Raw genomic sequence first — 144,179 nt, forward strand, 5'->3', positions numbered from 1 at the left:
ATTGGCCAACCCTTATGAAAGTCCACTAAGGATTCTAGCATGGGGGTAGTCCAACCCAGCATTTGTCTAAGCCACTCCCAACAACATTGTGTATAAGTGCATCTATATAAGATGTGATCGGTGTCTTTGTTATCTTGTTTACATAGCACACATCTTGATGAGCCCTCAATACCCAACTTGCGGAGTCTACCAGTCGTTAGGATCCTTCTCTAATATGCCAACCAAAGAAAGAAGCATGCCTTTGGCAAACAAGACACATCCCAGCAAGGTTTACGTGGAATTTCCACTTCTTCCCATCTTTGGGAGTGAAAAATAGCTCTATATCCATTTTTAACACTGTACCTACCATCCTTTGAAGCTATCCACATGAGATTGTCATTCCTTTGTAATTGCTTAATTTTCCTACTCTGGATAATTTTTCGAATACCTTTTTTGCTGCTAGTTCCAAGTTTGTATCATCTACAGATTTCCATTCCCAACTTGTGGTTCCATCTATAGTTTTTTTTTTTTTTTTAATCACTAACCTTGCACCCCCAATATTTGACTAATTTTTGTTCAATGCTTTCTGGGACCCCCAAGCTATCTACTGGGGGGTGTCCATCCCACGAATCTTCCTAGAATAAGGCTTTCCAACGTCCCAAGTTAGATATTTACTAATAAGAGCTAGAATTTTAACTATAAAGTTCTAGCTTTCAGATCCTTTAGGGAGGGTCCTCATCCTAAAGATGGAATAGGGATCAGCTACATTAAGATATTTGTTAAACATAATTTTAGCCCATTTATGATCTCTTTCTATAAAAAGGCGTCAGGTGAGTTTAGCCCCTAATGCTTCATTTTGCCAATATAAGTTTTTTATACCTAAACCTCCAAGCTCCTTTGGTTTACATATGTTATCCCATCTTATGAGAGCCACTTTATTTGAGTCATCACGATCATTCCATAGGAAGCTTCTAAGTTTTGCCTCAAACTTTTTATTGGTATGTTTAGACAAAGGGAGACATGAGAGTAGATATGTAGGAATGGTGGACAACACTAATCTAATCTTGGTAACTTTACCTACCTTTGTAAGCCATTTATATTTCCAACCTCCTATCCTAGCATCTAATCTATCCAGGATACTTTGTCAAGCCTTGTTGGATCTGCAACTTTTTCCTAACTCAATTCCTAAGTATTTACATAGGAATATACCCTTTTTATACCCATGATGCCATAGATCTATAACTCCATTTGCAGTTTGGTATTAATGAAAAGATTTCATATCTTTCTACATTCACTTTTTGCCCCGACACTTCCATATACTATTGAATGATAGACCTGATATTTAGGGCCTCTTTTGTTGAACTTTCACTTGGCAGAATGGTATTGTTTGCATATTGTTGATGGGTAATGTTAGGTATATTCTCCATAATAGTAATCCCATTTATTTTCCCCTCATTATGAGCCTTGGTGATTGCTCTGTCAAAGGTTTCTACCATGATAATGTATAGGAATGGAGATAGAGGATCTCCCTATCTAATACCTCTCGAAGTGTCAAAGAAACTTTCAGGAGTACCAGTAATAATGACTAAAACTTTAGTAGAAGAGATACACTGATAAATAAAGTTAATCCATTGGTGTGAGAATCCAAAGGCTTCTAAAGTTTTACATGGGAATCTCCAATCAACCATGTCATATGATTTTTGGATATCCAGTTTCATAAACATGCTAGCTACTTTATTCTTGTTGGCAGAATGTAACATTTCTTGTATGATAAGTATTCCATCTAAGATTGATCTACCTGGTACGAAACTGGTTTGTTCTTCTAATATAATCTTGGGAAGAATTAGTTTAAGTATATTTGCTAAAAAAATTGATAAGTTTTTATAGATAGTATTACATAAGGCTATAGGTCTGAAATCCCAGGGTTTTTAGTATCATCTTTTTTCAGAATCAAGGTGAGAAATGTGTAATTAATTTTAGATAACAATGATCCAATATTTCTTGAGGCTTCAATGGATTTCAAAAAATCAACACCAATAATGTTCCAACATTTTTGGTAGAAGAAAGTCTAGAATCTGTCTACACCTAGAGATTTGTCAGGGTTCATGTTAAATAACACCAATCTGACTTCTTCCAAGGAGATAGGTTTGTTTAAAGTTTTATTATCTTCTAATGTGACCACCCTAGGTATAGCTTCGAGCATTTTTGCTTGAGCTATCCTATTTGAGTTATCATAGTTTTTTAATAAGTTATGAAAGTGATTCACAAAAATCTTAGCTACTTTGTTCGGGTTTTCAATAGTAGTGCACTGAGGATCTTTGATTTTTAGAATTTTGCTTTTGGCTCTATTATGCAGGGTGGAATTATGGAAAATTTTTGTATTTTGATCTCCTTCTTCCAACCATTTTTCTCTTGACTTTTGTCTCTAGAAAACTTCTTCTTTTCCCAATACATTTTTCTTCTTGGCAAGTAATTCTTTTTCTAGAAAAAAACTATCATTATTCATCCCCTTGTTAATTACCTCTAGATTTAGTTCTTTTAATCTTTTCTCAATCTCTAATTTTTCTTTAAATATATTATTAAAGTGTTCTTTGTTCCATTTAAGTATGTTTTCTTTAAGCATTTTTATTTTGGATACAAAGATAAACATTTTAGAACCTTTAAAATTGCCTTGTTTGTATCATTCTTTAATACGATCCAAAAAAAATTTATCTAAAAACAACATTTTTTCCGCACTTGAAGGGTTTTCTAATAGGTTTAAAAGGTTCAAAGAGTTCAAAATCTCATAGGGTAGTGGTTTGAACCTACTATAGGTGGAATTGAGGATTGGATATCGAGATCTAATTCACTTAGTTCTCCTTTGAGGAAAAATCTATCCAATTTCTCAACTATATAAGAGAAATCTTTCCTCTTATTATTTCATGTGAACTTCCCATTATTAATAAGGATATTGATTAGATTGTTAAGGTCAAACTAGTTTTTAAATTCTTTAGAAGCCTGGGAAGTTTGTTGGGAACCACCAAACTTTTCATCTATGTTTAAGATTATATTAAAGTCACCATCTAAGAGGATACATTCATTACTATGGTTGTTGATAAATAAACTAATTTCATCTCATAAGAGTTTTTTATCTGTATTATAAGCTGGACCATAAATGTTTATTAGAATAAACTATAGGTTAGTTTTGACGCTTTTAACTCTATTGCTCATCCATGAATTATTTGAAATTAGTATTTTTATAGTAACTTTCATAGAATTTCAAAGCATGCCTAAACCTCCTGAGGCTCCTCTAGATTCATCAAAGTTAACGTCCCAACTACCTAACTTCTTTTCTAACTTGGTTCCTTCTTCCTTATTCAATTTTGTTTCTTGTAGTATAATAATTTTAGATTCAAATTGTTTTAGGTTGTGCTTTAGTAACCGTTTCTTACTAGGAGTGTTTAAGACCCTAGAATTCCAAGTAGTGATCTTCATGTTTCCTTGGGAAGGACCTTCCCCTTCCCTAGATTAAGTAACTGACTAATCTTTTGCTACTCTTTTTCTTGCCCATTAGTTGTTCTGATTTCTTTAAGAGATTTCTTGCCTCTTTTAGCTTTCACTTTGCCATACTTGGGAGAATTTATCCCTTCTTGGTTCATCTGAATACCCAGTTGTTCAATATTATCTTGCGCATTTAAAGTAATTTTGAATTGTTTGCCTTCTTTTTCATCTTTATCTTCATATTCCAATTCTTGTAATATATGTACTGTAAAGTCATTTTGATCTTCTATAGGTCTATCTTCTATTAATGATAACTTCCTAGAGTCGCTCTCCTCAGAATCATTACCTTGATCTGTCATTGGAGCATCTTCAAGTATCTTTAAAGTTTTGTTGTTTATGTCTTTCCCATTGATACTTAGCAAATCTCTTTGTAAGTCATCATAAGAGTAATTGTCTCCACCTAGTTTTAAAACTCACTAAATTAGATCTTCTTTTTGTGACTCACTACTCTTAATAATATTCTCAAAGCTAAATACTTGAATCAATTCCTCAGTAAGTAACTCTAGATTATCTTTCTCCGTCTCATCTAAAATTACCCTTTCCAAGTTTTCATCCATAACTGAATTATTGTTTAGAAATTCTTGAAATGCTTGTGTTACGGTTCTCTCACACTTGCTTTGGTCCCATCCTTTTGCCTTATGATTATTAGAGATAAGATCAAGGAAATCTGCTATTGTGGATGGAGTCTACCAAAATTTAGTGCATCGGTTTACTATCTCTTTATTAGATCTGGTTTCCTTCACAAGTTCTACCATCTGCTTCTTTGAAGTTTCCATTTTCTCTTCTATAACCTTAGACTTTCCTTGTTTTGAAGCTTCCTTTGAAAATAGGAGGAGGTTTTCTCTTTCTTCCATGCTACTGACCAAGTTACCCAGAGGTATTTTGTCTTGAGATTTTGACTTTTTTCTTGATGATTTTTCCACCTCATTTATTCTTCTTGAATATTTGTCCTTCTTACATTTTTTTGATCTTTTCTTGAATTTTTTGCTACTGATGTGTGTTCCTTGTCGCCTTATGCTAGCCATATCTTGATTAACTTTCTCTTTTCCACTGTTGAATTCTTTGGACCTTTGATTTACACAAATAGTTTGTATCTTTATAGTAGGGTTGATTCCTATACACTCCTCTGTATTTGGTAACTTAGTAATTACTTTATTGTTTTCCAATATAGTGAGATTTCCTTCTTTTGTGTCTTGATATTCTTTCTCCTTAGCCTCTAATTTTATCTCTTCTACTTTCTTCTAAAGTTCCTTGAGAGTTAGAGGGGGGCTACTAATCTTAATCGATGGACTTGGCCTTGTTGTTTCTTCTGTTCTGACTACAACACTCTTAAGTATTGGCTCTGCTTTCCCTGCTATGTCCTAACATATCTTCTGAAGACCTTTCTCATCTATGAGATCCCTTTGATACTCTCTCTAATTTCTTATGTTCATCATAGGGAATGTAATTTTAAGATCCACAGTTAATTGCAATTTTTTGAGGAAAATTTTCCTCTCATTCTTTAGTCTAATTATCTCTAAAACTTTACCTTCACATATATGGCAATTTAAATTATAGATTGCCCTATTTGTTATTACTTTGATGGGTTTGAAATCTAGATTATTTACCTTACAATTGATCAAAAGTTTGATATTATTACAATATTTAAACTTTCTTGATAACTTTTTTTTCTTGTGATTAATTATTAATTTTGAAAATTCAAAAAAATATCTTAAATTTTATTTTGAATAATAATAATAATAATATATTAATTTGTAAAATTAAATAAATATTATCCATTTAGTTATAAAGTGAATGTTAGTATTAGTGATTATTTAAGTCTAATTAAACTCTTAGTTGCATATAAAATGATTTTATATTTATTGATGCAAGAGGGAGGTTAACAAATAAATATTTAGAATTTTATTATGTTTTAAGAGAAGTTGTGGTAGAGTTCACTTTGTAATCATTTAGTTAACAACTATTTGATTTTATAAGAGAAATTATAAATAATTAAATTAAATTTACAATTTTATCTCTAGTTGCATTATGAATTAACAGAAAAGTAAATATTAATATTGGACTTTTTTAAAATTAAATAATCGATAGAACAAAAAAGAGGCACAGTATCAAAAGAGGGGAGGAGGCAAGCCTCAACCACCCAGATCAAAGTCCAACAATCGGCTAGAAATAGCCAACTAACACATTAAGTAGAAATTCTAGCGAGATAACAAAAAGAGGAGATAGAAAAGCTATTCCAAAACATCATCATGATCATCGAACCAAGTTGTCCATCCCAGCTCTCCTTCCATCCACATGACTTTCTTCTGCTCGAGAGTGTGAGCAAAGAAGTCATGTTCATCAGAAAAGGGGCCTTTGTTCTCATGTATTTCCTTGAGCAGCTCCATAAAGATTTGAATCTGTTAGACGCTCTCGGGCCTTCACTGCTTGCCATTAACGTTCATCGGGAGGTTGAGCTACGGAAGCAGCCAGACTCAGTATTCACGCTCTGGCCAGAGAACCTTATCTCATCTTCCAGATTTATGTGCTTGTCTGAGTTTGATACGCAGACCAAGTTGTACAACCTTCAGAACAGATCTTGTTCAAGTAAGGTCGTATATTGGACTTAAATAGAAGTTAAATTAATTTTTTAGAAATGAAATTGATATTAATATTTAATCTAATAATATATATTTATGTTATTGATTAAATCATTTATTATTTAAGTTAATTTGAATTAATAACATTATAATATTGCATGATATTTTATATGCATAAAGAGATTCGATATTTAAATACTTATTGTTTTAAATAAGTATATTAGCATAACAATTTATATTAACATGTATATTCTTATTTTATTTCTAAACACATCCTTATGACTCAAACTAAACAAGAGAAATTAATAAAATTAAATCATGTGACTAAAAATTATGTGTTTTCTAATATTCTATTTATAGTCCTGTGATGTTTATTTTCATGATGGTTTTCCTTTGTGGGTTGTTTAGTTGGCCAAGTTAGGATGTGAACTAGAGGCGTTTTTGAAATTTTTTTATGATTATTTGACTGGATGTCATGATGAACTCTATGATTTGAATTGAGATTTATGTTTTATGAGCTTTATGCTATTGAGCATTTATGAGAACTTGGGTTTCGAGAACCAATGTTATTTTTTAGGTTGCCTGTTAAGGAACCAAATTCAATCAATATTACTTTTGTGGTATGGGACACTATTGTGGTTTGTGATTTTTGGGAAGGTAGCCTGGGTGCATGTCTATGGGAGTGGCTTGCAATGGAGGTCGAGGCCCAAAGTGGCTGCCAAGGTAACTCATTGTAAGTTGTGTAACAAGTGATAACATAGTAATTAAAATATCTTGCCTAGCCCTTTCCTTGAGATACATTAAAAAAATAAGTTAGAGATATTTCCTCATCCATGCCTTGAGTGCTTGTATAGACTAAGGATGAGATGAAGATGATACCTTGAGAGGTATGACTAGTTTCTTCACCTTCACGAAAGTGTATATTGGTTCCCCATAGAGTCACTAAGGGGTCAGGGTCTTGAGAGACTGCCAGGGTAACTTTAGAGTCAACTCATGTGATGACACTCCATAGTATGTAGCCTAAGTCTCCTTCATTTTTATTTTTATAGTTGCCTCTAGTGGTGTACTTGTTGAATATTACTTTTGATGGTGTATTTATTGTGAGTTGTTACTTATTGATTACATGTCATTTATTGTTGACAGTTGACTTTTATTAATGAATGATCAATTATTCATTAGTGGTATTTTTATTGTTGGAGTTAGTGATTGGTAGTTTACTTTTATTGATGATAGTTGTTATCTATTTCTAATTGTGTTTGTGACACTTGACATTGATTTTGAGGTGGTTGTATATTTTTGGTCTTGGTATTTGTATGTTGACTTGGTATGAGATGTTAGTATTAGAATGAGTGTCCTTTTGATTTTGATTATCTCTTCTTCTTGAGTAATTTGTGTTACCCTTGAGGTAGTTTTGGTTATCGAGATTCTTTGCCTAGGATTATTTTATGATTTGATTATCTGTGTGTAGATCGCACATTATCTCTCCTACACAATAGGAGTAGGAGCCTGATTAGGTGACCACATGGTTGGGAGGTAGTGTATTCTTACCATTTGGGTCCCCCTTAGATTGATAGATGTTGGATGCTCCTTGATATAGTGGTACCATTATCATTCTTCCTCTTATCTTGAATACTTCTATTCATTTGATGTATCTATGTATCATGTGTTTTGAGATCCTATGGAATATTGTATTGTATATTGATGTACTTGTATCTATTTTCACATACCCTATGACATGTGCAGTGGATGTTATTCATTAGATGTGTTTTCATATTATTAATTGTACTTATGCATTTGCTTATATGACTATGTATGCATCTATTCATTTTATGACTATGGACATTGTAATCGAGACTTAAACTTATTAATAAAACTTTCTTAAATGTGACTCAATATGAAGGAACCCTTGAGGAATTGAAAATGTATTTGTAATTGCTTATGTGTATTTGATGTGTATGTATATATTGCTTCCGCATTATTGTTACTTTGATGTTGTTTAAACTTTTTTTTTAATAGTTTAGTAAACTTTGTAACATATTAGGTTTATTTCTTTTGGGTTCCCGAGAGGGGCATTACACCACATCATCAAAAGTGCGAGAAAAGTGGAATTGAAAGATGAAACACTAGTTGATTATTCAACCATTCAAATAACTAAACCATAATAAGGATTAACAAATAGTTATCTGTGACATTAAACAATATCAAAATAAGTGTTATTACTTATTAATTAAGCAATTAGAATGCCACTTACATGATGTTGACCCACACATCTTACTTCCCTAATGTAATCATAAAATCCACATGTTTGATTGTACGTTATACAAATGGATGCATCAATTCATAACTATATTGCATCAAAATGATTAATTGCATTAATAACAACATGTAAGATGATATTTATACATTGCATCACATGAAAGAGTTTTCAACAAGTTGTCTTGAACATATGTCCATCTACAAGTCCTAACCTCCACAGTCATCATACATTGCCCATCTACTATCTGAGATAGAAGTGTGGCCTAGATGCTTTTACCATGCTAACCATAGAGTGTTTAGCTCCTCTGAAGTCCTTCTTGACATAAAGAATGCCCTGGCCCTGGCATGAAAAGCCTAGCGAATCAGAACAAGAGGATTGGATGTATCTGGTGTAGCAGTTAAACATACTATTTTCCACATGTCTAAGTAGCCTAATCATGGAAGGATGCATGGAAAAATATCATAACAACATATCTACACATATGCAATAAATAAAATGGTTTGGACAAGCACTTTAAGAGCTAGAATTAGCTGATAGAAGAAACAAACGTATTGTATCCATTCTCATCAGAACTGGCAAAAAGGAAGAAACAAAAAATATAGTATCTATTCCTATTTCCCCCTTTATGCTACATTAAAACCATAAGGAAACTGATCTAGTTAAGGAATCAACAAGAAAACAAATGTCACAATATACTCATAAAAGTACTCATTTGTAATCAACATAAGACATACAATGATCCACAATGTCTCAAGGTGTAATTTCAATTTAGAATTTAACTATATTCTAATGCTTTATCTACACCTAAGCATTCCAAAAATATGTTTCCAAATGAAAAGATCCGTTCCTTGAGGGCACATTTCATAATGCAATTAGGCATGTCAAGATTTGTCATAATCTCATCCATGTATATAACCAACAAGGAAACATCATACAACCAACACTTTTGTATCAATGATGTATAATAATGAGAATTCTAAAATTATTTCATGGTAACATAAGCTATATTCTTGAGTTCTTCCACATCTTGCCTACACATAGTCCTGCATAAAAGACTATGCTCAGTTTGATCTATGCTCAAATCTCACTTTTAGTTTCAAGTTATCCATAGTAAAATTGATTCAATCAAGCAATAGTTATGTGAAACATAGTTCTGAAACAAACACCTATACAGATTACATAGTTGATCAATTTCACAGCAACTTAACATATTGATAAGTAGGAGATAATTTCCACAGCTAGTCAAATTGTGATATGAATATCAGGATTTAACTGTGTGATTTTGAGTCAAACTCGATGACCCATGTTTCATGAGTAGTGATTCAACATGAATCCATCTCTCATGAGAATAAATGGAACACTTAGCACTCATTGGATCTAGGTGATGCTCACAGGGGTGAAGCACCGGGACTTCCCGGGAGGTCACCCATCCCAGTACTACTCCAGCCTGAGCGCGCTTAACTACAGAGTTTCCTCCATAGTTAAACCCAAAGCTTGCAACCCCATTTGCAAAACCTTCACCAAGTGTTGTGCCTTATGAACCATTCATTAGAAAGCCCCTTAAGCTCATCAATTGATAAGTAGGAGATAATTTCCACAGCTAGTCAAATTGTGATATGAATATCAGGATTTAACTGTGTGATTTTGAGTCAAACTCGATGACCCATGTTTCATGAGTAGTGATTCAACATGAATCCATCTCTCATGAGAATAAATGGAACACTTAGCACTCATTGGATCTAGGTGATGCTCACAGGGGTGAAGCACCGGGACTTCCCGGGAGGTCACCCATCCCAGTACTACTCCAGCCTGAGCGCGCTTAACTACAGAGTTTCCTCCATAGTTAAACCCAAAGCTTGCAACCCCTTTTGCAAGCTTTGGGTTTAACTATGGAGGAAACTCTGTAGTTAAGCGCGCTCAGGCTGGAGTAGTACTGGGATGGGTGACCTCCCGGGAAGTCCCGGTGCTTCACCCCTGTGAGCATCACCTAGATCCAATGAGTGCTAAGTGTTCCATTTATTCTCATGAGAGATGGATTCATGTTGAATCACTACTCATGAAACATGGGTCATCGAGTTTGACTCAAAATCACACAGTTAAATCCTGATATTCATATCACAACTTAACATATTGTTTAATTTAATAGAGGTTTACAATTATGAAGGAATACCAACAATCTAAATAGAGAGCATTAGTGTTGTAGAATTTGGATCCCAAATAACTCTTAAGTATCTACATTTTTTTTTCTCAGATTGTGTTTTGGCATGGATTCCTACACATGCTAGTTCAAAATAAGGTTTTATGATCTCCAAGCCATTTTTCTAGATACACATTAGATTTGAAGAAATTGATGCCAATTTAAGGAAAATTAACACAATTCAATTCAATGAGAGTCACATTGAGTGAAAACCATTGACACAACCCAAAGAAGTCATAATACAAAACTTTAAAATAGGAAATGTACCCTTGTTTCAATTCACATCAACTAAGTTACGCATACCTAAAGTTTTAAAACACGTAAAGGATTCATCCACATCAGTTGTAAAGCATACAATGCCACATATGATATACATTTAATAACAAGAGACACATTGCGTCACAGTTCCTACCATTTGTAGAATGTATGTATTGCTAGGAAAAGAGGGTGGTGTGAAATAATAGTTGGGTAGATTGCAGGACGGTGATCAAATTTTTGGATGAAATAAATCAACAAATTATCTAGTGAAGTTAACTAATTCAATAAACAAGAGGCATTGGATACAATAGAAAAGTGCAGATCTAAAAAAAGAGCTTTTAACAATGCATGAGACAAGTAACAATATCTATTACATGTACAGATTCAACATAAGTAAAATTTATGCATGTATGTCTTGTAGCCATAAAATTTACAGTAATCATTTCTATTAGAACTTGAGGCAATGATGATTTGTAAAACCATAGTGTATTTCATTTGTTGCATAGGGAAACATTGTACATGAAATGATTATAAGTGCGAAAAGATTGTAAGTACATAATGTTGAGTCCTTTTCACTAGCGAAAACAATATGTTTAATAGAAAAAATTATTAACATGTCCTATCTCTTGAGTACTAATTGAATGCATACACATAGAAGGCTTTTTTGGCATGTAATGTGTAATTGTGTTGTTCTTTTCTTTATATCTGCTACCTCCAAAATTGTTAACATTGTTAGTGCATATCTAAAAACATTTGACAATAGATGATTAAGTATTTAATTTATTTGAACATGAAAGGAAAGTACCTTTTCTATGAAGTCTTGGAGCATGGATATCACTAGTGATTTGTAATATATGACAAAAGATCCAACACATTTTTTTCTATGGAATCAATCAACTTATTATATAAAATCTACAACATATACATTCACCAAAATGTATTGTTATTTTTTTATATAGGATAAGCCTCATATCTGGATTAATTCATCTAGTTCTGTTCTAAAATTGAAATTCAAAACTTGATAGCTCTTAAATATGGTTGATTGTATTTCAGAGTATTCAATATTTTGCATATTTTTTGAATATCATGAATACAATAATTGCAAGTTAATAATAGATTAGATTTAATAAGATGACTTCAAAATCTGTCAGAAGAATGGCAATAATTGGTGTGAGACATTTCATAAAAATCAACATGCATGCATGTCTAGATGGTTCCACAATTTGGAAATATATCAATCAAGACAATTGAAATCCTTCATTTTATGATTTGATGGATGCTCATATACTTTTGTCACTCCCATTTATGCACAAGCGGAGAGAATGAAGGTGGAGCTCGAGAAAAATGGCTTTGTAACTTGGCATTTGTATTTGCCTAATTTTTTAAGGTTTCCAACGAGCAAATTTTATGCATTACCTGCAAGCACAGTTGCTTGTTAGATCACGTCTTTGAAGTATCGATCAAATAATCATATATTTTTTCATTGATCCCATAAATTTGTGGATGCAATTTGTAGATTATTAACAAATGCACATGATTTAAGATTTTGGGATTTTTTTAACAAGTGGCAAGGGAAATGAAGACTTGGTCGATATTTTAAAGGGTCTTTCAAAATATTTCTTTGTGCTCATTCAATTTGTTTTGCACGTTATGGCCAAATGTGATTTGTGATGTTGAGTTGAAACAAAATTCCAGAGGCCCAGGATAAATTGCTAATATCTTTGCAGGATATAATCTAATTTGTAAAAGAACAATTCTCATAATCATTATATTCGAGAAGTTCATGCAAAGGGGATTTTGAAAAAAAAAATTGGTGTCGCAAGTGCAACAAAGATCTCTAGCTGCTGAAAATGAAAATTTTCAACTACCAAAAGATAGATTCAACTTGACTTATTTATCGTATTTCATACTGGGTGCAAGGTTTTTGCTCCGATGGAATGCCTGCATATCAGGCATAGATTATCTCAGGTATAATTGCCTCGACAAGCAAGTAGAACGGATATTTTTAGTGGGCAATACAGTGTCGTGCCTGTAGTTTCTGATAATTTTGGTTGCACTTGTTCATGGGTTTCTCAAAACCTTGCAACAATTCTTGTAATTATCAAAACTATGGCAAGAAAAAAATATGAAACACTAGCACAACATAAAAATGAAACAAACCAAAATCTATTTGCATGAAACTGTTTGTGCATTCTACTTGCAAAAATCAAAATGGGAACAACCAAGAAAGGGCTTTATGCATTTGAAGGCATACCCAAGATAATTGCTCAAAAAAGTCGCCTGCACACTCAAAGCACATGAAAATCAAACAAAAAAAAAGGCAACAAATTAAGGGTTGAAGAAAGTGAAACTAATAGGCAAGAAATCAAGAATGTGAGTGCTAGCCAATCCCTTTCCTTGTGTTGTCCGAGTGTAGAGAAATAACTGAATACAAATGCAAAGAATTAACTAAACACAAATACAGAGTACATAAAAGCTAGAGATAAATGCTCATTGGGTAGGTGAAAGATGGAGATAAAGGTGAGCATTTATGAGTGTTTAATTATTTCTGAACAACTAAACACAAATGCAGAAATCTAAGTGGGATAGATATGCACTGGTATGTCGGTGCCAATTTATTGAAACAATTTTCACCCAATTTCGATTTGGAAAAACTAATTATCTCCTTGCCTAAATTGAGCGCAGCCAATGAAATGTGAAATAAACACTATTTTAAAAATTTGGAAAATGACTATTGAAAATAAACATTAAAATAAGTTTAAGAAATGAAAAAATACTTTGATCTCATTGGTCAAGTTAATAAGACTAATAGTACATGGATGCATTAGTATTCCTGCCTATAATAGGAACTAATAAGAACAATGAGGTATATTCTCTGAACTTAGTCGCTCAAGGTTCTAGTTTTTGTACAGTAATAGTAGTCAATATCTCCAACTTCAAGGGTTTCATGTGATCTTTGAGTTTTCTTCTATATGACTCTGTGTCTGAGCTTTCCTTCAGTTGTTTCTACTTCAAACTGCTTTACTGCAGGAGTTTTTAGGCTAGCTTATTATGGCCCCGGCCAGTGATGACCCAGTTGTTGATACTGGTGTTCACAATGCTACTTCAAAAAGCCATGGCGCCTCCATTGAACAAACATCCTCACAAATTTATCTCAAAGGTTTTTCACAAGGTAATCCTAATATTATCCTTCCTTTGCAAGATTTTGATGTTGCCTGTGATTGGTTAGAAAAGCATACTTTAATAGGGTATTTTGTGGGTAGGACTCCTCTTGAAGCTATGCTATGAGAATAGGTTAACAAGAGCTAAACTCCTCATGGAGTCTGCCTTGACGCTATACTAAACATCACCAAAGGTTTTTTCTTATTTCACTTCACCAACCCGTCATAGGCAAACATGATTTTTAGCAATGGTCCTTGGTCTGCGTGTTCCTCCCTACTTGTTTTTCAAAGGTGGTCAAGAGACTTCACTATCTCTGACGACAAAAAATCTTAAGGTTCCTGTGTGGGTCGAGTTCCCAAGTTTACCCTTGCCATGTTGGCCTTTTATTGAATCCACTGCCAATACTCTTGGCAAAGTTATCACAAAGGAACATGAGCAAATTTTTAATGCTCGCTCTCAGAAACACGTCTGTATTGAGGTTGATCTTTCCAAGGATCTTAAGGATTCTTTGGAAATACAGATTGGGGCTCAAACCTTCTCTCAGAGGGTGCTTCATTTGAACCTACCTAACACTTGCTATAGATGCCAGTCTGCAGAACACAAGATTAGGGATTGCCCTTTGGCCGTGCTTAGGGTTAAACCCCTGCCTAAAGAGGTTCTTGTCAAGCCAGCAAAAGGGAAAAAGGAAGAATGGACTACTATTGGGTGCAAGGGCAAGGCTCCCTTGGCTCCTAAATAGTCATATGCGGTAGTCATTTTAGTTCCTCTTATTTCAACAAGAGCACAAACCCCAACCATTTTAGGGGCGCAAGCAGTTTTTTCGAAATCAAACCCTGGTGTTTCACAGGGGAGTAAGGCAGCCACTAGGGCTAATGCCTCGATTGTGATTCATACCCCTCTTGTTGAATCTTCCATAGGGACTCAGAATGTGCGATGTTCTTGCAGTCCTCCCAGACATGCTAAGAAACCAAAGGAGAAACGACGAGCCATCAATCCAAAAGATTTTCCTTTTGGCTTTAACCCAGGTTCTTCTTTCTTGCAGGATAGTTACTCCTCTCTTGAGGACGAGGAAGATATGGAAGAATTTTCATGATTTTTTTTATCATGGAATGTGCGAGGTCTCATAGACCTCTCCAGAAAGTACTATGTTAGGGACACCCGTCATAGAATTGGAAATTTAGATTTTCTCTGTATGCAAGAAGTTAAGATCTCTGGTTTCATGCTTTCTTCTGCATGTCGCGTCATTTGGCTGGATGGCATTATGTTTTCCTCTCAACACAATGCTGGCAAAGGTGGTGTAGTTACTCTCTTGTCACCTTGTCTTCATTCTACTATTATTTCGCATGGTTTTGACCCCATGTACAGAATAATTTGGCTTTTGCTTTCCATTAACAATCATTCTTTTGGAGTCATTGATATGTATGCTCCTAATGATGTTGTGGAAAGATCTCAATTGTGGGGCTGGTTGGCTGACAACTTGCCTCTAGTTACTTGGGTCATGCATGGTGACTTCAATATGACTGAGTTGGCCTCTAACAAAGATGGCATTTTGCCTTTTCACTAGATAGTTGGGGAAAGGGAAGCCTGATACTACATGCGTGATAAATTGGGCCTTTTTTTATCTCAATACTAGCCATTGCCAATATAGTGGGGTTTGGCACACTTGGCCCAACTTTTGAGCAAGCTCTGACCACATTTTAAAGCATCTTGATCGTGCCATGATTACTGCACAATCGTTTTTCTCCTTTTTTGAGGATCGAGATTTACCTATCATTCCCTTGTCAGATGTGACATTATTTGACCACTATCCCATTTATTTTGTCATTTCATGGCAAATAGTTGTCTAGAAAGTTGTTAAGTCGCAATTCTTTCTCAACATGTCTGTGTTGATGCACGCTTCCACTATTGCTCATATCCTATGTGTCTAGAATTTGGAGCCACGTCTGCATTCCCAGACAGGGTGGATTCAATGGTGGAATGATGCCATTACTAGAACTGCTCATTTTCTGCACATCTATAAAAGGCAGTTGGCAATTTTCAAAAGGCGGCCTTATGAATCCACTACTTCTGTACTCAAAAAAGCTTCTGAGGCTCTCACCCTTAATCCTTTTGATGTTGATTTGCAAATTCAACTTGCCAAACTTTGCCATGACAAACAAGTTGCAGATAATTATGTCGCTCAAGGAGCCCAAATCAAAGCTCACCTCCATTGGTTGGAGGTTGGCGATAAAGCTTCAAAGAAGTTCTTCTAGGCTCTTTGAGCCTGTCATACCAATTTTAGGATTAAAAAAATCAAACAAGGCACTTCTGTTCTCTCTAGCCTCCCTAACATCTTGCAAGCATTTGTTCATCACTATGAGAATGTTTTTGCTTCGTAGGGAAATTTGGTTGCTTAGGAGGAAGCTCTCAGAAAGTGTATTTTTGTTACTCCAAACCACGTAGCAGTCAAGCAATGTGCTTTTTGTGAGAAACTTCTTACCCTCCGAGACCTTAAAGAAGCGATTTTCTCCATGATAGATGATAAGTCCCCTGGGTGTGATGGGTTTCCTTGAGAATTTTACAAACACCTCTGGGAGCATGTTGGTCTTGATCTACACAAAGTTTATCTTGAAGCCTATCATTATAAAAGTCTTAGAGTTATTATCAACAAAGAAAACATTAAATTGATACCTAAAGCTAGAGATTCTGAGGATATTTGCAATTGGCAGCCCATTACCCTTCTAAATGTGCCATATAAGATTATTGCTAAGGCAATTTCTCTCAAAATTTGCCATCTCCTACTTTTAATTATACAACTTGAGCAAACTGGCTTTATCAAGTCTAGATATATTCTTGACAATATTATTGATGTTTGGGAAGGAATGGAGTGGGCTTGCAAGTCCAAGTAGCCGATTATTTTTTTGAAAATAGATTTTGCAAAAGCCTATGACTGAATTGAATGGCCTTTCATTTTGGCTATGCTCTGGGCTCTTAGTTTTGGTCCCAACTTTTTACAGTCCGTGGAGATGCTCTTTGGAGATGCTAATGCTTGTATTACCATCAATAACTCTCAATCTGATGCCTTTGGGCTTTTTCATTCCATCAGGCAAGGTTGTCCTTTGGCTTCGGTGCTTTATGTTCTTGTTGCTAAAAGGTTTGGCTATTTGCTAGCCCACTCCATGTCTTCAGGTTTGGTTCGTGGCATTTCTTTGCCAGAATCCACTTCCTAGCTGGTAAATGATCATTTTGTTGATTATTCCTTTCTCACTCTTTTGGAGGATGAAGAAAACATCAATAGTGCCTTAAATTGCCTCAATACTTTTTGTCAAGCCTTCGGCTCTGCTATTCAATGGCATAAAACGCTCTGTTATCGCCAATCTTTTTTGCCAGTGCCACCTTGGCTTAAATAGTTTGAATGGAAATGGGTCGGTCATGGGGAGATCTTCTGCTTTCTAGGCATTCCTTTTGCTTTTCAAGCATTGCCAGTGGATCTGTAGAATGCAGTGCTTGCCAAGATTGCTAAGATGGATTATTGGCTTACGAAACTGCTTTCTCTTGCAGGCAAATTCTAGATTTGCTCGAAAGTTTTTGCAGCAATGCATGTCTATTATTCTTCTTGCCGGGCTCCTTCCAAAGCCTCCTACCAGAAATTAGAGCAATTGTTCTGTGATTTTCTCTAGGCCTCTAGTTTCAATCATCATGGCTTTCACAGAGTTGCTTAGGATTTTTGTTGTCTCCCAAAAGAGTCTGGAGGCCGTGGCCTTCTCTCCACATAAAAACAAGGCCTTGCTCTATGTGTCAAATGGATTATTCACACCATCACTAGGGATGAAGACTGGAAGATTTTGGTTTAGCATTGCATTTCTTTCGGATTTCTCATTAACAGGCCTGCATGGAAGGGGATTGGCTTTCACACCCTTCTCATTATGCGAGAACCTATGCTCATATAGGGCTCTTTTATTATCAAGAGCATATGGAAAGTTTGGGAAGCTGTTAAGCCTTGGCTTCGTTGGTCTGGTGATGAGTTTCGTGATGAGCTCTCTTTGAACCAGCAGAACATTTGGTGGTCTCCCCTGTTTGCCATCTAGAGTATTCCCCTTGCCAAGACTCAAGGTGCTAGTGCTCTGCATTTTTTCAAATGAGGCATCAAGACTCTTAAAGATCTTTTCTCTAGGGTTTCCATGAGTTTCAGATCTTGGGAAGATATGCAATACTATCTTGCCCATCCAGATCGACAGACTTTTGACTTATTGCTTTTAGTAGTTCCAAGACACTTAATTCATAAAGTGGGTATTCAATTTGTTAGACCTTGGTGGACTAATTCGAAGTGGTATCCTGCCACTCCTTTCACCAGTTACAAAGTAAGTCTGGGTTATAGATGGCTTTCTCCCCATCTGCCGATGGTGGATAGACTCAATCAAAGATGGCATTTGCAATCTTTTCTTTCTCAATGGAGAAAGCGCTTTGACACTTTTTAGAGTGTTATTACAGAACCAAGATTGCCCATTTTGCTTAGTGCCTGGCTTTTCAAGGTCTTCCCCTTGGGCCTTGGCTCAAGCATATTGGGGTTCTAAATCCTAGATGTCCATTTTGTGGCCAACTAGAGTCCTTCCTGCATATTTTCTAGTTTTGTAGACATGCTCAAAATTATTGGTGCTGGATTCTTGATTTTTTAAAGTTGTTTTGGCTTGAACCCTTTTCTTGGCACATGGTTATTTTGGGTGATTCCCCCAGGATCCCTCAAAAATTTATCCAGATTTGGCATACCTTCTAGATGGAGATTTTGTTCACTCAGTGGAAAGATAGAAATATTGTTCTTTTCACTCACAATTTTTTTGATATTAATATTGTTATGTACACTAAGGTGTGCATTTGTAATAATGCAATGATGCAGATTCAAGTGCAAGCAAACAAGGTGGCCCACCTTCAAGAGCTTCTTAATCACTAGGGCAATGCCCCTTGTACTATTGCCAGGATACCTCCAGATGCCTTGGTTGATATCTCGACACCTAGAGGCTGCTGCTAGAGGCGCAACTCTTCAGGCCGCCACTCGCACATTCCGCATTCACAAGCTTCCCGCCACTGCTCTCCCAACAGTGGTGATGATGGATGGAGGTGTCGCTCGGTTTCCCCGCTCCGTGGTGGCTCTAGCTAGTCCCTAGCTCCTCCTCCTAGTGCTCAACGAGTAGTTTCTGGGAAATGGCTTTTTCACTTGGAGCTGTCTATTTCACCTCCACGGCTAGATATGAAGGATGCTAACCAGGTCATTAACACTATTGATGCTGTTGCTGATAGCTAGACTATTCCCAACCCACCTCCCAATCCCAAAGAGGATTGGGGATTTCATGATCTTGATGAACCACCTCCCTCAACAGGCACTGCTTTAGACGCTTGAGAGTTGCTTTATATGTTTTTTTGATGAATAGTTGATGTTTCCAACCTTAGCCGTGTGAACTATCGTGGGGTGATCTTGTATCTCCCAACCTTTTTTTTGTAAATTGTATTATTAATATATTATTTATTAATAGAAAAGAACTATTCATAAAAAACATCCCAACTTCCAAAATAAGATTTTATGATTTGCATATGATTTTTCTTTCAGATGCAAAGCTTATTCAAAAGGTTCTTTTGAATCGATGCAAAGTCATAGTCCATGTTCACATGTAATTGTATATTTAGTTTAAAATTTCAGCATTTCATTATCTATTTACAGTTCCGCGTGTCAAGTCTGTCTAGTGTTTTCGCATGAATTGTTCCAATTTGCTGTGTAGTGTAGCAATGTTTGGTTTAAATTTAGAGTTTCAATACTTGGTTTCAAACCTGTATCGTATCACATACATAGCATAGTGGGACTTCACTAGCCAAATATGATAAAAATCGTTATGGATTTCAGGGTGCCCATTGAGTTGAGTGCGGAACATTACAGTTATATACTGTACAACCACTGATACAAAAGAAAAGAGAAGTATTTCATGGCACGAGGGATTCCAATACTCATGCGTGAGGAGTGGTGGTGGTTCGAAGGGAGACCCCTGTCGACTCTGTTCATAGCGTCAATTTGTACAATCAAGGAGGAGGAAATGACTCCCAAGAGTGGAGAAAGGTTTCTTTACAGATAAATTCAATTATTACCAAAGTAATATGCTCTAATTAAAACAATGTTCTCAAATAATGTGGAAAAATGCCTTATACAGAATTACAATAATGTTATAATTCAGATTTCCATTACACAGTGAAATGACGTGACAGAAAGAGGAACCTGGAATTTTTGTGGTCAAGTCTCTTTGGTTCTGCCTTTCCCAGGTTTTTCTTCACTCTCAGCTGCCAATACCCCATCCCCCTTAGCAGTTTAATGGAAAAACCATGCCCCCGCGAACTTGTCTCTCGCCTCTAAGCTGAAATTTGTACCCATGGAATTCATTTCATTTTCAGGATGCCATTTTCAATACGTATCTCTTCCACGATCTTCAAGCTATGGAGATATTTGATAAGAACTGTTGCACCATGAGAAAAGTTGAGCTGTGAATTTGGTATTCATCCTTTTTCAATTATTGAGTACCCACCCCTCTTTTTTTGGGTTCACACCGATTGTTATTAAGTATGTGACTCCCCTAAATCATAATGATATGTGTTTATTATTATTTTTATTCATAACTGACCTAATTACCTTCTTTTTCCTCATTTGATCGGGTGATCTTAACTAATTATTTTGTTAATTAAAGAAATAAAGGCATTAGTTTAATTTGTTAATCCATGTAATACTAATTTTTCCATTTTGTTCGGAAGTTGGAAAGTTGGCTATATAATACTCTTAATTAGGTAATGCCCTTAACAAGGTGATGAAATGCTCCTAACACGATAAATCTTATTACTATAGTAGTGAGACTTGTGGGTGCTAATTCCCACCATTGTTTTTCCCTCTAACCAAGGGTTTTCATGAGAAACATATTAGTGTTCTTGTGTTGTATGTTATGGATGGTTCATTTACTTTTCTTATATATTATAGTTAAGATGATTGAAAATACTTGTAAATCTGGTTATACTAGTTCACCCCCTCTCTTAGTGCCTTATAACACTAACACTTGGTATCAAAGCCAAGTTCCCTTAAATAAGCCTAATATATCTGGGAAGATCCTTAAGGAAGATATGGAGAGATCAATGGAATATGTAAGACATCTTGAGAAGTAACATATAGCAGAAGTTGAGGAATTATATAAGAAATTAAACAAACAACTCAAGATCTCGAGAGCCAAGTGGAAATAACTTGTTGAACAAATGACATAGTATGGTAATATTGAATTTGAGGGATCAGAAGCCTTGGAAGCCACATCATTAGAGAATGAGCAACCAAATCAATTGAAGAAGAATTTCAAGAAATATTTGGAAGCTTTGTCCATAAAATGGGTCAAGATATGGAAGCAAGGAAGGTTGTGCAAAAATCCATAAATATCATCGAAGAAGCCCTAAAAGCTAATGTGGATGATCTTTCCAAGTCTAAACAAGAGGTTGGTTCATTGAATGAATGAACATCTACTTGAAACCAATGAATAGAAGCAAGAACTCTAGATGGAGATTGATATTCTAATTTATTTTTGAAAAAAAGTCTCAATAAGGAAAATTAAAATTGAAAGGTTATTGAAGGCTACAAATAATAAATTCAATAAGAGTTCTATAAATATTGATAATTAGATTAGAAATCAAAGGATATATGGAGAGACCTATGGCTTAGGATATATTAGTTATGAAGTTGGTAAGTTTTCTAGAACCAAAAAGACTGAACAAGATTATAAGTTTGCACCAAAGGTACCTAAAAGGACTCCTTGTAAGAAATATTACACACCTATGTGTTTCAATTTTTATAAAGTAGGATACACTACTAATATATGAAAAATTAGCCCTGATAATCCCACATGTTATACTTGTCATGAGATGGGACATACTACAAGTGTTTACAAAAATACATCTAATGCTTTTGATGGATATTGTTACAATTTCAATTAGTACGTTCATAGAGATAATGAGTGAAGGACAAGAGTGAACAATCAAAGATCATTTGTGAATCAAAAAATTCTTTAGAAAAATAAGAACTGATCGAATGTTACATGCTCACATTACCACAATTGTGGTCATATGACTATTAACTATAGATTAAGGACTAACAGAGGTAAATTTGGACCTTCGAGAGCAATTGGAATGGAATATTTTCATTGTCACAAGATTGGAAACATTGCGAGATTTTGTACGTCAAGAAACAATGAAGAAAACTAATTAATTAACCAATCAAATGATCAAAAGGGTAAGCAAATTACAAAAGTGGAAGAGACCAAAAGCTAGATGAATCATGTGTATGTGAAAAAGAGTAATGTTAAACCATTAGAAAATATGTATCTTTACTAGCGGTAGATAATTCTTCAACTAACTAAGCTTGCTTTGGCCTAGAGACAAAATAATGGTACATCAATTTCTAGACCCCCAAAATCATGCGTGCTAATATATATTTGCATATTCATATGCATAATGATGTATTGAAGGTTTTTGTGAAGTTTTGTTGAATTCTATGTAGTTGTATTGTAACATAGTAAAATTTGTGAAGGTGAGTGGTGTATGGTTATGATCAACTAGTGAAGTATTTAATGCATGTTTATGAATGTAGATTAAAAGTTTAATTAAGTCACATTTTGCACTTCGTGCATTCAAAGAGTGGTGACAGAGAAACAAAAGTGATTGTTTGAGTGACTAACAACAATCGATCATTTGGAACAAATGCCACAAATCTCCATCGCAAGACTTAACTTGCCACCCTGATCATTTGAATAGGAAAGCCATTATAGGACTACACCAATCTTTAGATAACCTTATTTGTAAATATTGGATAACTATACAAAGGTAAACATAGGTTCTCCAAGATTCCTAATCCATGCCATAAGGATTGCATAAAAGAACATGCCAAATGGGTCTAAATTGCAAACTAAAACAACAAGAAAACTATCTAAATGAGTGGTTAATAAACAAACTAAAAAAATATTTTTTTTTGGGTAATGCAAGATTTCCAACGACCCAAGGATTCTCCTACATCAATTTAGTAAACAAAATATCTCCAGACTAAAATATTTTTTATAAAAGAAGAAGAAGTTCCAAATTGATATCTTAACATTTTCTAAATAGATGTATTTAAAATACCTAAAATAATTAAACCCATTTACATGGATTTGAATTTAAGTCATCCATCATGTAACATGTTTCCTTAACCTCCTCATTCTTCCACATGTGTGAACATAAAGGCTTAGTCCACTCCTTTCTCACAAACATACACAAACATTCTAGTTTGACACCTCAACTTGCTTTGCACTCTCACATGTATAAGCATGCCAAGTCATCCTACTTTCTTGTACATGAGTGCACACAATAACTCAAAGCTATTATAATATTCCACCTCATCTATAAAACTACATTTATGTCTACCTCAAATGATCATGAATGTGATATTATCTATCTTACACATGTTTGACATTTCACCTCACGTGTTGCTTTCTCTTTTCTCATTTAATTCTATGTCTTAGATCAAACTCCATATGTTGATATTTGATTTTCCTTTCCTCTAAGACACTTATTACAATATTATTAGAAAGAGTGATCGTTTATGCATGGTATGTTGTCGTTGATGAAAACTTTTTCCTAATTACTCTTGACTATTTCGTAGTTCATATACTTTACTGGAGGATTTCATACTTGAGTTATTAGTATAGTAGAAGCATAATTCAAAATAGTTATTAAGATTAGTTTGGATTGAGTATACTCAAAATATTTAGAGGAAGAAATTATAGAAAAAAATATAGCCATATAATTATGTTTAATCAAATCATCGCAGAGCTTGAAGTGATTACATGCAGGAGATATTCGCTAATACCAAGTTGATAGTTTTGTGAAGAACATGACAATTCAATAATGATTTATCGTTGTGATAGATTGAATGAGTTTTGGAAAAATATATATATATCTTGGTTGTGTCGACATAAGAATTGTTCACTCTTAGCTAGCAAACATTATTTTGTTGTTTTGGTTGAGGATTTTGTATGTTTCATTTTGGGAGTTGACATGACTTATATTTTTGAGTTAGGAGATCATATATGTAATCAAGTTTTGGCTATGAAGAATATGGATATTTTTGTGAAAGGAAACTATTATATGCAAACACAAAATATATGTTTAGAGATTTTACTGATCTAGAGATATTGTCAAAGCTTCGCTGGAACTATTCAAGCATAATTGATGCTACCAATCAGTATACAAGTCCAATTTTTTTGTGTGTAGTTTGATAAGTGAACCTGATTGAGGGTTAGATATATTTTTTATATGAGAAGTAATATCAAGGTGAGTTTCTAAATGCAAGAGAATTCCCAATCATTTTCTACTTATACCTTTAACATGACACCTATTATTACAATAGTGAGATTATTGTGGGTAGTATCCCCACCAGGTTTTTCCTGTAACCGAGTTTCATAAAAAATAAGTTATGATCTTATGAGTCCTTTGATTGTCTATGTGTTGTGCTTCACTATAATTTTTCATATACTTATATGGTATTTGTGCAATCAATTTCAAGTTAATAACATAGTGTGCCATCTTAAATTGGATGCACTCCAATTTAATGAAGGTTTAAAACTTAGTTAATGCAAGATCATCAATCTCCTTGCACCTCTAATTCTTTCTTCCCTTTTATGTCCTTTCTCCTAGGCAGAATTGGGGCAAAACCTAATAGACCCTCTTTAAAAGCTCCTATTTTTCATAGTATTAAGCTCGAGGTAGGATCTATTCCCCTAGGTCCTCTTGTTCCTTCATCTATCCACTTGGAATCTGCTCCTTGCATTGTAACGATCATATCTTGGACTCCACACCTAATTCTAGAGATCTGAGACCTAATTTGGGAACCTAAAAGGATCCATGAGGTTTTGGGACCTAGTTGTTGGGGGCCTTGTGTGCCCCTAACCAATTAGGTGTGCATTGCACCCCTAATTAGGACCTATTTTGGGTCTCCTCTTCAAATCCCATATCTGGGTACATTTGGGTTGTTAATTTCTAAGCAGATCAACCTTTGGGGGTTAGTTAATTCCAAGCTCTATATAAACCCTTCCATTTCCTCATTTTCACATCGTCAAGGCATTCACAATCAATCCAAGGGACTCTATCCTTAAGTTTATGCATACAAGCTTTCAAGGATTCAAGTGTTCAAGCAATTCTTCAAGCATTCAAGGTGTTCAAGTTGTTTCTCCATTGAAGATCAAGGATTTATGCATTCAATCCATTGAAGGAGTTTACGCTAGACCCTCTATTGTATTTTTAAAATTCAAGATCTCCTTTCATACATTCAAGATCCTTTATACATCTTCTACATACATCCTTCCTATATCTACATTCATCTATAAGGCAGATTTCAAGCACACACATTCATGAAGGTTTTGATTTCACTTTGATGTCCTTCTAGGGTTTTGAAGTTGAGTCAAAGCTATTGTATCTACGTACGTTATTTTATTCTAAAGTCATGAGCATATTCATAGATTTACGTTGCTTCATGTTAGATCTATCACTACTACTTTCTAGCATTCTATTTCTATTTCAATTCAAGGAACTGGGGTTTGACCAAGGGAACCCCCCCAACAACAACAAACAAACAACCTCTTTATTTTGTAAGTTTTAGATCTCACATTGGTGAACAGGTTATGGATTTGGATACCCTTTTTGGCCTTCAATGAAACTGCAAAATCAGAATCGATGTTGCAAACAATCAATCAAAGTCGCAGTGCACCCCTGATCATCCAGTTTGCCCTCAATAGATCTTCAAAAGATTTTTGGGTTTTGCTTGCCTCACAGGTTTCAACCTAGATATCAAGTTATGTCATCTCCTTACACCATTTGATAGCATATTTTAAGGTTTGTATTCTACAAGGTACATCATCTTCTCTTTTCCATTTCCATTACAATATTACTTTATTTTTGCTTTTACTTAAATCCTCTTAAGGTGGGGGTGAGAGGGAAATAAATCCGAGTTTTTCATCCTTTTGTCCATTAGGTTTGTAAAGATACTTCCTCTTGTATCAATCTAATATAATCAAAAGGGGTGGATCTTGGTCTCCCCCTTCATTTCATCTGCAGTTGTTCTATTTCTGATTTCCAACCCCACACATAGCTATAATATTGATTCATTGCCCCTACCCCCCTTCCATCGCCTGCCCCCCTCTTAGTATTCTTCAATCCTAACAAATACAATGACTTCAATCCATGCATTTAAAAAATTAATAGTTCATTCAATCTTTCATCTTGACCATCCATTTCCCTTTTTAAAATCCATTTAGTGGCTTTCCACCCCATTTGATGATTAGTTTTTGTGCTAAGTTTATGTTGTTATTTTCTTGATAAATCTACTTACTTACACCTTTAAATGGTTTGCTTGAGTAGCAATGTGCAAAAGGCATCCACATATATCTATTGAAGCTTATCCATAACTACCAATGAAAGTAATAATGACATTTCCAATAGTAATACTAGAACTTACATAAAATGTATTATAAAAAAAATATTTCTTCAAATAAAAATAAAATAGAATAAAACAAACCTCTAGCCTCATAAGGTAAAATCACTCATATAGAAACTATTCACTTGATCTAACACCCCTCAGGCATTTTTAGTGAATAAATCTATACATTATTTTCAAATAATGTTTTAATTATCAAAAGCTAACTAAATCTTTTATAGTTACTCTTAGAAAACTAATTAAAAAAAAAACATTCATAAGTTTTGAAACTTACTCATTATGCAAAATCACAAAATGATCTTAACCACAATATATAGTTTGAAAGATCTCTCTATATAACAATTACATAATAGTATAATTATGTTCATTCCCTTTATCAATAAAAATGACTACTCAATCGTAGAATGCAACAATGCATACTTTACTATCATACATTATGACTTGTGCTCATACACTATAACTTATGCATTAATGCATCATAAGAGTGGATGTCTATTCCCTTGTCAACAACCAAGAAGTAGTCACATTCACTATGTATAGCAACTATAGGTAGATTTTTAAATCATCATGCTTACTATTCATAGCAAATCAAGGGAAATTTTTAAGTAGCCATGTTCACTATTCATAGCAACTCCAGCTAGATTTTTAAAAATTGATATGGAGACTTTTAGGCATATAGACTATAACCAACATCCATTGTGAAGAAGATGAAGAAGACAATTTTAACATCCAAAAGACTAAACATAGCCTATGGGACAACCTACCAATCAAACTAACTTCAATAATTCATGTTCTTTCTATGCAAGTTGATGACCAGTGCCTCATTTTCTAAATGTACTCCTCATTGAATAAATTATAGCATGAGCTAGTGGTTAAGCTATTAACAATTTTTTCCCTTGAGTTCTTCTAGGCGTCATATTCTACAATAAAATGCTTTTTAGTTTCCAATTTCTTGGAATTGTAAAAAAGTGCGCACTCTTCCTTCCCACACCTCTTTCGATTTTTTTAGTGTCTCATCTTATATCATGGTGAGATTTCTAAGCAAATCAATACAAATTTTAGCTCTATATGATAAATTGATCCCTATGTACTCTATGAAGTTGATCACCTGAGATTGAACTCATTGATGTGATTTATTTTTTCTTCCTAACCCAATACCCCAATTGCTCTTGTAGATCTCATCCATAAAGAATGTCTTTGACTCTTTATTATTTGTGGGTCACTTATTCAAATGAATGCAATGTTTACTCTTATATTTGATATTTTAGTGCATCAAGTCTTCTTTCTTTTACACAATATATCATTAAAGACAACCTTAGATAATCTATCTTCTTTCATTTATTTGATTCCTTTTAAATTCCGTTTTAAAGACACCACACAAACTTCAGACCATTACATTAAAGTTGAGGGGAGCACCTTTGGGCTCTGCCTCCAAATAAATACATCGCCATGAATTCCCTTAAAATATGTATCTTACTAATAGTTGTTGAAATCCTCTTCTCCTCGTGCCCTTTCCTACATCAGGAATGGAGAAAATGCAGAACCGCGGGGAAAGGACTAGATATTAAAATCACAGTGTAACAACCTCACTAGATCTGTCTCTCCAACAGTGGTCGAAATTGAGTGGAATTAAGAAAGGCGGAGAACTAAGTTTCCAAGGATGGATCCATATGTTGTTCTTTCATTGGTTACAGGGTCATTACGTGGATTGATGACACAAAGTTTGAGGTCTTTTTGAGTTGGTTTTATGTTGATTGGGATGCCAACTGACCCTGGATCTGCTAGGGCTGTAGGAATGTGGGCGCCCTTCAATTGTTCAGGCTTTGTGTTACTGATTTGCTCCAGATATTTTGATTTGATTCGATTCGTCAACAACACGAGATCTTGTTTGTAGCGATACAGATATTTTGCCATCGGGATCACAGGTTTCAATTTGCTTTCTCCTCTTGCTTTTTCGAAAAAAACCACACATTCAATGTGCTAATAATGTCTTCAGAGTTTATAGGCCCATACGGCTTTGATTGTATCGAATTTGGAAATCTGAACAGTCTCGTTATATTGTCCGAATTAATTACTTTTTTGCCTTTTACCATCATTTGGATGTAGTCAGCAAATTTTGTTTTTCAGTGCTTTTAGGCTTAGCGGGCTTTGAGAATGTTGTCGGATTCTATCATTTATCCCAATTGCATTCCTGTTTGGGCAGCCGAATTGTTTGGTACAACTGCTGAGTTAATTTTTTTATTTTATTTTCCCTTCTTTTATAACGGAATGTCTCTGATTGTGCTGTTTGTTGACATAATTGATCTCATTTTATCATTTTCTTCCATGTGGTCGCTATTTTTTTCAGTGTGTTTTCTTTTGACCCACATTACTTTGATTTCATTTTTGCGTTCTCTCAGGATTTAAGATATGGCAATTATGTAACATTCAAATGATTTCATCTAATTCCAATCGTTTTTCCTCTTTTCAACTTATCGTTTTTCCTCTTTTCAACTTTTGGTGCTTTTATAAGCCTCATCTAGACTCTATTTGATCACTTTATTTTTATTTGAGTATTTTAGACCCAAATTGTTCTGATTATGCTGCTTCCATTTTGTCTGATACCCTAAGTGTTCGGTTTAATTTCCGAGTCTTGATTTTGTTATTCAATTACTTTTAAAATTCATGAGACCTTGACTTCCGGTTCGCCCGTTGACCCTAAGTATGCCCTTTTTGGACACTCAAAATGTTTTAGTTTTGCTTTAGTCATTTTTTGGGCTTCGCCATGTTTTTTATTTCATGTTTGTAGACACAAATGGCTTTGATTATATTGTTGAATCTCCTCATTCATCCCAACTAAACCATTTTTGGACACACGGTTAAAATTCTGAATCACTTGTTATTGTCTCCACGAATTTTTAATGCATTTAAATCCAAATGGGTTTAAGTGTATTGTTGGATTCTCTCATCAATATGGAGTAGATCCATTCTGGACAGCCATATGGCTTATTTAGAACTTTTGAGTCAGCTTTTGTGTCTAAATTTTTTCCAGTGATTTTGGATGCAAATGGCTCTGAGTTTTGTTGGGCCCTTTCAATGATACTCTATTTTTGGACTTTCAAATGGTTTGGTTTAACTTAGGAGTTACTATTTTTATCTCCAGAACTTGTTTTCAGTGTTTTTGGATCCAAATTGCATTGATTTTATTTTGTCCTCACATTGGTTTTAAATATAGACATTTTTGGACACCCAAATTGTTTTGTTTTAACTTTGAGTTCTCTTTTTTGTGCCTGCAAGTCTTTGGTTTTTGGCGTTTTAAGACCCAAGTGACTTTGGCTGTGTTGTTAGGTCCAAATGACGTTGATTGCATTGTTGGTTCCTTTGTGGATCTTAATTATATCCATTTCTCAACACGCCAATGGTTTGGTTTAGTTCTCACTTGCTTTCTTTTTGTCTCCAAAGTTTCTTTTCATAAATAGTTTTAAGATCCAAATGTCTCTGATTTTGTTGTTTGGTCCTCTTATTGATCTCAAATATATCCATTTTCAGACATCTAACTGACTTTGGTTGAACTTCCGAATATTTCTTGTCTCCACAGATATTGGGTGATCTCACCATGCTCAAATTCATCCAATTATAGATTTCCATTTGTTTTCTTGGTTGGGATTCTATAGCACACACACATTATGAAATTGCACAATGCTTTTGTTATGTAGTCTGGTTATCTTGATCATCTACATTTTATCAGTATTTGGACAGCCAGATGTTTTTTGATTAGAATCCTCTGTCAATTTGTTTCTTGCTGTTTTGGGGCCTAGTTACTTTTGATTGTCTTGCTGCGTTTGTCCCGTGAGTGTCAGATTTATGCATCTTTGGACACACAATTGTTTTGATTGGGATCTTAATTTTTCACACACATTGAAATAAGGAAAAGAAAAACCTGAATGTCTTTATCGGTATTATAACACACATTGAAACAAGAACAAAAATTCAGTATCCGTAGGTGTGGGTTACTTTAACTGCGTTGTTGGTTTTTTATATCAAGCTAAAATTTATCCACATTTGGATACCCATATGGTATTGATTGGGCTTCCGAGTCAGCATATTGTCATCTTTCTTTCTAGATTTGCATGGCTTTGGTTTTGCTATTGTTTTGACTCGTTTGTTACTTATCCAATTGTGGACACCAAATGGGTTTTTACCATGATTTGTTTATTTTTGACTTATTGGAAGTTAATGCCTTTGGCTTTTATTCCGGGTTCTCATATTGGCACCAATATTTGAATCTCCAAATTCTCATGATTGTTTTATGAGTCGGCTAACTGTCTCCACTAATTGATTTATAAATGAGGATAGAGAGTACATGTCATGGATTGGAAAAGCATGTCTGGAGCAATTAGAATTGATTATGGAGAAAAAGTAAATGGTGTATGGATATAGTGTATAAAGCTAATGATGTGCATGCTTGTACTGTGACTCCACCAGAATTGAGCAAGGGACCAATTGGTTGGTGAGTGCAGCATTTTAAGATTTGGACCCAGATCTACTTCATGTATACCATGAGGAGGAGAACCCCTGATTTTCGACGACCAGTGAGGAGGCGATATTCTCGTGGACTATTTGCAGTCTTTGGAGGCTTGCTCGTCATCTTGATCCTTTTACTTTTGAGCCATCAGCGACAGCCGACTCCTGACACTAACAATCCTAAGGTAAATTGAATGCTTTGAGTTTCTTGTTTTATATATGTATTTATTTTAATGTTATGTTAGCTAATGTTAATTGCATGGATTATTGCTTAGTAAAACTTGTATCTTATGATTTTCAAATGGAGAATATGTCTGTCGTTTTATATGATTTTTTTGCATGGTTTTTAAAATTTTAACTCACAGGCTCCGTTTAGTGGATAGATTTATCCATAGTTAAATTGAGAAATAAAATAGCTGTTAATTTAAGGTGAGCTTAGAGCAACGCTTTCAATACCACTTGGAAGTCAGAGCTGTGTTCACTGTGCACCTTATAGCTTTGGGAATTGATTGAAGTGAGATTTATTTTATTAGTAGTTGTTGCTTGACATCTATGCTTTGCTCATCTGAATTCTGAACACCAAAGAAAGAGCTAGAATTTGGTGACTTGCAACACATGCCATAAATGTCAAAATATGTTGCCCAATTTTTCCAGTCCCAGTCTCATGGATTTTAGATGAATAAAAGCATTCTGAATAGGGATAAAATGTTTGCAAACTAATATGTTAAAGCCATCTCAGCTCAGATAGGAACTCTGGAAGTTCAAAGCATGAAAGCAAGGAGAAAATCATGTGGGAGGTTATCAAGTGGCAATGATTGACCACATCCATCAAGAAAATTGGAAGAAATTGCCTGTCAGATTGCACCAATACAGAAATGGCCCAAAATGAATCATTTATCCTCATTATTGATGAACTTCAAAACTATGATTTTTAAAATAGTCTCAATACGGAACGTGCTGAGAAATAAGTTTGTAACCATCCTCAATTACAACTTTTTTTAACACTGTCATCATTTGTTGCCCATTAAAGAAACATTACATCATTTTAATACCCTCCAATGATCATTGTTCTAACTACCGAGGTCTTCTGGTTACAAATAATTAGAAGGCTGCCCCCTTCTCTTCAGAATGCTCTATGACATGAGTTTGTTGCTAAGACCCTCCTTGATGTTGCAAAACTTCTAGAAATGACCAAGATAACCAAAATTCTTCCAATCTGATTTTGGGAAACAAGACTATCCCTCCTGATAGCTAGAGACACCGTTAATAGCATCTTAAATTGAAACTGCGATTTTGAGGAGAAAATCACCAAACACCTCCCTTTTTGAGAAAGACAAACACAATTTTGTTTAAAAAATTGGCAAGAAGTTTTGCAGATCAGTACTGCATCACAAAATAGACTGCAAGAAACCACAATTTTTGTGGAGAAAATTGCTAAACCCTTGTTGTGAATGTTGAGATCACCTATGAAAAAAGTGTCTTATTTTTAGGAAAAAATCAGATAACCCAACAATAATTTTTTATGATTTCTTATCAAAACCAGACTGTAATTGTTGTGGAGAAAATTATAAAAACCCAAACACTGAAACATCATTCATGATGTTTTGTGGGAAAAATTGGAAAACCCTCTTGCAGATAAGGATTCCATGATTTTTGTGTGAAAAAATTGTCCATGCAATATCAAACACAAAAGATTGCACCAATTTCTTGATGTGAATGTGTTCAGGAACTCACAATGTTTAGAAGTGGTGATATGGCGTTCTATAATATTCATTCTCAAATGCTTGAAGGCCACGGGAATTGTTGATTATACTTTCAACCATGTTGGCAATATAGGACAAAGGTGCTTAATTTATATTGCACTAGACAACAATATTGCACACATTGGGTCTTTGGTATACTGGATATGTAATGGTTATTGTAAATTGATTGATGAAAACAAAATTTACAATATATAGGCAATTACTTTACAATTTTCTAATTTAAACAAATATAAATAGAAAATGGAATTAGAGACTACTTTAACTAACTAAGAAACTGGGATGACCATTAAAGAAATATTACATCATTTTAATATCCTCCTTCAATGATCATTGTTCTAACCATTGATGTAAAAATTGCTTGAGGAGATTAATTGCCTAGGCCTGAAAAATTTTAATGGTGAAAAATTGGTAAAAAATCGGGGAAAAAATCGGGAACTCAAAAACCACTAAATTTTAATTAAAAAATGCAATTTTTTTACAGAATTCAATGTTTTTTTGCATCTAATGACTTAATTACTAACAATACATAAGAAACAATCATGTTTAGATATATATCAATGCAAAAAGAGTTATTAATCGGTAAATTACTAACAAGTAAGTAGTGACAAGTTGTAAATTACTAACAACTAACAAGTTCACAACACATGAGAAGTTGTATTCTCATAAATGAAGTGTCAAATGTAAAGAGTTCAAATAAGCACATCAACATGACTACAAATAAGTACAAATGTCAAATACAGGACTACATCTTCCTCTTCCCAGTCGCTTTATTAGCGAGTGTGGGAGAGGGTAAAGCTCTAGTACTAGAACCCCGTAGCGTCTGTGCTTGTGTTTGTGTCTGTGCCAATGCAGGAGATGGTGTAGCTATAGAACTAGATGTCGGTAGCTCCACATTCGCTGCGCGCAAGATGTCAAGGTCCTCTGTAGTAAGCTCAATGTCATCATCCTCATCATCGCCCTCCTCGATGTCATCCAAATCGATGTCATATCCAGTTCCACCCCCTTCCTCCTCCGCAGCCTCCTTCGTGGCCTCCCTCTCCAAATTGGAGATGTCCTCTTGTGTAAATAAGGGAGCCTGCTCTTGTGCCGTCCAATCATAATAAGGATCTATCTCATCCAAATCGATTGGCCCAAGAGGATCTTGTTGTGCCCTTTTCATGCGCAATTTAAGATTATATTGCACATAGACCATGTCATTCATCCTCTTTTGGGACAACATGTTTCTCTTTTTTGTGTGGATGGCCTCAAACAAACTCCAGTTGCGCTCACAATGTGATGCGCTGCAAGGCTGTGATAGGATTCTGAGAGCAAATTTTGCAAGATTTGGAGTGCTTGCACCCCAAGTGGTCCACCAAGCCACTGCATCACAAAAATTGTACATAGAAAATACTAATAGACAACAAAAAGTGAAACATAAATGTTAATTTAGCATTTGAGATTCAGAAGTTTGCAAATGTATTACCTGGGGTTTGTGTAAGCCTTGCTCTCTTGCAGAGAGGAGTGGAGAACACCTTGCCCCCTGTTGAAGTGAAGATCTCCTGCTCAGCGATGATTTTATCTCTTGTTTCCTCGCTGGTTACCATCTTTTGAACGCACTCCCTTAGGCCTCTAATGACGTCTCCATCAGGATCTGCATATGTACCATCAGCCCTAAAACCAAAAACCAAAAACAAATAAGTCTTGCAATTTTAGTACACACCCAACACCCTACGAAAGCAAAATGAACTCAAGTCTTTGCTAACTTAAATTTGAGTAAGAATGAGCTGACAGTATACCTAAAACGTGGGTTGAGGAAATATCCTGCTGCATGAATGGGTTGGTGGAGCTGATTATTCCACCTTCTATCAATGATCTGCCAAATGGGTTCATATTTGATGCTTTCCCCCTTGTAGTAATTTTTGACAGATTCTTTGGCCTTGTCCATGGCCTCATATAGTTCACCCATTGGGGTTTGGTCTCCATCAACCAAACGCAAAACTCTGACTAAAGGCTCAGACACTTGCAATATGAATTTGAAATTAGTTGACAAGTTACAAAATTATTATTTACTTGAGTTACAAACTTAGTATGTTATAAAGTTGTAAAGTGTAAACTAAAACTTAAAGTTTTGTAGTTATCTTTACTATTTCATCGGCCTTATCTGCAAAATATTTATCAAACACAATCCGCACAACATTCTCTCCTTCACTCTTCTTTGAAAATGTGGAATCAAGCCATTTTTTGGAAACAACATTTGCTTCAAAGAAACCAAATTATCGAGAATGCTTTGCAATGTCAAGAAAATCGTTGCAAACCTTGTGACGGCAGGCCTAACAATTTCTTTGCCATAAGTGTGCTCTCTCATCAGGCTAAGGACCCATGGGTGATTGTATATGTATTTTGTCACCCGCCTTGCATCCTCCACAATTGGAGTGACCCACTCAAGTTTGCCCATGTCCTCCAAAAGAAGGTCAAGGACATGTGCTACACACGGGGTCCAAGAGAGAGTGGGTTGCCTCTGCTGTAGGAGTTTTCTTGCCAATTGTAAAAGCAAATACTAATTAGTTTCCAACTTTTCAAAAATATCAAACTATTAAAAATTCTTGTTGTGAAATTCACAATGCACATGCAACATAAAATTACGGTTTACCTGCTGATACATATGTAGCAGCATTGTCTGTGATGATTTGCACCACATTTTCAATGCCAATCTCTAAGACCATGTTCTCCAACATCAATGCCAATGTCTAAGCATTTTTTACCTTGCTGAAGGCATTGATTGATTTCAGGAACACCACATTATCATTATAGCAGGCCAAAAAATTAATTATGGTCCTGCTCTTCCCATCCGTCCACTTGTTAGAAAGAATGGTCTAACCAAATTTTGTCCATTCTTGTTTCTGTTCCTCAACAAATGCTTTGGCCCTCTCAACAACAGTTCCAATAAGCCTACAAAAACAAAATTTAGTTATGTCTTAGATTCTTAGTAATTTTAAATTGATTTAGATTTTAGTAATCAACATTCTAATTTCTAGATAAATTAATTAAAATTTAGAACTAAGTAAAAAGTTAAAAATTAAAAGGAAATCGAGTGTAATAAAATTATTCGCTTACTTGCCACCCAACACAAAACAAGAAGGGGACTTGTACCCCTTTCCTGCAACTGTCAACCCTGTGGCTAAAGCCTCCCAATAGGGATTGTCAACAACACTAATAGGAAGGTTGTTGAAAACCCAGAAATCTGCTAGTGCATTGTCCACCTGGTCATGGACCTCCTTATTCCATCTAGTGGCCTCTAATGAAAGTTGCACAAAATAGCTCCCTATCCCAGAAGCACCTGCTGATCCTGATGGTGCGGAAGTGCTAGGAGGTGTAGGAGTGGGAGTGGGAGCGGAACTCGTGAAAGAAAAACCACCTTGTTTGCGGACACGCGGCCCACGAGAAGAGCCGGCCATGCTCTCAATGGCTGCCTCCTCCTCCTGAACATCAACGAAACTGCCCTGGGTCTCTGCTATGGCTGCCTTGACATGCAATTTATTCTGCTCTCTTTGCAATTTTTTTTGCTCTCCAGCTGCGAGCAAGGCATTTGCAAACCTTTTTATTTCTTTTGTTGTACTCACAAGGATTCATATCATGTTTTGAGATCCCTGCGATGTGATATTTGAACCGGTAAATGCCCCCGGATATTACTTTTTCACATCGAATGCAAATCACTTTGGTTGGTTCATCGGGTGCTTCATAGGCATATTTCCATGCCTGATCTCTCGCATTCTTTGGCCTGGTGCTAATGTAGCCTGAAGGGCATGGAGTCAATGGCCATTTGTCTGCCATTTAAAACTGCTGTGGGCTGCCTTACGCATACAAATTTAAAAAAAAAACTATAAATAAATTATAACAAGATCAAAGTTAACAGTTAAACAAATAATTCAAGCAACATTCCAATAACAACACCAATAAATTGAAATCCAAATAACATTCAAACAAACTAGCTGCTAGGGTTTCAAATTTTTCAAAAAAGTGCAAATTTCTAACATAAATTCAATCTAGAATGGAAAAAAATGCAAATGAATGCATTTAATCTTACTTACATTCATCAAATGCATTCCTAACTAATTAGGAATGTATTTTTATCCATTTACATGCAAGAAAAAAGAATACAATCTCTTGCAAAAATAAAAAACAAAGATTCAAATCACTTACGTGGTAACGAAGAAATCGAATCAAAAGGCCTCCAAATGCACTCGATTCCGCCTCTTGCTTGCCAAGAACTCCTCCTCTATCCTCTCCTCTCCAAAACGCCCTAAGCAATTTAAAAACCAAATGAAAAAAATATGTTTTTTCGTCACTTTATGTGACTGCCGGGCGCGAGCAATTTTTTTCCAAGAAATCGCGATTTTTAGGCGATTAATTGCCTATTAATCTGAGATTTTTTTGAAAAAATCTGCAAAAAAAATCGCGATTTTTGGGGCGACTAAATCGCCGGCCCCAAAAAATTGCAATTTTTTCTAGTATCGCCGATTAATTGGCGATACTCACATCTATGGTTCTAACTACCAAGGTCTTTTGGTTACAAATGATTAGAAGGCTGCCCACTTCTCTTTAGAATGCTCTATGACATGAGTTTGTTGCTAAGACCCTCCTTGATGTTGCAAAACTGCTAGAAATGACCAAGATAACCAAAATCCTTCCAATCTGATTTTGGGAAACAAAACTATCCCTCCCAATAGCTAGAGACACCAATAATAGCATCTTAAATTGAAACTGTGATTTCGAGGAGAAAATTACCAAACACCTCCCTTCTTGAGAAAGACAAACACAATTTTGTTTAAAAAATTGGCAAGAAGTTTTGCAGATCAGTACCGCATCACAAAATAGACTACGAGAAACCACAGTTTTTGTGGAGAAAATTGCTAAACCCTCGTTGTGAATGTTGAGATCGCCTATGAAAAAAGTGTCTTATTTTTTAGGAAAAAATCAGATAACCCAACAATAATTTTTTATGATTTCTTATAAAAACCAGACTGTAATTGTTGTGGAGAAGATTATTATAACCCAAACACTGAAACATCATTCATGATTTTTTGTGGGAAAAATTGGAAAACCCTCTTGCAGATAAGGATTCCACGATTTTTGTGTGAAAAAATTGTTGCAAAACACACAATTACAACCGTGAACTTTAGAAGAAAATCAGGCAAAACCCAGATATAAATTGAGGAAAAAATTATAAAACCCATGAATATTTTGAAGGAAAATAATAAAAAACCCATAAATAATTTTTTTGAGGAAAAAGTTAGAAAACCCATAACCCCAATTTTTGGGAAATATTGAACAAAACACTTTTACAAACAAAATTATGATTTTTGAGAAAAAAATCACACAAAACACATGAAGAAACACCAATATTTTTTTTGAAAAAATGTGAAAAAGCCCATTGCTCCAAAAACCCTAGCCGTTGAAGAGTAGAAACCCACAATTTTTGAGGAAAAATCATGCAGATCCCTAAGTACAAATGTGGGCATAAATGCCAAGAAAATTACGGCTCTACAAATTGTGAAAAAACAAAGGTCGTGCAAGAGAAACGTGAGCTCCGGATGGAAAAAATTGCTCAAATGCGAGCATGTGAACAAATGAACAAAAATGAATTGTTGTCATACTAGAATGACACATCTTGTCGTAAGTATACAGAAAAATGGACAAATCACAGAGAAATAACCATCAAATAGAAGTATATCAGCAGAGCAAAGGTCGGGAAACATATAATGTAGACAAGCAATAAAAACCTCCCATCGACATTGAAATATGACTCATATAGAAAATGAATGTAGGCTACAAGAAGAAACATTGAAACCCTAAAAAATTGCAAACAACTCCTTTGATTGTTTGTTGTAAAACAAAACCAAATAAAAAATTCGCCAAAACTTAAAAAACCCCATCAATATTTTTCTGATATCATGGAATAGTAATTGTATATTGATTAATGAAATCATATTTTATAATATACATGAGATTACATTACAATGTTTCTAAAAGAAACAAATGTAAACGAAAGTTAGAATTAGAAACTACTTAGATGAAGACAACTAAGATGACCATTAAAGAAACATTACGATATTTTAATATGATATTGGGCCTTCCAGACTAGGTATCAACTGCATGAAGCATTGATGAGAGTCAAGTTCTTGGAATTGGTAAGTACATGCAAATTAATTGCAGTTGTAAGTATCAAGAGGAGGAATATATGATCTATACTATGAAGTATAAGCTTTTGCATATTCTTATTCTATATTTTACTCCTTGAGGATAGGGTATGAAGGTCAGTTCCTATTAATGCTCACTTAATAAGACCATTGTTATCTATTAAAATTCCAATTCCAGCGGTAAGGTAGAGATTATACCTTAGCTTCTATGTATATATATTTGCACATCTCTGTTGTATAAATATTAAAAATGTAAACAACACTGCAATTGCTAGGGCACTATGGCTATAGTGACAAGTAGGGAGAACTGCTATTTGGTCACCCTATTGCAATTTCTTTTCCAACCCCTATATCAAGGGACTATTGGCAAATCCCTAGATCTCTAACCATGTAAGGTTGAAGGGGTTGCATGAGTGGGAGGGACCGATTATTAAGGGCATCGTACCATGCCTCCTTGTTCCATATTCTATATGATTGAGAAATACATACTATATGAAATCCATCTTGCGAGAGAGAGGACTTGAGTTGTAAGAGAAGAGTGATGAGGGGCTCATAAGAAGGTTGTTCTAGGACTACTGTGGCCTAGGATAAAGTGGGCACTTACAAAGCCAAGTAACCCCTTATAACCTTTGACTGACTCCACAAGATGGCAATTGTTTGTAGAGTGACAAGACATGATTGTGAAATGTTGGTACAAGCCGTCAAGCAAGAGGGATATGGCAGACATCAACTCTTAGGCTTAGTGTAGAAAGGGCTTCATGCAGATCCATCAAGTCTCTTCCCTCAATGTGTTTATACACTATGAATTGAATGCAGCTTGACTAACCATAATAACTATACACACATATAATTTGCATGTTTTTCATGTTGTGATTGTGTGACCCAAATCTTGGAATGTATTATTGAGGAAAGATTTATTTTGATGCTTTCTAGGCATAATCTAGGGCAAATTTGGAAGGGGATATTATGAATGGTATCAAAGCATGATCTTGCCATTGTGTAGGATAAAAGATGAAACAAGGAATCATTCTAGTCAATAAGGAGTCTAACAATACATGTATTGTGTGTATACTTTGTGTCTTCATACATTCATGCATACTCCATGTTTTCAAGTGTATGCTCCGCATTTGCTCTATATTTTTAGAATATGAGAATAACTAGAGTGAACAAAAAATATGAGTTTATTACATTTGAGGCCATAGATGTGAGTTATGTTGAAGATTTTAACCAGAGTAAAGGAAAACAATAATCAGAAATAAAATAAAGCATACAAATGAATGACACCATTATTTACTTTGGGAAAATCCGCCTACTTGAGGGAAAAACCCAACCACACTCCAAAAAGATGATCCATTTATTGAATGCTCAAACTCTAAGCACAACATTCTTCAGGCTTATGATTGTTAATACATAATGATCAATCACTAAGCCTTATACACAGTTTGAACAATTGAACCCTTTTGCTATGCAAGTACGAAAAATCTGAAATGCTAGAGTATGTTACAAATTCTTCAAAAAATCAGGATATCTTACACACATTGATCAAAAAGATCCCGTTACATGAACTAAACTCAATACTAAGAATATGAAAAATATTTTATAGATACATTGATCTTCATCAATCATAAAATGCCTTTTATCGCTAAAGGAATATATTCAACTACAAATGATGTGGTCAACATTAAAAGAGACCCAATTGCAGATCATTCACAACAATAAACACGATGCTTAATAGTCACCAAGAAAACGTTGAAGGTTAGAAGACTCATGCAAAACCAACCAAATGACACCCACTTGTTACAATATGAATAACGGGAAAGACAATTGGAGACAAAATGAAGTAATTGACAAATCCAACAAGGCAAATAAATATGTCATGATAAATCATGATAAAGGCATGCCGTTAAAAGCCAAAATGGTATTAATAGAGAAGTCATAAAGATTAATAGTGAATATGAAATGTCATAAGTAACTGGCACCAAGTCATCACCCATTTGTAACTTGCAAAAGGATACACAGCTATTATCCCGCCAAGAAAGAGCATGCGAAAGGTAGACAAGGAGACACGACGACAAATACATGTATCATTGAGTCCAGTCCACAACGGATACTTGAGCCATGTAGACCATAAACACAAACCATCCCACACAAAGAATGAGGCACAAGGCAATATCATTTAATTCTCATTACACAAATCCCATTAATAATGGGCAATGACGGTGCTAAAAGATGATGTTACACCAATATGAGAACTGCCGATAACAAACAATAAACCAGATGAATCTCAGAGAGCTTGCAACAAGTCAACACAATTATGAAGATCTTTCTCGTAGGTACTAACTTCAACACTCTCTCTTAGCAAGAGAGAGATCTTCAGTATGTCATCACATGACAAGTACCAACTACAACCAAAAAGATTGTTAACAAAATCTCATTATAGATTATCTCAACATAATACTGTCATTTTAGCATAACATTATTCACCATAGCTACTCGTAGAGGGTGAACCATAAAAGCATAAGATTAAAGTCTTGGAGTCACACATGACTTCCACCATGCCTACTTTCAGAGGGTGGAACAAGGGCTTTCACACAGACTTCTCCTAGAGAAGAATGCATTTCCACCATGCCTACTCATAGAGGATGATAATAGAAAACAGAGTGTTCTTCAAGAAGAAAGCTCTGCTATTGTTAGAAGTCTCATGAAGATTTCTAAGATGTGCCCATATCTCGACAGCTGTCTTGCGAGATGGAATCTAAGAGAGCTAATCATCAACTACAGATAATTTGAGAAGCATCATCGCTTCCCGATTATTCAGATCCCATGTATCCTGATCAGTACCAAGGGCAATTGGACACTGTGTAACACCCAAACCAATCTGATCAGTATTCCGATATTCAAAAATTGCTATTACCCGTTGCTTCCAAGTCCCATAATTCCGACCATTGAATTTCGAATTGCTCTTGAGTAGGATATTATTCAAAGATGCCATAGCACATTTTTTAATGAAAAAGCGTAAAAATCTGTGAAGGCACATATTTCGAGGCAAAAAATGGAAGACCCCAAAAATTTGGAGGCGCACCCAGAAGAGAGCTTGGAAAACCCATAAAGAATATGTTGTTGGTTTCTAGATTTGCTGGCTTGAAAATCGAGGCACGAAAATTGAGTTACCCAAAAAAATCTGTCAACTCAGTTGAGATCTTGAAAAACCCACCACAAATCTATAATTTTTTTTAATCTGGTATAAAAAATTAGGGGTTTGAACAAAAACGACCCTGCTGCAAAAACAAACCACAAAAAATGGTAGAAATGTGTAGAAAAATAGACGGCAATTGTTCCAGCTCCACCTCTACAGAGCAAGCCTTTACTGTTAAATCCTTTCAAAAGGATAAAGGCAAGTCTCAACAGTCTTCTTAGTAGAGGTCCTTTGCTCTAGCTTCAAAAGGCTCCTAGAAGAAGAACATTCAATGCAACTATTGCCACAAGTTTGGTCATATGAAGGTTGAATGTTGGAAACACTTAGTTGCCTAATCTAAGCAATCAGGTTCGTAACCCAAAGCGAATAGTGCAAAGCACACTGAGTAGACGAAATCTGCCTTTTACGCCTTCATGGCTAAAAGACCAACAGATCATGTGACGTCGTCTGCTTGGTACATTGATTTAGGTGCCTCCATGGCTAAAAAACCAATAGATCATGCAAAGTCGCCTGGTACACTGATTTAGGTGTCTCATCATTTCACCCCTTGCAAAGACTAGTTCACTGATTGATGGCCTTATTCATATTCTGTTTTTTTTGGTGGAGGAGAAGAGTACACCGTTGTCAGCACATGCAACAATCAGATTCAGTCTGTTGGGAGGAATCTCATTTTCCTCGATGTGTACTACTTCTGCTCTCAATCAATTAGTTGCTGCAACATTCTCCATAGTTGGATGTCATCTTCAGTTCACATCAGTGTACAATCACTGATAGGGCAACTCGGTCTATTATTGCAGTGGGTCTTGAGGATCATGGTTTTTTTCGACTTACTGATATTGCTGATTCTTGGGACTTAGCTATGGCTTCTCAGTGGTCTTCTATTAGCACACTTTGGCATCAATGGTATGGGCACTTAAATGTGCATTATCTCTCTCAACTTGCTTGGGAAGAGCTTGTCCTCGGTTTGCCAGAAATTCACACTCAACAGCTTGGAGTTTGTGATGCATGCCAGGCTGGGAAGCAACATCATACACCTTTCACTAGTGGCGACTCATGGAGAGCTTCTCAGGCACTTCAACTTGTTCATGCCAACATTTGTGGCCCTATAGCCACTCTTTCTGTTCTTGGGTCCAAGTATTTTCTGTTGTTTGTTGATGATTTCAGTTGAAAAATGTGGGCATATTTTCTTAAAAGGAAATCATATGCATTTCCCATGTTTTAGAAGTTTAAACCTTTAGTGTAAAAAGAGTCTGGGAAATCTATTATTACTCTTAAGTCAGACAACGGTGGGAGATTTTGTTCTAATCAATTCTCTAGCTTCTTGCATACTCATGACATCAAACGACAATTAACCACACCCCACACACTACAATAGAAGAGTGTAGTTGAACGTCGAAACAAAGCAATCACTGAGATGGCCCGATCCATGCTTGAACATAGACATGTTTCGAAGAAATTTTAGACAGAAGCAGTTAACATTGCAGTTTATCTTTTGAACTAGTGACCCATAGTGGTGGTCAAAGGTATATCTCCAAAAGAGGCTTGGTCAGGTCGCAAGCCCAAAATCAATCACTTGAAGATTTTTGGCTCTCTTGCTTTTGTTTGGATCCCTAATGTGTCGTGCACCAAGTTGGATGCCAAGAGTTAGAAACTCATGCTTACTGGATACAGTAATCTTCACAAAGCCTACCGCCTGATTGACACTAAGTCATCTTGTCTCTTTGTACACTTGTGATGTAGTCTTTGATGAGCAACGAGGACCATTCATGCCTTTTGTCCTGTTCCTGATCCAATAGACCAGCCTATGAAGGCTCTTGATTTGGGAGTTAGGCTTCCATTAGGTCCACTTGATGGGAGGGCTCCAGTAGCTCCTGTGCCTCCAGTTATACCAGTGATCCCTGTGTAGACACCTCTAGCTTTTCTTGCAGGATCACCTACATTTGTAGATGTTTCACCTGAGTTTGAGCCAGATTCTTCAGATGAGGAACCTAATCATAGAGCATCTCCTGATACTGATGTTGGTCATTCTCCTCTCTGGCCTAAGTGGTGGGCTAAGACACATGCCGATCTTCATGATGATGAGCTCATTGATGGGAGAACTGCTCGAAAAAAGAGCAAACCTACAGAGTGTTAACTTTGCTCTCATGGCCAACATTTACAGTGTGTTTGAACCTCAAACATATTCTGAGGCTAAAGGAATTTCAGAGTGGGAACATGCCATGACATCTGAACACCAGAGCTTTCTGAACAATAACACTTGGGTCCTTTTTGATCTTCCACCAAGGAAGAAACCCATTGGCTGCAAATGGGTTTACAAAATCAAATGCACGTTTGATGGTACTTTGGATAAGTAAAAAGCTTGTTTAGTGGCGAAGGGCTTTTCTCAGCGTCAGGGCATTGATTATGAGGAGACCTTTGCTCCCACTGCAAACGTGAGCACCATCAAATTAGTCCTAGCCATGGCAGCACAGTTTGGCTGGAAGGTCCATCAGATGGATGTCAAGAGTGCTTTCCTGAATGGTGATCTCAACCTCTTGGTTTCAAGGTTGCTGGTAAAGACCATTAGGTTCTCAAATTGGTAAAAGCTCTCTATGGCTTGAAGCAGGCCCCTCGGGCGTGGTACATCAAGATTGATAAGTACATCAGTGATAAAGGCTTCAAGAGTTCTTCAAACTCAAATTTGTACATCAAGATAGTGACATCATCCTTCTGGTTATTTACATGGATGATTTGATCATCACTGACAGTTGGACATCTTTGATTTAGGGAATCAAACATAATTTATGCCAGTCAGTGGGTTCATAGATTCAGATTGGGCAGGCTCTGTTGACGATAAAAAGTCAACTTTTGGATATGCGTTCAGTTTGGGGTCCAATGCTGTCATATGGACCAATAAGAAGCAACAGGCAATTTCTCTCTCCTCTACAGAGGCCGAAGATAGAGGGACAGCCAAGGTAGGTTGTAAAGCTGTTTGGCTTTGTTGGATGCTTGGGGATATGCAGATGTCACCAGCAGGACTGACCACTTTGTTCGTTGTTAATGAAGGCATTATCAAATTAGCATAGAATCCAACCTTCCATGAACGAACCAAGCATGTGGATGTTCATTGTCACTACATACAACTGCTGGTTGAAGACGAGACAATAGACTTGCAATATGTTCCTACGATAGATCAAACTATAGACATTCTCACCAAGCCTCTTGGTTCTGACAAGTTTGTTAAATTCAAAGGACAGCTTGGTGTTGTGGATAGATTTACCATTAAGGGAGGGTATTACGATAATGGATAAGCTTCTATTATTAGTTAATAGTCATCTATTTGTACTCTATTGTAAATATTAGAATTTTTCTAATATTATTTAGTTTGTAGTTATCGGTTAGCTTTCTTTAGCTTTCTTTTAGCTAGAATAGAATGTTTATATTCATTATGATCGTTTCCTAAGGAACATCGTTCAGTTCTTTTGTATAACTATATATTGACCTCTCAATCTCTGTTAATAACAAGCAAATATTTACCAATTACTTTGTAATATTGATAATTTCGAACAAGAAATTATTATTTTTTTCAAAAACAAAGAATTGACTCTGATACCATATTACGAAGTAATTGGTAAATTTGTGCTTGTTATTAATAGAGATTGAGAGATCAATATATACAAAAGAATTGAATGAAACAATCGTAAAGAATAGAAACATTTTATTCTAGCTAAAAGAAAGCTAAAGAAAGCTAACAGATAACTATAGACTAACTAATATTAGAAACATTCTAATATTTACAATAGATTACAAATAGATAACCATTAACTAATATTAGAAGCTTATCTATTATCGTAATAGGTGGATCAAGGGATTTCACGTCGAACTTCTCTCGCAGAGAAGAATTCCTTAACAAGGGTCTGCACCTTGAAATGGAGAACTCATTAACAAATCTTCATGATGATGAGTTGTCTTTGAAACAAATATCAACCTTTTGACTTCCTTGTCCAAGTTAGGCTCCCTCTGAATCTAACATCAACCTTTTGACCTCCTTGTCAAGGTTGCTTGTGATGGATAGTCAGATTCCCTCTTTGCAGGGGCAGCATTCTCACTGCTTTGATTATCGTAGAAAAATTCTGATTTCAGTAATGACAAAGTAAGAAGCTTTAGCAGTCACACTGTTATATGAGCTTGTTGATCCTCAGCAAAATGATTTGTCATTCTCCCTTTGCTGCTCAAGCTCCCTTTAAATCTCCAAGCATTTGCACCCACCTTCGAAACGTTTGATATGCTAAAGTCCAGGACTGTCGTTGACCTTACCCTAGACCATACTATGCTGAAAGTTTGTGGAGCTACCAAAGTCAAGTCCAAATTACAGAACTGTAATACTGCAACCCACTTAGCTGGAACATTCACTTCCTCACAGAACTCCCTCTTGCTTCCTGCTGCCTCAGAGATTGCAAAGAGATTCTCTAGAAGTGAATTCCCCTCTTTTATCATATCCTTCTCTTAGAAGAAATTAGACTCAAAGACAATCTGTATAGAAACTTACTCTTCTGTGAATTTATGTACCAATAATTCAGACTCATGACAACACGAGGTCTTCATTCTCGAGCCTACTTAACTTTCATATAGGAGTTATCAAGCTCCTCAATCCATCTTATCTCTTCATAGTTAATACGCCACATGAGCCAGATCTGTAGCTGTGTCTCATCTCTGACACCTTAAGACTTGAAGTTACAATCTCTAGTTGCAGAAGGTGGTACTTTGTGATATCCCTGTCTAATACAAATAAAATGAACAATTAATAAACGAGAATAATATAATTACCATATAAATAATTTTACAATTATAATGTAATATTCTATTACGACAAATAAATATAATGATAAATTTTATAAATATTATAATTTATAATATTATATATAATATAGAATATATTCTGTAGTAATACAATGATCCAATATAATTACAAAGAATGATATTATGACAAATAAAATACACATGAAATATAGAAAAGTTGCATTAGTTAAATATTATAATATAACCAGTATTATTCATATATCAAAAGTTATATACTAATTGGTATTTTAAAACCATATAAATTATTAAAGATAAATAACAATTATTTTTTTATAATAAATTGTTGATATAATATACTATAAAAATAATAATATATTATCAATTAAATATGATATATGAAGATATAAATTAACAAGACTATTTATAAATAAATAAATCTTTTATTAATTAAATATAAATCTTCTATAAATGAGTAATGTATATAATTAATAAATCAAAATTCACAACCCCTTGCCTCCAAGTGACACACCTGTTTGGAATAGTGATATAAAAGTATCATCTTTTGATTAAGAAAATATATAGGGAGAATATAGGGAATTAGACTGCAAAAGCTTAATGGAGAAATGTAAGATAAATTAAGGTCCAACAGGGGACATTATAGGTGGTATCAGAGCCAAGTTCCTGCCACCCTGAAGGGAATCAGAAATAAATAAGAATCATGATTAATATATTATTAAGAGAAATATAGTAGTATTGAGTAACATAGAAAATGTGCAAAGTCTGGGGGCAAATAAGAGGTGGAAGGTTAAATTTATGATCATGATCAAGTTTGATAGCCCTGATCATGGTTAATGCCTACTCTGCATTTCAAAAAAGAAGTTATGCCTGGTAAGATTCAAGCTCAAACTAATTCAATGGTGATACTGAAAGAAACATAAATCTATAGGCTTTAGTGATTATATTTTCCTGTCAATTAATAAGGGAGCATCGAGTCAATACAAGCAATGGTGCAAAATAAATTACTAAGATAGATCAGGTGGTTTTAATATTTAATTTATAAATAATATCTTATTAATAGGATAAACTGCTCATTGTGAAATTAGTTGGTATTGTTCCCAGGATCTCTGTATACATATATTTTCAGCACCATTGAGCCTTGCTGGAAAAGAGCACTCAGACCTGTGCAAGTCTATCGTAACCTTTGATTATCAACGGATAATATATTCATTCCCCTATTTGCTACAGTAAATTCTATTACGAGGTAATTGGTAAGTATTTGCTTGATATTAACAGAGACCGAAAGGTCAATTTATACAAAAGAATGAGACGATCTTTCCTTAGGAAACGATCGTAAAGAATAGAAACATTCTATTCTAGAGAAAGCAAAAAACGAAAACAAACTAACGCTTATTAGATATTTACAATAGATAACCATTAACTAATAATAGACGATTTTCTCTATTATTGTAATACCCTCCCTTAATGGTTAATCTATCTAACACGCTAAGCTATCCTTTGAATTTGACAAACCTATTAGGACCAAGAGGCTTGGTGAGAATGTCTGCAGTCTGATCTGTGGTAGGAACATATTGCAAATCTATAGTCCCTTCTTCAACCAATTGTCGTATGTAATGATAGTGAACGTCCACATGCTTGGTTCGTTCATGAAAGACTGGATTCTGTGCTAACTTGATAATGCCTTCGTTATCAACAAATAGAGTAGTCGGTCCTGCTGGTGACATCTGCATATCCCCAAGCATCTGACGAAGCCAAACAACTTCACATCTTGCCTTAACAGTCCCTCTATATTCAGCCTCTGTAGAAGAGAGAGAAACTGTCTGCTGTTTTTTGCTGGGCCATGCGACTGCACCAGATCCCAAACTAAACACATATCCAGATGTTGACTTTTTATCATCAATAGAGCCTGCTCAATCTGAATCTGTGAATCCACTGAGTTTAGGATTAGAACTTCAAGAGTACAAAAGTCCATAATCTGAAGTGCCCTTCACATAACAAAGCACACGCTTTGCTGCCATCCAATGATCAGCCTTAGGAGCTGTCATAAAATGTGAAATATAGCTGATTGCGAAACTGATATCAGGCCTAGTAGCACAGGGGTAGATGAGGCTGCCTATTAGTTGCTTGTATGTAGTAGCATCAGCGGAAGGAGAATTAGACTTTGTTGATAACTTGAGTACTTTCTCCATAGGCGTAGATGCAGGTTTGCAATCCTGCATTCGGAATTTGTCTAACAGGGCCCTGGCATATTTGGACCGAGAGATGAATATACCAGAAGATTGTTGCCAAACTTCAACACCTAGGCAATAATGCATGAGCTCAAGGTCAGTCATATCAAAAGACTGGCATGAATTCTGTTTGATTCCTTGAATCAAAGATGCCGAACTGCCAGTGATGATCAAATCATCCACATAAATAACCAGAAGGATGATGTCACAGTTAGTAGTCTTGATGTACAAATTTGATTTTGAAGAACTCCTCTTGAAGCCTTGATCACTGAGGTACTTATCAATCTTGATGTACCATGCCCGAGGGGCCTGCTTTAAGCCATAGAGAGCTTTTACCAATTTGAGAACCCTGATGGTCTTTACCAGCAACCTTGAAACTAGGAGGTCGTGTTATGTAGACCTCTTCATGGAGATCACCATTCAGGAAAGCACTCTTGACGTCCATTTGATGGACCTTCCAGCCAAACTGTGCTGCCATGGCTAGGACTAATTTGATGGTGCTCATCTTTGCAGTGGGAGCAAAGGTCTCCTCACAATCAATGCCTTGACGCTGAGAAAAGCCCTTTGCCACTAAACAAACTTTGTACTTATCCAAAGTACCATCCGATTTGTAGTTGATTTTGTAGACCCATTTGCAGCCAATGGGTTTTTTCCCTGGTGGAAGATCAGAAAGGACTCAAGTGTTGTTCTTCAGTAGGCTCTGGTGTTCAGATGTCATGGCCTATTCCCACTCTGGAATTCCTTTAGCCTCGGAATATGTTTGAGTTTCAAACACACTGTGAATTTTGGCCATAAGAGCAAAGTTAACAGAATCTGTAGTTTTGCTCTTTCCGAGCAGCTCTCCCATCAATGAGCTCATCATCACGAAGATCAGCAAGTGTCTTAGCCCACCACTTAGGCTGGTTAGGAGAATGACCAACATTAGTACTAGGAGATGCTTGATCAGTAGGATCCTCATTAGAAGAATCTGGATCAAACTCAGGTGAAGCATCTACAAAGCAAGGTGATCCTGCAGGAGAAGCCGAAGGTGTTTGTATAGGTATCACTGGAATAACTAGACTTGCAGGAGCTACTAGAGCCCTCCCATCAGGTAGACCTAATGGAAGCCAAACTCCCAAATCATGAGCCATCATAGGTTGGTTTGCTGGAGCAGGAACAGGAGAAACAGGCATGAACGGTCCTCGCTGCTCATCAAAGACTACATTACGATTGTATATGAGACGAGATGTCTCAACATCGATCAGGCAGTAGGCTTTGTGAAGATTGCTATATCCAGCAAGCATGAGTTTCTGACTCTTGGCATCCAACTTGGTGCGTGAAGCATCAAAGATCCAAACAAAAGTAAGAGAGCCAAAAACCTTCAGATGATTGATTTTGGGCTTGTGACCTGACTAGGCCCTTTCTGGAGTTTTACCTTTGACCGCCATTGTGGGTGACCGATTCAACAGATAAACTGTAGTATTAATTGCTTCTGCCCAAAATTGCTTCGGAACTATTTGAGCATGGAACGAGCCATCTCAGTGATTGTCCTGTTCCGACGTTCAACTACACTATTCTGTTGTGGTGTGTTGGGTGTGGTTAACTGGCGTTTGATGCCATGTGTATCCAAGAATCTGGAGAAAGCATTAGAACAAAATTCCCCCCCTATTGTTTGATCTAAGAGTAATGATAGATTTCCTAGACTCTTTTTCAACTAAAGGTTTAAACTTCTGAAATACAGAAAATGCATATGATTTTTTTTTAAGGAAATACACCCACATTTTTCTACTGAAATCATCAACAAACAATAGAAAACACCTAGACCCAAGAACAGAAGGAGTGGCCATAGGGCCGCAGATATCGGCATGAACAAGATGAAGTACTTGAGAAGCTCACCATGAATCGCCACTAGTGAAAGGTGTGCGATGTTGCTTCCCAGCCTGACATGCTTCACAAACTCCAAGCTGTTGAGTTTGAATCTCTGGCAATCCAAACACAAGCTCATCCCGAGCAAGTTGTGGGAGATAATGCACATTTAAGTGCCCATATTGTTGATGCCAAAGTGTGCTGATAGAAGATCGCCGAGCAGCCATAGCTAAGTCTTGAGAATCACTAGAATCAATAAGTCTGAAAAGACCATGATCCTTAAGACCTATTGCAACAGTAGACTTAGTTGCCCGATCAGTGATGGTGCATTGATGTGAACAGAAGGTGATTGCCAAGTGTGGAGAATGTCGCAACAACTGACTGACTGAGAGTAGATTTAGTTCCATCCCTGGAACATAGTACACATCAAGGAATATGAGATTCCTCCCAATAGACTGAATCTGATGTTGCCTTTACTGACAACCGTGTACTCTTCTCCGCCACCAAAAATAATAGAGTCTGAATAAGGCTGGTAGTCAATAAACCAGTCTCTGTAGTGAGTGAAATGACGAGAGGCACCTGAATCAATGTACCAAACAAACAACTTCACATGATCTACAGGTCTTTTAGCCATGAAGGCGTAAAAGGCAGATTTCTCCTGCTCAGTGTGCTTTGCACTATTCACTTTGGGTTGCGAATCTGATTGCTTAGACTATGCAGCTAAGCGTTTCCGACATCCAACCTTCATTTGACCAAACTTGTGGCAGTAGTTGCATTGAATGTTCTTTCTGGAAATATCTAATGTTGGAGCAGAAGACTTTTGCTGAGATGGTTGCTAAAACTTGCCCTTATCCTTTTGAAAGGATTTCGCAACAAAGGCTTTCTCTGTGGAGGTGGAACTGGAGCTGCTACCAAACTGTTGTTTCCACTGAGCTTGCTGAAGCAGCAGTGTGCAGAGATCAGTGAACTTCAAATCAACACCAGTAGATGTGATGATAAGAGTCTCGATAAAATGCTCATAGGATTTTGGTAAACTCCAAAGAGTGATAACCACAATATCCTCCTCCATCTTGCGACCGATGGCAAGTAACTAATCGCGGATTTTCTAAATCTGATTTAGGTGTGCTTGGAGCGAGGTGCGCTTATCCATGACAATAGAAAATAGAGTTTTTTTCAGAAAGAAGGCTCGGCTTTTGTTAGGAGTCTCATGAAGACCTTTGAGATGTGTCCAGATCTCGACAGCTGTCTTGCTGGATGGAATTTAAGAAAGTTGATCATCAGCCACAGATAATTTGAGAAGCATCATTGCCTTTCGATTATTCAGATCCCATGTATCTTGATCAGGACTTGGAGAAGTCGGACGCTTCGTAACACTAGAACAAGTTGATCGGTGTTCCGATATTCAAAAATAGCGATGATCCGCTGCTTCCAGGTGCCAATAATTGCGACCATTGAATTTGGAGTTATGCTCGAGTAGAAAATTTGTCAGAGATGCCATGGCATGTTTTCCAATGAAAAATTGTGAAAATCTGTGAAGGCATGTTCTTTGAGGCAAAAATTCGGAAGACTCAAAAGAATTAGAGAGTGACCTAGAAGAGAGCTCGAAAAACCTAGAAGGAATATGCTATCATTTTTTGGATCTGTTGGCTCAAAAATCGAGGCACAAAAATTGAGGCACCTAGAAAAAAACGGATGACAACCAGTTGAGCTCTCAAAAACCCACCAAGAATCTGAAACCAAAACAATTTTCGACCCCAAAAATTAGAGTTTTGGGCAAAACCCTAGTCGGTGATGTGGAAGGTCGAAGTTGTAGAAAAAAATGGCAGATTGAAGGTATTTGATGCCTTGATGTCTCTGCAAACTCCTGGACGCCATAGATGAAGTCGTGTTTGGTGTCTGAGAATGCAACCAGACCAAGACATGGTGGTTGTAACGAATGCTACGCCGTTTGAAAACGACAATAAAAAATGCAGAGGTGTTTGTAACTGAGCCAAAAATATTACGAGGGATTTGCAGGCCGTGGATCTCCAAAAAACGGATTTTCCGTCAAAGAAAACTCGTGATTTTCCAAAACCCTGAGACCAAAAAAACTAGTAGAAAAAAACGCGTTTTGAAGTCGCGGTTAGGGCAGACTGGTCTTCGATTTTTCCAGCAAGGATCATAGAATAATTTTGAAAATTGGCTTTGATAATTTCAGAAAAGAAATTATAATTTTTGAAAAAATTAAGAAATATGCTCTGATACAATATTATGAGGTAATTGGTAAATATTTGCTTGATATTAACAGAGACCAAAAGGTCAATTTATACAAAAGAATGAGACGATGTTTCCTTAAGAAATGATCGTAAAGAATAGAAACATTCTATTCTAGAGAAAGCAAAAAATGAAAGCAAACTAACGCATATTAGATATTTACAATAGATAACCATTAACTAATAATAGACAACTTTATCTATTATTGTAATAAATTCATGCCCAAGCAACAAACTCGATGGAGGACCATTGACTAAAAGGAAAGAACTATCACCATAAAGAAAAAATGAGGGAATGAAAGTCAGGAATTATAGCACCGATACCAAATGCATGTTGGAGATATTCAACCAACGATATCTCTTTGAGTGATATTAACTCTAGCCAATAGTCACCATTGAAAAAACAAATGGAGGAATTGTAGGAACTAAAAATGGAGGAATTCATATAATGGAAGACATTGATTCAAAATATTTTTGAGGAAGGTGGCTGAAGATCTCTTGAGCTACATGTGCTATTGTGGACATCGTGGTAAGGAACTTAAGTAAGATCCAAAGTCTATAGTGTGATTATGTGAACCAAAGACCAACATGAATGTTTGACATCAATGGTGAAGAGCATATATGCCTATAAGGGGTCGAAGAAGATTAATAAGAAGATATCAATAAAATATTTGAAATTCCATACAGTAAATATTTGTTGCTTGAGTACAATATAGTGTTCATGGTTGCATTTGAAGATATAATTTGTCGACACTTCTGATTATTTGGGAAACATTGTAGCAAAACACATGAGAGTCTAGGAATTCTTGCCATCACCAACACAATGGACCTTTAATAATCAGAAAGGAACAAAGGACACCCGGAGGGTTAGGAACTTCTAGTCACCTACCAGACATATGAAAACTACATGAATACATTTGGCTGCAAAATCACTGTGGGTGACCAAATTTTAAAAGCATCTGCTTACCATGGACTTCCTAAACTATTGTGATGAATCTATACTATATACTATCCACAATTGTACGAGAATAACTTGCATCATAGGAGAAACATAACATTCTCACCGAGAGTAAGGAGATATCAGTAATCAACATTCGATCTCACCCTCACTGTAATAACCCCAATAGGTTATAACTTCTTCAAACACCAAAAATCTTTATACTTCAGTTGTTTGACATTTCGTCAAACATTTTGCAAGCAAGCTCTGATACCACTGTAATATCCTCCCTTGATTTGAACTTTGACTTGTAGAAATTTAACTTAAGGAATATTGTCAAACACTTTGTATGCAAACTCATAAAGCTGATTTCCTCAATAAATTGCTTTCGAATGAGTAGATTTACGAACAACTATGAAGTGACATTAAAATGCATAATACACATCATAGCATTTTCACAAACACTTGGCACACATTCAACAGTATATGAAAAATCTGGAAACTCTTTCAATCTGCTGATAAAGGGTGATTTTTAAATGTAGATGTGCACTTACAGCTACCTTAAAGGCTGCAATAACTATTCAGACTTGTATTCAACAATTATTATGCAAAGTATCAAAATTTGACAGAAGAAACCTAGAATTAGTTGCCGTAGTATTTTGCAGATGTAGTCGGCAGCCCTCCAAACTTCTAATCAGCCGGAAAAACAAGTAAACTTGATACCAACACTGTTCACGCCGTACTGTAGCAAAATACTGTTCATGCCGACTGTAGCAAAATACTGTTCATGCGGCACTATAGCAATAACTAACTTCAGATCTGCATCTCAAACCCTTGTAAATTTCTTTATGCGAACGCCCCAAATGAAACCCAGTGTATTTCCTGAAGTGAAAACACCCTTGATCCTCCTGACTGTGTCTTCCAACAGCGAAGAGAATGCTAGCAAAGAGGGATTCCCTCCTCCAAGCCCGATAATCAAATATCCAGCAACATAACATTAATCTTCATCCAAGCATACAAAAAAAAAGCTCTTCCATTTCTTTTATAGTGTTTTCACAAGAGCTCAATCCTTCGTTTTCTCAATGTGGGATAAAACATAACTCCCTTTATGTACCTTATGTCTCCAATGTGTTATAAAAATAAAGGGAACTCTTTTAATTTAAATATTTCCCACAACTATAGTCTATGCATTAATAAAGTTAAATATTTAAATTTAACTTTATAAAATGGCTTTATCAATGCATAACAAATCTTATCAATGATAAATAAGTTTTCCTGTCAATTTTAAACAATTACCATCGACATACCACTGTGACTGAATGTCCGGCCATGTCCAAGATGACTTACTGTAAATAGTAAGTATGCCCAAAGTTGCCTCAGAACCCCTCAGAAAGACCTGCAACTAAAACTGTCTAGGCCAAATGGCCTCTAAGCCCCTTTAATGTCCTAGTTAGCCTACGGGACTGTGGGGAAATAGGCTAACGACAACATCATGCTATGAATGCTAGAAAGGGGACATTACACTCACAACCTTTAGTCACAAGAAATTGTTTCTATTTTGTAACTCAGTTGGGAAGGATATTTACCCATCGGATCACAACACTTTCTTAATTAGCATAAAAAGATATTAAAGAAGAGAATCAATCATAGCCACTGTAGATAAGTACAAAGTGAGAAGTAATTGCAGAGGAGGTGAAGACAGTCTTGTGTGCATAAGCAGCGACCCATTATATTAATTTTGTTATTTTATATACTTCGATGTTAGCGGGCTCTTAGTGGACAAGCTGATAAGCAAATTGGATGAGGTGTGTAATTCTTTTATACTATGATGTAAATGTTATCTCTCAAAAATTGCACCCTTGTGCCAAGTTATAGAACTTGACCTTTTCGAGAAACATGGGATCTTTCCGGGTCTGTGGGTTACCCAATTGGAAAGAACCTCCGGATTCTAGGCCGGTTCCTATAGGATGCATTCACCTAAAGCTCAAAACTTAAATCTTCTGAGGGAAAGGGATAGAAGGATTACATAAATGAAATCTAAACCCTATGGTGATGCACCAAACAACTATTGTAGAAGACAGGAAAAAAATACAACTTGAAAAACACCTACATGCATTCATAAACTCACACAACCCATACTTCATGCTTGTGCATGAATGTTTCACAGAAAGGCCCTGCAAAATTATAATTTTAGGCCACTTTTTGGACCCCTCAAAGCACTCAAAAAAGGTAAGATAATGCTCCAACAAGTATGCCTTATCATCTTTGTCATAATGGCCACCCATTAAAGCCAAATATATCATTAATAAGGCTCATAATGGCCTTGCAATAACTCCACTGAAACTGTCACCTTATCCGAGATGACTTGGCAAAGCACACAACTTTGTCTTATCTCATAATGTACCTTGCATTAACTCCACTTATGACTGCCCTCTTATCTTGATGAGTAGGCCAAGCACAAAACTTTCTCTCATTCCCTTAAAACAAATAATAAAGATACAACTCCACTCAACAAAGTAAAACCCCACTTAGAAAAGTAGGAATCCACTTATAGAAAGTTGAATGCCACTTAGAAAAGTAGAAGTCACTTATGAAAAGTAGAATGCCATTTATCCTCATCTTCATGATATTACAAGGTAATTGATAAATACTTGCTTATTAATAACAGAGACCGAAAGGTCAATTTATACAAAAGGAAGAGACGATGTTTCCTTAGGAAACGATCGTAAAGAATAGAAACATTCTATTCCAGAGAAAGCAAAAAACGAAAGCAAACTAAAGCTAAAGATATTTACAAGATAACCATTAACTAATAATAGACGTCTTATCTATTATTGTAATACCCTCCCTTAATGGTTAATCTATCTAACACACCAAGCTATCCTTTGAATTTGACAAACTTATCAGGACCAAGAGGCTTGGTGAGAATGTCTGCAATCTGATCTGAGGTAGGAACATACTGCAGATCTATAGTCCCGTCTTTAACCAACTGTCATATGTAATGACAATGAATATCCACATGCTTGGTTCGTTCGTGGAAGACTGGATTCCGTGCTAACTTGATAACGCCTTCGTTATCAACAAACAGAGTAGTCGGTCCTGCTGGTGACATCTGCATATCCCCAAGCATTCGACGAAGCCAGACAGCTTCACATCCTGCCTTAACAGTCCCTCTATATTCAGCCTCTGTAGAAGAGAGAGAAACTGCCTGCTGCTTCTTGCTGGTCCATGTGATTGCACCGGATCCCAAACTGAACACATATCCAGATGTTGACTTTTTATCATCAACAGAGCCTGCCCAATCTGAATTTGTGAACCCACTGAGTTTAGGATTAGAACTCCGAGAATACAGAAGTCCATAATCAGAAGTGCCCTTCACATAATGAAGCACACGCTTTGCTGCCATCCAATGATCAGCCTTAGGAGCTGTCATAAAGCGTGAAATATAGCTGACTGCGAAGCTGATATCAGGCCTAGTAGCAGATAGGTAGATGAGGCTGCCTACTAGTTGCCTATACGTAGTATCATCAACGGAAGGAGAATCAGACTTGGCTGATAACTTGAGACCTTTCTCCATAGGTGTAGATGCAGGTTTGCAATCCTGCATTCGGAATTTGTCTAACAAGGCTCTGGCATATTTGGACTGAGAGATGAATATACCAGAACACTGTTGCCAAACTTCAACACCTAAGCAATAATGCATGAGCCCAAGGTCAGTCATATCAAAAGACTGGCATAAGTGTTGTTTGATTCCCTGAATCAAAGATGCCGAACTGCCAGTGATGATCAGATCATCCACATAGATAACCAGAAGGATGATGTCACTGTCAGTAGTTTTGATGTACAGATTTGAGTCTGAAGAACTCCTCTTGAAGCCTTGATCACTGAGGTACGTATCAATCTTGATGTACCATGCCCGAGGGGCCTGCTTCAAACCATACAGAGCTTTTACCAATCTGAGAACCTAATGGTCTTTACCAGCAACCTTGAAACCAGGAGTCTGCGTCATGTAGACCTCTTCATGGAGATCACCATTCAGGAAAGCACTCTTTACGTCCATCTGATGGACCTTCTAGCCAAACTGTGCTGCCATGGCTAAGACTAATCTGATGGTGCTCATCTTTGCAGTAGGAGCAAAGGTCTCCTCATAATCAATGCCCTGACGCTGAGAAAAGCCCTTTGCCACTAAACGAGCTTTGTACTTATCCAAAGTACCATCTGATTTGTATTTGATTTTGTAGACCCATTTGCAGCTAATGGGTTTCTTCCCTGGGAGAAGATCAGAAAGGACCCAAGTGTTGTTCTTCAGCAGGCTCTGGTGTTCAAATTGCATGGCCTGTTCCCACTCTGGAATTCCTTTAGCCTCGGAATATGTTTGAGGTTCAAACACACTGTGAATGTTGGCCATAAGAGCAAAGTTAATAGAATTTATAGTTTTGCTCTTTTTCCGAGTAGTTCTCCCATCAATGAGCTCATCATTATGAAGATCAGCAAGTGTCTTAGCCCACCACTTAGGCCGAAGAGGAGAATGACCAACAGTAGTACTAGGAGATGCTTGATCAGCAGGATCCTGATCAGAAGAATTTGGATCAAACTCAGGTGAAGCATCTTTAAAACGAGGTGATCCTGCAGGAGAAGCCGGAGGTGGCTGTACAGGTATCACTGGCAGGACTGGAGCTGTAGGAGCTACTGGAGCCCTCCCATCAGGTGGACCTAATGGAAGCCGAACTCCCAAATCATGAACCTGCATAGGCTGGTCTGCTGGATCAGGAACAGGAGAAACAGGCATGAATGGTCCTCGCTGCTCATCAAAGACTACATCGCGGCTGTATATGAGACGAGATGTCTCAACATCAATAAGGCGGTAGGCTTTGTAAAGACTGCTATATCCAGCAAGCATCAGTTTCTGACTCTTGGCATCCAACTTGGTGCGTGAAGCATCAGGGATCCAAACAAAAGCAAGACAGCCAAAAACCTTCAGGTGACGGATTCTGGGCTTGCGACCTGACCAGGCCTCTTCCGGAGTTTTACCTTTGACTGCCACTGTGGGTGACCGGTTCAACAGATAAACTGCAGTGTTAACTGCTTCTGCCCAAAAACGCTTCGGAACATGTCTGTGTTCGAGCATGGAACGAGCCATCTCGGTGATTGTCCTGTTCCGACGTTCAACTACACTGTTCTGTTGTGGCGTGTGGGGTGTGGTGAACTGGCGTTGGATGCCATGTGTATCCAAGAAGCTGGAGAAAACATTAGAACAAAATTCCCCCCCATTGTCTGATCTAAGAGTAATAATAGATTTCCCAGACTCTTTTTCAACTAAGGGTTTAAACTTCTGAAATACAATAAATGCATCGGATTTCTTTTTAAGGAAATACACCCACATTTTTCTACTGAAATCATCTACAAACAACAGAAAATACTTGTACCCAAGAACAAAAGGAGTGGCCATAGGGCCGCAGATATCAGCATGAACAAGCTGAAGTACTTGAGAAGCTCGCCAAGAATCGCCACTGGGGAAAGGTGTGCGATGTTGCTTCCCAGCCTGACATGCGTCACAAACTCCAAGGTGTTGGATTTGAATCTCTGGCAAACCAAGAACAAGCTCATCCCGAGCAAGTTGTGAGAGATAATGCACATTTAAGTGCCCATATCGCTGATGCCAAAGTGAGCTGATGGAAGATCGCCGAGCAGCCATAGCGAAGTCCTGAGAATCACCAGAATCAGTAAGTCTGAAAAGACCATGATCCTCAAGACCAACTGCAATAGTAGACTTAGTCGCTCGATCAGTGATGGTGCACTGATGTGAACTGAAGGTGACTGCCAAGTGTGGAGAATGTCGCAGCAACTGACTGACCAAGAGTAGATTTAGTTCCATCCCTAGAACGTAGTACACATCAAGGAATATGAGCTTCCTCCCAACAGACTGAATTTGAATGTTGCCTTTACCAACAACCGTGTACTCTTCTCCACCACCAAAGATAACAGAATCTGAATAAGGCTGGTAGTCAGTAAACCAGTCTCTGCAGTGAGTGAAATGTCGAGAGGCACCTGAATCAATGTACCAGGCAGATGACTGTACATGATCTGCAGGTCTTTTAGCCATGAAGGCATAAAAGGCAGATTCCACTTGCTCAGTGTGCTCTGCACTGTTCGCTTTGGGTTGCGAACCTGATTGCTTAGACTGGGCAGCTAAGCGTTTCCGACATGCAACCTTCATGTGACCATACTTGTGGCAATAGTTGCATTGAATGTTCTTCTTTTTGGTACCATCGGATGCTGGAGCAGAAGACTTCTGCTGAGATGGTTGCTGAAACTTGCCCTTATCCTTCTGAAAGGATTTCGCAGCAAAGGCTTGCTCAGTGGAGGTGGAACTGGAGCTGCTACCGAACTGTTGTTTCCACCGATCTTGCTGAAGTAGCAGGGTGCAGAGATCAGTGAACTTTAGATCAACACCAGTAGATGTGATGTTGAGAGTCTCGATAAAATGCTCATAGGAATTTGGTAAACTCCGAAGAGTGACTACCACAATATCCTCTTCCTCCATCTTGCGACCGATGGCAAGTAACTGATCACGGATTTCCTGAATCCGATTCAGGTGTGCCTGGAGCGAGGTGCGCTCATCCATGACAATAGAAAACAGAGTGTTTTTCAGAAAGAAGGCTCTGCTCTTGTCGGAAGTCTCATGAAGACCTTTTAGATGTGTCCAGATTTCGGCCGCTATCTTGCCGGATGGAATCTGAGAAAGCTGGTCATCAGTTACGGAGAGTTTGAGAAGCATTATTGCCTCTCGATTGTTCAGATCCCATGTATCTTGATCAGGACCCGGAGAAGTCGGACGCTGCTTAACACCCAGAACAAGTTGATCGGTGTTTCGATATTCGAAGATTGTGATGATGCGCTGCTTCCAGGTTCCATAATTGCGACCATTGAATTTGGAATTATGCTCGAGCAAAATATTTGTCAGAGATGCCATGGCACGTTTTTCAATGAAAAATTGTGAAAATCTGTGAAGGCATGTTCTTCGAGGCAAAAATACGGAAGACCCAGAAAAATCAGAGAATGACCCAAAAGAGAGCTCGAAAAACTCAAAAGGAATCTGCTGTCGTTTTTTGAATCCGCTGGCTCGAAAATCGAGGCACAAAAATCGAGGCACCTAGAAAAAACGGATGACAACCCAGTTGAGCTCTCGAAAAACCCACCAAGAATTTGCAAACAAAAAATTTTTTTGACCCCAAAAATTAGGGTTTCAAAAAAAAACGGCCCTAGCTGAAAAAAGCTTGAAAAAACTTCAGATTTCTTGATGAAAAATGGTCGAATCTGCTTCCCAGAGCACGATGACAGACTGAGACGGCTAAGAGCATGAAGATTTGATACAGAAACATGCAGATTTTCACCCCAAAAACGCGAGTCTTCAAAAAATGGCCACGATTTCCACGCGATTTGCAAACCCGTAATTTGGGAATTTCTCCAAGCAGAAAAACCCTAGGTGGGTTTTGGAGAAATTAGCTGAAATAATTTTGGAAAAATTTAAACAAATAATTTCAAGAAGAAATTATAAATTTTTTCGAAAAAATTTAAGTATTTAGCTCTGATACCATATTACAAGGTAATTGGTAAATACTTGCTTATTAATAACAGAGACCGAAAGGTCAATTTATACAAAAGGAAGAGACGATGTTTCCTTAGGAAACAATCGTAAAGAATAGAAACATTCTATTCCAGAGAAAACAAAAAACGAAAGCAAACTAAAGCTAAAGATATTTACAAGATAACCATTAACTAATAATAGACGTCTTATCTATTATTGTAATACATGACAGCAACCCTTTATTACATCTATATATCATTGAAGCTTTACTTGCTTGAGGTTGTAGGTGGAAATGCTAACATTGCCAATTTTAGCAAGCATGCTAAAAATTGATAACAGTAAATATGGATGGTAGCCATCACATTCTCTTGTAAAGTACACATTAGTGTTTATAGAGATTCTTCTAAAAGATCTCACAATCCCATTGATCAAAGAGATCATTATCAACAAAAGAATTACAATAGCAAAGAGCAGAAAAGACATTCAAGTCATATGAGACTTGAATAGTCAATTGACTTTCTGATAAATACGTATAGAGAGAACAACAAGCAATAAAAATAGTTGATTACTTCTGAGAAAGATATCTGATTACAGACAATTTCAGGTCTGCATACTGCATAAATATAAACTACTGGCATGATCAATATCATTGGCTAAGATAGAGAGACACACAGGTGGCACTCTATGCAATTCTATTTTTGGGAAGCAATAGAATTACTTGTTTTATTTATAACAATAACAAATTCAATAGGAGGAGGAATCACAACAGAAGTATTTCACGCTAAAACTAGTTATTATTCCTAAACTAGAGAAGGAAGACAGGAATGCAATAAGGGAGAGGCCTGTGTAAATCCAGCCAACAGGTCATTCCCAAGTCAAGGTAAGGGTCAACGTCCCTGAGTGCCATGCAGACATGTCCAAGAAAGGTTTAAGGGCTTGGATCCATTAAAACCTTGAGGGAAGTTGTTGAGTTTGGTGTCTAAGCAACCTATTGCATCTCAACTTTCTCCTAGATAGAAATAATAATCAGGAAAGCATGAATTTCTCAAATCAAATAAAACTTATTTACTCTCTTCGCATGAATTAAGTTAATGTAATTTCAGTTGAGCATACTAAACACAGATTCATCATGTGTAATCAATTAAACTTACTTGGGGACGTTACAATTGGTAGCATTGTCTTTTCAATTCACATACAGTTTATTACTAATTTACCTATAGGGGTAGTCTGAGAAGAGAGAACAAAGATGTATTTAGGGAGAGACTAGTGTAAATACAGCCAATTGATTATTCCCAAGATAGGGTAGGGATCAGGGAACTCCGAGTACCTTGCGGGCAAGTCCCAAGAAAGGCTTAAGGGTTTGGATTTGTAAACTTTGAGGGAAATCATTGAGTTTGGCGCCTAAACAATCTGTTTACATCCTAAGTGTTCTTCTTGACTAAGAATAATAATAAGACCAAAACAAAACAAGCATCTCGCTGAGTAGGCCACCTCGTGTGGATGCTTAACACCTACAACCGAGGCCAAGGGGGCCCCAAGATCCACTTTTGGGCTAGTATGGGATTGGCTTGGAGTAATTTATCATCACTCACATTTTCTTGAAACTTGTATACATACGTACGTTCACTTGTGGTTGCACAACATTCTATTGAAGAAGCAAATTTTGTAAATTATTAATAAAGAATACATGTATTATGTGTCTACCTCATGTCTACTTTGTGCTTTCGTGCATCAATGTGTCTACTTTGTGTCTACTTCATGTTTTCATGCACTTATGTGATTAATTTATGGGTGCTTTGTGTTTTCATCTATGTTCCCCCAAGTTTTTGGGATGGCGACGACAATTTTTTTTGGTGATTTTGGGGACGGGGGACTGCTATATATATATATATATATATATATATATATATAGGGAAATTTTAAAATATATATTGATTTTGCAAATACATTCATTCATATAAAACTAAGTACAAAGCATGCCATTTAAACATTATAGAACCTTAACAATGTTAACATACACTATTTGAATGCCATTTAAGAAATAATAATAGATTTCAGTACTCAATTGTCAATATGCATATCAAATCAATATGTGAACAAAAATATTTAATATCATAAAAATCTGAAAATCTAAATATGCCCAAAGGCTAGAGGGCTGCCATAAAGTTTTCATCATCACGTTCAAGTTCAACATAGAAAAGTGAAGCAGACTGCTGCTCCTATTCTGCCTCTGGGAGCATGGCATCAAAATCAGAGTCCTCCTAACTTATCTAACAAACAACTTTTCCTATCTAGAACAAAGACGGATTAAACTGAAGACTTCCAACATTCATAAAAAGATAACTGAATCCTATTCATATGACATTAACTACTTTTAACAATTAACAGAAAATAACCGTATTTATGATCAATTGTAATAACTAGATTAATGATTAACTATTCACAACTATATTCATGATCAGCTGAAATAACTAAATTAACATCTAATTAGCATAACTGTATTCATGATCAACTGTAATAACGAGATTTACAATTAACTATTCACAACTGTATTCATAATCAGCTGAAATAACTAGATTAACAACCATCTAGCATAACTATATTCATGATCAACTGAATAACGAAACTTATAAGTAAAATTAAATGCTTAACAAGAAAAGAAGGAATGGAACATACAAGTGTCATTGGAGGATCTTTAGCTGGTTGTGCAAGCCTCGGCTTTGGTGAGAGGAGAAACATTGACATAGGCTTAACCTCCCAACCTCGGACCATACTTATCCTCACACATTCTATTAAATTAGAATGACCCTCCCTACCTCGGGATTGGGCTTGGGATGTTCTTCAGTCCAGCCACCTGAGCATGCTAGTGTTTTGAATGTCCACTCAGTTATGAAACGGACATGCTTACATAAGTGGTGCTATTGACATCAAGTGATCATTAGATGACACACATGCCTATAAACTACTTTGGCCAAGGATTTCCGATGGGTTCAATGACTCGATCACCATCGCTCGACTTGACAACAGGTTTCATTATAGTGATGAGCATGAGCTATTATGTATATTTCATTTAAGTTATTCATGTCTGATTTCTCTTTTGTTTTCTTGTAGATTTATTCCACCTCTTCACCATTCCTGGCTACACAGCCGATGATTCCCTGGTGTATTAAAAGATTACGAGCATTCTGTAATCTATGCATAATCTTGTGGTTCCGTCCTTCCTAACGAACAACACTGGGGCTCCCCATGGTGAAACACTAGGCCGGTCTAGTTTCTTGTCTAACATGTCTTGTAGTTGTATCTACAACTCCATTAATTTTGTGGTAGTCATTCGATATGGTGCTCGAGAAATGGGTTCTGCTCTTGGTATCAAATCTATGGTGAAATCAAAGGCTTAGGAAGGTGGTAGATCAGAGAGTTTTTCTAGAAACACATCTTGATAATTCTTTAGATAGGGATATTTTTCTTCGAAAGATTCCTTTAACTTTTCTTTGATTTCCCCATCTTCAAAAATGTAGTCATCTCCATATGTGGTATTTTTAGGTTCTCTCATGTTCTCAATTCTGACTGCAAAGATCTTACAACCTTTTCTTCCATATTTCTTAAGTTGCATGGCAGATATCTGTTTTGATTTAATTTCATGTTTAATCCCTATAATGCTTGTAGGCCTACCTTGATCATCCAAACAATTTATAGTTTTGGCAAGACAATCCACCTTGGCCTTATGTTCACTGAGCCAATTAATGCCTGTGATAATGTCATAAGACCCAAGAGGTGCTACATACAAATTAAATTTCGTTGAGAAATTTGAAAAATATACCTAAGCTTCAAATAGACACCGTTCTACCTTAGCCCTTGCCTGGTTTGCATATTCGACTGTCCATAGTTTTGCCATAAAACTAGATCTCTTTGGAAATCTACTTAATAGTTTAGGTGATATAAAACATTCAGAAGCTCCAGTATCAATTAAAATGGAGACAGGGTTCCCGAAGATCTTACCCGAAGTTTCAATCGGGCCTATTTGCTGTTCTACTTGCCTATTGTCCAGGGTTGCATGGATCCTTTGTTGATAAACTTGCTGTTGCTGTAGAAGAGGTGGTCGTTGCAGTTGATTGGTGTTGGGTTTGGTGGGGCATTTATTAGCATAATGATCTCCACAAGTGAAGCATCCTGAAAGTGGCCCCTTCCTTTCATTACTCTTATTATTCTTACTTGCACTAAAATTATTTTTAACATCCTTAACTCCATTTCCTTTCGATTCTAGCTTATTGTACTTGAAATCCTTAAACTGTCTTCTCTAAGATCCAGAATCAGCACCCTCCATATTCTAGTTTGTTTTCCTTTTATTGTCTCGGATGGAGTCATTTTTCTTGATTTTGTATTCTTGCCGAACAAACTTCTCTAGAGCTTCCTCTATAGTTTGAGGAGTGAGAACATCAATTGCTCCTCCTATTCTGTTGTTCAGACCCATAATGAATTTCCTTACCTTTAGAGTTTTATCTTGCTAATATGGTGGTACATACTTCAATAGTCGGGTAAATTTCTCCCAATACTTATGTACAGTCATATCTCCTTGCTTCAAGTTTTGGAAGTCTAGAAGTTTTTGGTCGTAGAAGGTTAGGGGTAACTAGCGATTTTTAAAAATGGTTACAAACTTTTCCCAAGTAATCTCAATGGTTTTAATATTTTGTTCAACTTTGGTGTTTCCCCACTAGGTTGCAGCTTCTCCAGTAAAATGATATATTCCCCAAACCGCTTTTGAAGTTTCAGAAAAGTTCATAATTTCAAAATACTGTTCCATCTCAGTTAGCCAAGCCTCTGTATACTCTTCAGACTCAGAAGCGGCAAATTTGGGTGGTTTGATTTTCTTAAGCATGTTCGTTTCATATGAACAGGATTTAGTTATCTTTTGTTCTAGATCAGTCACTATTTCTTGTTTCATTTGTTTTTCAGTTTGAATGGGTGAAGAGGTTCTCTTATTATATCTGGAGACTGCTGTCTCTATTCTAAGAGGAGGTGATGATTGTGTTTCCTCATGGTTATGCCCCATTTGGGCTGCCATCTCATTCATTCTCTTTTCCATGTGATCCAACTTCAGTTGCGTTTCTTGCAAAATCTGAAGTAACAATTTAGTGGATGATTGAGTGTTTTCATGGACATTGTCATGTTCTGCAACGCTCTCGTTGCTGTTCATTTTGTTAGTTTATTGTTTATAACCTGGTAAGAATTTACAAAATTTGTGTCAATTTATTGAATCTATATATTTTTAAGTTTACCTACTACAAAAGAGTTTTGCATATGCATGAAACACATAAATTAACCCAATTTTATTTAATTAACTTAATACTTTGTTGCTACATTCATGGCAGCCTTATTTACAAAAAAATCCTCTATTGAGGATGTTTACATCATAAAATCTAATCTTGCTTTTCAGCATTTAGTTCTGACTTAGATCGGTACATATCCCGCACCATCTAGGATCTGTGAAAATGCAGAAGAGAGTTGCTTTGTCGAGCGTTCCAGCTTTGAATTAATTTGTTCTTATATGCTGCTTTACTAGCAGGAGTCCACTTGACTCTTTCTTTCTTCATTCGTTGCAATGCCTGGTTCAAAGTTTCATTATCTTGGGGCATAGAGCAGCAAGTATAGTCCAATTTAGGCATGTTTTCAATTAAATAGGGAAAGATGGGATGTCGAGCCTTCTTGTGGGGTGTTTTACGTACTTGCATCCTGTACAATCATTCTAAGAATTTTTCAAGTTTATATGGAAGGTAGTGTGCCCTAGGTTTAGTGTTGAACCTAGCGCTCTGATACCATATGTAACAAACGACTTTTCCTATCTAGAACAAAGATGAATTAAACTGAAAACTTCCAACATTCATAAAAAGATAATTGAATCCTGTTCATATGACATTAACTGCTTTTAACAATTAACATAAAATAACTGTATTTATGATCAATTGTAATAACTAGATTAACGATTAACTATTCACAACTATATTCATGATCAAGGGAAATAACTAAATTAACGTCTAACTAGCATAACTGTATTCATGATCAACTGTAATAACTAGATTTACGATTAACTATTCACAACTATTTTCATGATCAGCTGAAATAACTAGATTAACAACCATCTAGCATAACTATATTCATGATCAATTGAATAATGAAACTTATAAGTAAAATTAAATGCTTAACAAGAAAAGAAGGAATGGAACATACAAGTGTCATCAAAGGATCTTTAGCTGGTTGTGCAAGCCTCGGCTTCGGTGAGAGGAGAAACATTGACATAGGCTTAACCTCCCAACCTCGGACCATACTTATCCCCACACATTCTATTAAATTAGGATGACCCTCCCTACCTCGGGATCGGATTTGGGATGTTCTTCAGTCCAACCACCTAAGCATCTTGGTGTTTTAAATGTCCACTCAGTTATGAAACGGACATACTTACATAACTGACTTTACTGACATCAAGTGATCATTAGATGACACACATGCCTATAAACTATACCTTGGACAAGGATTTTTGATGGGTTCAACGACTCAATCACCACCGCTCGACTTGACAACAGGTTTCATTACAGGGAGCATGAGCTATTATGTATATTTCATTTAAGTTATTCATGTCTGATTTCTCTTTGTTTTCTTATAGATTTATTCCACCTCTTCACCATTCCTGGCTACACAGTCGGTGATTCCGTGGTGTATTAAAAGATTACGAGCACTCTGGCCTTTCACACCTCTTCACCATTCTTGGCTACATTGCTGGTGAATCCTAGGTGTATTAAAAGATTATGAGCATACTGCCTTTGATATCTTCCATCATGAGTTGTGACATATTATTCTTGAAAATAGCAACAATCATACAAGTTCTTATTGTATGTAGAAACTCTTCTTCATGGGATACTACTCAACTGGATATAAAAAAATTAAGAAGAACTTCTTCATAAATCTTCAAGGTTTATTCAGCGAGTTAAAAATAATCATGAATATAGACATAAGAAGAACTAATCCTAGCCGACTGCTATAGATTTGCATTTAAAACTTGGAAGGTTAATTCATGACCTGTTAAGTATTTGATATTGATCTGAAGAACTCGAATTCTGTTTGGTCCTAGCTGGTCACAAATCTTTAGCCCGATTATTTGCACGGCAAGGAGCAGAGATTTGAACCCCTTGACAAGGCTTTAATGGACGATATGGAAGATATGATGGGCACGAGGAGGCAATAAACTTTGAAAACTTTGCATTCGATTTGGAACTCTGTTCTCCTTAATACATTGTAGACGTATCTACTGCAGAAATGAATGGATGTATTCGGTAGGGCTGTTGCTTGTAATGGACGACATGATTGGTAAAATGAAGGGACTTCCAGCTCACAGAATGATGTGTAGCAAGTGCTAAAGGTGGCAGAGAGAGAGTAAGATATGTGGTCAAGTGAGGAATGAATGCCCCCGACTCCTCTCACGGCTTTCATTTAAAAGTCTAGCCATGACTTCTTGGCTTCCATCGATTAAAAGACTATAAACCATTCGAATTTCCAAGTATTAAATCGATTATGAAAAGGAGGGAAAGAAAAATAAAATAGAAAGTTAGAAAGAAGAGTTGGAAGATTATAATTTCAATTGTTATTATAATATATACTTATATACATTCATGTAAGTACATCAATAGGGTGACATCATTAAATTACGTTATTATAATTTATTGGTGGCATTTCATTTTTATATTTATATGTACGTATGTAAATATTTATTATAATAATATGATAAAGATCAATTAAAAATCTCTTGAGGTATGTCTTATATTTTAAATTAGATTATTTTATATTTTGTTAGATTATTTTCTTAATAGCTCATGCGGGTCCCACAAATGTATCCTATGTTCAAGTCGTTGCGTCCTTTCCAAAGAAGTTTAAGGTCATACCTGCCGATCCTGATGACTGAACTAAGCAAGCATCCCATTCTGATGATCCCATTTAGCAATGCTTCCCCCCTCTTCATCTTCTCCTATAATCACCCATGAAAACACTTTCACCATAATAACAATTCTATAATAATTTCATATAAACATTTTAAAAGACCTTAAATTATTAATCCTAATTTTAAATCAAGCAATTGCTAATCATCTAATAACAGTTAATGGTTAACGACCATCTTCATTAACAGTTAATATAATGTATATAAATAACTACCTATTTCACATGATCATGAAAGAATAATCCGTTAAATCCAACGGTTATGAACAAGTTTAAAATTAGGTCAAAATTTTGGGATGTAACAACTATCATCCTCCACAGGAAGCGCAATCTCATCTAATGGAATCCCAACCAATCTTGGTGCTGTCTCATCCTCATCTATGTGGGCCACATCCTCAAGCTCAACATCCCATCTCAAAGTTGGTGTTTGCCTATACTCTAGGGTTCGGCGATCCGCAAGTCGAAGAGCATGATGCATTGTCATTAGCTTCTCTGCTCATTTAGAGACAAGTCTTTGCCTCTTGGCGGAGTGGATAAATGAATATGTGGACCAATTCCTCTCTGCAACTGAGGAACTAGTAACCTGTGCAAGGAGGCGAGTGGCAAGTGCGTTTAATTCAGGTGTATCTCTCCCATGCCAGGTCCACCATCCAATATGATATCGCTGTGCCAATACCACTCTATCCAACTTAGCTTGTGGCTTACCCAAGTTTGGGTGACGAAGGTTGGTGAAGTCAAGGAACCGTGCACGAAGAGTAGTGGCCTCTTGAGCTGAATACATCTTATCAATGACTCTTGTGAAGCCACCCAATACCTCAGGATCATCACATGGGAGGCCCCTTCCACCCAAGTCTGCATGCCATTTTGGATTTAGAGCAAAGGCTGCTACATGAAGCGGAGTATTCATTATGTTCCACCTCCGCGTCACAATGGGCCTAATATACTCATAAAACCCCAATGTAGGATCCTTTGCTGCAACAATTCTCTTCATCTTCCCCAACATGCTCTCAATAGTTTCATATATCTCTCTCAAATTAGGAGCATCAACATTGACATATCTAATGACATCTACAATGGGCGTTATGACAGAGCAAATATATCTTATGCAAAAAAAAAAATTAAAAATCAGAATTAGAAATTAAAGTTTTTTAAGTTAGTATGAAAATCAGCAAGCAAAAGATTAACATTAAATTAAAAAAATCAGCAACTTCCTTCATTGTGGACCACCAGCTCTCATCAAGGATCCTTTGCTTCATTGCTTTTCTTTCAGAGGACTTAGAATTGGACCATCGTCCCCACTCTGGATTCACCACCATCAATTGGAGGGCCTCATGCACCTCAATCCTCCTCTCCATCAAAATGAAGTATGTGCAATACCTATAGAGACAATTATAAATTAAAATAAAGTTAAACATTAATGATTAAAAAGATAAAAACATCACATGTAAGTTTGTAACAATTATAAATAAAAATAAATTTAAAGTCTTAAAGCAAACTAAAAGTAAACTATAATTAAAATTGACATACCTTGTTTCGATTGGTTTGAGAAACTCCTTAGAGAAGGACCTGAATAGAGCAAGTGAAGTGTAGTGGTTGCGTATAAACACTTGCACTTCTCTAACTTCTAACACCGCCTATTTCACCCATTCAATCTTCCCTATGTCCTTCAATGCATGAATACAACAAGAGGTCCAAAAGATGTGCCTATAAGCACCCTCTATCATCAAATCGACTGATTTGCACACAGGTACAAAATTTGTGATAACCTGTACAACACTAGCTAACGCAACCTCCTCTATGGCATCTCTCAAAATGATGAACTAAAATTTTGCATCCTTTTTTCCTAAGCAATCTATGGCTTTCAAAAAATATTAGCCAACAGGCGATGTGACAATGATGAGTTGCAGATGTTTAACATTCCACCCATCCATCACAATAGAGCAGCTCGACCTAACCCAAGTATGTTTCATATCCTCAAACAACAAAGCAACTCTAGAATACTATTCATCTAGGATGGTGATTTGTAGCTTATGCTCACCTGGAGGTACAAATGAGGGATTCATATTTAATATATCTTTGATCATTTGTTTAAAATAAGTGGAACGGGTTGCATGATATGTGATACCATTAGCAACAAAGAATCTACCAATGGATGCCTCACGCTTTTTCTTTGCTTGTGCATTAAACAAACTTTCCACGAGCCCTTCTCACCACTAATCTTCCTCTTCTCTCTAGACTCAGCAAGGCTGCCACTAGTACCAATGGCGGATGACATGTCTAAATGATTGTGACTGAATTGATGGTGATGTCACTGTCAAAATTTGCCCCTCCATTTCAGCCTCTAAGTGCAATCTTTGACATTCTAATCTCTGTGCATTAGTCAAGTTAGGACAAGCTTCGACTCCATGGCATGCAACATTTAAAAAGTGGAACTTCACCCTTGTATAGCTGCCCCTAAAATCATCAAGACAAACATGACAATTCCACAGCCTAGTCCCTCCTGCATTCTTTTTATCTTTTGGCGTACGTGCGACAAATTGGAGAAGAGGTTTTTTTCCTATTGAAAGGATGCAAAATCCTTCATGATGATGGAAGGGTATTTAAATAAATTAATTTTAGGACCAGCTTCTTTCTTAGTTCCAGTACTAGCAATATCATGCGCAACCACATTTTCCTCCTCATCACCACCACTACTAGTACTTCCACTGCTGCTCATTGTGCTTTGTTTTGAGATTTAAATATCAATAAAAATATGAGCTGAAACAATGAAAAAATAAAAATAAAAATCAGACTTTTCAAGCTGCAAATTTATTTAAAAAATGGAAAATGGAAGCATAAAGAGTTTCATACTTGGTGCACAATAGAGAAAGCTCAAACCCCTACTCAAGCTCTTGGAAGCAAAAAAATCACCTCCTCTTCTTGCTAAATGAAAACCCTAGCCAGCTGCAACACACTCCCACTTCACAAGCAAAACCAAACAAATGTCAAAACAACCATAATGTGGTCTGTTTTTACCTTATAGAGCATTTGGAGGGGTGGGGCACACCTAGGTGACCAAGTTGGAATGAAAAACATTATGTTTTTTAGTTTGTTTTTCAAAATTTTTGTATTACAAAAATTGGGGATGGCCAGCTGTCCCCTGTACGGGCAGGGGACATCTGGACGTCCCCTTTCCGTACTAGGGACGACTTGCAATCCCCCTTTTTTCACCCAACTGTTCGTCGGTGGGGGGGGGCGGGGGGAGGATGCCCCATAGTTGTATGTATAAATGTATCATCTTTTGATTAAGAAAATATATAGGAAATTAGACTGCAAAAGCTAAATGGAGAAATGTAAGGTAAATTAAAGTTCTGGCAGGGGATGTTACATATTTAGAATCCATCAAGATACTCAATTCTTCTCAACTTAATATATGCACAGCAATCACGAGCCAAAGCAAACTAATGGCCCTAAAATAATTCAATCTACTTAACATCCTTATGTTCCTTGATCTGATCCTGCAACTGATGAATAACAAAGTGATATAGTTAAACTTCCTTGAAGAGAAATAATCAGATCAATGTTAAAAATAATACAAAAATTGCTATTCTAAAGTAAGAACAACATATGAACATTATTCAAAGGCACAAAACACTTATCTCTTGATTGTCTCTTTATTGTCTACATTTGAGATGGCATTTACTTCCTTTATATATGTGCATGGGCATCATCGAATTCTTTGCCAGCAGTAGTATCAACTCCAACCAAGATTTACAGAGATATTTGTGACCTTGATTATTGATTTGCTAGCAACTTTCCTTATCAGAACAGGGTCGTTCTCTATACTTAACTTATTTTTATTCATTTGTGATGCCTGAGATCAACTTGGATCTTAACAGGTTAAAGCACACACACACACACACACACATATATGGACTGGGCTTACATCCAACACACGGTGAAATGATTTCTGCTACTGCATCAGCAGCCATCATTTTTGGAACTTCCTCCTAATCTGCTTTCAAAGAATACATAAGAGGTTTTGTGACAGGATTTATCTTAGCTGGTATCTCTGCCATCCAAGAAACTGCACCTGACATTAAGGCAGAAACGCTAATTTGCAAATTTACCTGAACACGTATAAAATATCTTACAGCAGCCACAGGCCATTGTTCTGCTACCTCCAAACATAAAAAATACTTGTTTATCTGTTCCATCTTCAGAATGAAAAAATGCAACCTTTGATTCCATGAACTTTGTTGCTAGATCTACTGCAGTGTCTTAAGTCATTTGCTGGAGGGACTCCAACAGAAAACATGTTTTGAAAGCAGCCTGAAGTACTGTCAGTTTGGATTAATGCAGTGGCCTCGAAACTCATCTTTGAATAGGTCCGAGAAAGCTCTTTAAATCATGATATAAGAACAACAGATGCAACCTGCCGCTGGATGGCAGATAAAGATACAAATGCTCCAGCAATAAATTGACAATAGTCTGAAACAGAACCTCTGGTAAATTGCTGTAAGAACCCTGAATTCTGATCCATTAACAACTCTCATAAAAGTTGCTGATAGTGCACCCTCTGCACCAGCATGGATCTTTGCGAAATTTGAAGAGATATTTAAACTTTTGTCATTAGTAGGAAGTTCTTTCTCAGTAGTAATAGCAACATGCCCAATGTAAAAACTGTTAAAGTGTAGCTTTAGTAGAAGTGAAGTACACATTGTGATTAGTATATGATATTGTGATTCTCCCTTTATATATATGATCACTTATATATATTATAATGAAATTATTCATATACTTTATCTCAGAAATACACACACACACACACACAATATATATATATATTCATATATTCAATGTTATAATTATCATTCAATATACCTTAATAGGTATTGGGCTACATTATATCTGTTGAAGTTTATGTAGTGTCGGCAGTATTCTAAGTACATGTCCATGTAGGGACATGACCCGTAGAGTCATGTCCATACGGGGACATGTACTCAGCATCCTTTCTTTTTCATATATAAATCTGTGATCGCTGTTTGAGGAGATCATCAATCACAAGGCAATGAATCATTCCTCAACAGCAATTTACATATTCAGTTTGAATGCAATTTCATATCTCTAATTCAGAATATATATTAATAATCAGATTTATATATTCAGTCTGAAATATATATTCAGACTTTTTTAATCAGATCATAGAAATAGTTTTTGTGTGAAGGTTTATTACAACTGATCTCTATCAGAGATCCACATACATTTACAAAAACTTTCTTCTTTGGAAGGTCTCAACTTTGCAGCAGCCTTAAACTGACTCCTCCTCATGTGGGCTTTGAAGCAAAATTCTGGTTAGGGATCTTTTATGTAGAACTTGGCTCTAATACAATGTTGAGTTTTTGAACCAGAATATGAGAAAGCAATAATCAGAAATATGATAAAGCATATGAACAAATGACACCATTATTTACCCTGGAAAAACCCTCATACTGGGGGGAAAAACCCAGTCACACCCCAAAAAGTGTATCCTTTTATTGAATGCTTAAGCTCTGAGTACAACAATCTTTAGGTTTATGATTGTTAATACTTAACGACCTATCACTAAGCCTTATACACAGTTTGAACATTCAAACCCTTTGCCTATGCAATTACAGAAAATGTAAAATGCTCGATTATCTCACAGGTAATTTAAATAATCACAATATCTTACACACATTGATCAGAAAGGTCCTGTTACTTGAACTAAACTCAATACTGAGAATATGAAAAGTATTTCAGACATGCACTGCTCTTCAATCATAAAATGCCTTTTATCGCTGAATGAATATATTCAACTACAGATGATGCCTCCAACATTAAAAGAGACTCAGTCACAGATCATTCACGAGAATAAATATGACGCTCAGTAGTCACCAAGGAAATGCTGAAGGTGAGAAGACTCTTGCAAAACCAACCAAATGACACCCATCTGTTATAATATTAACGGGAAAGAGAATCGTAGACAAAATGAAGTAACTGACGAATCCAGCAAGGAAAATTAATGTTGTTATAAATCACTATAAAAGGCACACTGTGAAAAACCGAAACGGTATTAATGGAGAAGTCGTAAAGACAAACAGTGAATATGAAATGTCATGTCATAATGTCCCCCTGTATGTGTTGAAATGGTCATCAATGGTAGATCCCAACACACCATTTACATTAGGAACCGAGGAGGAAACTCTTGCCTAGATAGGATGGACCCGCCAAGTAGAACCAAGTGAACAAGGGTACAAGCACAAGAACACTTGGATTTCCTAGTGTGTAATGATTTCTAAATGTAATTTGTAATCCATGATAGAGAATCATATGCATGCGAGCTGAAAAAGGCCTTGTATGGCCTTAAACAAGCTCCTTGAGCATGGTATGAGAGAATTGATAATTATCTCCTGAATTTGGGTTTTGAAAAGAATGACGCAGATCCAAATTTGTATTTTCAAGTGAATGGTAACAAAATTTGTATTTTCAAGTGAATGGTAACAAAGTGCTGATCCTTGTGCTTATGTTGATGATTTATTTCTAATTGGTAATGATGATCTTATCATTAAATGTAAGAGTGAACTTACTTCAGAATTTGAAATGAATGATCTTGGATTATTGCATTATTTGAATTTCCTTAGGCTTGAGGTATGAAAAAGTTCAAATGGAATTATTTTAAGTCAAGGTAAATATGCAATAAATATCTTGAAAAGATTTGGAATGCTAGATTGTAAATCTACGGTTACACTTGTGGCAATTAGTCATGCTTCAAGAAGGTGCAGCAAGAGGCTTAAGGTGCATGGATCATCTTTCCTTTTTCAGAGACAAAGATTCTTTCATGCATGTTCACTTGTGTGAGAGTCAAGTTCAGTTTCAGTATATTATGAAATTTCAAGTCATGGATGCTTGTTATAAGGATAGTTTTAGGTCTGGCTCTTCATATGCTTCCACTTATATACCAAGACCCAGTCAGTATGATGACCATAATGTTGAAAGTTGTTCTAATGATATCTTGAAAAGATTTGGAATGCTAGATTGTAAATCTATGGTTACACCTGTGACAATTCAAGTCATACTTCAAGAAGGTGTAGCAAGAGGTTTAAGGTGCATGGATCATCTTTCTTTTTTCAGAGACAGAGATTCTTTGATGCATGTTTACTTGTGTGGGAGTCAAGTTCAGTTTCAACATATTATGAAAATTCAAGTCGTGTATTCTTGGTATAAGGATAGTTTTAGGTCTGCCTCTTCATATGCTTCCACTTATTGTAATGTGCCAAACTCTCCTCCAGGATTGTCTTTTTAAAGACTATTATATTTAATAACTAGTAATTATTTAATATTTGTTTTCAAAAGCTTATATTAAATAAATACTAAATCAAAATGATTATTGCATAACTCAATATTTATTAAGCCAAGATAGACTTTGTTAATAAATCCCGTATTCAGTTGCACCACGGGAATGAGAAAGATGGTAATAATTGTGAATTCGAGAGCCTTGGAAGGGGGAAGAAAATTAAGATTATCGATCAGAATTTGATTGTAAGAACAGATCCTGGATTCTTAACTCCTTTCGTCAGAAACGGTGCTGGCCTAGTGGAGATATCACAAAGAAGAGATCATATGAAGTAGATTTGCTTGTTATATCCTGCCGTAACCTCATTGATAATATTGTTTTAAAATATAACAGAATTAATATGTTGCTCCACGAAATTCGTCGGAAAGAAGAATCAGAAATTTTGTGAGCGATTTGTTTCTTCAAGGTTCGAAGGTGGATATTATCCTATACGGCGGCACTCCTTTTTGGTTGAAGACAAGAGTTTTCATTCTATATTGTTTGACGTTGTTGCCAAAGGAAGAATATTCATTGGGCAGATAGAAATGTCAGTTAGCAGGCACATCAATATCATGGCAATATGAAAGTCAGACAGAATTATTCTACCATCAAATATCAAATCCTCTGTCATATCAAGTAGGAAGGTGTCCTGTTTGCGGATTGCGCTTGGAGAAGATTAGGTACAGACAGAAATGTCAGGTGCTTTTCCTTAATTTGTATTATTTAATTTCTTCTACTGTGGTAAATCAGTTGCGTAGAAAATTTCAATATAGTTGTTACAATCAAAATCCAGTTTTGAATAAGATTTGGCCATCAGTATCGATATAAATAATGTGAAACTCAATTGAATCAATAAGAGGAACAATTTTAATGGTCAAAGGTTACAATTATATTTAGAATATTCATTATATTCCACCAAGTCTATTTCCAGAATAGTTCCAATAAGTCAGGAATTTTACACTTATATATCAAGACCCAGTCACTATGATGACCATAATGTTAAAAAATGTTCTAATGAATTCTTCTGCTGCTCGAAAGGTTATGTACCTCCTCTGAACTCATGTTAGTATCTAAAAGACTAATTGCTTCCATGCAAGATTTTTAGAACTTGTGAGTCATATAGAAATGCTTGAGGTAGATTTATTGCATTCTCAATTTCAGCTTGCAGCTACAAAATCTCAAAAGGTTAAGCCTCCCAATGTTTCCCTTCTTGTTAGTGATAATAAGCAGCTGGACCTTATTAGTGGAAAATCCCATGTCTATACATATCTATAACTGGATGCCCAAGTCTAATGAGCATATAGTTTACAGGGAGAAGCAAATGTTGAAGCCTTAGCTGATTTGATAGAAAGCTTTGAGTTAGAACTGGAAATATGGATGAAGCATTTTGCTAAATCTTTATGTGGAAGTGCAAGAGATGGTCGAACAGTATTGTTGGCTATCACTATCATTTTTTGGATAGTTTGATTACAAGTTACAACCTTTAGTGGTAGTATATATATGATGTTGACCTTGCCCTTCCAACTTCAAGAATTGGCCAACATTAGAGGCATGAGAAAGAGTCAGTTTCAGCCTTTAGCTAAAGTCTTGCATCCATACTTTCTTGCATCCCTAAAGAAAGTAGGCCTGAGGAAATTGTATGTATTGATTTGTTTTCTGAGGCCTTTCTGTTTCAGTCTGGTGCAAATGCTTACTTCCAGCAGAGTTTATACCTGTAAGTCTCGACCAAGCTTTTGAGTGAGGGAATTTTGTTCAGGCATCAAAGTGTAAGTTTCGTGTTCTCAAATGCAGGTATTGATAATTAAATAGTTAACAATGTTCAGCTTGAGGTATATCTTGTGTGGATTAAGCTCATGAAGATCATGCTGCTAAGAGAACTGAGGTATGCATGCATCGTGGTGGAGTATGGGTGTCAATCCAAACAAAGTTCACAACCAAGCTTCCCAATATCCACTGCTTTATGTTGCAAATTAATTGTTTGACAAAATGCTTAAGAGTATGATTCAATTCATACAAACTTCATCAGTGTTCTCCCAGTGGTCCAATACAGTGTGAACGTGAATCAAGTCTCATTAATAAAATATAAAAACAGTGCAGAAGCATAGCTGCAACATATGAATTGTTTGACAGACTGCCTCGTAGAGATATCATATAGCACGAGAAGCTGAAATGGGACAATTCATACAAACTTCATCATTGTTTCTCCTGGTGTCTCAATAGGGTGAAATTTGAATCAAGTCTTATTAATAAAATATAAAAACAGTGCAGAAGTATAGCTGCAACATATGAATAGTTTGATACACAGCCTTATAGAGATATCATATAGTGCGATAAGATGAAATGGGAAACCATAAACAACAAACTCAAATTGTTTAAATGGGAAGCTTCAAAATGTATGTTATGAATTGTTTGACAAAATGTCCCGAAAGGACATGTCGTCTCATGTATGTAGTAATTGCATGGTATACAAGATGAATGTGTTGTAGAGGTTCGAGTAGCATTAAAGCAAAAGCATCATCATATACAAAGTCCATTCTACTAGCTGTTGCCATCCTCCTTGCCCATGAGAAATTCTTGAAGGTCTGACATGCTATGATTGTTGACGGTACACAAAATGGATATGTTTTTTTTAAAAAGAAACATCTAAAACTTCCAAGCTATTGTATTTGGCAGTGAACATTAGAAGCAATTTCGGAAAAGATAATTTTTGATATAATTTATGTCAAGAAATATGGCTAGAAGCTCCCTTGCAGAGATAGACATGTAAAATGAGAAGCGTACATAAGGATCAAAATCAATTCAAAAAACATGCCAAAATAAATATCGTTTCATGGAATTTGTTCATTGGTGGGTGTCCACGAAGAAATGAAAGCATAGAGTATGTCCAACAATTGGTTGATAAAATGCCTCTGGTTTGCAGGAGAGCTTTGAAGGTGCATTAAATGTTTTTGGTTGAATTCTGCAAAGATTTATCATGGCAAAGAATTGTAAAATGGGCGTGAGTTGAGCAATCAAAGCCACACTACTGTAATTATTTAACAAAATTCATCATGGATAAGTGATTGCATAGAACATGATGATTGCTTGATGCTGCAAAATTTCTATGCAAAATGTGAAATTGATTAGAATATTGATGAATTTGGTTGACAGTTTACCCTCTTATATTGTGCGATGATTTCTTAGTTGAACACTTCCATCCAAGCATTGAAGATATAGTTTTGTTTAATGTTTTAGCTGCCAGGCCTGTGTAGCTATATGCACGTCTGACAAGTCAAAGGTTTATTAACTTGAGCCAAGATATTGATATCCATCGAAGTTTGGAAGTCTAAAGACTCATATTCTACAATGTAGCCGCAATCTTTTTGGTAGACATAAAGGTGGAGTGTTGAAGCATGAACAAAGCACATCTGACTTGTTTGATAGAATGGCGTACCCACATCCCCCTGTCGCTCTTGTCCAAATTTTCATACAATACATTTAAAAGGAAATGCGGTATCACATGTTTAACATAACACATTGAAGAGGTGTTTACACAATATGAGATGATTGTGTAATATGCACAAAACGAGTTTGTTAAAGAAGTTTCGAGAATTATATAAAACAGTGATTGGCAGATGTAAACCCATTTATTTGACAAAATATATCAAAGAAATGTGATCTCATGTGTACGTTAGTTACAGTTCTAGTATCAAAACCGATATGAGGGAAAGGCACTAAGAACCTTCAACCAAGTCTTATTGACAGAAATAAGGTTGATTCCACAATCTTGGGCAGAATCATCTGTGATTGTAAACAGGCTAGACACCCATCGAATCATATTTCTGGTGGGTGCTTTTATCAAACATTATACTTATAAATTACTGGTTCTGTGACATGTTGTCTCCACGAATACAATAATTACAAACTTGTAGAGGACAGATATGTTGAAAAGACTGGAAACTTTCAAGAAAAATGTGATTTGCGGTCTCAAAGAGAAAATCTTTAGACTCTATCGGTTCCCTCCTCCCTACCACACACAATAAATGAAGATTGATGTATGGACAACTTCAAAAGCACTAAGGATAAAGAAATTTCTCCAAATGTTGTGGCTAGAAGCTTGTCTAAACATGCTTGTGAAATCCAATTACTTTTAACAGTTTAACAAAGTGTAGAAATGTGTTTACATGGGTGGCATGGAGAGAATATGGTTTCACAAGACTTTGCCTGGTCAAGCATGCTAAAGTTTGAGTTCTTCATGATTTGGAAAGTATTAAATTTATATGACATCAAGATTCCACACACGATTTAAAGAAGAATAATAATTTATATACTCATTAAAGGGAAGACCGCAAACTTAAAAGTTAATATATTATTATTGCCTTTATATTCCCAATTGATTATACCCCTTATAATCTGGCACAATTGATCCTCAGTAGTGTCTAGACAAAAGATCATCTTTACATCCAGGAGATTACAATGTTTTTGTTGACAATAGTTAATACCCTTTTAGGTTGATGGAGCAAGCAATTATAGAAGTGGTTGGTCATTTGGGCTATCATGGAGGAGATGATTGTTTGGATGGAATTTGAACAAGATGTAAGAAACATGTGTGATAGTTTGGAATGACAAATATTTTCCAATGATAATTGAAAAAAAGATAAGATGACAATGACAAATGTCTAGCTAACTCAATTGGAGTTTGCTTCTCAAAGGAATGTTCTAGATAAATGACCATTCTATTTGAATTATAAAGATTCCAAATTACTTACTAGATGGTGTGATGACTACAAGTTCAAATTGAAGCAAATGAAGATGGAAAGGTACCTCAACAAAGCAAATTATTTGTTCTTCCTTCAAAGTTGCAAGTTTCTAGTTCCCTTTTTGTAATTAGTGACTTTTGTCACTCTTAGTCAAAGTTAAGAAGTTGATTGTTTTTGCACAAAATTTGTGAAGTTAATAACCTTATTCAAATTGCACAAAAATGAGTTAGTTACTAAGTTGGAAAAGAAGGTAGTTACTAGGTAGTTATCTTGTGTAGCCTATAAGTGCAAAGGCTTTGCAATGTAAAGGGAGGACTTTTATGAAGAGGAAATGTTGGAGAAATTTGTTAAGGAATTTTTGGATCGACACCATGTACAAAAAGGGCATTTGAATTTGTACATTTTCAAAGAGAATGAAAAATGTTTTTGATTTGTATGTATCAAATATATTTGTAAGTTATTATTGTAATGTGTTTAGGTAACATGTTTCTTCATATGTCAAAATGTGTTTACCTTCTTGCATCATTGTTGCATATCAAGTTCAGCTTCTTTCAAGTCTCCTTTCTAATTGTTATCCATTGTGGTATCCTACTTGATAGTCATATGTCTAATTGGGGTTTCTTTGTTGATGTTGTTTTAGTTCTAAATTTTGGGGTTTCCTTGTTCATTTAGTTTTAGTTTAATGTTTTCTCTTTTATGTACTTCATGTTAAAAGTACACAAAAAATCACAATTAACCCTATCATATGAGAGCGCTGCCCCTCTCAAACACAGAGGAGATTGCGATTAGATCATGATCTAATTGCAATCTCTCCAACTGTTGGAACGGTTATCACTGCTCACAGGGAAAACATGGTGAGTTTTCAAGCCAATATCACAGTGACAAATCTGTTAACTAACAAAACAAATGACCACAATTTTTAGGACAAAATCATGCAAAACCCTCCATGAATTTATTTTGGAAAAAGAAATCAGAAAACCTTCTATCCATAACTTTGTGGAAAATAATTAGCAAACCCTCCATCCGTGATTTCTTGTGGGAAAAAATTCAGAACAGCCTCTCTCCATGAGCAAACATGGAATGCCCATGACTTTTGTGGAAAAAAATCAGAAAACCCTCTCCATGAGAAAATAAGAAAACCCTCGAACGCGGCAAACAGAACCTCCAAATAACACAGTTTTGAGATAGAAAACCCTCACAGTAGGTAGAAAAACCTTCAGAATCTGCAAAGAAAATCTTCGTTTTTTATAAAAAAATTGAAAGAAACTCCTACATCAAAAAAAATTCTAGTATTCTTCACATTGTTCAATAAAAAAATTGTTAAAAACTATTGGCATTTCTTTCGACGTACAAAAATTTCGAATTTAAAAATTCACTAAAAAACCTATATGGGCTTTGATACCAAAATGCTAATTGATTCATATGTGATGAGTAATTAGAAAGGAAATGAAGACTCCTTAAATAAGGAAAAAAAAGGATGCTGTTTCTAAGAGAAACAATCGTTAGGTGAGCTGAAATAGAAAGATGCTAAACTATCTCACTGAAGATACATTAATTGAAATATTCAATTAAGTGACCAGATACATCTAAGTGACTTAAATTACCATTATGATTATTCTAATATTTTGAGAATGGATGGTGATATGTTAAAATCGTCCCAACTTTCATCCCGTTCTCCAAATTTCCTTCTTTGCTCGAGTCCTGATCATTAGATTTTCATCTCCTTTAGTTTTGTCTTATTAGTTTCAGTTGTAATGGATTCACATATTTTACACCATTCTCCATGTATCTTATGTACTTTATCTACACTTCTATTAACCAATAGCAAAATGCATGGACTTATCTATCGACAGAAAATTATGATTTGGTTTTACTTTATGTTTTCTGTGAATTCAATTGCTGAAAATTTGTATGAATGGACTTCAGTGTATTATCTCCATATAATATATCCAGGTAGTTCATCCTAGTACTGCTTGTAAATAAATTTAATATATATTCTATTCATGTTCACACGATCATTAGCCAAAGCTTTAGATTGTTAGTTTGATATTTGTTTCTTCCTAATACAAACTGAGCGCAGCATATGGATCAGAAGTATCATATCACATCTGGAAATGCTGTTTCTGAGCCACCTACATTCTGTGCATATTCAATCCTGTTCTCATAAATATAAAAGGGTTTGACAGTAACATCTTTTGTCTAGTTTGGCTGTGAGACTGCTTATTGAGCATGTGGATGTCAAACATTGTCATCAAGTATTGGTAATTCATGCCAATGCTCGTTGTGTGGTGTTTATTTATTGCACAATGTTGACTTTCACCAAGACACCATTTCAAATTTCTCTTTTTGACTATGGTTTGCACTTTGGTGCATTACAATCTCTTGAAATTCTTTAGTTAACATTAGTAAAACTCATTCTTTCATAAGGACTTCGAGATGACATTCATGGACTTGACAATCTTTTTGTTGATGTTTGATAATATGGAATATACAAAGTGAATTTGCTCCAGGGCTTTTGATTAGTAACATAAAACTGGTCGATATACTTACTTTTACCAGTACACTCTAATTCATCCTATGTCTTGCAGACAGGTGGAGATTCAAGACGAAGCATAGCAGAGGGCACTAATTTTACAGAGGAGATGCTTAGTGCCAAGTCTCTCACAAGACAGTTGGGAGATCAGATGACTCTGGCTAAAGCATACGTTGTTATTGCCAAAGAAAACAACAATCTGCAACTTGCATGGGATTTCAGCGCTCAAATAAGGGGTTGCCAATTATTACTATCCAAAGCAGCCACCAGAGGCACCCAGGTTACCATGGAAGAAGCAGAACCTATTATTAGAGAGTTGTCATTACTGATCTATCATGCTAAAGAACTTCACTATGACAGTGCTACAATGATCATGAAATTGAAGGCCCAAATACAAGCTTTGGAAGAACGTGCAAATGCAGCCACTGTACAGAGTACAACATTTGGACAGTTAGCTGCAGAAGCTGTGCCTAAGGGTCTTTACTGTTTGGGTACAAGATTGACTAAGGAATGGTCCAGAAATTACAAACTCCAGAAGTACATGGATGGGCAGAGTCACAATCCTAAACTTGTGGATAACAAATTGTATCATTTCTGTGTGTTCTCAGATAACGTGCTTGCAACATCTGTGGTGGTGAACTCCACAGTTGAGAATGCTGATCACCCTGAGCAGCTTGTCTTCCATATAGTTACTGATGAAGTCAATCATGCTGCCGTGAAGGCTTGGTTTGCTATGAACAGTTACAAGGGAGCAACGACAGAAGTGCAGAATATAGATGACTTCACTTGGCTCAATGCATCATATGTTCCTGTACTGCAGCAGCTACAAGATGAGGAAACACGAAGTTATTATTTTAAAGGTTCTCAGGATATGAAGAGTGCTGTTAAGTTTCGGAATCCAAAGTACCTTTCAATGTTGAACCATTTAAGGTTCTATATTCCCGAAGTATACCCTGCTCTCGAGAAAGTGGTTTTCCTGGATGATGATGTTGTGGTTCAAAAAGACTTGACACCTCTTTTCAAAGTAGACTTGCATGGAAATGTCAATGGTGCAGTTGAAACCTGCCTTGAGACGTTCCACCGGTACCATAAATATCTCAATTTCTCTGACACCAAAATTCGTTCTCACTTCGATGCAGATGCTTGTGGGTGGGCCTTTGGGATGAATGTGTTTGATCTTGTAGCATGGAAGAAAGTTAATGTTACAAGCCGATATCATTACTGGCAGAAGCAGAATGTTGATCGAACTCTTTGGAAGCTGGGCACTCTGCCTCCAGGCTTGCTTACATTCTATGGTCTAACTGAACCACTTGATCGACGGTGGCATGTACTTGGATTAGGCTATGATCCAAATGTTGATATGCAGCTGATAGAAAGTGGAGCTGTTGTGCATTACAATGGGAATATGAAACCATGGTTAAAATTAGCAATGAACCGGTACAGACCTATCTGGGAAAAATATGTAAATTATTCACATCCACTAGTGCAGCAGTGCAATGTCCATTAGTCTTGGCCTCTATATATTTTATTTCCTGCTAGAGTCCCGAAACGTTAACTTCGATAATTTACACGGCTGCTGTAAATCATCAATTTGGCGCAGTTTTGCTATTTAGAAAACTGCAGCTGCAATTTTTAGTGCCCATTGTTTTTTATACTTGGGTGGTTTGGACCCTAGATTTAGTTTGTCTCTAATCATTTAAACCAATTTTATTCTTTTTCTTGAGGAAAAGATGAGCCAAAGATGAGCCAATTTTCAAGCTGGGCAACATTCTGCAGCCATTGCGTGGAGTTTTTAGATTTTCGTCAAATTTGCTCAGGTTGATGGATTATGTCTATTGGGAAACGTGAGCTATTGTCAACTAGTTAAAAGCTTCTGTTGGCTCTTTGACATACTAATTGCGGGATCTTTAGCATAACAATACTTTTCAAGTAAATCACTTAAAATAAATTCGATAGCTTGAATAGGTTAGCAGTTGGTATGGTATATACAAGGCAATGTGCCTGGCAAGAAACATTGGAATATGCATAAGAAAGAACTATTTTGAAAAGAAGCTAATGAGTGCCGAGTAGCCATTAACGTGCCTTCTTGCTTCCATCCAAAATTCCTATTAAAAATGATTATGTACCTTGATATAATATTCGGACAACTTAAATTCTGGTTGGTTTACAATCTCTAAGGATTCTATTTAAGGTCAAGCTCCACTCCTTGCAAAAGACTATTTTATGCATTTAATTATTTAGCACCTACACTTGAGATGACCTAGTCTATTTTTGCGTTGGCAAAGTTTATGCCTAACCACTTAATTGTCTCATGTATGTTTGTATCGACACTACTCACTCTGACTATACGTGTGGTCTCATTAAGGATTTTCATCCTATTAATAAAAACAAAATGGGCTTCGCTTTGTTTACTATGATGAGCTCCCTTACTAATCTTGATGTTCATTCTCATCGGCTTCTGAGTGATTGGCCTTATGACAAATAAATCAAGCAACAACAAAATGTACAAATGTGGGTGTTGTGCCATTTCTATTTTGGAGTACAGTTTTATTGTCTCCTACTTCAGGGGTTGACGAGTCAAAAAAATATTGAAAGACATTCCATTTCATGACTTGTCTAATTCTACTATCCAAATAGTTGATTAACTATCATTTGAGGAATGGGTGCATTTGTTTATGCCAAGTGTGGTTCAGAGAAAGACCAACCCACATTATAATCAATAGTAGGTGGAAAACCACCTCTACTTGAGTATAGGTATCCTTGACGTGACAGCCACGGGTAGAGTGGAACGAGCAATGTACCAGTTCCTTCTGGTAAAGGTTCACCCTTATATGCATCCTTGTTAGTTGTGAAGCAACACCTATCGACATTTGTAATAGAATTGTGACTTTGGCTCATCAAGATCATGGTAGAATCTACCACATCTTGAAATTCCACTAAAAGACCGATGCCATCGTCGTACAAGGTGTTTTTCATATTCAAAGTTAGTTGTTCACAAGGTCCACCTTGAAACAATTCCTGATGAAAACCAATGTTAATCGAATTGATATTGTTTTGGGTTATCTTCATCCATTTTGCTTTTCCCTATGGGAACACAATCAGATTTGAAGTCATATAATTCAACAAGAGACGCAATGTGTCATAGTTCCTGCCTAACGCATAATGGTATAATGGTTGTAGAGGTGTAGATGAGTGAGAATCTAAATTAACATTATGAATGCATTAATTTCTGCCTAGAAATGCACTTGTGATTTGATAGGATTGCTCATATTTTGTTGTTAAATTCTTGTCCTAGAAATGCACTTGTGATCTAATAGGATGGCTCATATTTTGTTGTTAAGTTCTTGTGCTATATTATTATATCTTTGGACATTTAAGCCCAAGAATGAGAGGCCAAAGTCCCCAATATGGTACTACGTACTTAATATCATACTATGATCAATACATATGCTTTAAACAAATTTGCACCTTCTACATTGACAACTTAAATTATGTGCAATGAGGAAAGATATCCATACCAATATTTGAATTATAGAACTTGAAGAAGTGATGAAGCATTTGAAGTATCACATTATATGTTTAAGCTTACCATGTATGCTACTAGACAACCATAATTAGTTGGAATAACTCTCCCAACTATGTATTATTCTCATCTTGATTATCAAATGGAACTCACACTATTTTTATTTAATCATTAGCACTAGACAAAAACTAGGATAGACATATAGATAGAGATAAATATCAGTATACAACAATAACAACATAAACATATATGCAGATGAAAAAAGATAGATAATATAGAGGAAGAGGAAGAGAGAAAAAATAGTAAGATAGAGTGATACCAACATAAGTTGTGTGTGAGAGAGAAATAATTAAATATAATTATTTTTCTTAATAAAATAAATAGTCAAAATAAAATCATGGTTATAATAAAAAATTAAAATATATTATATTTTAATTAATGAAACTAAGAATTTAATTTTTATATTAAAACTCACATTTCTATAAGAAAAAATGAAATGTATTGGAATATAAAAATGTTTTATAAGTAAAACTAATTGTTTAATTTTACACAGTCTATTTAATATTTTGTATTTCCAAAATTTTCATAAAATTAAGTAATTTTTAATTATGAAATAATATCTATATAATTTAATATGTACATTTGTAAATAATAAATAGATGTAATACATATAAATTTGATGTTGATGAATAAATATGATATAATAAATAAAAAATAAAATATAACTATTTTATTTTAATACATAGTTTACAAAAACTTAATAATAATTTATATATCTTTTAGAATTGAATTATTTCTATTTTGTGGTTATTTCTTTAGTATGTTTTTTGATATAAAATAAAATTATTACTTTAATATTAAAATATATATTTAAGTTGTAAATGTATTTAAACTAAATGATAAATTGTTTAAATAAAAAATATTAATAATAATAAATAATATAATTTAAAAATTGTAACACTGAACACTATTATAAAATATAATTAAAAAATAATATTGTTTAATTTATTTTTGTTAGAAACATTAATCTTCCCTTGGATGTATTTAATTAGGATATTCCAAGGATCCCTAAATGTAGTTTGTCCTATTGTACACATGTGGAGGACATGTCATTATTTGTCCTTTATTTCACTTGTGAGGACAACTCATTTTTATAATTCTTTTATTAAGGAATTTAATTTATCCTCCTTAAGAGGATTGTGACACTTTGCACACACCTATTATGAATGTGGCATTCATAGAAATGAGAGTTACACATGTGAACACATGCAACTCCTTTTCATCTCTTTAAAAGAGATGCTCCTTTTTCTTTCTTCTTTACACATCAATTTGATGTTATTGTATTGAGCTATCTTGCTCCAACACTCTCTCTCTCTTCTCTAGGCATTTGCCTTCATTCATAATACTCACAAAGGGTTTTCTTTGCTTTCCCCTTATAAATCCTTGTCTCCATTGTTGAACCATCTTGGTGTATGCTCTTGGATTTTGCTTATCTCATGGTAACATTGTTTCACACTTAACTTACTTGGATTGTTTCTCGTTCCTTGCTCTATCTTATCATTTCTTTCATGGTATCAGAGCTTGGTTACTAATCCTCGTTTTAAGTTTTGTGTTGAAGGTTGCCATTCATTAGAGCACACCTTATTTGGAGACGTTATTGAGAGAAGAAGTTTGTGTTGTTTTTTGCTCATCCTAACATCTTGTGTGTGCAGGTTTTATTTTATCATCATTTTTTTTGACTAACCCTCTTTGGAAGGCTTGCCGCCAAAGGGTTTTTCTATCAATATTTCAATTTTTTTTTTTTTTGGCTCTTGTTTTGGAAGGTGTGCCGCCAAAACAAGAAGCATTTATCATATAACTCTCATTCATTGTACAATTTTTAATTTTTAATATTTTAAACATTTATTCTAGTGTTTGTGATGCAATAGCATTTAATTGTGCAATTTTTGTAGATTAATTATTATTATTTCATTAAATTTTTTTTTTCTTCAATAATATTAAGGATATAATTATTCTATGTGAGATTATTAAAAATCTTAAGATTAGTTTTTTACAATTTTTTGAAATATTATCTATTCATTTTTAAATTTAAATCATATTCTCTATATATATATAAAATCTAAAATATTTCCTATTCTTTTAAAGAAAAAAAACTCTCTTAATTTATATATTTATTTAATATATGAGATTTCAGTATCTTTGTTTTCAAATTAGAAACCTCTATGTCGATCCCATTCGAAGTGATTGTTTTACAATTTTTTATAGAAACTTTCGTTTTTAAAAAAAAATCTTTCCCAACCGGTATTCCAAAAATCAATATCTTAAACTTCCTAAATCTCAATGATTTGCATCTTTTAGGGTACAATCTAGAGCTTAAAACAACGCGCACTTTTGTGTGCATTGAGCTGTTCAACGTGCGGAGACCTCAAGGTTAAAAAATTTATTAAAAAATTTGAAGTCTCGCCAAACTGAGGTTCAACACCCTCAAACCCACACGCTTAATCCAAGGCTATCTGCAAGTTCTGATCTGCGATTTTTTGACGGCAAGGAAATCGAGATGAGAAACTTGTAAAAAGTGCGCAGCTAGTGAGCGGGGATAAGATTCAAAGTTGCAACCTCGGATCTGTTAAGTTCTTTGGCCTGAATTCATGGTGTTCTTCTTTTATTGCTGTGATCTACGTTTTTTGTTTTTGCTGCCCTTTGGTCTGAATATCGTGGTGGAGATCTTCCCTTCTGATTCACCCATCTCTTTCCCACGCATATTAGGTTTTATTTTTGCTTTTCACATTTTTTAACATTTCTCTTGCAGATACGTTTTTTATAACGCATCTAAAGTTGTTTACAAGTGTTGCGTCTTAAATGTTTGCATGCTGTTTTTAACAAACAGTGGATTACGTTTTCATTAAAAGCGTTTGGAGTATTTATTACGTTTTTTAGAGTTAAAAGTTTTTTTTATTAACGTATTTTTAAAAGAAAGAGGAGACGTTTAGTAAAAATAGGTATATTAAGTTCTTTTGAGTTTTTTATTTAGGGTTGTTAAAAAATAAAATTTGTTTTCTTCACTTTTTGTTTAAATTATTTCTTGCATGCAATTGTTTTGCATTCAATCATTTTTTTTTGCGTATCACTTTGATATAAGTTTTTAATTAATCCATTTATATATACTCTTGATTACTTATAAGTTTTTTTTTCATTAACTTAAATATTATAAGTAATCACTCTTTCATTCTTTTCTCTCTTTAAGTATTCATTGGTTTATTCTTTATTATTAAAAGGTTATTATTTTGGTCATAATAGAGAGTTATAAAATTAATTTATAACTTCAAAATTCGACCTCGTATAAGTTTTTTTATCAAGAATCCTATTTATAACTAATTAGATTTCTGTGTCATCTTTTTTCGTTATAATCATTACATAACGCTTTTTCCTTTTACATTCAGATTAATAATTATTTCTAACATCTGCTTGCAGGGTCCTATCATTCTGTTTCAGATTAATAATTAATAATCATTGTTCTAACGTTTCTTTGCAGAGCAGTATAATCATTTTTTTTTTTCAAGAATCTTAATCATAGTTTGCTCAACAATTTTTTATTAATTCCAATTTTTTTCAATTCATATTTCTGTGTGGGGGGGACATTTTTTTTTCTCCATAAAATGTCAACCTTGATTCCAGAAATAAAACTTAATCATACTAGTTATCATTCCTGGAAAACACACATTTCATTTATTTTTCGCCTGTAAACACCTGTTCGAGATAGCCACTGATCCTTTTGTTGAACTTGGTTAAGCGGCTACCCAAGACGAAAAAGATACTTGGAAAATTAAAAATGAAGAAGCTTTAGGATTAATTGGTATTTCCATTATTCCAGATTTATATGTGTTAATTGCACACTGTTCTAAAGCTCATGATGCCTGGTTAATTTTGCAAACCAAGTATGACAGTGGAGATGAATACCGCAAAATACAGTTGTAGGATCAACTTGAAGATCTCAGGTATACAGATTTTAAGACTATGGATGAATTTTTGTTGAAATTTGATTCTATTAAAAGCCAAATTATTGCTTTAGGTGTTCAATTAGATGACATTCGTTTAATTCATATTATTCTTAAAAAGTGTCTTCCTAGACAGTTTCAACAGTTTATAACTAATGTTCATGCACAACTTGCTATTCCTACATTAACTACTCAGTTAACTTATGTTATTTTTCAAACTTTATTAAGACAGGAAGAAGCTAAGCTAATTCAGTTTGGTACCCTTAAATCAACTAAACATGCATTTATGTCTCGAAATTCAAATAATAATAATTTTCGTTCAAATAATAATAATAATAATAACAAACACTATAATAATAATTCTAATAATTTCAATAATAAATCTCATGCAAAATATAACAATAATAACAATAACCATAACAATCATCATAATAACAATCGTAATAATAATAATCAAAGGAATCATTCAAATTCCAAACCTCATTGTTCTTATTGTGGCAAAGATGGTCATGTTGTCACTAACTGTTTTAAAAAGCAAAATGATAAAAAGCCTATGAACAACAGTAACCATAATCAAAAATCAAATCATAAAAAAGGTAACTCTACTGGTTCTAATTCTCGTCATGCTTTTACTTGTAGCTTTAATCTTTGTAGACCTTTAGAATGGATTGTTGACAGTGGTGCATCACAACATGTAACTTCTCATAAATTTTTTTTTGATTCTCTGCAACCTAATATTGCTAACATTCCTATTCAGTTAGCTAATAATCAGACTTGTAAAGTTGAAGGTTTAAGTGATGTTACTATTCCTAATGGTAAATTGCATGATGTATTGTATGTACATGATCTGAAAACTAATTTGGTTTTTGTTTCAAAGTTATGTTAGGACTATAAAGTTGAATTCTATAAAGATACATGTTATGTCATAGATCCTCAAACTAAACAAGTGATTGCTCATGCTAAAATGGATAATGACAACTTATTTAAATTCCATGAATTTGCTAGTTCACGATATTCTTTACATACTTCCATTGATTTCAATCTATGGCATGAAAGACTTGGCCATTTAAATTCGGATTATATTACTTTAATGCAAAAAAGCAATATGGTTGATGGCTTGCCTCACATTATTCCTTCTAAAATTGCTTGTACTGGTTGTATGAGTGGTAAGATGCATAGGGAGCCCTTTCCAAGTGGAAAATCATGGCGGGCAACTCATAAGTTGCATCTTGTCCATAGTGACCTTTTGGGGCCCATGGAGAATAACTCCATCCAAGGTTCTTGGTATGCACTTACCTTTGTTGATGATTTTTCTACACAAACTTAGATCTATTTTTTGCATAGCAAGGATCAAGTTCTTGATATATTCATTGAATTTCAGTTATATGTTGAAAGGCAATCTGGTTTTAAACTTGAAATTCTCAGAACTGAAAATGGAAAGGAATATGTGAATAATGCCTTTCATTCTTATTTGAAATCATGTGGAATTAAACATGAGCTTACTATTCCTTATACACCACAACAAAATGGTGTGGCGGAAAGAAAGCATCAGACCATTGTTGAAATGGCTAGATGCATGTTGTATGCTAAGAATCTGCATTATAAATTTTGGGCTGAAGCCATGTTTTGTGCAACTTATATTCTTAATAGGACTCCTACCAAAGCTCTCAAGGATATTACTCCAGAAGAGGCTTGGTCTGGTAGGAAACCTGATTTACATCATTTGAGAATTTTTGGATTTGTTGCTTATGTTCATACTCCTAAACAGAAAAGACATAAATTAGATGCTAAGTCTTCTCTTTATATATTTGTTGGTTATGATGAAAACACTAAGGGTTATTGTGTTTATGATTCTACTACTAACAAAGTTCATGTTGCTAAAGATGTTGGCATTGCAGAAAATGGTGTACATGACTGTTCTACTACACAAGATGCAGAATTCAGTGGCACTAAAATTGTGCTATTGGAGGACCAACCTCCTTCTCTTAACCCTACAACTCAAGCACCACCTATTATTTCTGCTTCTATGAGTAATGATATTCAAGTAGCTACTAATGATGCTTTCATTGATAATGATTCTTCCTCTAGTGATGATTCCATTACAACTAAACCTAAACCTAAATGGGCTCAAAACTTAATCAATGAAAGTGATGACTACATTTCTAGATTTGGTGGAATTAAACATAGAAGGATTAATTATTGTAATTATGCTTTGATGACTACTATTATGAATTCTAATGATCCTAAGTCTTTTGATCAAGCTAACTCTCAACCTCATTGGCAAACGGCCATGCAAGAGGAATATGACTCTTTAATTGCTAATCAAACTTGAGACTTAGTCAAGTTACCTCATGGAAAGAATATAGTTTCATGTAAATGGTTATACAAAACAAAATTGAATGCTAATAATGAAATTAGTAAATTTAAGGCTAGATTAGTTGCTAGAGGTTTTTCTCAAATTGAAGGATTAGACTATAATGAAACCTTTGCTCCTATTGCTAAAATGCCTACTATTAAATTAGTTCTTGCTTTAGCATCTAAAATGAATTGGCCTATTCATCAAATGGATGTTAAAAGTGCCTTCTTAAATGGTGATTTACATGAAGAAATCTATATGGCTCAACCTCCTGGATTTGTTAAGAAAGGTAGTGAAAATCTGGTTTGCAAATTGAAAAAAATTATTTATGGTTTTAAACAATCACCTAGAGAATGGTATTCTAAAATTAATTCTTTCTTTATTTCTCAAGGCTTTTCTAGAAGTAAGAATGATCCTAATTTGTATATTAAACATACTGAAGATGATATTATCATTGTTATTGTTTATGTAGATGATTTAGTTCTCACTTCTAGTTCAGATGCTTTGATTTCTGATATTAAGTTTCAACTTAAACAAAAATTTCAGATGACTGATTTAGGTATTTTACATTACTTCTTAGGTATGCAAATTTGCCAAACTCCTAAGGGTATCTTTCTTTCTCAAAGCAAGTATGCTCATGATCTTTTAGAAAAATTTAAGATGAATGATTCTAACCATGTTTCAATTCCATGTGAATTAGGAACTAAATTAATGGCTACTATGAATACTCCTTTTGTTGATGAAACTTTGTATAGGTAGTTGGTAGGAAGTTTAAATTATTTAACTCTTACTAGATCTAATATTGCTTATATTGTTGGTTTAGTTTCTATATTTATGTCTAAACCTCAACAAACTCACTTTAAAGTTGCTAAAAGAATCTTACGGTACATTAAAGGAACTATTAATATGGGATTATTCTATGCTGCCAATTCTGAATTTATTTTACATGGCTATATTGATTCAGATCTAGGTGGAGATCCCAATGATGGGAAATCCACTTGTAGCTATTGTTTCTTTGTTGGTTCAGATGCAATTTCTTGGAAAAGTAAAAAAGAACACTCTATTTCCCTCTGCTCAACTGAAGCTGAATACAAAGGTTGTACCAATGTAGCTAAAGAAGCTTTATGGCTTAGAAGACTTCTTGACGATTTGGGTCTACCTCAACAAGCACCTACCCTTCTACATTGTGACAATAAAAGTGCTATTGCCTTGGCAAAGAATCCAATTTTTCATGCAAGGACCAAACATATTTCACTTCAACATCACTTCATTCGAGAACAAGTTGAAGACAAGGAAGTTACTCTTCTTTATTGTAAAGGTGAACATCAAGTGGCTGATATTTTGACAAAACCACTTTCTAAAGAGAGATTTCAATTTCATTGTAAAAATTTGGGTTTGCTACCCTTTGATGTAAACTCCCCAAGTAAAGATTAAGGGGGGATGTTAGAAACATTAATCTTCCCTTGGATGTATTTAATTGGGATATTCCAAAGATCCCTAAATGTAGTTTGTCCTATTGTACACATGTGGAGGACATGTCATTATTTGTCCTTTATTCCACTTGTGAGGACAACTCATTTTTATAATTCTTTTATTAAGGAATTTAGTTTATCCTCCTTAAGAGGATTGTGACACTTTGCACACACCTATTATGAATGTGGCATTCATAGAAATGGGAGTTACACATGCGAACACATGCAACTCCTTTCTCATCTCTTTAAAAGAGATGCTCCTCTTTCTTTCTTCTTTACACATCAATTTGATGTTATTGTATTGAGCTATCTTGCTCCAACACACACACTCTCTCTCTCTCTCTTCTCTAGGCATTTGCCTTCATTCATAATACTCACAAGGGGTTTTCTTTGCTTTCCCCTTATAAATCTTTGTCTCTATTGTTGAACCATCTTGGTGTATGCTCTTGGATTTTGCTTATCTCATGGGAACATTGTTTCACACGTAACTTACTTGGATTGTTTCTCGTTCCTTGCTCTATCTTATCGTTTCTTTCAATTTTTATAAAAGTAAAATAATAGTAATAATTTAACTACTTTTAATAAAAAAACAAAGTTAAAAAAAAAATAGAAATTCAAATACAAAGATATAACATATTGAAATTATATTAAAAAGACATATTTATTAGTTTTATATATATATATATATATATATATATATATATATATATATATATATATATATATATATATATATATATATATAATTTGAACTTATGCATTACATGAAGTTTTAGGAACAAGTTAGATCAAATAGTCAAAAATAAACATCAATGTAAAACTAATAATAAATATATTTAAAATAAGAAATTAAAAATATTTAATAGATTTTGATAATTAATATTGATTAGACATGTTCTGTGAGGTGGAAGATAAAATAATTGAAGAAATAAAATCTTATCAACTTGTCACAAATGTGGAAAAGATAAAGTTATAATTAATACATTCATTAATGAAAGATGAAGTTGTTAGAAAATATTTGTATTTTTTTGTTGAAGAAAATTAATTTTCTCCCCCACCAAAAATAGTATGGACCAATAGAATGGATGAAAAATATGATTTATAAATTAATGAAAAATTAGAAAAAGATATAAACATTTGAAATCTCATATAATCTTTTAAATTCTTGGATTTGATTGGTGAATGTTAATGTCATATTGGATTGACATGAATGCATAAGTATTCTTGCCTTGGCAGGAACTAATAACTCTATGAATAGACCAGGTGTAGTAAATTTCTCATAAATAATCATATACCGAGGTCACTTGTCATATTTTGCTAGTATTCCTATTTAATATACCTAATGTTTTTCTTAGTTTTTGTCATGTTGAGATGGATGTGGTTTTAGGGACTACAAATATTTTAAGTTATTTTTGTACCATTATTAGTTCCTGCCATAGACATGAATACTATTGTATCCATTAGATGCAATTAAAAACTATAAAATGTATTAGTTTAATCAATAAGATTCAAGTATTTTTTTAGGTTCCGATTTTTTTAATAAAGTTTGAAAATTTTTATTATTTTTTGAAATGGAAAAAAGTCATTTAACTGAAATCTTATTGACTCTCACTAATAATAGTAAGGGAGAAAATTATTTTTTCAAACCAAAAAATCAAGAAAAATTTGAAGTTATAACTTTCAACATTAATTGTGCAATTAATATGATTGAAAATATCATAAAAGATGATGTGACACTACATTTACTTTATCATTTCAAGAATTTCACAATTTAAATTTTTTTATAAAGTTTGAACATTTCTATTTTATTTAAAAAAAAACAAGAATAGTATTTAATTGAAATATTATTAGGTCCTACTAAATAGTCATAGAGAAATTTAATTTCTAAAATTAAAAATCAATGAAAATTTAAAATTCTAACTTTTTGTATTAATTGTGCAATTAATATAATTATTATAAAATATATGTTACACCACACTTTACTTTACCATTAGTCAAATTAATAATAATAGAATGTACTAACTCATTAAATTTTGATTTATTTTGTCCTTAAAGCATTATCTTTTAAAAGAATTAAAAGTAATAAAAACTAAATAATGTAGCAAAGAATTTTAAAAACTAGAAACTAAATAATATTACAAAGAATTTTAAAATGGTAGTTATTGCAAGTATAATTATGTTTATTGCTTATGTATTTAAAATATAAAATATCTTATATCATTTTCGAGTGTCAAGTTGTTGATTAATTTTTTTTTTAATAAATAAAAATAGTTTATAAAGATGACAATTAATTGTATTTTTTTTAAAACAAAGAATTATTTGATGTTAAATATTTGCAAAAAAAAATATTTTTGTTTCATAATTTTCAATTTCTCTAGTTTTTTAATCATATAATTCATTCTTTTAGGATAAACAATTGGTTTCTAATTTTTTACGTTGCAAACATGCTAAAAATAAAATAAAATTGATTGTACTACAGACTTCAAGAAACAAAGAATAAGCAATTTAAATTGTGGATATCTTTTCTATATGTAGAATTTAGTTATACCATGCTTATGCTTTTGTTATGCTTTTGGTTGGTATTGTTTAACCTTGCACAAGATCTCAATGATCCATTTGTTCACAACACATTACAAGAAATTTATGACAACTTTATAATTGCATTCAAACTAATATTGTAGAAATTTTATTTATTATCTCAAGACTATTACAAGATTCAAGAATTGGTAGATTAACGAATTTTCGGATGATTGATTGATTAACAGAGGAACAAATGTGTTCTTTATAAAGAATTACAAGGACGTTGTTTCTAAAAGAAACAACGTAGATTGAAGATGAAATTCGAAACAAAACTGAAGACAGGATAGGAAACATTCCTATATGAACTGAAGACAAAAGAGACAGGATAGAAAACATTCCTATCTAGACTGAAAGATGAACTCCAGACAAGTAGTTGACCGTTATAGAAAGAATAAGATATTATCTTAATACCCTCCCTTAACGGTCAACGTACGAATGTTGGATCATTTTGGGATAACTAAGACCCTCCCTGGATCTATAGAATACTGAAGTCAAGAAGCTTTGCCAGAAGAGTGCTATGACTCAAAACAAATTGCTATTACAAAACTTCATTTTTGTGGAAAAAATGGTAAAACCCAGAATCTCACACAACCTTGCATATTACAAACAACATGAAATGATTTTTAAGGAGAAAATCAACAAACCCATAAAAAATAGAAACAGATTCAGAAGGTGAAAAATGTAACTTCGCCTTGATCAAGAAGCTTGACAACTTGTGTTGTTCTATGGGAAGCATTTTTCCTTGCTTGGGTAGCCAAACGTTTCTGGCACTCAAACTTCATATGGCCAAACTTGTGATAGTAATTACACTGTACATTTTGCTTCATAGATCCATCCAAGGATTGAGCAGAAGGTTGATGCTGGGAAGGCTGAGAAGACTGATGGTTACCGATGTTCTGTTGAAAGGATTTTGCAGCAAATGCCTGCTCTAAGGAGGCTGTAGAAGCACTGTTGCTAAACTGTTGTTTCCAACGATCCTGCTGCAGAGGTTTGGTGCATAATTATGGAAACTTCAAATCAACATTAGTTGACGTAATGTTGAGTGTTTCTAGGAAGTGCTCATAGGATGATAATAGACTTTTCAGAGTGATGACTACCATATCCTCTTCCTCCATTTTTTGACCAATAGCTTCGAGCTAATTGCGGATGTCCTTAATCTTTGTCAAATGCTCTTGTAAGGACATACGTTCATCCATCATAATGGAGAACAACTGATTCTTCAGAAAGAATGCTCGACTTTTGTCAAATGTTTCATGTAGCTCCTTCAAATATTTCCAAATTTTTGCAGCTGACTTGCCGGAAGGAATATGCGTAGCTGATCATCGATAACATAGAGCTTAAGAAGCATAACAACCTCGATTGTGATCATCAAACTTGTGCTATTTTGCTTGGTCGGAGGTCAGACGAGTCTTTGTTCCTAGAACAAGCTCATCCAAACGACGATATTTGAAGATGGTTAACATGGGCTACTTTCGGTGATTATAATTGTGGCCATTGAATCGTAGACTGCCCTCCAACATCAGATTAGTCAAAGATGCCATTTGCACAAAGTTCGAGGCAATATTGAGGTTGAACCAAAAAAAATGACAAGTGCTTAGAAGAGTAGACAGAAAATCCAAAAGGAATTTGCTGTCGTTATTTGGATTCGTTGGCTTGAAAATCAAGGCAAAAAATTTGAGGCATCTAGAAAAAATGGACGACAACTTAGTTGAGCTCTCGAAAAACCCACCAAGAATCTACAAACAAATTTTTTTTTGGAGCTCAAAAACTAGGGTTTCAAGCAAAACCCTAGTTGGCAGTCTTGAAGGTCAGATTTGCAAAAAAATGTCAATTTTCTGTGAAAAATCGAACTTTTCTTTGCAGATTAGGGAGTGATGGATTGATAGGGTAGTAGAGATGAGGATTTCGACACCAAAAAATAGTGTTACAAACACGTTTTTGTTGCAAATACAGGAAAAAATGATTGCAAAACACAACTCGCAATTTTTTAGTCAAAAACAAGTAGGAGAAAAATAACAGACGCACGAAATATTAGAGGTCATTGAAGGCATTTACTGTAGGTCATAGATAAGTGTGAACAAATAGGCGAAAATGAAGACCAGTCACAATCACGAGCATAATACTAGGCGCAGGCAGAACTAAAGATTAGGTGCGGGTGTGAACATAATGCTAAGCCTGGGCAGGAAGACAAGTCATGATAATAACTGGCGCGGGTGCAAACAAAATACCAGGCACAGGCGCGATCGTGATCAGAACCCTAGACCCAGGTGTGAGCACAATATTTTAAAAATAGATTCGAGCCTTAGCTCTGATACCATGTTACAATATTCAAGAATTGGCAGATTAATAGATTTTCGGATGATTGATTGATTAACAGAGGAACCAATGTGTTCCTTATAAACAATTACAAGGACGTTGTTTCTAAAAGAAACAACATAGACTGAAGACGAAATTAGAAACAAAACTGAAGACAAGATAGGAAACATTCCTATCTAGACTGAAAGATGAACTACAGACAAGTAGTTGACCATTATAGAAAGTATAAGATATTATCTTAATAAATACTTCTCATGGAAAAACCAATAATGCAAAAAATATGTTGCCTTGTAATGTATGCATGATTTTTCTAGTGAAATTGTACAACATTTCTTGAGGGCTTATAAAGATGCTTTCCAGTTTCAAAACTCTTGAAGTTAAAGAATTCCATTTTGTTCTAAGATTCTTATACACTTTTGAGTTTTCTACGATAGAGTTTAGATTTACTCATTTCTTTAATTAAATCGTGTAATTAGACATTTATAATGCTCTACATTTCTTCTCTCCGTATATGTATAGAGTATAGTAGCATATTTTAAGGAACCATAATTGATTGTGATAAATTTCAAAGTAGATTGAAAGTATGACCCATTTTTCTTGTTTTATAATAAAAAAATCAATATTTTTGTTGTTTAGTTATTCTACAAAAGCATTCCTAACACCAAATTCATTACAATATGAAAAATAAACCTTGTATTATGTTGAGCATGCCATACAATATCATTTATTATCTAGTCCCCTTAACCAATTTTAGAGCTTGTTGTAACTTTCTTTGTAAAGGCGTTGATGTTAAAATTCTAATGACATAAAGAAGTAATTTTGCACTTGGTAAGAGCTATAACTTATCTACTCGCATTCAACTACAAACATTAATGCGAAATGTAATTTTCTATGTTTCTCCACTGTCCTTATTTCTTAAGTTCTATGTACAATTACAATTAATTTTAATACAGTTTAAAGATAGTTCAACCTCTAAAACATCAAAGGATATAAAGAATGTTGTTCTAATACATTTGCATTCTTTCAAATTAAAAAGTTTATTCCTCCATCTCAACCCTTTATTGCCACACTCTACAATACTATAATCATGACACATATGGGAGGAACTATGATGCTTTGCGTCTCTTGTTTGAATTAATAATTTAAACAAACAAAAATTAGGGCAAAGAGGACTCTTGGCCACTTTAAAATGTAGTTTGGGTAGAAAAGAAAGGGAAGGAGCAAAAATGCATGGTAAGACAAATATCAAGATTTTGGTACTATAATTGAGGGGGATTGAAAGGAGACTTATTGATTGAGAAGGACAGGTGGTAAACCTTGTGGTATGCCCTAGTTGATAACTTGTATGATTTTACCTTGCTTAAATTCCTTGATAATGTGTATCATCTATGCAATGCTTAACGATCATTTTACTTTGTTCAAATTCCTTTAGGTAGAAGAGTTTCAAATTATCACTAGAAAATATTGTACGGAAATTTACAATTTTTCTTTGTATTGAAAAATAATGAAATTAGCATAATCATTTATCTTTAGTATGAAATTCCTATTCAAGCATTTATACTTAAATACAATTAGATGAAGACATTTTTACAGCATACAGAACTCCAATAAAAATAAACTCTACCAAGAAGGGAAGGGATTAGATAAATAATATATCTATATTTTAATGTAGTAATAAATAGAATGTTAATTATTTGAGGTAATGTAATGTCAACATATTATTTATATGAAAATACCAAATTATTAATGAGTCAAATGTAATAATTTTATTATTCTCATTATGGTCACATTCTTGTAAACTTTTTTTGTAACTTTTTTTTGAATTGACCATAAAATGTCTTGATGTAATTTGGAGTAAGGAAAGAAAATTGATGTTTAAACTTTAATTGCATTTATTATATTTGAATGTTGTATGGACTTAACGACTAATGATATAGGCTAAGTATTTTAATTGTTAAATTGTTAAAATTGTTAAAATTGTTAGTAATTGAAGTTATGAATTAATTGTTTTTGTTTTGGTATTGCGCATGATTATAATTCTACATGTAAGTTATATTTTAAACTAATTAGCTACTAGAGTTTTTGTCTTTCACATATTAACAAATACTTAATTAAGCGCACTTAGGTTGGAGTAAACTGGGATGGGTGACCTCCTGGGAAGTCCCAGTGCTTCATTCCTGTGAGCATCACCTAGATCCAATGAGTGCTAAGTGTTCCATTTATTCTCATGAGAGAAGGATTCATGTTGAATCACTACTCATGAAATATGGGTCAATGAGTTTGACTCCAAATCACGCAGTTAAATCCTGATCACAATGTCACAATTTGACTCGTTGTGGAAATCATCTCCTACTTATCAATTGATGAGCTTAAGGGGCTTTCTAATGAATGGTTCATAAGGCACAACACTTGGTGAAGGTTTTGCAAATGGTGTTGCAAGCTTTGGCTTTAACCATGGAGGAAACTCCGTAGTTAAGTGCACTAAGGTTGGAGTAGTACTAGGACATGTGACCTCCTGGGAAGTCTTGGTGCTTCACTCCTATGAGCATCACTTAGATCCAATGAGTGCTAAGTGTTCCATTTATTCTCATGAGAGAAGGATTCATGTTGAATCACTACTCATGAAGCATGGGTCAATGAGTTTGACTCAAACTCACACAGTTAAATCCTGATAGCAATATCACAATTTGACTCGCTGTGGAAATCATCTCCTACTTATCAAATACTTAATTGTCTATAAAAATGTACAATGATTAAAGTCAGTTACATGAAGTAGCTTATATACATGAATATAATTCTAGTTGTCATTTTGATAGGTTATAAATAATTGATTACTCTGTATGATATAGGTATTTCATTCTATTTAGCAAGTTCCATAAGAAGAGATTTTGATGTATATATAATTTACATTTAGAGTATAAATTATTTTAATGGGTTTTTAATTTTTTTTGCCTTCATATGGTGCTTAAAAGGAATAATATTAGAGCCCTCATCACATGGTAGAAGAACGTAGTTTGTAAATTGAGTTAAACACGAAAAATAGTGTGGGAACTCTACCAAATGAAAAATAGTGTAGGAACTCAACTAAATGTGTGAATTTTTTGATTAAGTAAAACCAAGTTTTGAAAGGACCCAAAACCTTGCACAAAGGGAGAAGAAAGATATAACAATGAGGATCATAAAAAGACTATGGAAAATCACCTGAAAAATTAGAGGGAACAACCAAGTTCCCCACAAGAGGGAAAACGACCCAAGAAACCACAAACCATCAAGATTTACATTTTGGTCCAGACATTTGAGAACATAAAGACATATCAAATGAAGGTTTGAAGGATTTGCTTTTTTTTTTTCCTTCAACAGGTGTCCAACCATCCTCCACCTTCCCAACAACCTTCTGCCAATCCCCACTAACTCACAAAACCCTTGCTGCAGGGGAAGCACCAACAAAAAAGTTATGGGTAGAGTCAACAACAGAAAAAGGGACAACATCAACATTCTGACTCAAAGTCACCAAAGGGACAATAATCGAATCAACATAATCAATAGGAGGAGAAGTGTCAACAACAACATTTTGAGTCAAAACCGTCGAAGGGACAACATTCAAATCACCAGAGACATCAACATAATTCTCAACCAAAGAGAGATCAACATGAGAAGAGCTATCCAACCCATCCCCCTTTGTGGATAATTTCTGAACCGTATAGTGATCATCCAAAACCCCCAACCACCAAAAAGGTGGTTTCTTCGATCCAACCTTGTTAGAGGAGCATTACGCAACAAGATGGCAAGTCATATGACATTTCCTACATCTGAAGGGAATACCCTCATAATCAAGAAGATGAAGCTAAGAACCATTTGGAGAAGCCAACTTTATCTTTTCAAGAAGCCCCTTGGAGACATCTATCTCCACAAGGATGTGGGCATACATTGTCTTATAGATATTGGATGAAGCCGAATCAACCAACAAGAAATCTCCAAGGGCATCCCCCATAGCCTCCAAGACTGAATCTAGCCAAAAGTGAAGGGGAAGATTCAACAATTGTACCCAAAGAGGAATCTTATTAAAGGATTCAATATTTAGATTAAAAACCAGATACCAAGGCTTAGCCATTAGGGGGAACCTTTCCTCCCAAGAGAAGCCACAAACCAAGATGGAATTTCTATCATTAGTGTTAACCAATTTCACAATAAAAAAACCCCTTGCCACAGGGTAAATCTAAACTAAATTCGACATGATTGGTTCCCAAAATTTGGAGATCCAAGAATGCAAATCTGAAAGAGAGGGCCAAAAACTCCTAAACCTAAAAATAATAGTAGTAGAAGAGTAATCTTCCACATATGTAGAAACCTCATCAACAATATCTGAATCAAGATGAAGCACAATCAGGTTACTTACATAAACAAGCACAATCAAACGACTAATAGAAGGCATAACCTAATGGAGCCCCTTCTCCAGAATAGGAGCACCAATACCCACCTCAAAAGTTGCCACATCCGCGTAGGAAATAGTAGATCTCCCCATAGCAACCCTAGATGCTATAGGAGAATTCACAACATGAGCAGTTGGAGCAGAATCCCCAACAATAGCCAAAGGATGAAGGGTGGTAGAGACAGCCTGGTGAGTCCTAGCGAGAGTAGCAAGGTCAAAAGTAGGCACAAGAGCCGAAGCCTTTGCGTGAGTGGGAGTAGGAGCCTGAGCCAATTTAATATGTGAATGTTAATACTATTGAACATGAACTATTTAGTGAAACACTCAAGGGTGCCATTTAAGACAACTAGCTTGTTAGATTTACAACCTTTGCATTCTAGTTAGAAATAATCTACTCCCAAGAAGGCTCAAGAAGATTGCTATATTTGAAAAAGATGAAAGGTTGCATATGTTAATTTCAACCTCCCAAAATTGCATTGTGGACCTAAAAGTTGCAACATATGGAATCTTGCACTAATTTTGGGATTCCTCATCAAATATTTATGTGCACTTGAGTTTGTATGTGCATTAATTGAGAGTAGATGCCATGTTCATTTAAAAATAATAATAAAATACTTCTCATCTATAGTGACTTATGCTAAGCTATTAGAGGTCAATGGTCAATGTTCCCTTATAAGGTATGACAAAGCATTACTAGAGATCAAGGTTCGAGTTGTATCTCGATAAGTGATATAGAACCATTGCACATTGTGTTTTAGGGTTGCATCTCAAGCATGCCAAAGGTCCATTTGAAATCGAGGTTTGAAGTTGTGGAATGACACACCTCAAAGACCCACTAAATATTGAGAATAAAACTTGATACATGCTAGAGTGAAAGGATGACATATACTTAAAAATCCAATAGGGATTGAGTTTTGAAGTTATTGTTAGTGTGAATGAGGTTATTTACTATCCAGTTATTAGTAATTAGTGGGAACCTATGTACATGTTACATTTCTGTGTGAAATGCGATAAAGTACCTAAAGTAGAAAAAATTCAATAAGGAATTACATCAATAGGTTAGTAGCATAACAATCAATCCAAGTAACAAAGAAAAACCCATTATAAATTGATTTATTGCTTTTTAGTTAAGGTGAGTTTGATTTATGAATTTTACTCTCATATCGAGCATAGAGATTAGTGTATTGACTCCCTTAGAATGGAAGATTTATTTAAAGAGTATGATGCAAACAAGCACACTCTACTCAATATCTTGATGATATCATGCATAGTAAACTAAGAAATGATGGACCTATGATGTGAAACAACTAAGATTCAAGCTAAGCATTGGAACTAAGGTGTAAGCTATCATTCATAGTAAACCCTAGATGAAAACTAGCATTATAGCATTACAATGCAAATTATCTATTATGATGAGCTTAGGTATGCTTCCTTTTATAGGAATCCCATGGGATTTAAGGGCCACCCTTTAACATCACACACTAATGGGAAAATCAAGCTTGGAAAAGTAAGTCAACTTTAACTATTTAACACTTTTAGTTTAGGAATTAAGCTTTAGTGTGTGATGTTTAAGCTGTCCAGGATTTGAGTATTTTGAATGCAAATTTGGTGAAGGGTTGAGATTCTTGCTTTCTTGATCCATGTGATTAATATTCAATTAACCAAATCTATGCTTTTTTGGTCATTAGAGAATGAGACAAATTAGCAGTTTTGTCTTTTAATTCTCTTGTTAATTACAAATAGGTGCACATGTATTTGAATGGGTCCATTTAATTAAAAATGCTAGGACCTTTAATCAAATAGTTTTTAAATAATGATAGAATAACCTTTGTTTCTTGATTGAGGATTTAGTGGACAACTTATTTAATGGTTGATTTAATTATGCAAGTTTATTGATTGAATTACTCACATACAGGTCTAATATTAGTTTTGGGTCACTTATTTGAGATTAGGTGCTCTTGGTTTACTAGATCAATTTTAGGTGATTACATTTGCCCCTCTTTGAGTCATTGTGCGATCAACACTTTAAATCTAAAGAATATATGATGTCAAAGCAACAAATAGTTTGATATGAAGTGATGGACCGACTTCAAACTTGAACAAACAAAAATAAATTGAAGATCCAAAGGTACAAGTTTCAAACTTGATCAAACGAAGATAGATAATATTGACTTTGCGCTTGATTAAACGAAGATCGAAACAAAAAGATGAGAATTCTCATCTTGATGTGAAGTGATGAAACTGAACACCTATTTGATGATGATGAAAACTAATCGATTTGATGCGAGGTAATGAAATTGATCAATGTTAGAAAGACTCTTAAACCAAAAGGTTGGCTTAAATGGATAGCCAACTTTATGAAGTGAAATAAATATGACTGTTGTTACAAGATCGAGTAGGATAATTAACTTGATATGGGTCTTGATGAAGCCAATTACTTGATTAGGAAGACACTATCAAATTGATGGATTTGATGAAATTGATATCCCCCTAGAGATTCAATCTAAATCAAAGTAGATTAGATGTTTGTTTGAGTAACTTAATTTGAAGTAATGAAGTCATCTATGCAAAAAGATTGAAGATCATCAACTTGATATAGATTTTTATGAAGTCAAGACATCTTTAGTGACAAAATTGTGCTCAATATGATAGTGAAGTTCAATTTGTAGGGTTTGATTATGTATTTATCCTACCTCCTCGAGAGTGCAATTGAGATATGTTGAGGTACCAAATAGATTTGACCTATTCGATTGATGAAAAACATTAAACTTTGATTAAAAATGATGTCGAGTTGATTTGATTCTGAATAGGTTGCAGATGACCAAGAATAAGTTTTGGGCTCAATTGAGGCCCTTTCGACCTAGTTGTACTGTATTTGACTCATTTCATGGGTTGACCATGTTAGATAGATAATGGCAAAATGATTTTGAATTGATTTGAACATATTTTTGACTAATTTTGTGTTGATAAGTTTGATTGTACTTACAATCAACTACATTTGACCAAAGGTTTGATTGAGGTATTTGACATGAAATTTGAGACAAAATTTTGATTTCAATCCTAAAAATGGATCTAGGGCACTAAAAATAGGTTATGGGAGTGATTTTGAGGAAATCTAGTGACTTTGAAAATTAGAGAAAAAATAGATATAAAAGGGGCCATAAGGGGTCACTTTTATTTCATTTTCACATTCACTCCTTTTGAAAATCTTTGAGCCCTAATGCAAGATAAAATAGTGTTTCCCATGCAAAACCATAGGTTCCAACTCCTAAAACATAACAATTGGTCAAGAAACTACAAACCACCAATAAGTAATCGAATCCAAAACTTGTTTTGCAATTTTTCATGCTTGTTTACTATTTTTCCCCCATGTTTTGCAATGTCATGTGCTTTTAATTGTACGAAATAGTGCTATCGTATCACACATAGATAATGTTTTAATGATAAAATGGTCTAGAATAGTTTGTTACTGGAGACACTGTATACTATGATGAGGAACTTGCTCGAGGGATCACAACACTTCAACATATATTTGGTGATCATTGTATCATAGAGAGACATTTGATGTGGGATCACGTCATGCCTCACCATGTTGCAAATTATCTATCCTTTGCCATGTGTTATAGCCAGTTTCATTGGCTGCATCCTAATGTCAGATAAGAGCCAATATGGATTTTATTTTGGATGGGGACAAATCTTTTTTGAGATTCTTTCTGCCCCAAAAAGTTTTCTTAGGGTACCTTCCTATTATATCACATGTACCACGAGTTGCACTAGATAGTGTACTACCAGAAGGGAAAGAGCATGGTTGTCAATGTTTTAGTTCTTTAGTTATAGGCCTAGAAACATCTCCCTGTTGTATGAATAGTTACAGATGGAGCTTGCACCTCTGACCTTCCTTACATTTAGTTATGCTACCACAAGTTTCTAGGATGGGGATGGAGAAACAACTAGATTTTTGGGATGGTTTGTTTTTGGTCGGTGTAGGTGATGGGAGGGGATGATTTAAGATTATATATATAAATCTAAAGTTTCAAATATATTCACTAGTGTCATACTCATCATAACAATATAGTTAAAAATTATAAATTTTATTCATCAAATAATGATTATACAACATAGTAATTATCATCTTATTGAATCATCATATAATATAATAAAATAACATCAATTTCAATCACCATCTAAAAATACCAATAATAACATAGGATGACATCAAATGAATCAATGAGAGAATGAAAAGCATCATAGATTCATATCACAAGGCTACAATTTTAAAGTTTCAACTTTCAACTTTCAACTTTCAACAAAATGAAAAGTTTGAGAAGTTGAAGATTTCAACTTTAGATTTTTAAAATATTAACTATAGTCCAACAATGTATAATCATTCCATCAATTTATCGACTATCTATTATCATATAAAATCAAGACAAAACAACCCATGTCTATAACATCAAAGTCAAAATGAAAAAAAAAGATACAAAAAAAACTTCAGCCTTCAAACTTCAACTCACATTGAACATCCCTTTTGTTCAACCTTTATTAGCATTCAACACCCCTTGGGAACTGCATTCAAAACTCTAGCACTCCTATAGAATGCAAAAAAAACTTTGTTACATTTGATCGGTATGTAAACAAAGATATAAAGTTTATCACTTTTCTTTAATAATTTATTATAAGTTCCCCTTCCAAGTGAGGGGCCTTTAGATGGGTTAGAAATTTTTTTTTTTGGGTTTAATACTTTCTTGATTGGAAAGTTTTTGGAATTCCCAAGACCCACAAGAAACTTCAATGCATTTGCAAAGACAATCAACACAATCTAGAAACTCATTGACCATCTTTGAAGTTTATGAGATGCACAAAAAGAGAAAGGGCCACTTGATATCGAACCCAAACCAAAGGAATAAGTTGGTTTATGACCACCGCCCTGATCATTCCAATCAACCTCCCCTACTATATCTCTTGAAATCTCTCAACAATTTAATGACTCATATGAAGCCAAGTGTAGTAAACCTCTAGAACCACCAAATAAGCCTTTTAAATCATACTATACACCTTGGGCAACAAAAGTCTTGGAAATTGTCATGGTTGATAAAATGTAGCCAGAGGTAATAATGGTGGAAACAATGGTAATGCAATTGTTCAACACAATATGACCTTTGAGTTTCCTATCTAGCCTCCTGAGGATAATGTCCATATGAAGAATATCCTTCACTTAGTACTTCCTATATTTAGGAACCATTGAAAATCCTCATATGTTCCTATTTGAGTTTGATGTCCTTTGTAATAGCCATGACTATCAAAGTGATGCACAAAAGCTGAAGCTATTCCCAACTCCATTGAAACATACTACATTACGATGGTTTATGAGCCTTAGAGACATTAGAACATGAGATTGAATTGTAAGATTTGAGAAAAAGCGAACAAAAAATCCACGAAGCCCAAGAAAACCTATCATGGATAAGAAAAAGACAAGAAGAGGCAAGGGTTTGATCTGAAAAACTCAGACGAAGAAAATATTATTCAACGAATCTTCATAATGAAAAATATAAAAAGATCAATCCTTATAAAAGGAGATCAAAACCCAAAAAAGGGTAACCTAAAGCCTAAAAAAGCTAGGTTGCATAATATAATTAATAAAATATTAATTATATGCACCTACAAGATGGCTTGAGCAAACTAGAGTAATAGGCAACTTAATTAATTAAATCAAAGTGAAAATAAATAATTACTCTAACACCCCCCCTTAAGCAAAGCTCAGGAGGTAAGCTAACCTAGCACAACTATGAAAGCAAAAAAGTGGGTCCCGACAACAAGGCCTGATCAAGTACCTAATACAAGGAAATCTCTGTAAACTAGAGAAATAGAGAAAACCACATGGGAAAAACCTTACTCCAAAAAGAGATAGCAAAGAATGTTCTAGAAGAAGGAACAAAGAGAGATCATGAAGAGAATCACTGAAGCATGAAAAGCCACAAAACTCTGTCAAAAGGTGCTGATCTGTAGAACCTCCACGAAAATAGAAGGCATGAACTGAGTGTGTCTATATGGTAGATGATCCATCTCACCGAAATGTATAGGTAGCCAGCCACTGCAATCACCTAGTATGTAGGATCAAGTACTAAATACATAGCTCACACTAATGAACCATTGAACCAAGGAAGCATTAGAACCAACAATATAAGCTCCCCTTAATGTAGACGAGGTGAGGTGACAGGCAACTAAAAAGATGGGCCAAAAATCTCTTACAACACAAGAGCCAAACAAATTGAGAGTGAGGTACAGACACCTATAAAGGCACGTGTCATCAAAAAATCATGGGGCTAATGTCGTGGAAGGGACACTCACTTGACAAAGGAAGAGGGCCTAAATGGCAATCAACTATCCCCCCCATGGCACTTTATAAAATAGTGCTAGTACAACAAATCACAATGATGAAAAGGATCCTGAAACACAAGAGTGGTACTTTATCTCAGTGCGTTGCATAAAGATGCTTACAATGAATATCAACAATGATAAGAAAAAATATAAGGCTGAAACAATAGAAGGAAGAGCCCAAAATGAAGCATCTGAAGCAACAAAATTGATCCCCAGACTTGAAACAACCAGGATATCCACCGGCATGCAAAAATGTAGAAGGCTAAATAAAATGCACCTAGAGTAGAATCTGAAACAACAACCAAGATCATTGAAAAGAGCACAAAATTTTTTTTCTAGAGATATAAAGAAGTCCAAAAACGGAGATCGGATACTCAAGATATGCCTCTCGGAGTGCAAAATAGAACATCCAGCTTTGACTGCCAAAATAGGCAACCAAACTACATCAAAACTCAAAAAATACTACACAAATATCTTCGTCTTAGAACTAGGTTTCTGACACATTTTTTGAATCGAAAAAATACGTCCGTATGCTCAAGTTACGGAGAAAAAACCACTAGGCCTTTTGAAATGCAAGATTTTTTTTTTTTTTTTTTTTAAATAAAAAAAAAAAAAAAAAAAAAAAAAGGTGCCACCCCCGCACCACTGGTGGAGCGGAGGCCGGGGCGGCAGGAGGGCGGAGGGCGGCCTCAGGCGGAGCTGCTACGGGCCGCTGGCAGACCGCCAACAGTGACCGCAGCGGTAACCGGTAGCGGTTCCGCCACAATTTTCTAACTACCGCGGCTATAAACCATGCAATTAAAAATTTTTTTTTTTGCAATTTTTAAAATTTTTTTTGCCTCGAATTACGTGTAGAGGTTGTATGGCCTTGTATAGCAATTTTTTTTTGCCTCCCAGATCAACGTTGTCCAAATTGGACAAATTTTATATCAAAATGGGGGTTTTGACGCCTTCTGAATCCATCTGTGATGTTTGTTTGGCCTCAAACTGCTCCAAACATTAGTGACCCCCCTATTTTCTTAGAAAAACCTAAAAAAACACTAGATCTGATCCACCAAACCCTTGTTCTCCATTTTTCTCGAAACAAGGAACAAGCTATAACAAATCTGGCTCTGATACCATGTAGGATTTGAGAAAAAATGCACAACAAATCCATGAAGCCCAAGAAAAATTGCATGTAAAAAACCTGTCACGGAGAAGGAAAAGACAAAAAGAGGCAAGGGTGTGATCTGAAAAACTTAGACGAAGAAAATATTATTCAACAGATCTTCATAATGAAAAATACAAAGAGATCAATACTTATAAAAGGAGATTGAAACCTGAAAAAGGGTAACCTAAAGCCTTAAAAAGCTAGGTTGCCCAATATAATTAATAAAATATTAATTATATGCACCTACAAGATAACTTAAGCAAACTAGAGTAATAGGCAACTTAATTAATTAAATCAAAGTGATTTAATTAATAAGTGCAAACAAATAATTACTTTAACACGAATAAAAGATGTTTTTCTAGAAAAATATCAGGAATATTGTAAGACCAAGGAAGTATGGGATGAAATCTTTTACATAACTCAATGAGAAGAAGAGTCCATTGAATATTTCCTAGAGCATTTTGCCTTTAGTTTACAATGTTCAAGATGCCTCGACTTAACCACATAAACTATCAAAATACTCTTCCTAAGGGGAATTCAAGATGAAACCATGGATGCTTTGAATTTGATCAGTAAAGGTGATATTTCTAAATTATCCTTCAAAGATATTTGTGATATATGCAGGAACTATTCGTGCTCTCATAGATCTATTCATGGGCACTCAAAAAAGTTTTCCACTATGGTTAATACATCAGGTATTTCCAAGCGAGAAATTGGTAATTTACTTGAAGATCTCAAAACTAATTTATTAAATCATATGGAAAAGAAAATTGACACTTTGTATACTCGTAGGAGACAAGAGGAAGCTGAAAAGGCATTCGTAGTATATTGCCTAACTTGCTATAAGAAGCATGGACCAAAAGAATGCCCTTATAACTGGACTCATGTGGCATCCATCAAAGAGGCCAACAAAACTTTAACACTATGAACTTTTCACGAAGGGATGGTTCTTATGAAGTATACATAAGAGCCATTTTACTATATGGCCCCACAACGCCAGTTCCCACCAAGAGGGTTCTCCAATGAATATTTTTCTGGACCATCTCAATAATTTTCTAACCAAGGTCCATGGTATGGAGGTTGGCAACAACCTCAACCCCATCCTCAGTGGCCCCAAGCTTTTCAAACTAGTACACAACCATGGAATCAAGCATGGAGGCCACATGTGCCACAGTCCTCTTATCCACCCCCAAAAATACACAATCCTATCTTCCACAATATTCTTTTCCACCTCTGCCAGTGATACATCCCTACCAACAACCTCAACAATTTCTTCTTCCAATACTTTCATCTTCTTCTAATCCACCTTCAAATCCACCACAACCACCCAAACCCACATCCATGCCAACTCAATCGAATCCAAATCTTAATAATAATCCTTCTCAACTGCTTTATAATAATGAGGTAGAAAATTTCCCTACCTATCCTATAAACATAGTTGAATTGGATGACGTACAACTAAGATCAGGGAAGGCTCTTAAAGGACCTACTATCATAGAGGTCAACAACGAGCCTAAAGAAGAGCTAGAAAAGGATCCCCCCTTTCTTGTTTGATTCATTCCTAAAAGAGAGCCTAAAGAACCAACAATTCAGAGTTTGATATTTTAAATGTATTACACAATGTTAATATCAAGATTCCTCTTTTGTAGAATTTTAAAGATATTCTAGTATACAACAAAACAGTTTGAGAACTATGCACTCAACGAAAAAAAAAGGAGGATCCAAGAACTATTTAAGTTGTTGGACAATTGGCAGATTTAATGTTGGAGAATGTAACTATTCCAAAATATGTTGATCCTGGCAGTCTAGTCATACATGTTGGTATAGGTAAAATTTCTATTCCTAATACACTTGTGGATTTAGGTGATGCTGTAAATGTGATGACTAAAGAAACAAAAACCAAATTATCATTGGATGGACTTAGACCTACTCCTACAGTACTTCAATTGACTTATTGATCCTTAGTAAAAAAAAAGGGGGTTATAGAAGATGTTCTTGCCATTGACAATTGAGATTATTTGACTAATTTTATGATTTTACAACCAAAAGTTAAGTTGGGGGGGGGGGGGGGGGGGGGGGGGGGTATCATTTGATAATAGGGAGACCCTAGTTAGTAGCTGATAATGCTCACATAAATTGTTGGTTAGGTAACATGGTTATTTCCAATGGAGAACAAACAAAACAATTGACCCTATATCCCCCTGCTCAACCCTTGTTAGATAGAAAAGATCTTGTATGGGTTGATAGTGATCTAGAAGATTTTGTGCCATGCCTTACCATAAAGTAGGCACAACACCTTGAGGAGCCTACTAACGACAAATTTTTGGTGAACTTTCTTCAAAATAGGTATGAGTCTAATGATATCTTAGAAACTATGGTTTTTCCTTCACATGCAATTGTTGACTGTCCTTTTGGAAATTTTCCTTTATTAGGTAATTCTTGATCTATCCAACACTTTCTCATATTACATCAGCTTTTGCCACATCAGTGTTTGCATAGTCCATTTTTGTCTTTAGATAAACCAGATCCATCACTAAAGTTTGTTCTTAATGCTCCTACACCATTAGAACCTATGAAGATCTTACCGAGTCGTACTTTCAATAGTAATCCACAATTAACACCTGCTCAAGTTAGAGACCTCATAGGTATGCTCAACGAACACAATGTTGCATTTGCATGGGAATATCAAGACATGCGAGGTATTCATCCATACACTTGTACCCACAAAATTTACATTGAGGAAGGAAGTCACCCAGTTTGACAACCACAAAAAAGACTCAATCCTGCCTTGTGAGATGTAGTCAAAGAAGAACTCCAAAAGCTATTGAATGTTGGTTTCATCTATCTTATCTCAGATAGTAGGTGGGTATCTCCTTTGATTGTTGTACCAAATAAAAATGGTAAGTGGCATATTTGTGTAGACTATAGGGCTTTAAATAAGGCTACTAAGAAGGATAACTTTCCATTACTCTTTATTGATCAAGTATTGGATACTCTTGCAGGAAAATGGTTCTTCTCTTTGTTGGATGGATTTAGCAAGTATGATCAAATCCACATCACCCCACAAGATTAGGACAAGACCACCTTCACCTACCCATGGGGAACCTTTGCATACAACGTTCTTCCTTTTGGGTTATGTAATGCCCCTGCCACATTTCAATGATTAATATTAAGCATCTTTGCTGATTTGGTTAATGATTATGTAGAAGTTTATATGGATGATTTCACCATCCATGGGAACACTTTTGAAGAAGCTAAAGATAACTTGGAGAAAGTACTTAAAATATGTATAGACACTAACCTATCTCTAAGCCGTGAGAAGTGTCATATTTTAATGACTAAGGGAATTGTATTAGGCCACTCAATCTGCCCAAAAGGTATCCAAGTTGATCCCAAAAAGATTCAAATAATCCAAGACCTCCCTACACCTTTGATTTAAAAAGACATTAGGAGCTTCCTTTGTCATGTTGGATATTATAGGATATTTATTCAAAACTTCAGTAAGATTTCTTCCCCTTTGTTTTCTTTGTTAGTCAAAGATGCTGTCTTCACTTGGACCCCTGAGTGTCAAGAAGCCTTTGAGACTATCAAGAAAAAGCTTGTGACAACTCCTATTCTTAGAGGTCCTAATTAGGAATTTCCTTTCCATATTCACATTGATGCTTCTAGTTTTTCTATGGGAGAAGTACTCAGACAAAAGCAAGACAACCTCTTCTATTCTATTTACTACATCAACAAGAATTTCACCGACGTAGAGACAAACTACACGGTAACTAAAAAGGAATGTTTAGCTATTGCTTATGCTATAAATAAATTATAGCATTACATTATTGGTTATAAAGTGTTTATTCATATTGATCATTCAACAATTTGATTTTTTATACATAAACTTGTAGTAACTAGTAGGGTTATTAGATGGTTTCTTTTATTACAAGAATTTGATATCACTATACTTGATAAGCCTATCCAAGAAAATGTGGTTGTAGATTGCCTCTCCAGGTTTCATCATCCAGACAATGAACCTGGACCTGTTGATGACACATTCCCTGATGAGCACCTCTTTTCTATCTCTGCAAAGAGCCCATGGTATGCCAACATTTCCAATTACTTGGTTACATGCAAGTTCCCACCACATTTTTCTCCTTGAGCATGCTACAAGTTAGTCGGGTTCAGTGGGTAGTACACCTAGATCAATGGTCTCCTCTTCTAGACCGACATTGACAACATCATGCATTGATGTATTCTTGAAGAGTGTATCTTTGATATTCTTTGAGCTTGCCATAATGAACCATGCGGTGGGCACTTTGTCACTCAATAGATTGCTCAAAAGATCCATATTGCAAGGTATTACTAGCCTACACTCCATAACAATTGCAGACATTGTGTTAATCACTACAACCAATGCCAGTGAATGGGTCATCCTACATGGTTTGGTGAAATGCCTCTCTACCATCAGTTATTCCTCAAACCCTTTGAAAAGTGGGGTCTTGATTTTGTGGGATCCATAAACCCACCTTATAGCAACAAGAAATACATCCTTCTTTGTACAAATTACATTACCAAATGGGTTGAAGTGGTAGCACTTAAACATGCCCGAAATACCAAGATTGCTAACTTCCCATACTCCAAAATATTTACTCACTTTGGTATTCCTTGGGAGATTACTACTGATCAAGGTCCCCATTTTACTTCAAACATCATTACTGCCTTAATCAAAGAATATGAAATCCGCCACCGAAAGTCCACTCTTTATCACCCTTAGGCCATTGAAAAGTAGAGCTCACCAATCACGACCTTGAGAATATTCTTACCAAGACTGTTGCACTTCATAAGCATGATTGGGCCACATAGATTCCTAAAGTTGTGTGGTCCTATCACACCACATGGAAGATAACGACTAGTTTGACCCCTTATGAAATGGTCTCTAGTAAGAAGGTTGTTCTTCCCATTGAGTTCAAGATTAAGACTCTCCGAACCACACTTCAACTCAGTTTGAATCTCTCTAATGCTCAATAGGAATACATAACAAAACTACACTCTTTGGATGAACTTTGTCATGATGCACTTGTCCATACTGAACTTGTCCAAAAGAAACAAGCATTGTGGCATGATAAACACATTCACCACCACTCCTTTCAGCTAGGGGATTGAGCACTTATGTATGATTCTTGGTTTTAACATTTCAAAGGTAAATTTCATACTTGATGGTTGGGCCCCTATGAAATTGAACATGTATTTGATAATGGTGTTGTAAAACTTTGCACAATGGACTCTGAACACTACAAGCTCCTTGTTAATGGTCATCATCTAAAGTTGTATTGGAAGCCTCTTTCGAAATAAACTAACAATGATTCCCTTTGGCCTCCTTCAAACCTGAAATTCAAAATTCAAAAAAATGCAATAAAAGAACCAACATTGAAAACTAGGCTCTTGATATTGTTGGCCAACTATGAGTTGAAAAATGGCTTGCCAACCACTCCTAGTTGCAATAACTCTTGGTTATGAAAAATGGTTCACCAGCATAATCAAGTGGTACTAGGCTGAAAAATTGAGTCATCGATGACCTACTATCATTATTAAAAATTGTTCCAAAAAAAGAAATCGGAACCAAAACCTTGCTACGGGAACATGGTTAATCACCCTCTTCCATCGACCCTCTGCTTGTGCAACAAGAAGCTCCTTATCTTCCTATTGCCCCTCTCACTAGTTGATGGTCCTCTCTCTTTTTTTCTTTTTGTCACCCAACTTCTTTTGACTTCGCACTTGGAAAATTCTGGTTCCTACCACTTCGCAGTCCTATGTGATGAGGAGATAAAAAGGAAAAAGCCTATAATAGGCTCAATATTGGATGGAAAGAAGAAATTAAAAAAAACTATAGGGAAACACCAAATATGAACAACACCTTACAGGTTACATGTGTTCATTCATGGTAAGCACATAGGGATGCTGCCTTACCAAACACATGTTTCTTCAAATTGTAGGCCATTCATGAAAATGACCATGAAGAAAGTAATGTACATTCCTCCTACCCACTCTCCACCACACTTAGGCCACTTCACATGGTGATTATGTGAAAAAGAGGCATTTTTGCCCAAATAAACTTCCAAAGGTTCTTGTGCGAGTCTGGCTTCCTGCAATGATAACTTCTATAAAAAGAACATAATGCTACTACTACTATTTTATTCAGAAAACAACAGATATGATATGCATCCCTAATCAATTTGTAGTGTGAATAAAATAAAACTAAAACCCAAGTAGCAAGAAAGCACTACAATTTTATTTATTTAATCTGTTCATCTCAGTCCTTCTTCACATAGAAAAGAAAAATCTCAAATCATACCCTCCCAAAAGATTTCAAAGAGAATTGATAAACAAAGCCAAACAGTTAAGAACTCATTTTGGCAACCACCAGACCCGTAAAGGTTTTGTTTAAACCTTTACTAAAGTTATAACAAAATATTAAATTAAGCCCTAAAATTAAACACCACCCCAAAAACCCTAAAATTTAATAATACCAAAAACATTTAAACACCATCACAATTGCAAACCAAAAATTTATTCCTGTGCCCAGCACTTGCTCCTACAACATACTCCCGGGGGTGAATTTTGTCTCAAGTCCTCTTGGAGACCAACTGTTGTATATCCCCACCTTGCCGTAGAATTTTTGTTTTCGGCAACCAAGTAGCTTCAAAATTTGGAAGGCCCTTCCACTTAACCAAATACTCCATGTGTACTTTGTGTATTATCCTCATTGCTTCCCTGTTGTTGATGATACTTTCCATCTGGGGTGTCTCTTTAGAAGGCTATTCTTGAATCTTGTCATTTGATTCATGTGCTGTTGCTTCTGTACCAACTTCTTTGTTTGAACTTTTATACAATGTGAGATTTGAGACGTTAAATATAGGTGAAATAGCTACATTTGGAGGCAATGCCACTTTGTAAGCATTTTCTCCATACTTTTCTAAAATTTCACACAAGCCAGTCTTCTTCATCATCAACTTTGTATGGCTGCCCCGATGTAACTGATCTTTTTTCAAGTGAACCATAACCATGTTTCCAACTTGGAGCTGTACATTTCTTCTTTTCAAATCTTCTTTAGCCTTCACCTTTAGATTATTCTGTTGTAGAGTTTCCCTCACATGCTCATGCACTTCCACCATTGCTTCAACAAAGTCTTCTACATGTCCACTCCTTTTCTCCAAACCATCCATATTTCTGAGTTCCAAAACTCCACTTGGATGTCTCCCATAAACAACTTCAAAAGGACTCATGCCTGTGCTACAATTCACTGAGTCATTATATGCAAACTCTGCTTGAGATATGATAGCATCCCAACTACCTCCATGTTCTCATGTCAAGCACCTCAAAAGGTTTCTCAGGGATCTATTAACCACTTCAGTTTTCCCATTTGTTTGAGGATGATAGGCTAAACTAAAAGATAAATTTGTGCCCAACTTCTTCCATAGGGCTCTCCAAAAGTGACCCACAAACTTGCTATCCCTGTCAAATACAATGCTCAATGGCAACCCATGAATATGAACTATTTCTTTAAAGAATAGTCCTGCAATATAACTAGCATCATTAGTGGTTTTACGTGGAATAAAGTGAGACATTTTACTGAATCTATCAACAACCACAAATATGCTGTCATAACCTATCTTTTTCCTTGGTAATCCCATTACAAAATCCATACTCAAACACTCCCAAGGTCTATTCGATATGGGAAAACGCTGATAAAGTCCAGCAATTGTTGAAACTCCCTTTTCCCTTTGACATACTAGACAACCTCCCACAAACTTCCTAATGTTTGTTTGCATCTTAGGCCAATAATAAAATCTTTGTACCAATTCTAATGTCTTGTTGAGTCCAAAATGACCACTAAGACCTCCACAATGTTTTTTTTAATAACATTTTCCCGCATAGAGCATTTGGGAATACATAGTTGGCTGCCCTTAAACAACAGTCCATCTTGCACAATAAATTCAGAAAAATTAGAATGAAAACTATCTTCCAATTTAGTGAAAACCTCATATGCTTCATTTAAATCTCTATCTTCCGCATACATTCCCTTCAATGCATCTACACCCATGTTTTGGGTTTGTACTTCTTGCACTGTTAACACTCTTCTACTAAGTGCATCAACCACCTTATTGGCTTGTCCTTTCTTATGTTTGATTGTGAAAGTATAAGCCTGCAAACTCTCAACCCATTTCATGTGCCTATGGTTGAGTTTTTCCTGCCCATTCAAGAAACTAAGAGCATGGTTGTCAATATACACAATAAACTCTTTAGGCAGCAAATAGTGCCTCCATTTTTCAATGCCTGGACCATGGCATACAATTACAAATTATAAGAAGAATATTTCTTCTTGGCCTCATTCAGCTTCTCACTAAAAAATGCAATGGGTCTACCTTCTTGACTAAGAACAGCCCCTATTGAAAAGCCACTAGCATCACATTCTACTGTAAAAACTTTATTAAAATTTGGTAAAACAAGAATAGGATATTTGGCTACCTTTTGTTTGAGTTCCTTAAAACTCTTATTTTCTGCATTATTCCATTCAAATTTTGTGTTACCTCCTCCTTTGATGGTGTCTAAAATTGGTGCACAAATGTTGCTAAAGTTCCTTATGAACTTCTTGTAGAATGTGGCCAAACCATGAAAACTTCGAACCTCTCCAACAGCCCTTGGTGTTGGCCAATTAATGATGGCCTCCACTTTAGATGGATCCATTTTCAATTCTCCCTTGGATATCAAAAATCCAAGATACACCAACTCTTGTTTCAAAAAGTCACACTTCTCCAAGTTTATCTTCAACTTTTGCTCCTGTAGTCTTTGAAAAACCATCTTTAAATGCTGCAAATGCTCTTCCTTATTCCTGCTATACACCAAAATGTCATCAAGGTAGACAACAACAAACTTCCCAATGAAGTCATGAAAAACTTCATTCATTAGTTGCATAAATGTACTAGGAGCATTAGATAAACCAAATGGCATAACTAGCCATTCATACAACCCTTCATTAGTTTTAAAGGTTGTCTTCCATTCATCCCCTTCTCGTATCCTTATTTGATGATACCCACTTTTGAGATCTATTTTAGAAAAATATGAAGCTCCCCCCAAACAATCCAACAAATCTTCTATTCTAGGAATAGGAAATCTATATCTTATAGTTATCCTATTAATAGCCCTAGAATTAGTACACAACCGCCACTTACCATCCTTCTTTGGAGTAAGAACTGAGGGTACGACACATGGGCTAAGTCTTTTCCTTATCAGCCCCTTGTCAAGCAACTCTTGTACTTGCCTGGTAATCTCTTCATTTTGTTGTGGTGTCATCTTATATGTTGCCTTTTTGGATAGCACTACTCTAGGAATAAGATCAATCTGGTGACTTATGTCTCTTATTGGTGGCAGAGAGTTAGGCATTACCTCAACAATGATTTCCTTGTACTGGTTCAACAAATCTTCAACTTCTTTCAGGCCTGTTGTCCTACGCTCCTTTTTCCTATCTTCCTCAAGCTTCAACACCAATGCAAAGCCTATTCCATCTTCTTCAAGAGTATTAATGAACTCTTTGTCACCCACCATCAACACACTTGGTCCAACTTGACCAACCCCTTTCTCTTCTCCTTCAGAATTCAATCTGTATGTTACTCCATCCTTTTGGAAGCTATAAGAATTCTTCTCACCATCATGGCATGCCTTCCTATCAAATTGCCAAGGTCTTCCCAGCAAGAGGTGGCAAGCATCCATGGGCAAGACATCACACAATATTTTATCTTTATATTCCCCTAAACTGAACTCTACCCAAGCTTTCTCATTCACAACTTCCTATTGCCCTTTGTTCAACCAACTAACCTTGTATGGACAAGAATGTGGAAGTCTCTCTAACTTCAATTTTTTTACAGCTTCAAGTGAGATGATGTTATCTATGGAACCTAAATCAATTATTACTTTGCACAACTTACCTTTCACCTTGCATTGAAATCAAAAAAGAGCCCTCCTTTGAGTAGTATCTTCTTTTAGCGGTTCCTTAAGAAGTGTCCTCCTTAACATGAGACTTTCTCCCTAAGCCTCTGTCATCAACTAAAATTTTGGTGAGTTCATACTCTCATTATCTTCTTGCACATAAGTGACTCTCCTTTCACCATTTTGAGAAGTAGATGCCCTTTGTGGACACTTATATTTGGGGTGCCCTATCTGACCACAACTGTAGCACTTCATTCTTGAGAACCTGGATCCTCTACCTGATCCATCTGACCTTCCTCCATTAGATCCCCTTCCATTGTAGCCTCCTTTGGTACTTGAGTCACTCGCTTGCTCCTTAGGGTTAGACTCACTTCGGGACCTCTGGCCTTGTCCTCTATTGTTGAAGTTTCCCCTACCTCAGTCATTCCTTCCACTTCTCCCTCCTTGTTGCTGATCACTTTTCCTCTTCAACTTCTCTTCAACTTTAAGAACAAGTTGAAAACACTTCCCCAATGTATCTGGGGCTAAGAGGCAGATCTCCTCTTGTATGTTCATTCTTAGACCATTTAAATATCTAGCCACTCTTTTTTATTCCTCCTTTTGTTTCTTTTCCCTAAGAGTTAACCTATGGAACTCCTCTATATAGGTATTCATGTCCATCTCTCACTGCCTCAAGCTTTGCAACTTCTTAAACAATTGCATCTCATAATCTGCAAGCAAAAATTGTTCCTTGATTTTTCCCTTCAACACTTCCCATGAAGAGATCATATTTTTGTTATTTTGTATCCTTTCTCCTTGAATATAATTCCACCATGAGAGAGTAGATCCTTTCAAATTTCCTTTTGCAATCCTTACCCTATCATGCTTTGGAACTTCATTCAACTCAAAGTAATTTGTGATTGCTTCAATCCATTCAATCACTTCCTCACTATTGAGACTACCTCCATATGTAGGTAGCTTATCAGTAATATCTTCTTTTATTGACTTTAAGGCATCAATAAATGCCTTTTGATCTGCACCCAATTCTGTTGGTGGATCCTGGTGTTCTTCTTCTTCTTCATCTCCACTAGTACCTTCTTCCACCTCATTCTCATTATCCTTGTTACTGGACTCCTTGAACTCCTTCAACTTCTCTTCTAGAAGTTCCTCCATCATCTTTTTGATGGCATCTAGAGTCATACTTTTCGAAGGCATGGTGTGAGCCTCAGCTTCAACCTATGATTCTTCTGTAGACATACACTTCCCAACAAGATCTTGTCTCGCTCTGATACCAATATGATGAGGAGATAACAAGGACAAAGCCTATAATAGGCTCAATATTGGATGGAAAGAAGAAATAAAAAAAAACTACAAGGAAACACCAAATATGAACAACAAATTACAGGTTACATGTGTTCATTCATGGCAAGCACATAGGGATGCTGCCTTACCAAACACATGTTTCTTCAAACTATAGCCCATTCATGCAAATGGCCATGAAGAAAGTAATGTACATTCCTCCTACCCGCTCTCCACCACACTTAGGCCACTTCACATAGTGATTATGCGAGCAAGAGGCATTTTTGCCCAAATAAACTTCCAGAGGTTCTTGTGTGAGTTTGGCTTCCTGCAACGATAACTTCTACAAAAAAAAAACAATGCTACTACTACTATTTTATTCAGAAAACAATAGATATGATATGCATCCCTAATCAATTTGCAGTGTGAATAAAATAAAACCAAAACCCAAGTAGCAAGAAAGCAATACAATTTTATTTATTTCATCTATTCATCTCAGTCCTTCTTCACACAAAAAAAGAAAAATCTCAAATCATACCCTCCCAAAAGATTCCAGAGAGAATTTATAAACAAAGCCAAACAGTTAAGAACTGGTTTTGGCAACCACCAGACCCGTAAAGGTTTTGTTTAAACCTTTACTAAAGTTATAAAAAAATATTAAATTAAGCTCCAAATTAAACACCACTCCAAAAACCATAAAATTTAATAATAACAAAAACATTTAAACACCATCACAATTGTAAACCAAAAATTTATTCCTGTGCCCAACACTTGCTCCTGCAGCACTATGACGATATGCCTAACCTTTGGTTTACATACTTCCTACCACACTACTTGTTCATTGCTTCTCCTATCATACACCATGTTCACCACCTTATTTTATTTGCACATTCTTGTTCCCTGTCATTTCCTGCCAATGGTTTCCTTTTTCTAGCAAATGACACTTGTCATCATTACTATACTAGTTATATATCTCTATGGATTTTGGCACCTGTCCTTGTCATTATTTCTCACAAATGCTTCTACATTGGCACATTGATTTAAGAAGTATTTCTCTCCCTTACTCTTTAATCATTTTTACTTTTTTTTTCTTCAATACTTAGTTGACACGTTGAGATAGATTTACACCTTAGTTGGGGGGAGGGAGGCAACTCCACGTCACTCATTTATCTTGTCACCTCGCTGCCATATCATTTTTTGAACCTCATTTACCAATTATGACCCCACAGGCATACAAAAATCCATTAATGTTTCTCCATTTATATTTATCAAATATGTGATGTCTTTTTGTCGCTTTCCTTTTCGTCCTCTGGTTTTCAACATTCTGAGTTTTGAATAGCAATTCCTCATGGGTGGGAAATATGTTTGATTTGAGATTGACTCCATGTAAAAGATCAAAGACAATGAAAAAGACTTTAATATTTTTAAGCATGCATGATGGACAAAAAATTTCAAACATTTGGAAGGGTTTGATGAAAATGTTGTAGTAGAATTTTGCCGAAAGCTTTCAAGGAGACAATGCTATAATACATGGTCTACAATTTCCTGTTAGTTTGAAAATTATTGCCTATGTTATGAGGCTACCTTATATTGATGACCATTATTTTCTAACCACCTCATCCAAGATTGCAGACTTGAAAGTCCACAAAAAGAAATTCTTACAACAGGGTGAATCCATTGAGCAAGTCCAAGGCTAGGGAATTGTTCTTAAATCTCTATCCAAACTGTGGGACTCTTTTGCTCGATTCTTAATCAAATATGTCACTTGTAAGGGTCATTTCAAGTACTTATATGCACATCACCTTTGCCTGATGTTACATTTATGGCATGGGTTTCTTGATAATATCCCTTATTATCTCTTTTGTTCCTTAAAATGTTCTTGTAGCCAGTATTGTCAAGGTCATGTCAAGTCTTTAGCCCACCATGGTTTAATTAAAATGATTTCTTCATAAGCTCCACATCGCCCAACCTACCCTAGAATGGAATATCTTTTTCCAGCCAAACAATGAAGAAATTCTCGAATTTACTAAATCAGCCAAAGTTGCCAATTCTTCTAAAAAGTGAAGCTCAAAATCTCAACCCACTACAAGCCTCAAAAAGATAAAAACCCTTAGGTCTCATTCTCCAAAATCATAGAAAGAAACCCAATTTGGCTCTCATCCTATGACCACATGCCAAAAATAGGAGGGCCCTGATAGTTTACATAATCTGGCTACCACAACATAGTCTGTCCAAGGTGTGGAAATTCTTGCGACCCAACAATCTAAACCCACAAATGAATGCATCCCAAGGATTGAGGAGTTAGAGACACCGAAATAAGAAGCAATAACAACAAAAACACACTTCTACCGCAGAGGAACATGTGACTTTGCCTCATAGGATGATAGAATACCCGAAGACACCGAACCTAGGACTAGAAAGGAAATTAAAATGGTTATGGAGGAAGAAAACTTTCCAGACATTCAAAAAGAGGTTTCCCATATTGAAAATTTACTGCAGGATGAGTTCATTTAGTAGACAATTGAAATGGCTTGCAATTTACCTCCTGAAGAAAATATGGAGACTGATGAAAACCAGGTGGCAGAAAATCCAACTAAAAATTTCTCTTACTTAATGGGAAATGAAGTAATTGAAATAGAGCATCCTTCAGGGGAACCTGCAATTGAACCTTCACAAATAATCCTAGACAAGACATGCTCTCAAACATAGAAGATAAAAGAGACAACTAGTGAGAGTTGACATTTTGGTGACCAAACCACTGTTGCCCTTGTTAACAATGAAATTCCTCTTAGTCAAATACACCCCGTTACTCTTTAAATCCCACATATTCCAACTTCAAAGGTTACATAAGCCTGATATACTATCTTAGTTCTTGCAGCAACTTAGAGTATACCCCCACTTTTTAATGAATAGATGTGGCAGAAGCTCTTCAATTACCAACAAGCCACTCAACAACTACAAACACAAATACATACAATCATGAAGCAACATGTGCTAGCTACTGTTGAGATAGTGGTTACTAATAGCACTGAAGTTCCTATAGACATGAGTGATCAACCTACTATTTTTCACAAGGACATGCAAAATCCCTCAGTTGGGGGGAATGGAAGGCGTGCAAATAGATCTTTCTTTGTCATAACTTTTCCTATATTTTGCTGGTCCTTAGCCCTCATTAGAAGTCCTTTGTGCCAATAATTATTGATGAAAATAAGTATAATTGATAAAGAGTAAGGTAGAAGGTAATTCTTGGAGTATACCATTAAATGGGGAAATTGACAATACTTTGACCAATCTTTGTCTATAGGAACTAAGCTTGAAGGAAAGAGGTGACTCAATAGACAAATGAACTATCTAGGAGAAGACAATCAACCAAACATGTAGAAGATTGCATTTTGATCTTTTTGTATATCTAGATATAGACAATATGTGTAGATTTGGATTTCATAGTTTAAAGGCCTAATATAATATACCCAAAGACTTGATGTTTAACATAACTTATTTGTTTTACGGTTTGAGATCAATGGATGACAACCAAAAAGAACTCATTTAGATAATAGCTGCTAGATGTAAATGTTGATTCAATCCTATGTTTGGTATCTCTAAAACTATATAAGCATGTATCTACCTATAGATAGTATGTGAATCTATAACATAAAAATTAGTTAAATCATTTTGGTAATTGCATCAATTGGGATTGGAGTTTTTTTAGTTGACGTGTGTTGATTCTTCTCTCACCTAGTGAACCAAAGGTAGGGCCCCCTCTTGGGAAACAAAGTGAGATTGTTCTTGTTCCTTCAAATAGATTCTATTTACATGATTTCTTTGCAATCTTGTGTGAATGGTTTATTTATATTTTGTTTTGTTAATTTGTTCAATTCTAATATAAAGAAAACTATGGATGTGTGAGTAAACAACTTGCATGTATGGTTGTGTGAATTCGATTAAGTTGCAATTGCTTGATCACTGCTATCTCAATTTACTCCTCTTTTCCAACATTCTGAACATTGTTTCAAGCATATTGTCCTATAAGTCACATTGTATTAGGAACCTCCTATTAATATATAACTCTACTGGTCACATTATAAAAAAAACTTATGTCACAATCCACTTTTCATATTACGACTTCCTATTGCTTATCACCATTTCTTTCATCAATTGTTATTGTGAAGATTTCTTGTCGCAACTAAACTTTCTATAGCAACCACAACCCGTCCTAATTTTCATTATATCAGAGCATTTAAAGATTGATTTTCAGTATTGATACTTAAGAATGGTAGTCTTTAATGTTTAATTGAGTGATGTGATTATTATTAAGTGTGATTTCTACTCTTAGTAGTTAATTAGCATGATGAAATAATTGATTGGTTCCAAGTATTACGGTAGATTTCATTTTGTTATTGGAATATTTTCTTAGCTTTATCTTGTAAAGTATGTATTTCAATTCAGTAATTAAAAACCTCCCAAGTTGATTCTTTAGCATGTAAATTGGATTGCATCCATAAAACTTGACCTACTATCCTCACCCCTTGAGCAAACATCTATTATATCTCTCACTAGTTTACAAATTCCAGATTGACAATCTTCGGGTATTATAGTTCAAATTACATCCAAAAGTAATTCATTAAGGTAAACCCCAACTTTCCCTACAATAACCCATTTGAATATCTTCAAATTAGTTTAGAAACTGGGCTATTTTCATGTTTACCTCTCTAGTGGCTTGATTACCTTCTTATAAGATAGGTTGTTCTTTGGATGTAGAATCTATTGAAAAATAAAATTGGAACAATTGGTATGTTGTCATTGTTGTCAAACCTTATTGGCAAGATAGTTACTAACACTGTAGAGTGCCATATCTGCTGATTGATGAAGAGGATTTGAGAAGAGAGATAACTAGATGAGCCAGTGGAGTTGTTGATGAGCAAGTATTTTGGAATTACAATGAGAATTTTCTCAGTTAGTCTTTGACAGGATAATGTGTTTTTTAATCATCATATAAACTAGAGAAGATAGTTGAGATGAAGTATATAAGAGTAGAGTTGAAACAAGTCAAAAGGAATAACACTATCAAGTGACAATTTTACTAGGCTAATGCAATAGAAGATTAAGGAACTTAAGAGATAGCCGAGAAAAAAATTTCAACCAAGTATTAGTTATATCCAAGAAAGATGAATAAGGAAAATGCAATAGTGCCTGAACATAGTGAAGATCGAGCAAGCCAATGAAAGTAAAGTGAGATAGAACAATAGTGACCAAGTAGAAGAGCAAAGTGATGACCGAGTGTTAGCAAAATAATATTTTGTGAAAGAATTGAGTTTGTGGCTAACTTAGTTGAATTTATGGATTAGTCAAAATGCATAGATGATACAGATTGATGAGCTAACATATTTAATGCACAAATTGAGTTTGTTGTATGTTAGCCATTTTTTCCCCTCCTGCCAAAATTTGAATTTTAGGGTGGCAAACATGTCCAACATTCAAATTTGATTTATACAAATTTAAATAGCAATGCATGCACAATAGAGATACATAATAACCTTATCCTTTCTCTTTATATCCCTAATTCTTAATTATTCATATCTCATGATTATACCTTCATGAATAATTCAAGTCATGACCATGCGACTACCCTTCTATCACTTGGTTGCTGCAATCAATGGCTTAACCATCAATTTGATTACGAATGAGCAAAACAACTATCTCCACGGTCTGTGTGGCTTCACATAATTTTAGGCTTGCATGTTGTTTCATGTTACGGCCCTGTGAAAGCCAACATCAGTCATCTCTAGTGTTGATGGCATCATCGCAAGGATATTTCACTGAATGAAGTCCGCTCATCTCAATTGATTTCGTTCTATCGAATTTGACTTCAGCTTTAAGTTGCAACCCTATGAAAGTCAACAACTTAGTTAGAATTCAATGCTTTGCATCATCACAGGTGATTAAAGCTAAACCATGGTCAGGTTGGTGATGCTGCAAAGGCCTTTTGTTCACTTGGTCACAAAGGGTTATGACTAACCTAGGTTTTACATGGTGACGCTGTGAATGGTTATAGTTTGCATAGTTATGAAGAGTTTAGGGTTAAGTGGAGTTGAGGCCATGGCCATGAGAAAGGTATGCTAGCAGTTAGGTTCTTAGCGATTGTAGGATTGCAAACATTTTATGCTATGTCTAGCTTTAGCTACGAAGGTGCGACTGAGGACAAGATAACCATTTTTGTGCCATCGCACGATTATAAGGTAGTTAAGTCTAAACCATAGGGATGATGTGAAGGAAAAAATTTATGTTGTTGCAATTTCATAATAGTTAAGGGTTAAAAGTGAGAAAATAATGCGAAGCAGTGACATACATAAAACATGAAGGGTGGTCGTGACTTCATAGGATCAAACAACTAATGAAAGAAATAGGCTGCAAAGCTGCAAATAAGGTAGTCCATGGGTCAACATAAGAAATTGACTAGTGAGGTGGTGAAATATTTGAATGACATTGGGCTACATGGCAAGTTTAGGCGATCGAATTCAATTGATTGATGATATATCTGATTTGGTGTGTTAAGGATAAAGAGAAATCAATTGTTAATAGAAAATTGATATTTTTGATCAACTGCAACTAGTTTTTGGTGTTCCCCATGCTTATTCAATACATATTTAATCCTTCATGCTACCTAGTTGTCCATCTACCTTGCTAGAGTGATAATGACCATCGTTTCTATCTTCTCAGGGCTTAGTTTTGTATGAGGATATGATCTCCTGCATTTGGATGTGTACCAAGATTAGATTTTCTCTCAGATTTGTAGTGATTGTTCTCTGCAACCTTAAATGTTGTTGTTGAGCTTTGCCTTAATGTAGAAGCTATTCAAGTTATGCTTGCACTATAAAAGAAAATTTTGTAACCCTTCTTAGGGTCAGTCATTTCTTATCTGATTCTATAGTAGTAGTATCCTATACTCTATTACTATAATTTCCTTTTGTCTATAATGAATGCAATCCTCTACTTTACCTCATTCTGCAATAAATATTAGTGCAAAATCTTCTTGCCTCTTTTGGTTTTTTGTTTTCATTCTTCAATCTGCATAACAATATCTACTCTTGCCTTTGAATGTTATAGAGTGAAGTTCCTTCCTTGTGGAATTTCATTTGGTTTCTGATCTGTGTGTAATTGTTGAATTAAGATAAAGGTTGATATATGTATTTTTAGGTTATATTGATGAATAGTGCATTGTTAGGCAGAGATATGACCGAACAAACTATTTTGGTCTATCATTTCCTCTTAGATTAGATTAGGTAGTTTGATTTCATGCATTCCTTCTCCCTTTTCATCTCAAGAAATAGTTAGGTGCATCCTAACATTAAGGAAGCTGACCTTCTCTAGAGACTTAATCTCAAGTCACTAAGTCCCACACTTTAGAGATTGTTTCCATGTTACATGAGATTGCCTTTAGGCAAGACTTTAGGTGAGGGTACAAGCTTTTGTGTCAACATTATGCAGTGAAAAGCAAGGATTTAAAGATAAGTTTCTAGAAGTACCGAGAAAGGAGTAGAAGGATAAAATGCTGGATAGATTCATTTAATCTAATAAAACCCTAAGATCTACAACAATGATTAAGTGACAAAAGATCATAGCTACCTATTTAAAGAGGCAAAGAGATGTTTTATAAGGTAAGTTTTTTATTGATTGGCAATTTTGTGGAGAACCTATGAAGAATGGACTAACAGAGGAAATGTGAGGAGATCGGTGAAGTGTGATTGCTTGAAGGGTTGCCAAGCAAATCAGAGATGGAAAGTATAATGAATTCCAGCCAATGAACCAACAAATGAGCCAAATGGAGATTTGAATTTGTAAAGTAAGTTGTATCTTTATATATTAAACCTAGATGTTACTTCCTAATCATTGTGGCAGTCAAAATCCTTTAATCAAGGTTGACCTATATTCATTTTATAAATCCTTTAATCAAAGTGAAATTCTAATAGAATTATCCAAAGTCCTCTAAACATTCTACTCCTAATAGGGTGATTAAACCCTTTAACATGGTCACACATAATAGTGTGTTTTGTAACCATTAATAGGGTTAGCTCTTAAGTGAGCCCTCTTATGAAGAATGAAAGTGGAAGCATGTTACTTGGTATTTTTTCCCAAATTGGGTTTCCACGTTAAATCCTAGTGTCAAACATGTGTGAATGTTATTTTCATGTTGCATACTATTTACGGTTGTTTATTTTTTGTTAGATGACATATAGTGAATAAAGAGCTAAGTGATGAATGAATATGTTAAGTTGTTGATGAGTTTCTATATGGACCAAGTGATTTAATGAGTTTGTTTGAATTAAAATTTGAGTTGGTACATCTAGACTTGAGGATAACTAATTCACCCCCTCTTAGTTATTCTAAATATTCTAACAATTAGTATTAGTGATTTTGGTGCTTGTAAGGAAAGTTTGAAGGAATTAAGCTAAAGATCAAAATGCACATGAAAGAGGTACCTATTCTAAACAAGGAGAACTGACCAACATGGAAATGACTGATGAGATTGCTTCTTCCTAGAGTTGGAGATTCTTCTTTATACTACTACGAAGATGAATACATTGAGGTTTCGAGACCCATGAAAAATGAACAAATGAAAGAGAAGTAGGAGCATAATCAAATGATGACAGATCCAACATCTTCCTTGAGTTATGATGAATTTGATGATGTGAAGGAATGCACTACTCCAAATGACATGTGGGACAAGATGTCACAAATCAATTGAGGAGACAAAAATTTGTTAAGGGCTATGACATAAAGTTTGAAAGGCAAGTTTGATGAAATGAGAATGAAACAAGGTGAAGTTGTTGTATAGTATTGTGGTCGAATCAAAGAGGTTGTGAATGCTATTTGAGGAGATAAAGGAAGCATATATGATGAGATTGTGATAATTAAAGTATTGATGACTTTAGTTCCTAAATATGCAATTAGAGTATCTAAAATTCAAGAACTGAGATGTACACCTGGTAATGACCTGACCTTGGATAGTCTAATTGGTAGACTCATTGCATTTGAATTGTCAAATTTTGGTAACTATACACCTTCTAGTATTGAATGCAATTTCAAGTCTCAACTAACCCTTGATGGATCTAAAAGAAAGAAGAAGAGTAAGTATTTGTATAGTGATAGTGAATCAGATTATCTTGAAGCATTATTGGCAAGAAGGTTACCAAGAGGAAAATTCAAAAATAAAGGTAAACTCCCTATTATCTGTTTTGCATGCAACAAAGTTGGTCATACTGTAGAAAGATGTCTTGATAGAGATGTGAAAGGGAAAATGAAATACAAAAAGTACCAAAGAAGGAGAGACAATAGAGACAACCAAGGTAACATAAACTACAAGGAAAAATGTAAGAAATCTTTTTACATTACTAAAGAAGATGGTTTTGATAGTGATTCTGGTGATAACGATGAAGTTGTTTATGTTGCAATGAAAGATGAATTTGATGAATATGAGAAAACAACATTGGTTTCACATGTGAATAAGAATGATAGATAAATAATTCATAGTGGTTTTTCACATGAAATGACTCATGATACAAGTAAGTTATAAAAGTTAGAACATTATAATGGAGGTAGTGCTAATTTTGGGAATGATGCATCATGTTATGTGAAAGGTAAAGGATCAATAATACTAAATGATAAGATTAGATGTGACAATGCATATTGGGTTGATGGTTTGAAATATAATCTTTTGAGTGTGGCATGGTTGAATAGTTTAGGCTACTGAATTGAATTCCAAAATAAGAAGGAAAAGATATATGATGGTACAAGTGAGCTATTTGAAAGTGCTCATCAAACAAGAGGTAATTTGTTATATCTAGACCTATCTAAAGGTAATTGTCTATTTGCACAATTTGAAGATATTTAGTTATGACATAAGAGGCTATGTCTTGTGAACTTTGATAATTTGGTAAGTATTCGTAAGATGAAAAGAGTAAGAGGACTGCCAAGCTTGAGAAAACCTGATAAAATGATGTGCAAACAATGTCAAATGGAAAACATGACAGAGTCTAGTTTCAAGAGAAAGACATTGTTCTGATGATATTTTGGAATTGGTTCATACTGATTTATGTGGACCTACTAGAGTGCAAAGCTATTATGGTGAAAAATACTTTATTCTATTTGCCAATGATTTCTCTAGAATGGTGACTTTGATGTTTCTTAAAGAAAAATACGATACATTTGAAATGTTTAAGTGGTATTTGTCTAGAGTTTAAAAGGAAACATAAAAGAGTTTGAAGTGCTTGAGATCAAATAAAGGTAGTGAATCTATATCAAATGAGTTCAACATATTCTTCAATGACAAAGAAATCAAGAGACAAATGTCTTATCCAAGGACTCCACCATAGAATGAGATAGTTGAAAGAGGGAATAGATCAATCATGGAGTATGTAAGAAAACCAATGAAGGAAAAGAGTATTTCATAAAACATATTAGAGAGAAGTTGTAAGTAGTGCAATCTATACTTTGAACCAAGTTCAAGTCAAGAAAGGTACAAAGAAAACCCCTTTTGAAATATGGTATGGCTATGCATCTAATGTAAATTATTTCATTGTCATTGGAAGTAAGTGTTACATATTGAAAGATTTAAGGAAAGACAAACTTGATGCAAAAAGTGTTGAAGGTACATTCTGAGGATATTCCCTAAAAGCAAGGGATAAAAATGTTTGAATTCTAACACTAAAAAAATTGTGGAAAATAAAAATGTTAGAGTTGATGAATTTTCATAAAAGAATGAAGATGAATGCAAGAAAGAACCTATAGATTTTTTTTTGTCTACATCTATGAAGGAGAACCTGTTACATTACCTAAACTAGAGAAGAGGTTGTCAAGCATCAACAACCAAGTACTATCGAGCACTAATAGACAAGCTTTCTTGAGTCTCAACATGTTGTTGAGCATTAGGTTGTAGGAGCTGAGTCACAAAATGAAGAAGTCAAACATCAAAGAGAGAAAATTGAGCACTAGATAGACCATGCCCATTTGTAGCCAAAGATACCTAAAGATGATGAGAAAGTAGAACTGAGTAAAATAAAAGAAGAAAGAAGACCTGAACATGGCTTAGCAAAGTATGTAAGGAAGAACCATACACAAGATCAAATTATTGGAAGGAAAGATTCATGAGTCATGACAAAAAGTAAGTTGAAGAGTAACACATGTTTATTGTGTGAGGTTAAACCTAAATCAATTAAAGATACTTTACAGAATGAAGATTGTATTAAGGCAATGAATGAAGAAATTGATCAAAAAGAGAGGAGAACCAAGTGAGTATTCAAAAACAAGATGAATGAGAAAGGTGAAGTCACAATAAACAAGAAAACAATAGTTTGTAAGGGATATGCACAATAGGAAATAATTGATTATGGAGAGATATTTTCACCAATTGCATGGTTAGGAGTGAAAACTTTTCTTGCATATGTTGCTTACAAAGGTTTGAAGGTATACCAAATGGATGTCAAATCCACATTTCTAAATGAAATATTTGAAGAATTCTACATTGATCAACTTGAAGGATTTGTTGATCCAAGGAAGAGGAATATGGTATACAAACTACATAAAGAATTATATGGTTTGAAACAAGCCCCTAGAGCATGGTATGAAAGGATACACACTTATTTGGTGAAAATTGGTTTTGCAATAACTTATGACAATAGAAATTTGTACTTGAAAAGTGAATCTAAAAGAAAATTAGTTGAAATGTTTGTTGATGATATCATATTTGGAGGATATTATTTGTTGTAAAAATAATTTGCTAATGAGATGAACAAAGAATTTGACATGTCAATGTTTGGAGAGATTAATTTCTTTATTGGTTTCCAAGTTTATCAGATGAAGAAAGGAATTTATATTACACAACCAAAGTATATCAAGGAGATATTGTAGACTTTTGGAATGGAAGACTCAAGACTAGTTGAAACACCTATAGTCACTGGTCACAAATTTTCAAAGAATGATGATTCTGCTAAAGTAAATCAAACATTGTATAGGTCAATGATTGGAAAAATTTAATATGTTGTATATAGCAGACTTGACATTGCATTAGCAGTTGGTATTGTTGCTATTTTTTGAACTAATCCAAGAAAAAATTACAGGATGGTTATGAAAAGGATATTGAGATATTTGAAAGGACTAGAAGACTATGGACTATGGTACAAGAAGAATGAAAAGTTTGAACTAAAGGTACACATAGATGCTGATTGGGATGGAAATGTTCATGACATAAAGAGTACAAGTGGATGAGCTTTCTCTCTAGGCATGAGATTGATTTCATAGACAAGGAAGAAGAAAAATTGTATTGCTCAATCCACAACAAAGGCTAAATATGTTGTTGAAATAGTCAATTGTTCTAATATTGTAGGGATCAGGAAATTGTTGAAAAGTATGAAGGAAGAGATTACTAAACTCATTGTGATATATTGTAATAACAAAAGTGCTGTAAACATATGAAAGAATCATGTGATGCACACAAAGACCAAACACATTGCTATCAAGTATCATTACTTAAGAGAGTTGGTACAAGATAAAGAAGTGGGATTGGAGTATGGGAATAAAAAAGGAGTAGATAGCTGATATATTCACTAAGGTAATACCTAAGGATACTTTTGAGTATCTATGAGGTAAGTTAGGGGTCATTCCCCTATCTGAGGCAAGCTGAGAAGAGATACAACATTGCATCAAATATTATGATCATAATATCTTACACATTGATATAGGAGGTCATACTTTAGGAGTTTCCTAAAGTTATGAAAAGATCGACATAATCATGACCAAATGAGATGGAAAGAGTCACATCAAGATGATAGAAGAAGTGAAATTGAAATATCAGTTAGACAGTGACAAGATGATAATATGTATGATGAAACAATGAGGGATAAAAGATGTTGTGTATGTCATTGTTGTCAAAGAGGGATAATATGTATGTACAATTACCATTCATATCCAAAGGGAGAGTATGTGATGAGATATAAGAGGGAGATATGTTATGACAATTACCATCTAGAGGGAGAAGTTAAATTAGAAGTACATATGTGTAAGAGTGAGCCAATAGAGTTAATACTACAATTGGTGTTAGATCCATGTACATATGGATGAGAATCAAATTGAAAACAAGGATATTAATAAAGATAAATCACATGGGGAAATGATAATGATAAATCACGAGAATGTCTTTTCCATTTATATGGTAATTAGAAGTGTTTCCATCAATGCCAAAGAGGGTGATTGTTGGAAACTAAAATTGGAATACTTTTTATGTTGTCATTGATGTCAAACCTTACTAACAAGACATTTACTTACAATGTAGAGTGCCATATCTATTGATTGATGAAGAAGATTTGAAAAGAGAGATAACTAGATGAGCTAGTAAAGTTGTTGATGAACAAGTATGTTGGAATTAAAATGGGTACTTCATTAGTTAGTCTTTGACAAGATAATGTGTTGTTTAATCATCATATGAAGTAGAGAAGATAGTTGGGATGAAGTGTAAAAGAGTAGAGTTTAAACAAGTCAAGAGGTATGGCATTGCTAAGTGATAGTTTTACTAGGCTAATGAAGTAGAAGATTAAGGAACTTAAGAGAGAGCTGAGAAAATAGTATCACCTGAGTGTTAGTTATGGTCAAGAAAGATGAAGGAAAATGTAGTAGTGACTGAGCATAGTGAAGACTGAACAAGCTAGTGAAAGTCGAGACAGACTGAATAGTAGTGACCGAGCTACACAGTGCTGATCTAGAAGAACAAAGTGATGATTGAGTGTCAACAAAATAGTAGTTTGTGAAAGAACTGAGTTTGAGGCTGACAAAGTTGAATTTTTTTTTATTAGTCAAAATGCATAGATGATAAAGATTGATGAGATGACATATTTAATGCATGAATTGAGTTTTTTATGTGATCAAAGGGAAGGATTTACAAGAATTTTCTAGAAATATAAAGAAAGGAGTAGAAGGACAAAAAAAAAAGGATAGATTCATTGATTTTAATCAAAAGCTAACTTATACAATAATCTTTAAGTGGTAAAAGATCATAGCTACCTATTTAAGGAGGCATAAGAGATGTTTTCTAAGGCTGATTTGTTGTTGATTGGTGATTTTGTGGAGAACCTATGAAGAAAAGAGTAGCAGAGGAAAAGTGAGGAGATTGGTGAAGTGTGATTTCTTGAAGGGTTGCTAAGAAGATGAAAGATGGAGAGTATAATTAAGTCCAGTCAATGAAATAAGAAATGAGCCAATTAGAGATCTGAATTTGCAAAGTGAGTTGTATCTTTACAGATCAAACCTAGCTATTACTTTCTAACCATTTGGTGGTCAAAATTCTTTAATCAAGGTTGATCTAACAATTATTTTGTAAATCCTTTAATCAAGCTGACATTGTAATGAAATGATCCAAATTCCTCTAACCATACCACTCCTAATAGGTAAATTAATTCCTTCAATAGGGTCACACCTAATAGTGTGTTTTGTAACCTTTAACAAGGTTTAACTCTTAACTAAGCTCACTTTAGAATAGTGAAAAGTGGTAGCATGTTACTTTATGGTTTTCCCCAAATTGGGTTTCCATGTTAAATCCTAGTGTCAAACATGTGTAAATGTTATTTTCATGTTGTGTTCTATTTATAATGTTTATTCTTTCTTTGTCGACATTTACTGAACAAAGAGCTAAGTGATGAATGAATATGGTAAGTTGCTAATGAGTTTCTATATGGATTGATTGGTTTAATGAGTTTTTTTAACTTGATTGAAGTTATTAAAATTTGAATTGGTACATCTAGACCCAAGGATAATTGATTCACCCCCTCCTATTTATTTCAAATATCCTAACATAATCTTCTTATGAAGAGGATTGAGTAAATAGAGTTTCTTCTTGATTGAGAGGACATATGAGATTAGAGTTCAAATATATCTTTGGTGTTTTGGATTTTCTATTTGCATATGCAATACACTCTTAAATGAAAAACCTTCAATTTTATCTTCTTCTCTAGACTACTCCCTTTTTTTTTTGTCAAATTCAAGACCACATCTATCTACTATAGGATGTAATTTAGCTGTTGGAAACTACAATTGGAATAATTATTATGTTGTTATTGATGTTAATCTTTACTGGTAAGACATTTATTAATAGTGTAGATGCCTTATCTATTGATTAATGAAGATGATTTGAAAAGAAGAGATTACTAGGTGAAATAGTGAAGTTGATGAGTAAGAAGAGTGAGTATGATGGAATTGTAATGGGTACTTGATTAGTTAGTGTTTGACAAGATGATAACATTACCGAATATCAGTTTTACTATGTTAATGAAGAAGAAGATTAGGGAACTTAAGAGATAGCCAAGAACAATAGTACAAGCCAAGTGATAGTTATGGATAAGAAAGATGAGAGTGAAATAGAGAAGAAACCAAGTGTAGTGAAAATTGAGTGGGCCAGTATAAGCTGAGCGAAGTAGAATCAATAGAGATCAAGCTACATAGTGATGACTGAATAGAAAAACTATAATGCCCAGCCCAAAGATCCTTGGAACAAGGATAAATAAAAGCCAATTTTTTATATAAAAGGGATTAAGCATGGATTCAAACAACATAAACATGTAACTGATCACAAAGATCGCAATAAAAGACTTAACTAAATAATCCAATCAATCGATGATCTCCAAGTGTCACTACTTACCAACATTTTTGTTAACCAATTATGTGAGTTAAACATACAATGTCCATTTCCAATTTTAATGAACATACAAGGAATCTTGACTATCCATCCTGAAAGTTGACTAAGCCAAAAATCCTAAAAGCTGTCTAAGTCTGAAAAAATATTGAAACTTGCTAGGATTTAGAATCTTTATCTTAACTCTTGGAAGTCTAGAACCTAGCTCAAATAAATCATCATATATATAAAATATATGTTAAGTAGTAGTGGCATTTCCTTCTTCCTTCTTCTAAGAAGAAGGAAGAAGGGAATGCAACTTATACATAAATGATATATTTTATATCCAAACTATCAAGATCTAGGAAGGTGTGCAACCCAATAGGGTATCCAAAACTCCAAATCCTATTTCCCAAAAGCACACAAAAATGCTTCCTATTTATCGTGTGAAGAAGTACAACATGAAAGACTCAAACAAGTCAATACATGCTTGCATGAGCAAGAATCATGCTATACATGAGAGAATGCTTTGCAACATGAGAGAATGCTCGATTGTGTGAGAGAATTGTTAGCCACACAAGTAAACACCTTAAGTTCGAGCTGACATTAGCTCACACAATTAAATGCCAGCCTAAGTAAGAGTATGCATTCTTGCACGAGCATCTACCATGCCCCACACAAGAGAATGCTTTCCTCACATGAGGAAACACATCTTTGATGTGAAATCTACTAACAACATAAATATAATACATAAAAGGAAATATAGTAAGAATAAATCCTCTACTCCAAGGAGTATCAAAAACACAAATTTGAGGCTCAAACACTCAAGATCATGGAATATATCCAACATGCTAATAAAGGAGAGTTAAACATCTAACCATCTAAACCATAGCATCTAATGTAATCATGCAGAAAAACAACATCGTAGTGAACATACATTTGCATAACTCAACTATCTCAATAAATTGAAATAACATAAATCTCATGGAAAAAACACTCTAGAAAGGCATAGAGAACCATGTGAACATCCAACTCTAGAACTGAATTGGAGGAAGGCCAACTCTTTATGCCAGCCCCCAGTAGTGATATAGGTAGCTATGCCTCCAAACCACATGGAACCCAAAGGCCCACTCCCATCGTACTAATGGAGAGAGTAATCCAACCACAAATACACACAATACAATCATCCATGGCTAATACTCACACCAAACAATATAGAGAACTAAAATCAAGATCATGCAACAATGCAATACAACAAGTCCTGGTTAGATGCTCTATGGGTCTACTATGTAAGGATTTTAGTGGAGTGTAAGTTGCTTGGCATTGGAAAGCCCAAGCTAAAAATCATGTGAAAACTCTCCCTTGAGAGGTCATCACATTGTTCCCTCAGTAAATTTATATAGACACCTACCCTTGGAAAACCTGTGTAGGCACATACCCTTAGATCAACTCCTACATGTATTCTCTTATCTTATCTTAGTTTTATTACCAATTAATTCATTTAGTTATCACTTATTAGGAACTCCTTCACATTTAACTTGTTAGAGATGTTACCTAGGGTAATGAGAGAAGCCATTCTACATGTCTACCCTACATACCCATGCTCATCACATGATGAGTGCTTGTAGACAATGCAGTTTCCCAACCCAACCCTAATGAATATACTCTGCCGATATCAACCAGAGTTCAGGTCTTGCAAGAACTTGACAAGTGCATGCTCACATGCTCATGTGTGGGCTCACCAACTACACAAAGGTCATAAACAACAAGGGTTGGATGAGAAATGATAAAACACCAAGTATAAAAATTACTCTACCGAACACATTCCCAGAGTATAGATTCAACATGAATCCTAATGAAACAAGAATACATCTATGATTAGATTGGAATAATCATGGATAATTTGAGCTCACGACCAAAATCAGTGCCAAGAAACATCCACAAAAATTAGGTGACACACAAATCAAGGAAAAGTAAAAAAAGTCCAAAATTCAACATTGATGAAAATCAATGAAATTAAAACCCTTTTTACAATCGGGTATAAATACCCCAAATATCAAATAAATTCAAGTTCGAAGTCTGTATGCAAAAACAACTAGCAAAACAATTTGAAAACCCAAAACCCCAAGTCAAGAGGCAGTCAAATTCTTGTACCCGCCCAACTGGGTAGAGCCAACACACAAAAACAGAGGGGAAAACTAGATGTTTGCCTCCTAGTAAATAACTATCCAAAACAAACTCTGAAATGGAGCTAAAACATAAAAATGAGAGAGCCCTACTTGGAAGCCAAAAGGGAAAATACAAGAATGTTTGCGATAAATTAATCACTTCGCTAAAGTTGCTAAAAGTCTCAACAAATCAAGGTCTCCCCAAATCAGATCCATAAAGATCAACCTTGTGTCCATCCCACACCCACAACTCCCACAATGAGAAAAATAGTAATGATGCAGGAACATCCAGAGGTATAAGGGCAATCCTGTGTCACCCAAAAAAAATGTACTTAGACTTAGTTTCTATTTCATGTGTTTTCATTTTTGGATACCCATTTGGGTCAAATAAAGGTTCCAACTCTCACAGTTCCACTATCAGTGTGTTTGAAAATCTCAAAAAAATAGGAGCATGTAATTGAGCCATCATTTTGGTAAACTAGAAGGTGTGAATTGGCCAGATGAATGCAATTATAATTTAGAGCATTCCAAAAAAATAATTAGGTCAAAAGGCCCCACGGTTTGAAAGTTATTGCAATTTTTTGAGTTTTGGAGACCTCCTAAGAATACTTCAAAGTCAGGTTAGGGGCATTAAATGACCTTGAAAAGGGTCAAAAAATGGGGGATGAGAAAAGCTCATCCATAGGGCTATAGAGCACTACAAGAGCTTTTCAAAAATGTAAACGGTTCGCAATCAGAGCTACGGTTCAAAAGTTATGCCTCTCGGAAGTTCGGTTACCGTTTTTGGATTCTTCTAGATTTGCACCGACTTCTACCGCAGCTTTTAGAACCTTCTATTTGGTTGGTGGGTTCCTACTAGCACTTTCTAGAATGTACTCCTAGTCCTTAACCCTTCAGGGTCTATTTAAGGAGATTTCTGGCATTATAAAAGGCAGTTCAAAGTGGAGTTTGAGAGGAGGTACTGAAAGGAGAAATTATCTCTAGATTTATGCTATTGTAAGCCCTTAGGGCATGTTTTGAAGTTTATTTTCCTATACTATTTGTAATAGATTATTTTCTCAATTAATATAATTTTCCCTTTCTGTTGTGTCCATTTTGGTTCTTGGGTTGTGTCCCCATCAAGTGGTATCAGAGCAGGTTTTCCTGAGTGTGTAGACAAAGCGCCGACTGTGAGGCAGTTTGCACCAGGACTGTGTGGTTGTGGGATCGAGTTAGAAGATGCCTCCATGAAGAGAGAGTGGTGGAAGGGCTAGAGCTATTAATCTTGAGGAGGTTAGATCCCTCCAAAGGCAAGTGCAGGCATTGCAAGAGGAGCTCCATAGAGGAGCAAATGTTACCGCAGGTGACGATAGTGAGGATGACAATGAAGAAGAAGTAATGGAACCAGAAGGGGAATTTGACGGGGCAGTTTTGAATCATGCAGAGGAAAGGCTTTTTAGGGCCATTACTAAGTTTGGGAAGAGACCTACGATTGAAGTGGGTGTATTTTTAGGAAATCTGAAACCAGATGAGTTGATCAATTGGATCAATGAACTGGAAGAATACTTTGAGTATGAGGATATAAGGGACCCAGATAGGGTTAAGTTTGCAAAGGCCAAACTGAAAGGCCATGCCAAAATCTGGTGGCAAGAGGTTCAATTGGAAAGGAACAGAAGAGGAAAGGAGAAGATCACAAGATGGGATCGCATGGTGGAAAAATTGAAGAAGCAGTTCATTCCTATGGACTACAAGCTTGATTTTTTTAAGAAGATGCATGGGTTAAAGCAAGCAGGAAGATCAGTCCAAGAATATACAGAGGAATTTTACCGACTCTTGATTAGAGTGGGGCATGCAGAAGAAAATAAGAAGGTTACTCGTTATATCAGTGGGTTGCGACCTAGCATCTAGGAGGAATTAAGTCTGGTAATAATGACCAGCGTTGAAGAGGCATACCAGTTTGCCCTACGAGTTGAAGAGAAGCTAAATAAAAGGTTTGAAGGAAGACAAAGAGGGCGTCATCAAGGAGGAAGGGGAAGCAGTAGGTCATCTGGAGGCCGCAATGAAACCCAAAAGAAAAATGAAGATGAGGGTACTAGCAGGAACTAGAGGAATGAGGGTTTCAACCGCTCCCGTGACCAAGACTTTGGAAATCAGAGAGGAAGAGGTAGAAGACATGGAAAAGGAAGAGGAGGCTTCCATGGTACCTATTTCCATTGTAATGAAGAAGGTCGTCGTGACTTTGAATGCCCTCAACAACAAGGAAGGACAGATAGGAGAGCTGAGGGCCAAGCTAGGGTTGCTCATGTGGATGAGGATGCACAATCATCACATTCAGAGGATGCAAAAAGAGGAGAGACCTTGGTAAATGAAAGAGTCCTACTAAGTGGTGAGATTGAACCAGGACAACGGAGGAGTTTGTTTCGTACCAGATGCAAGTGTGAGGATAAATGTTGTGATGTGATCATTGATGGTGGTAGCACTGATAACTTGGTATCAGAAGAGATGGTCTCTAAGTTGAAGCTCAAGAGGGAGAAACATCCCCAGCCCTATCAGATTGCTTGGGTAAAAGATGATCATA

At 35.2% G+C, this 144,179-nt stretch overlaps 2 protein-coding genes, 1 long non-coding RNA gene and 1 pseudogene across 3 annotated transcripts; 1 reads left to right on the forward strand and 3 right to left on the reverse strand.

The window, feature by feature from the left end:
- Positions 1-5,915: 5,915 nt before the first annotated feature.
- Positions 5,916-6,115, reverse strand: LOC149571107 (small nucleolar RNA U3; annotated as a pseudogene).
- A 5,794-nt stretch (positions 6,116-11,909) lies between these two features.
- On the reverse strand, positions 11,910-20,511 carry LOC149571108 (uncharacterized). Its single transcript, XR_016358420.1, has 2 exons — positions 20,211-20,511; positions 11,910-12,226 (listed from the first exon to the last, which is right to left on the reverse strand). It is a non-coding gene; the product is annotated as an uncharacterized LOC149571108 (long non-coding RNA).
- A 7,368-nt stretch (positions 20,512-27,879) lies between these two features.
- Positions 27,880-86,110, forward strand: LOC149571109 (putative galacturonosyltransferase 10). Its single transcript, XM_089812668.1, has 3 exons — positions 27,880-28,405; positions 30,945-31,168; positions 84,409-86,110. The coding sequence occupies exons 2-3, from the start codon at positions 31,010-31,012 to the stop codon at positions 85,858-85,860; spliced, it is 1,611 nt and encodes a 536-aa protein (XP_089668794.1). The 5' UTR covers positions 27,880-28,405; positions 30,945-31,009; the 3' UTR covers positions 85,861-86,110.
- LOC149571110 (uncharacterized) lies at positions 33,305-38,650 on the reverse strand. Its single transcript, XM_089812670.1, has 3 exons — positions 34,522-38,650; positions 34,209-34,396; positions 33,305-34,105 (listed from the first exon to the last, which is right to left on the reverse strand). The coding sequence occupies exons 1-3, from the start codon at positions 34,689-34,691 to the stop codon at positions 33,489-33,491; spliced, it is 975 nt and encodes a 324-aa protein (XP_089668796.1). The 5' UTR covers positions 34,692-38,650; the 3' UTR covers positions 33,305-33,488.
- Positions 86,111-144,179: the final 58,069 nt, after the last annotated feature.

This window comes from Cupressus sempervirens, chromosome 2 (assembly GCF_028749045.1).
Source record: "Cupressus sempervirens isolate cs-2001-9-10 chromosome 2, ASM2874904v1, whole genome shotgun sequence".
NCBI classification, from domain to species: domain Eukaryota; kingdom Viridiplantae; phylum Streptophyta; class Pinopsida; order Cupressales; family Cupressaceae; genus Cupressus; species Cupressus sempervirens.

Bases quoted from the DNA above. Each gene is read 5' to 3' on its own strand.
- LOC149571109 (XM_089812668.1), top strand. From the start codon at position 31,010: ATGTATACCATGAGGAGGAGAACCCCTGATTTTCGACGACCAGTGAGG. The intron at 31,169-84,408 runs GTAAATTGAATG...TATGTCTTGCAG, and splicing joins CTGACACTAACAATCCTAAG to ACAGGTGGAGATTCAAGACG.
- LOC149571110 (XM_089812670.1), bottom strand. From the start codon at position 34,691: ATGGGTGAACTATATGAGGCCATGGACAAGGCCAAAGAATCTGTCAAA. The intron at 34,397-34,521 runs GTATACTGTCAG...TTTTGGTTTTAG, and splicing joins TTCCTCAACCCACGTTTTAG to GGCTGATGGTACATATGCAG. The intron at 34,106-34,208 runs GTAATACATTTG...TTTGTGATGCAG, and splicing joins AAGGCTTACACAAACCCCAG to TGGCTTGGTGGACCACTTGG.